The sequence below is a fragment of the Mytilus californianus genome, unplaced genomic scaffold, assembly GCF_021869535.1.
Source record: "Mytilus californianus isolate M0D057914Y unplaced genomic scaffold, xbMytCali1.0.p SCAF_2, whole genome shotgun sequence".
In the NCBI taxonomy this organism is placed as follows: domain Eukaryota; kingdom Metazoa; phylum Mollusca; class Bivalvia; order Mytilida; family Mytilidae; genus Mytilus; species Mytilus californianus.
Window position 1 is genome coordinate 19,433,245 of NW_026262668.1, and position 144,179 is coordinate 19,577,423.

A 144,179-nucleotide genomic window follows, 5' to 3' on the forward strand; every position below is an offset into this window, starting at 1 on the left:
ATATTTTATAAGGGCTAGTATTTTATTACTACTTATTATCAATTACGGATGATATTTTACGAAATAAACCCAAAGATAAAACGATATGATTATGCTGGTATAACGTTGCACTATTTATGCATATTGTATATAACATTGGAAAGTGTTTTTTTCCCTACCAGCATCATATCGGTTTACAGATGTCTTTGTGTTGTTATAATACATGTTTTCAATTTTAAACATCACATACGATATAGTATGTGTACTGTCAAACGACTGGTGATTATGTATTAGATAAGGTTTTACTGTAAAGGAAAAAGTATTATAAAATTATAATTATTTAATTTAGGCAACATAAAAAATCTAAATTTTAAAACCTTTAATTGTTTCCCCAGTTCATTTTAAAGACGTTTAGGTCAATGCTGTCAAAATAAATATTTCCTACTAGAAGTGTGATTCCAGCTTACTACGCCATATTGCGCTGTTGTTGTAATATGTAATTGATGTAAAACTGAGGTTGGTAAAATCAAAAGAGTAAGAATCATAGCAATAGAAGTGAATTGTACTCCGATAAAGAAATGTAAGGTAATAGCTTATATAATAATGCAAATCTTACTTAATAATCGAAATATGCATTTGGTGCAGTAAAATTGTTACCAATAATGTTTTTGTATCGCCTCGACGAAGTCGCGAAGGTGAGACTTAAAAGTGCTGTTTCCAGCGCGGCGTCAGCAACAAGTTTAAGTTTATGATTAAGTCAGTTTAACGGGAAACTCTGACGGCAAGTCGATGACAATCAGTTTGAGTTGTTTTAGCATAAGGACTTTTCGTTTCCATGGACACTGTTTACCTGCCCCCTCAGTAGGTTCAATGCCTTTGGAACATTTGTATAATTTACATTTTAAAGTTTGTAATTAGGATTGTGTGATGGGAATCACTTATGATAAGTCAATGAGGTATGCAATTGTATAAGCATAGGTACATCTCATTTCCATGAAGAGGGGCCTCGGTGGCCGAGTGGTCTAAGTAGTTACTACTGTAATCACTAGCCAGTCAACACTGAGGTTGTGAGTTCGAACCCCGCTCGTGCGGGTGCACTCGACTCCAATCTTAATTGACTAGGATTGTCAGTTTTCCTATCGAAGGTCGGTGGTTTTCTCCGGGCACTCCGGCTTCCTCCACCAATAAAAACTGGCCGCCACGAAAAAGCCCAAAAGCGGTGCTTAAAAGTGGCGTTAAAACATCAAAAATCAAAATCAATCAATCATTTCCATGAAGATAATGTGCCCCTTCAGTCATGGTTTATTGACTCCGAATGTTTTGCGCAGTTTTCATGTTGAAGTAGTGCCATTTAAAATTCAATATTTGTATTTTACTTTCAAAATTACATACAGACATGGCATATCTCTGAGGTAACAGATATTAACGCAGTGTTGATTATGATTCATTACGTAACAAAATTCTGTCAGATTAAGATTGCAAACAAGTCGCAATTGTAATCGTTTCAATGCATGATGAGAGAACTTCCTAAAACTAATTTGAATGAAACATCCGTAAAGAAAAATTACATGTATACTGTTATAGTGGTCAAACCAGATCGCTTGGCTCACATCATCGATTTTTCTCTTCATTTGATTAGCTGTTGTTTTGGGCACTGCACTCAATGTTGGAATTACAATTAGAAGAATAAAATGTTGCATGCATGCCATTGAGACTTTCCAACAGAAACAAAAGGACGATAATGTAAACAACTAAGAGGGTCAGCTATCCCACAAGACTGACAACTCGTATTCTAGTTTTTATAGGTGCATACGAATGTCATCACCTACAACATCGTTTCTGATAGTTATCGTTTGTATCTACTTCTATATGCTATCATTGTACATGTTGTATACTTAGGACTTTAGTTGATGCACTTTATTTTCAGCGGTTTACCTTTATCAAGGACATCCTGGTATAAAAATTGAGCTGCAACGGATACAAATTGACCTTATGCAAGCACACGTATACATGTACATGTATAAAACTTTTATTGATTTTGGAACATCCAAATACGAAATAAATGATGAATTTTGGTCTGTTTTGTAGGGTTCTTGTAACAAGTCAATTTTCAAACAGTTACAGACTTTCCGTAGAGATTTTTTGAACCCGAAATAGGTTAACAGATGTATTGATATTCATTTGCATAATGTCGATTTCTTTCCGACCAGGGACATTCACAAACAAAATACCTCAAAGTTCAAAGGTCTATATTTTAAAATCTATCAGAGAAATCTTTTCAAAAACAGCATTTTGCAATGACAAAATGTATAAAATTTCATAAAAATGTTACTTCATTAAACTTGAACGTATAGTTATGAAGAACACTTCGTAAATGTGAAATGATTTGCTATGAAGTCACGTGACATCAGCGACGGCACAGTTCTGTCTGCACATAGACATTGTTATAAGTGACAAGTCCCGTTAGTATAGACTGTCCCTGATCCGACGCATCTCAAATGTATATTCTAGAATATCGAACCATCTTGTTGACATTTACATGAGTTGCTTAAATGTTTCTACAAAAGAATGGAAAGTTCACAATTGGAAAATTATTTTTGTTTTGCGATCAAAAGTTTGGTTTTGGTATCAAGCGTATCTCATGATCCCCCCAAAAAAACGAAATTTTGTGGAATGGAAAAAAGTGTCATTCGTTTTTAAAATCACATCAAGTATTCTGTCGTTACATTCAGTTCATCAACCAGACTCAATATATAATAAGGAGCAAGTCAAAGTATAAAACAGACCAAACTTATCATGCAATCGTCAACAGAAATGAATAGCACATTTAATGAATTTACTAATTCCGATGCGCTTTTCTGATTAACCTTAATCAGAAAGATCGAACCGAATATTTAAAAGATAGGAATGTATAAGAACAGAAACAGGTGAAGGACCATAACACGGACAAAAATAATAGCCAAATCTATCTAAGGTCAACTTTGCCTGCGACAGTTGAAACCTTAGCTTCTATATAACATAAACATTTGCAAACGGACAATTTTAGAAAGGTATTTATAAATCATGTCAAAACCAAAGTACTGACTACTGAGCTAACACGTGTTTATACGATGTCAAGCTCTAAATGGTATCTAGTATAGAAAATTTATGAACAAATCACACGATATGAATTGACAGGACGTCTAAAAAGATGAAAAAGAAAACAATGTCTTTTTAGGCTTCAATAAAATATCACTTCTCATGCAGAGGTTTAAGTTCGAAACACCATATAGGATCCTTCTGACAATGACATATACAAGCATAGTCATTACATCCTGGAGTGTATCGTATTTGCATCAATTTCATTAGACATTGATTAAAGTGCCAGTTGATTGCATTGCTCCCAGTGCTATAGTTATACTGAACATTCCTTCCTGATTGAGGTTAACTCAAGGAAAACGCTTGTAGGCAATGAAGAGGGGAGAGAAACGGTCCAGCATATTGAAAAATGACGAAAACAAAGCAAAACACCTTTAAAATACTAGTACTACGAACTGGAAACCGAAACATTTACAAAAATAACAAGTTCAAAAATTATATAAATATTTTTATCTTTGCTACAAAATTTGAAAGAGTACTTTGACAGAATAACATAATTATAAATACACAATGAAACATATAATATAAATATCTATCGTCTGGAGCCATGAAGCTAATTAAACATAGTACATAGTATGTAAATCAAAATATTCAAATAAATTATTGCCTCTTTCATAAAGCTGTTATAAAACATCCAATGAACATACTTATTATTGTAGTATGATGAAAATAAGAAAAAGACTGAACAAGTTTGTAGATAACAGTTACCAGTTTTGTACGTTGAATATTTCTTTAGGCCCAATTTCGTCCTCGCATCCGATAATAGTGCCACGGTAATCATCATTCATACACATTCGCCAATCGGGTTGTGCCTCTGTTGACAATGTATATTTACCATTTACTACTCTCGTGATGTTCCATTGACCTTCAGGGCCAGGTATGGAGTCTACTGATTCGACCCTTTTATCAGGTCTATCTGTCATATAGACGAATCTCTGTTGTCCATTCCTGTTCATAGTAATATAAAATAAAGGGTTTTCTTCGTCGATTCTTACAAAGGTGAACTTAGCGTCAGCATCAACCAAGAAGTCAAAGATATAATCATTGCCATGGATAACACCGTCAAGTCCCATCACCACGTACCAATCATCCCATTTAACTGGTCGTAATATTACCTCACCACAACTTAGAAAGCCCAAGTCATCACTTATTACGGAACTACTGATGATAAAAACGAGGAACAGTCGTATCATTATCTAAAATAAAGAACATTGAAACATGGGTTGATTTCCTTCTTTTCTTTACATTTCAACATCTTTTTTTGAACATAGACGTTTGCACTGATCAAATTCAATAGTATCGAAAAACTGAATGCAGACATGCGTCTGATTTTTGGAAAATGTGTAAGTAAACCATGGTGAAGGATTAATCACTGTTCTTTTTAAAATGGTTTCCTAGTTTTACGCATATATTGTTCGTCTTTTCGCCGTGTTCCTTTTTGGTCATAGTATTGTCTATTATTCTTCAACTTATAGTTTGTCATTGTCCGCTTTTTATCCACTTCACTCCCTTACTCTTTTATTGTTTACCAAACACCATTCTATATATCGATAATTAAACTCATTATAGATGCCTGTCTTAAAATTTTGTACGCCAGACGCTCGTTTCGTCTACAAAAGACTCACCAGTGACGCTCGAATCAAAAGAGTTAGAAATACGAAATAAAGTATGAAGTTGAAGAGCATTGAGGACCGAAAATTATGACAATAAAGTGTTATTATAAATTTTCACAAGCGTTTTGTGATTTTGCCTTTATCAATGGCCTTATGACAACTTTCCATTCTATTCATAGTTATTTCTTCATCTAAAAGAACCGCCTCGGTGGTCTCGTGGTAGCTTACCGTTTCTTTAAATTATGCTTCAGTAGTCTCGTTATGCAATGTTTAGTTGGCTCAAAATACTTTTTACAATTTCACGTTAATGAAAAAGGGCACAATTAAGCAAGATTGTGACAAGTAATGTTTTCGAGGATAAGCATTGGAAATAATTGACGGTACAAGACCAATGTTTTAGTTTTTTGTTCAAAAAAAAATCCAACCCGTTAAAAATGCAACTTAAAAGTATCTTAAAAAATTGATGACTAATTACTAAATACTTGATGAACTAACTAATAAATGTATGCTTGAGAGAATAAAAATTATTATTACTTGAAAAAAAGTAAAATAATAAATACCTTATTCTAATTGGATATTCTTCAATATTAGAATTCTGCCTCCCTTCACACAAATGCCTTATGCTGTGATAACCTAATACAAGTTATAAAGCTTTATGATAGCCAATTATGAATTTATGTAGGCGAAATGAATATTCATGATGACTCGATACCATAGTTACATTTAAAAACAAAATTGTATAATTCGGCCTTTAAAATTGAAATGTTACACAACCACGTGATATTAGCCTGATAATAAGTGATAGGAATGCCTTAAGTTAAAACTGTAAGGTCTATCAAATATTATAGATATTCATCGAGTTTTAACAGTGTTTACTGTTTGGTCTTGCATGATCTTGCCATATATTACAGTGTATTTTTTTAATTTTTATTTTCTATATGTATGTACAAGTTAAGATATAAAATCAGCTACTTCATCTATATGATTTTAAGTTTAAAGCAACTACATGCACTGGATTTTTTTGTTTATACAAAGTTTTGATTTAGAAGAAAAATCGACATTGTTAGAAAATACAAATAATAACACCAGTACAATCACAATTCAGTTTCAATATTCTTGTCATTGGAAAATACATGAAATAACACCATTACAAACTCAATCCAAATTTATTCTTGTAAGTGTCTCTATTCTAAGAAATTTACCTCTGATAATATAAACGCCACAAAACATACGTCAATTTTTGTGACGTTGATTCATTCATGTGATGCGCAGTTTATATTTCGTTTGTGGTGTCTTGATGTGCTGTCGTAAATTCATTGGAGGTGTCCGTTGTTATTCTGTGGTTTACATGTTGTAATGTACTACTGTATTATTTATGTATGTATTTATCTATGCTGAGTGTTCTTGCATTTGTTTGTACTGTATTCCTTTACGTAGTGTTGTGATTTTAGCGGTATTTACCATTGTCATATAAGCGGGAGATTTGGCTTGCCATAAAACCAGGTTCAACCCATCATTTTGTCTTAAAATGTCCTGTACCAAGTCAGGAATAAGGCAGTTGTTATCTTCGGCCCGTTTCTATGTATGTTGGCGTATGCTTTTGTTGTAGTTCAGTGTTTCTGTTGTTCCGTTGTTTTCCTCTTATAGTTAATGTGTTTCCCTCGGTTTTAGTTTGTTATCCGGATTTGTATTTGCTTAATCGAATTATTGACTATTGAACAGCGGTATACTACTGTTTCCTATATTTGGAAGACGAAATATGACAAACATTTTGCTAAAATATGACGTAGATATAAAAATAAGAAGATGTGGAATGGTTGCCAATGAGACAACTCTCAACAAGAGACCAAAAGACACAGAAATTATAAGTCACCGCACGGCCTTCAACAATAAGTAAAACACATACCATAGTTGTGACATATATCTGTATTTGTGATTTGACAATGTCAATTAAGAAACAAATGAAAGAACCTTAATATTTGGAAAGAGAAGTGTTTTCAAACTGATAAACAATGCGTTGAATTATCGAGTTTTTTCTTACATGCTCGATTCATTTGCGAAAAAAAAATACAAATCGATTACTATCTAAGTGATTTTTTTATGAGAATGCTTTAAAAGATCAAAACTTATTATACAGTGACGTTAGGACTTTAAAAAACAAAAAGACATAAATTATTGGCAATCATGTCTCGTCTGCTAATTTTTATATCAATTGCGGTGTTTGATTTCAAATTATATCGCAAGTGAAAAGTTCTATCAAACACAGCCCTTATTGAACTCTACTTTCAGCGATTCTTAAGACTTGAAGTAAATTTTCAATCGACATTATTAATTTTAATACCTTATAACTTTTGAGACTTAATCTAGAAACACATATGTAAATTCGTTTTTTTACAAATTTCATAAAATGTGTGACAGTGAGTTTCCGAAAGCATAAAGTGTGTGTCTGAAAGATTTGCATATCCATTACAGATTAAATCATCTCGCCTTCAAGCTGCTGACAAACTAGAATATTATTCTCTTCGGTGAGGGTTAAATTTCTGACAAATATATGTTCACAGAGCAAAATATAAAAACAATTGACAATGGGACAACTATTCACCAAAGACCTAACGACAAGAACAACTACAACGGTCTTTGTATGATCTTCGACAAAGAACAAAAACCATACCGTACAGTAAGCTATTTAAAAGTTACCGGCATAAAAAAAATGTGAAACACATTACTTCGCAAAAGACAAACAGCATCCGACAACAACCCATAAATTAAGGCTCCTGACTTAGAACAGGCATATAAAGAATATGGTGGGGTTAAACATGTTAGCTAGCCCAACCCTCTCCTATACATGAACAGTTCTTTAACAGTACAACAATAAAAAAGACTATTAAAATCAGCTGAAAATGGCTTGGCTCATCCTAGAGTACTACAAGCTAGTTCAAACCTCAATTACATCTAACAAACAGATCATGTTCTCTAAGACTAAACTGTCAATCAGTATACCTCAGACGGAGTAAGAGAGAAGACATTATAAATAACCAAACAAACGCTCAACCTTATGGAGTACCAAAATAAACATTCCGGCTAAACCACAACATTGCGCTTTGCCATAATATAAGTTGATATTTAATGTCATCTCTATCAACTTGTGTGGTACTGATCCGTATGCATTTGCCAGGTCTAACCATACAACTGCAAAATTCTTCTTTCCGGTCTTCGCCTCATGTTTAATTTGACCTTGAACACTAGTATGGTCTACACACCCTGCAAATTCCTCCTTTCTGCATAGATGTATCGATGTAACCATTCTCTACCATATATTTTGTCATCCTAATTACCAATACAGAGGAGTAGATCTTTCCCGTTACGCTCAACAGTGAAATTGTTCTAAACTGTGAAATGTCTTTTGAATCTTTTTCCTTTGGTACAAAGTACCCTTCTGCCTTCTGCCAGCTTTCTGGAATGATACCTTTTTCCATAGTGTGAGTTCAGAATAGCTGCCACAGTTTCCTTAGTATCTTTGGTCATTTATTGCAGACGTTGTATGGTACACCACTGTATCCAGGTGCTGATCCTGTTCTTGCCTTTTATACCTCCTCACTAACTTCTTTCCATATTGGTTCCTTTGTTTCAAATCCTATTGTTGGTTGTTATTTTTCTTCAACTCTTTGGAAATATCCAAAAAGTACCTCTCTTTCTTCGTCTGAGTGTTTTTCATGCAGATACTTTTCTACTTCTTCCTTACTAAAATGCTGATATCCTGTTCCTTCTCCACCCAACAGTGTTTTTGTGTAGTTATATGGATTCTTGATGAAATTCGCTCTATTTTTCGCTTTCTTCTTATTACTATTCTTGAGTTGTTCTGCCCTTCTAGATTCTTCTCAACTCATCTCTAATACTGTCTCTAAGGCAGGCTATTCATAACCTCTCTATTTTATTGCTTCTCTTGAACCCCTGTTTAGGTCTTTGAGCTCCTTCCTTAGCTGTTTAATTTTCAGTTCTCTCCTGCTTGAGGTTACTCCTTTCTTTCCTCTTCTCAACACATTGGGCTTCACTGTTCATCTTTAGCCATGCTATCTTTTCTTTCTGATGAGATGTCTCTTGCCTTTGCTGTGTAATGTGCTCCTCACTATTGAGCTTTGGCTGCTGTCGTGGGATGATACTGTTGCTGAGAGATTCCTTGCACTATGGTTTGTGTCCTGGCTAGGATTCTCCTGCATCTCACCAGCTATATCTGTGCGCTGCTCTGTTACAGTTCTTCGACTGCATCTAGACCTTGACTTGTGAATCTTTAAGCCTATTTGGTTCTGACAGATCTTTCCACAATGCCATTTATCTTCTGCTTTCTCATCCTTTCAAAGTTGTTTGCACCATCTGTGTCGTTGTCCGTTTTCGTTTCCGAGTCGTTGCCGTCTGATCTGTTTGGTTGAGCCTCTCATCCCCCTCCTCTCGGGAGACTCTAGGGGTATACTTCTTCATTCTGTGTAGTAGCTGTTCTTGGTGTTTCCTCACGGAAACCATACTTAGGAAAGCTGACCCCGAGTGCCCATACCATACTGTTCCCGTCTGTCAGCTGTCTTTCCAGTGTCACTGGGTTTCCCCAGTCTCCATTCAGCTTTTCCTGACGGTCACTGGTTTCCCAGAATAATTGATTATCATTACTTACAGATGGTGGTATTCTGCTTTTCTGCTGGCATATTCATTTGACTACTCATTTTCTCTCGACAAAACGTTCTTTAACAGTGTCATCGATCAAGTGGTTATACGATTTCACGAAAGACAACAGAATTATAAGTTGATAAGACAAACGGGTTTTGTCTATATCAGCCAGTTACGCGCGATAAAAAAAAAACGTGGAAGACAAATTCAAATTGAAGTTGAAAATCATTGTGGACTAAGTTTATTCAATGTTCCGCGCTTGAGAGGTTTAGTAAGCCATAAAGCCAGGTTTAATCCAACGTTTTCTACGGATATGCCTGTCTGTACCAATTCAGGGAACATGACAGTTGTTTTCCATTCGTTTGGTGTGTTTGAGCTTTTGATTTTGCTACGTGATAAAGGACTTTCTTCTTGATTTTCCCTGGAGTTCGGTATTTTTGTTATAATACTTTTTACACATGAAAAGCGTGTGAGTGGGCAATAGCTTAATTTTATGAAACCTAAATGTGCCGATTCTATTATAGGTTTAAAGAAATTTGAGTTCTTTGACGAACATATTTTGGAAAAGGAGTTAAAACACTTTACTTTCTATACTAATTGAAAGGGGAATTAATGTATTACTAAAGTTTGAAAGACATGTTTGTCTTTTGAATACTCGAAACAAAAAACATTACCATACGTTATATACATAACAGAAAGTCCAAATAGAAATACCTACAAAATAATCCATTCATAAAACCTGTGTTATATATACCGTTAGCATCTGCAGTTTTAGAAATCAAATTTAAAATTAAAGTTCAAGATTAAAATTTAAAATTCAAATTTAAAATTCAAATCTAAAATTCAAATTTAAAATTCAAATTTAAAATTCAAATTTAAATTCAAATTTAAAATTCTATTTCAAAATTCAAATCAAAATTCAAATTCAAATTCGTTATCGTCCTAATCACAAGGACCCCTCGAGCATTACACATTTTGACGCGTTCATTCGCACTTTCATACAACTCTGCTCACTCAATCCGGACGCATCTGCAGTACCGATAGCCTGTGATAGGGTATGATATGTGTGTTGACAACGATGCAACCAGCAAGCACGATTAACTATTCGATATATTTTTCTGCACATACCATTGAGTAAATGTTACACGTTTACATCTATATCTTTGAAAATCGAAATGTCAAATATTTAATTTTTAAAAGTTCTAAAAAGATACTTTATTCATCAGATATTATATTGATGTGGTAAGAATTTTGCTAACATCGACATTATTGGATTCAGAAATGAAATATCACCAATAAACTTTTTTATCAGCGATTGTTCAATTAAAGGTGAGTGACATGAATAGTCATAATGTCTCGGATACCATGACAATATTTCATATCATGTTACAGTTTGGCCTACTAAATGGTTATTAACCTTGATCACTGACGTATGCAGTCATACTGTAACGAAATGTGGGTCCCCTGAATTGGAACTTGTTTCCCCTAAAATTGTGTGATGACGTTGTTTAAATCTTACCGATAATTGACTTTTCTTATTATATATTTCTTGTATAACTATGTTTGAACATTGATGACTCTGAAACTTTGTATTATTCTTGCCTGTTTTTTTACATAGGAACACCTATGCATTGTGTACTTAAAATGACGTACAATGACGTCATTACCTATTTTGGTAATCACCAGTTCCGGTTTTGGTAATTTAGGTATTTTCTGAAATGGTAAATGGTAAACCAAAATGGTAAATGGTAAACCAACTCGGTAAATTGGTTTACCTAAGTATAAATACGGCGGAGAATACAGATAAGTCTTCAGCACGATTTTACCCTGGGCAAGTAACACACGTTAATTCCATGCTATTTTGATATACGTACAGATACCATGTACCAGACCAAGTAGTTAACCAGATAGCCAACACTATTACAATGTCCGAGGAGTTGACGTCCGTATAATGTGGGTTTGTTAATTCCTTTCCAAGTCAGTTGCATTTAGAGAATAACTTCTCGAGAGAATCTTTATCTTTTGGCATTGAATTTGATTTACCATTTGCCGTTTACCAAACTACAATTAGTAAACTTTCTGGGTATATTTTTCCGCTATTCATTTTCTTTAATTCACGATAAAAGGTTAATAAAGTATTTATCTGTAAGTCTAAAATACTGTTAAGTTATTTAATATTTATATGTATTGTTGATATTTAATACATCTTAAAGTTAATACAAGTTGATTTTTATTTAACGAGTCTGTTATTCTTACAAACATCGAGAGTTACCATACAAAAACCTATACTCCAATCTACCCTTTTATATCAGAGTCATTACCTTACCAGAGGAACCAAACCTTACCAGTGTGTATTCAGAATACCAGAATACCACATAGTACCACGATACCAGAGTCCACGCTACCCAATAAGAGTCACCAGATATAACCTTTATTTTTTTATATACTCGTTCATTCTAACATAACACATTCTTATAGCAACGCACTAAGGGATAAATATTTATAGTTTAACACTAAGGCCCGACCGCTCGGTTTTCGTTACAGTGGTGGCAGCGGTGGGATGTACCTACATTTTTATATTCTTTCAAAAAGTGTAATTATATTCAAGATAAGGCATACATAAATATAAATAAAATGGATAGCACGGAAAATCAATTTGAAACACCTAGGTTAACTGCCCAGGGTAGACCAGTGCTCCCCCGATCTCGGTCCTGTGAAATTTTCCATGATCTGACGCCGACCGGAGAGATAGGCATAAGAGTGAACCAAGATCAATGGCCCTCACAAGAGAATACGAATAGATACGAAAAGGATGGTATACATCATGCTGACAATAGGCCATTGTCAGGGGATCTATCACCATCAAGGAAAGTGGCCATTGACCAAGCGAAAAACCCGGAAGTTTCAAATAGGGCAACGGTTGTGCATTTGGAAAAAAATGCAGCGCGTACGGTAAAACAGAATTTTGGTGAAGAGTCAAGGACTCTTTTGGACCATGCTGCCAGAGGGTCTAGGTATGGGTTTTGGAGTCAGAAAGCAGGGGGTTCTGCTGAGGGAGACTCCGGGAATACAAGACGAGTCGCGACGTCTTGTGAATCCGATGCCCGACGGGGTAGATGGGATTCGGGAGATTTACCTAGGACTTTGGACCGGGGCGTACCCCATAATCAGGGGGCAACGTACCAAGCATTACCTTTGACGTCCCGCGGACGATTCAGAGTGGGGGTTAACGGGACCGACCATGAACACCGAACTGATGAAATGACCAGTAATATAAATTATGCTGGCATTAGCAATGAACCAAATTATGAGCGTGATTATGATATAAACTTACAAAATACAAAATACCACAAAAAGAAACCAGCACTTTATGATGGGGAGGGTAATTGGGAAGACTATTTAGTTCAGTTTGAATTAATTGCAGCAATTAACAAATGGTCTGACATAGAGAAAGCTTTAGAACTAGCTACTAGCTTAAGAGGTACCGCCCAAAGTATTTTAACTGATTTAAGACCAGAGATGCGGACCAATTTTATCCAACTGACAGCCGCCTTAGCTTCTCGTTTTCAACCAGAAAACCAAGCAGAAATGTACAGGGCGCAAATGAAAAGTAAAATACGCGGACGCACAGAACAAATACCTGTGTTAGGCCAAGACATAAAACGTCTAGTAAGATTGGCGTATCCATCAGCTCCAATGGAGGTTAGGGAACATTTAGCACGAGATTGTTTTATTGATTCCTTAAATGATGCTGACATGGAATGGGCTATCTTCCAGGCCAAAGCAAAAAATATTGATAACGCCATTCAAGTAGCTCTTGAATATGAAGCATTCAAAAATGGCAGACGTAAACACGGCACTAAGCCAGTACGTGCTGTAAATGATAATTTTGATTTAAATAGGGAAATTTATTTTTCTGAACAAGTTGATGACATTTCAGGTCGTCTTGCAAAAATAGAAAGTAATAGAAAAAAATAAGAAAACTTTTTCTTGTTACCATTGTAGGGTTTCCGGTTATTTGAAAAGGGAATTCCCCTATTGAATAACCGATCCCAAAGGTTTGAAGGTAACAGAACTAAAAACGTAATTCCAAGAAAAGTGGCAGACCAAATGACTGGTCGGGGAAACTATTAGTGGCTGAAACTGAGGACCAAGTTTCAGCAGAAACTAAATATGATTTGAAAAATCCAATAATTTTGAGAAATTGAATCAGATAAATATATTCTGATAAATATATGTACATTTTGTAATTGTCAGTGTTATGACATGAAATTGAATTGTTTGATTGATACCGGGTCCACTGTTAGTGTCCTTAACTCATCCATGTATAATATCATGTCCAAGAGTGTAAAGCCAGTGCTGTCCAATGCACGTAGTGGTTTACGCATGGCTAATGGAAGTGTAGTTATGCCGATGGGGACTGCTGTATTACCAACGCAGTCTGATAAAAAAAAATGTGTATCACCGTCTCATTGTTGTAACCATATACCAATGAATGTGAGTTTGATTTTTAAAGATAAAAGTTCATGTATATTGTATATGGGAAAGAGGATTTTTTTTTAAATTGACGGTCAATTTATTTCAACTTTTTATTAATATTGTTTACATTTATTGATTGTTTAGATATGTAACTTATTTTCAGGATATTCATTTGTACAATAATATTAGTGTTTTATGAACATTCGTCTAGCCGAGAAGATTTGATGGTGCTCTATAAACATTTGTCAAAATACACAGAATTAGTTCCGAATAAAGAAAATTCATCATGCGAAGATTGTTGGTGCTTTATAAACATTCGTCATTATATGAACACAGAAATTAAGTGTGTTTTATGAACATTCGTCCTGCCGAGAAGATTTGATGGTGCTCTATAAACATTCGTCAAAATAAACAGAACTTATGTTTTATGAACAATCGTTATGAGAAGAAGCGATGTTGGTGCTATATGAACATTTACAAGACTAAAGGATCATAAAGAACAGTGCGGAATTCAAGCTTTGCGTGAAGACGTATATGAACAATGAACATTCTAAAGATTAATTAAATTTGATTAAATATTGTTTTATAATGTTGAATATGTATGTTATAGAATATTTTAATGAACGATATTGAAGAACTTGTTTTAAAATTTTAGGAAATGCCTATTCATGTTTGGGGACAAACATTATTTTTCAAAGGTGGGGAGAGTGTAACGAAATGTGGGTCCCCTGAATTGGAACTTGTTTCCCCTAAAATTGTGTGATGACGTTGTTTAAATCTTACCGATAATTGACTTTTCTTATTATATATTTCTTGTATAACTATGTTTGAACATTGATGACTCTGAAACTTTGTATTATTCTTGCCTGTTTTTTTACATAGGAACACCTATGCATTGTGTACTTAAAATGACGTACAATGACGTCATTACCTATTTTGGTAATCACCAGTTCCGGTTTTGGTAATTTAGGTATTTTCTGAAATGGTAAATGGTAAACCAAAATGGTAAATGGTAAACCAACTCGGTAAATTGGTTTACCTAAGTATAAATACGGCGGAGAATACAGATAAGTCTTCAGCACGATTTTACCCTGGGCAAGTAACACACGTTAATTCCATGCTATTTTGATATACGTACAGATACCATGTACCAGACCAAGTAGTTAACCAGATAGCCAACACTATTACAATGTCCGAGGAGTTGACGTCCGTATAATGTGGGTTTGTTAATTCCTTTCCAAGTCAGTTGCATTTAGAGAATAACTTCTCGAGAGAATCTTTATCTTTTGGCATTGAATTTGATTTACCATTTGCCGTTTACCAAACTACAATTAGTAAACTTTCTGGGTATATTTTTCCGCTATTCATTTTCTTTAATTCACGATAAAAGGTTAATAAAGTATTTATCTGTAAGTCTAAAATACTGTTAAGTTATTTAATATTTATATGTATTGTTGATATTTAATACATCTTAAAGTTAATACAAGTTGATTTTTATTTAACGAGTCTGTTATTCTTACAAACATCGAGAGTTACCATACAAAAACCTATACTCCAATCTACCCTTTTATATCAGAGTCATTACCTTACCAGAGGAACCAAACCTTACCAGTGTGTATTCAGAATACCAGAATACCACATAGTACCACGATACCAGAGTCCACGCTACCCAATAAGAGTCACCAGATATAACCTTTATTTTTTTATATACTCGTTCATTCTAACATAACACATTCTTATAGCAACGCACTAAGGGATAAATATTTATAGTTTAACACTAAGGCCCGACCGCTCGGTTTTCGTTACAATACGTTATACAAATGATATTCTGAAAGATGCAATCAGAGTTTTACAAGAAGTAGTGCTTCATACCTTGATCTTTTCCTCAAAATTGACACAGATGGACGACTTCACACTAAAATCTATGACAAACGGGATGATTTCAACTTCCCAATTATCAATTTCCAATTTCTCTGCAGTAACATACCCTCTGCTCCGTCGTATGGTGTGTACATATCTCAATTGATACGTTATGCTCGTGCATGTTCACACTATACTGACTTCATATACAGGAGTGTGCTCCTTACGCAGAAACTGCCCCAACAGAGTTATAAGGAGGAAAGATAAAAAATTACACTCCGTAAATTGTATGGACACCATAACGAATTGGTTGATCTATACGATGTGTTTGTGTGTAAACTAACTAATGACATTTTTACCACGTCTTAGATTGTAGTTTAACATCTATTTCGTCTGTCTGCTAATTACAGAACGTGACCTATTCCCGAATATATAGATATATGAAGATGTGGTATGAGTGCCAATGAGACAACTATCCATCCAAGTCAAAATTTATAAAAGTAAACCATTATAGGTCAAAGTACGGTCTTCAACACGGAGCCTTTGCTCACACCGAACAACAAGCTATAAAGGGCCCCAAAAATTACTAGTGTAAAACCATTCAAACGGGAAAACCAACGGCCTAATCTATATAAAAACGAGAAACGAGAAACACTTATGAACCACATCAACAAACGACAACCACTTAACATCATATTCCTGACTTAGAACAGGTGCAAACAATTGCAGCGGGGTCAAACGTTTTAATGGTACCAAACCTTCACCCTTTTTCTCAACATCACAACATAGAAAGACACACTATAAAATATCAACTGAAATGGCTCAACTCAATCAAAAGACATATTAACACCAGTGAACGTTTTTTGATTGAGTTAAGCCTTCCAATTGATATTTTATAGTGTGTCTTTCTATGTTGTGATGTTATACTATTGTTTCAGAAAAAGGGAGAAGGTTTAGTACCATTAAAACGTTTAATACCGCTGCAAATGATTGCACCTGTCCTAATTCAGGAATCTGATGTACAGTAGTTGTCGTCTGTTTATGTAGTTCATACGTGTTTCTCGTTTCTCGTTTTTATATAGATTAGACCGTTGGTTTTCCCGTTTGAATGGTTTTTCACTAGTAATTTTTGGAGCCCTTTATAGCTTGCTGTTCGGTGTGAGCCAATGCTTCGTGTTGAAGGCCGTACCTTGACCTATGATGGTTTACTTTTATAAATTGTTAATTGGATGGAGAGTTGTCTCATTGGCACTCATACCACAACTTCCTATATCTATACACTAAACAAATAAATTTGACCTATGATACAATATAAATACAAAATAAATAAACTAAGGGAAAAATAATAAAAGTAACATGTTATATCGCTATGAAATGTTAAACAATTTAAGAAAAACAATATGCTCGAACAAAAATATCAGCCATTTGCAATTACTTTAAACACAGGTAAATGAAAATAATATTGTTGTTTAGGTATACGTGTACAGTTCAAATAGAGAAAGGAAATATTTTTACAAAATAAATAATTTTGATGTTCATAGTACGAAGTGAAAATATATAGTAATACCAAACACTTATCAAAGCTGGTATAAAGACCAGATATAACCCTGAATAACATTAAATAACAAAAAAGGCATTACAATTAGTATCAACTGGTCAAATAAACAAGAAAGTACGATTTGAGAGTACTCGATGTTACTGACAGCTAGTTAAATGCCAAAAAAAATCATGCATCAGAGACTAAAATCAACTAAAACACATCCCAGGGATTTAGTATTTTAACGTCATGGACTGTCAAAGAAGACATGACCTGTGCAATGCCAAAAATAAATGTATCGACAGGCAGTAGGATAGTTAGGAGTTTAACCTCTTTATAGATCAAAATGAACGTGGGTGTGTCTTTATGACTGTTATACCGAGAGTGAATTTACATTGCTATATGACGTGTCTCGGTATTTTGTACATCCATCATTCATGTATTTATTTTTGATGTTTTTGTTATGGTTTCTGTTTAATAATGTGTTATGTCGTATCGTTTGTTGTCCAAATAATTATAACATTGCCTTTCAATACCATCATTGTCATATTCCCGAATATGACTGTTATACTGAATTTGCATTGCTGTGCGGCGTGTCTCGGTGTTTTGTTCATCCAACATTTATGGATTTACTTTGATGTTTAAATATGGTTTCAGTTGGATAATCTGTTATGTCTTATCGAATGTAGTCCAAATAATTATAAAATTGCCTTTCCTTACCATCATTGGCATGTAAATTGATTGGACGAATATTGTGAAAATAAATTGTATAATGTTCGAGATTGCATGTGAGTTACGTAAGTGCGTCACTGTTTTTGATATCCTATGTTGTTTTTCTTTGATGGAATATGTTTGTTGTTGTTCTGTGGTTTGCATGTTATGTCGACTATTATATTATTTGTTTGTGCGTTTCTCTGTTATGAATGTTCTTGCGTGTTTTTGTGCTGTATTTCTATCACGCAGTGCTTTAGCGATATTTTTTAACATTGCGGGAGGTTTGGCATGCCATGAAACCAGGTTCAACCCACCATTTTTTTCTCAAAATGTCCTGTACCAAGTCAGGAATATGGCAGTTGTTATCAAATAGTTCGTTTCTATGTTTGTTGGCGTTTGTTTTTGATGCACCTCGGTGTTCCTGTTGTTCATTCGTTTTCCTCTTATAGTTGATGTGTTTCCCTCGGTTTTGGTTTGTAACCCGGATTTGTTTTCTCTCAATCGATTTATGACTTTTGAACACCGGTATACTACTGTTGCCTTTATTTATTATTGAATTCATGAGTAGGTACATTCCGTTTTTGAATTGAATCAACCAAAGCGCGATTCTAGTTATAGAATACAGTATGCTACGAATCATGCCAGTGCCAATTCACCGACTACGAAACTTATGATACCCTAGCAGTCCACATCAGCGGTTATGACTCAGTGCTAAAAATAAAACATTATAAAAGTTGATAGATTACACGAGGTCTGTATTGTTAAAGTTGAAAATTTAACTTCAATTTTGCAGTAACATTTTCTAATTTTAATTTATTCATTTTAAACTACGTAATATCAAATCTTCCTGTGGCTAGCATTACTATTTTACTAATTCAAAATTATAACGGTACTATTATAAAGTATACTACGTTTCAAACACAGGTCAGAAAAACATTTTTTATTTGATTGAATATTATTAGAGCACATATCCATACATTAGTCGATAATTGAATTAATTTGACTATTAAACTAAAATACCGATTTTCAAATGATATACATCTTTTAAACAGAAAAAAATTGCAAATTAAACCATTCTGACCTTTGGTAATATAAGTCTTAAATGAAAAAAATGTAAATGATGTTGGCATAAATCGTACAATATTGTATATAATCATATCATATTAACCTTTAGTGTTATAATAAATAATATAAGATTTCCATAAAGATCAAACTTTTCACAAATTATTGTCGTATCAAATAGTTTTGATAGGGATTTAAGAGCTACAGTGAATATAAAATTATGTCTCTCTTTGATTTTATTACGAAACTTGGTGGAAATGCTCTGATAATCATAGTTACCAAAGAAAACCGTTACCCACGATCCCGGAAAAAGATGCCTTCATAGCCATGCTGCATACAAATACATTAAAATCATCTAATGTTTTTTTTTGCTAGTCAAGGTTGTTGGTTCAGCGGTTAAATGTACCAGATTTAATAAACGTAGGTGGGTTTAGCAGACCTTGTTTACTGTTTTCACTCACTCCTTTGAATGCTTAAACGGGAAATATTGTTAGTTTGTCTGTAGCTCGTATATAAGACTCTATAATAGAGTATTTTGCTATTACTTTACGAACAACATGTGACTTTTCCCTTTTTAACCCTTAAATGTTGCCAGAGAGTATCCCAAAAGAGAATGAGACACAAATAATGAAAATAACTGTCTAAACTCGAGACGATTATGATGTTGTTGTTCCCGCATGCAAATCCCCAAACAATATTATTGTTATTTGAAAATCATAACTCATCAAAATTGAAATTATAAAAAGCTAACACAATTTGAAAAGCAAAAGATACCGAAGAGGAAATCCTGACCAATTAGATTAATTGATTGATGGATTGGTTTTTAACGCCACCTTTAGGACCGATGGCTATTTCGTGGCGGTCTGTTTTTATTAGTGGAGGAAACCGGAGTGCCCGAAGAGAACTACCGACCTTCGGTAGGAAACTTGACAATCCTAGTCAATTAAGATTGGAGTCGAACGCACCTGCCAGGTGCGGGATTTGAACTCACAAACTCAGTGTTAACAGGCTTGTGATATAGTATTGTGACTACTTTAACCTTTCTGTCATCACCAAAGCTCTCTGATTAATTAGTGGCCTTCTTTATGTTTTCTCGGAATTTAAACAAAAAAATGAAGAAAAATATCGTCATTCACAAATAGATACCAAAAAAGGATTAGAGCCAGGAACCCCAACAAACGACCCTGTGAAGGTGTTTTTTTTAAAACTAAATCTATTAAAGGAAATCTAATGGGTATGCATTGCTAAATGTATGATATTCAAAAGTATAAAACAAAATTGTATATCTGCTTCATATTTATTGATATATTAGCCTGAAATAGGAATAGATTTAATTTTTGTCTTTTTTCTAGAAATTTGTCAATTTTTCCACCTTTTTTCATGGTTTTGTATGTGGCGTCACCCCTCGCCCTTTGAAATTTTTATTGAAAAGTAAAGAATATAGTATGTAAAGAATATTTCAGCCAAAATATTTGTGAGCAAAGGATGGCGCCACTGTTAATTTTGCAGAAAACTGTCATGAATTGTGTAGAATTCTGCCAAAAAAACCCAGGTTTTTACGGAATACCTTTCGTTATGACGTCAGAATAACGTCACTAATGACGCAATTGGTAAAAATATGTTCTAATTTAAACAATTGGACATTTTAACAAATGAAATGTTTTAATCAAGTTTTCACTACACTATCACAGTGAAAAAATTTCAGACATTTAAGGCCAAAATTGTGCGTTAGTGTAGTAGCTCCTTTCCTAATATAAAAGTTAATTTGGTATTCTGAAATCTACTTTGAAGTACTGACGCCGAACGCACACCATAGGACAACACGATCTCTTAAAATCTTGAGTATGTTCTGGTAACTGCATGCGAGCATTGTTAAATATTGTATTAATGATTATTGTTTTGGTTGTACTTCTTGTTATCTTTAATCAATTTTTGAGTGCGTTTTGTATGTACCTTTAGTCATTCACATGATCGATTGAAAAAAATTGTATAAAAATAGTCATATATTCACCGGTTTGTCTGTCCACATTTTTGACGAGGCACTGCAGTAAACTTTGAAATGAAATGAGCAGTAACACAGCTGTCAACCCCATGAAATATTCATATCTTTTTTGTTAATGTTTGGACTTGTTGTTCTAGAATTCTTGAACTTTACCTGAGAAAACCGTTTTAAATTAATATTGGTATACATCGAGTTCCTTCTGTTGTCTTTACCTTATTCATATATATCAGTATACATCGAGTTCCTTCTGTTGTCTTTACCTTATTCATATAAATCGGTATACATCAAGTTCCTTCTGTTGTCTTTACCTTATTCATATAAATCGGTATACATCAAGTTCCTTCTGTTGTCTTTACCTTATTCATATAAATCGGTATACATCAAGTTCCTTCTGTTGTCTTTACCTTATTCATATAAATCGGTATACATCAAGTTCCTTCTGTTGTCTTTACCTTATTCATATATATCAGTATACATCGAGTTCCTTCTGTTGTCTTTCTGTATACTTCTTTATTCTACTGTTGTATAGTACGAAATGTAAAATTATTGCAAGGGATGAAACTATCCACCAAAGACAAATAGAAAACGGAAGAAATATGTTTATAATTTTGATTCAGTTTGTGATATTTCTAATTTTTACAAGACCTTCGAGGAAGTAATTCAATTGTCAGTCTCTCCGGCACAACGTTCATATTTGTCCCATATGTGCAATGCTTTATGAAATAAAAAATCACGAAAAGGACACAGAAGGAAAGATGATTATCAACATATCACAATATGAGCTTTATCAAATGACGTAAAAAAGCAAGTTAAAAAAACTGTGTATTTTAAAGTAATTTTGCAACGTATATTAGGAGTTGCACGGTTACGTACATACATGTAGTCAGAACACACTAACTAAGCAATTGAATGTGCTCTTACATGGTGTAATATTTGCAGTAGGATAATTTAGTTCAACATTTATCAGAGAAAAGAGTAAATTAAGATATCATAACTGTTGTGCGCTCAACAAAATGTATACAAACATGGTTTGGTACCATTAAAACGTTTAAACCCGCTGCAATTGTTTGCACCTGTCCAAAGTCAGGAATCTGATGTTCACTAGGTGTCGTTTCTCGTTTTTTATATAGATTAGACCGTTGGTTTTCCCGTTTGAATGATTTTATACTAGTAATTTTTGGGGCCCTTTATAGCTTGCTGTTCGGTGTGATTCAAGGCTCCGTGTTGAAGACCGTACTTTGACCTATATTGGTTTACTTTTATAAATTTTGACTTTGATGGAGAGTTGTCTTATTGGCACTCATACCACATCTTCTTATATCTATAATTGAATTTTATAGTTTGTTCTTATGTTGTACTGTTACACCAAGGTCCCAGGTTAGGGGGAGGGTTGGGCGCCCGCTAACATGGTTAACCCCGCCACATTCTTTATGTGCCTGTCCCAAGTTCGTTTGTTGCTGTGTTACATATTTGTTTTTCGTTCATTATTTTGTACATAAATTAGGCCGTTAGTTTTCTCGTTTAAATTGTTTTACATTTGTCATTTGTGGGCCTTTTATAGCTGACCATGCGGTATGGGCTTTGTTTATTGTTGAAGGCCGTACGGTGACCTATACTTGTTAATTTCTGTGTCATTTTGTCCTTGTTGAGAGTTGTCCCATAGGCTATCATACCACATCTTCTTTTTTATATTAACCCCGCCACATTCTTCATGTGCCTGTGCCAAGTCAGGAGCCTGTAGTTCAGTGGTTGTCGTTGGTTCATGTCGGTCATATTTGTTTTTCGTAGATTGTTTTGTTATAAATTAGGCCGTTAGTTTTCCAATTGAAATGTTTCATATTTCATGTCGAGGCCTTTCATAGCCGACCATACGGTATGGATTTTTCTTATTGTTGAAGGTTGTACGCTTGCCTATAATTGCTTACATCCACTTCATTTGAACTTTGGTGGATAGTTGTCTCATTGGCAATCAAACGAAATCTCCTTATTTTTATTTTGATTCCACAAATCGTCACTAAAAATCGAGTCTAAAACTTGTGATATGACGTCAGCGCACATAAGCGCTTTTTTTTTATCTTGCACTCTAATAACCAAAAATTTGGAAAGCTAATAATGTAAAATGATTGAACGCATACACACCAGATCATATAAGCAAGACAATATTTATATAACAAAGCAGTAATAAAGGAACAGAAAATATACAATTAAAGACAATCTGGCACATCTAAAGCGTTGTTCAGAATGACAAAACGGTGCTGTGTTATGGCTTGATTTCTATCATATCCGTATGTGAACATTTGGTTAACGACTGTTCAACTACTGATAAATGTCAAATAACGGCAATAACTGCATGTTCCCTTTGATAATCTCAGTTTTCCCAATTTTGTTAATCTTGATCTCAATGTTTTGTCTTTTTATGTTCGGCTTTCGATTAGAGATTTCTGGAAAAATACTTTCTGTTCAAACCCTAATAGGTGTTCCAAAGCCAAAATATATAGAAAGTTTGATAAGCACAAATACCAAACGTCGAATTCAGAACGATTAAAATCAAAAGACGAACAATGACCGCAAAATATGTACAAATATTTCATCAGCTATTGCATGACAAAACGTTTTCTGGCTTATGCAATGTTCTCGATGTTATGAAAATAATAATTGCTGCTGATATTAAAAACTATCCCTTTTTAATGACAAAAATTCCATCAGTTCCAACTTCATCACAGGCAAACACGGTGTAATCAAATGTATCATCACTCATACACATGTATTTTTGGGGCCATTTCCTTGGTGACAGAGTGTATTTGCCATTTTGTACTCGTTGGACCATCCATTGACCTTCAGGACCAGGTTTTTGATTCATCGACTCTACTTGACCATTCGAAGTGTCGGTCATATAAATAAACCAATCGTTCCATCGTTCCGTAGTTATGAAGAAATATGGTTCATCGTCCTCTATTCTCTCAAAGTTTAATCTAGCATCTTTAAAAATAAGAAACCAGAAATCATAACCTTTAACGGTTCCTTTTTCGTCACTACCAACCCGTACATACCAATCTTCATATTTTACTGGTTGCATTGTATAATTCCCACAACTTAAAAATCCAATGTCATCTCCAATTACTGCAGTGAAACAAGTTAAGATGAGCAAAAGACTGATGTCCATCTTTATAATCTGAAATGATACACACACAGATAAACGTGTATTATATTCTAGATATGTAACAACTCCGCGACAGATATCTCCATCAAATAATCTTTGTTATTCAAGAATAATACCACAAATTACATATACTTCGTCTTAAATTTAACCCAACAATGTTAGATGTCAATTTCTGGTAGCAAATGTTGCTCCCGCTGAGGGAAGAATAAAAGCTGTTTCAAATATTCGTATATAATATCATTGGGTTCAATTTTAGACGAGGAGTTACAGTACACATCATAAGTGAGTAAAAACTGATTGATAATGGTTTGCTTAACGTCCAGTAACATTGTTTCATGCATAATAAGGACTAAAACAAATTAACAATTATTTCAATAATAGGTAGATTCGGCAAAGCGAGTCGACCACTGCGAAAGTCGACAAATTGTGACTGCCTCTTGAAAATAGGTGTATGTTGTATAGACAAAACTTTTGCCATGCAACTGGATATTTAAGGATTACTTAAATAGTTTTTTGCAACGGGAAAAGAGCGTTGCATTCCCCTTTCACAGTACAGGATTTAACTTCCACATTTTGATCAAATGTGGCTGCGTATTTATACATCCAAGACAGCCAAACGAATGCCACATGAACTTATGTCTTGAGAGTCATAAAACTTAATAAAAATGAAATGAAAAACACAATCTTAACCCACAGAGGAAGAAATCAACATAATGCAATTAACAAAATGTTAGTAATAACGATATAGAATTGCAAATAAAAAAACCCTCTCAGTTCTATATACTGTGGATTCATTTATTTTTGTTGGTTCTAATTTTCGTGGATTGAGGAAAAATTGCATTTGGGATTTCAAAGTCAACGCCCCGTTGTCGTGTATTTATACATCCCGTGCCTACGTATGTGTATCTGTCTTTAATATAGACACAGTCATGTACATGATATATACATCAGTTATCTTTATGGTATACGACTTAAGATTTTTTTTGCATAATATAATGGAAAAACAACAACAGAAACAGCAACGATAACTACGAAGTAAGGGATTAAAATGTTTCTATATATCATATAACTCCTGTTCTAACACGTTGATTGTATAATTTTGTATTTGTCGGACAACACATGACAATGCTTTCATGGGAGGATTTTTATATACATTTTGGAAACACCATATGTACCTTATACAGACAGGAATGATACCATGTGGCGCTAATTAACTTCTCAATCTTGTTAATCATCAAGTGGATCAAACACCTCACAGAACTGTGACGATGAAGAACAGCAACACATGCATATGTCTTTTATCGGCCAGTAGGTAACAGAGTTTGCATACGACTTCGTTGGTTGTTTTATATTTTTCACTAGCATCACCACTGTTTAGATGAAGAACATCAACAAATGCATGGTTATTTGCTATAATCCAGCATTTCAATATATTTTTGTCACATGTTCAATCATGTCATATCGGAACAACTGGAATGTCTTCTGTCAATGAAATGAAACGTGCCAATGTTTTAGTACAATTTCAATAAATCAACCAACACGCGTCCTTTGAGTGACGTAGGGGTTTAATTCGCAGTAATAAATATGCTTTACGTCTTTAAGTTTTTTGGTATTATGCAGACTACTGGCAGATATTTATGATATTAAGCATTTAAGTACATGAAATAAGAAAATTGCATCTCGTTGTACAACATAATGAAAAAATTACCTTGATAATGGCAGTCCAGTCTGCAAGATGCTTGATCACTAACAACTGACGAATGAAACTTTAAAATTTAAACTTAATTTAAAGCAATTGGTTATACTTGAGTGTTTTCGTCATCTTATCATAGCGTTTAGTTAGTACGGTTTCGCTTCTTTGCATATTAACTACTTAAAAAACTAGAAAATTTATCAAATTATTTAAAAGTATGACTGAAAAGAATACAGATGAATGGATAAAGAAAATAACTCAGATAGACATGAAAAAATATGAAGTTGTCATGCATATCATTATATAAATGTACACATATGATTAGAACCAGTCAAAATTCACAAGGCATCTTGGTAAAGCTGAACGTATTAAAGGTTTAAGACAAAAAAGGATTCAAACTATAATTGGCCTGTTTAAGGGAGTATCAGATATTAAGGGAGCCTACAATGCATGTGCAGACAAGTGCATAGAAAGTATCAGAATTAAGGGAGCCTTCAAGGCAAGTGTAAACTAGTGTTTAGGTAGTACTAAGTATCAGAAAACATGTTAGTTTACAAAGCATAAGTAGAAAGTAAAATAACAAAAACACCGAACTCTAAGGAAAGCAAATCGGAAAGTCCCTTATCCAATGGCTAAATCAAAAGGTCAAACACATTAAAACGAATGGAAAACAACTGCCGTATTTCTGATTTAGAACAGGCATGTTTTGAGGTTTTTGTTCATATTTTGCGTTTCTCCATTATACACTTATATACTTGTGTGTTCTTAATAATATGCAAATTGATCAGTATTACATTTTAAACTGTATTCAATTTATTTTTGAAATGTTTTTAAAATGTTTAATTTACTCGAAGTGATATTTGAACATACACTTGTACTGTTTATTTACTCTCCTAAAGATAGCATCACTTAATTTGAAAAGTAAAGAGTTCCTTTCAAAATTAACGACGCATTATTTCAAAATAATAATCATATGAACGTTTCTGATGACGATGACTCCAGAAAAGGGTTAAGGCGCATTAAATTTATATAGTGTTGTTTTCATTTTGTATATTAATAAACATCATATCATCATTCTTAATAAATAGACGTTATAATTTCTGTCAATGTTAAAAGACAGCTGATAAATCTATTCCGCCTGACGCAAGTTTTGTATACAAAAGACAAACCGATGGCCTTAAAATAAACAAGTTGGAAGCATAATTTATCAACCAAGTTAAATATCATTCAAACTAGATTTCTTAGATTAAGAGTTGCTGCTTTCAAGAACTCTATTAAACAGAGGGTGCTAAGTAGTGAAGTTGAAATCATCCCTTAGAAAATTTTATGGACGCCATCACGAGTTGGTTGACCGTTATAGAATATCTGTTTCACAAATGACGACGGATAGGTTCCAATCGTCGTTAACAGAATCCCGTCTTCATTTCCCCCGAATTTTGCCTACTGAATTAGACTTATTACTGGGTTTGTACATTCATTAACCACGACGGGTGCCACATGTGGTGCAGGATATGCTTCCCATTCCACAGCACCAGATATCACTCCCGGTTTTAAGAGGATTAGTGTTGCTCAGTCTTTAGTTTCCTATTTTGTGTTATGTATACTGTTGTTTGTCAATTAAACCTTTTCTTTCTTTGCCACTGCGTTGTCAGTTAATTTTCGCCTTATGAGTTTGAATGACCCTATGGTATCATTCTCCTATATCTGTGAATAAAACGTTACTAAAAATTGTGAACTTTCCATCTGTATATAGCAACATTTATACAGTGCCTGCATATGACGTATACATCTTTCTGTTGATACGATATTCCAAAGCTTGAATTTTCTATTATGATCTTTTTTGATAGAGGGTTGCTGCTTTCAAGGAAGCTATTAAGCCAAAAAAAAAGCTATTGTCTGTTCGGTTGTGACATATCCCTTCACTATCTTTTCTTATCCTACCCTTATTAAAACTTTCTAGATGCAAGTTAATATAGAAGGCAGATATAAATATATATAATAAATCTCATCAAAGATTTCAGTCTGAAATTGTGTACGTCCGACGCACGTTTCGTCTACAAAAGACTCACCAGTGACGCTCGAATAAAAAGAACGGTTGTGTTTAGCTAAACTGCTTGAATCCGAATGGTCAATCGGAGAAATGTTAAATTAGAAACGTTTTAATAAGCTATTGGTTTTTAAAATACTAGGTTGTCATAAGTGTAAATTTTTAAAGAAATAAAGTGCAGAAATCAGTATGCTGCTAATATCGTTTCTTTAAATCGTCTTTCAGTTGTCTCGTTATGCATGGTTTATATTAGTTGGCTCTAAAAAAATTTTAAATCTCACATTAATGAAAACTTATGACAAGTAATGATTTAAAGGATAAAGCATCGAAAATAATTAACTGTACAAAACCAATGTCTTCGCTTTTTTTCTAGAACTGTAAATAAAAAGTATGTTTATTCACTTAGAAATTACACAAATAGTTATAATTGATGAACTAACTGATAGATGTAAAACTTGAAAGAATACAACTTATTATTACTTGAAAAAAATACCATATTTTAGTTGAATGTTCTTTCAGTATTAGATATCTGCTTCCTTTAACACAGATGCCTTATGCTATGATGAAACAGTATAAGTGATAAAGCTTAATGTTAGCCAATTATCACTTTTATGTAGGCGAAATGAATATTTATGATGACTCGATACCATAGCTACATTTAAAAAAAGAGAAAATGGTCTAATTAGACCTTCAAAAATGAAATGTAACAAAACCACGCGATATTAGCCTAATAATTAGTGATAGGCATGTCTTAAGTTAAAACTGTATGGTCTATCATATATTAAAGATATTCATCAAGATTTGGAAGACGAAGTATGTCAAGCATTTTGCTAAAATATATGACGTAGATGCTTAATTGTGACATATATATGTATTTGTGATTGGACAATATAAACCAAGAATCAAATAAACGAACCCTAATGTTTCGAAAAAGTAGTTTTTCAAACTGACGAACAGTGCGTTAAATTATCCGGTTTTTTCTTACATGCTCGATTCATTTGTTAAACAAATAAAGTAAGATCGATTACAATCTTGGTAATTTTTTAATGAAAATGCTTTAAAAACATCAAAACTTATTAAAATGACGTTATGGATTCTAAACTACCTGTTTTAAGATTTGTATTATCTTCACTTTAGAATAAAAAGACATAAGTTATTGGCAATCATGTCTCGTCTTCTAATTTTTATATGAATTGAGGTTTTTGATTTGAAATTATAAGTGAAAAGTTCCACCAAACACGGCCGCTATTGAACTCTAATTTGCCCCATTCTTAAGAATTGTAGTAAATTTTCAAATCGGCATTATTAGTTTTATTATATGAACACTTTTGAGACTTACTCTAAAAACACCTATGCATATTACTTTTTTTTACAAATTAGATAAAGTGTGTCACAGTGAGTTTCCGAAAACATACAGTAGATGTCTGAAAGATTTTCATAGTCATTACACAATAAAACATCTCACTTTCAAGCTGCTGACAAAAATAAAATATTATTCTATTCTGTGAGGGTTAAACATCTGACACAAATATGTTCACAGAGAAGCTAAATATAAAAACAATTGACAATGAGACAACTATCAACCAAAGACCTAACGACAAGTTCAACTTCAACGGTCTCCGTATGATCTTCGACAATGAACAAAAACCATACCGTACAGTAAGCAATTAAAAAGTTACCGGCATGACAAAATGTGAAACCCATTACTTCAAAAGAAAAAAATCTATAAAGCAATAAAAGAAAGACAGACAGCATCCAACAACCATCTCTCAAATAAGGCTCCCTACTTTGAACAGCCATATAAAGAATATGGTGGGATTAAACATGTTAGCTAGCAAAACCCTCTCCTAACCATGAACAGTTCTATTAGAGTACAACAATATAAAAAGTAAAATGATAAAAATACCGAACTTCGAGGAAAATTCTAAACGGAATGTCCCTAAGCAAATGGCGAAATCAAAAGCTCAAACACATCAAACGAATGGATAACAACTGTCATATTCCTGACTTGGTACAGGCATTTTCTTATGTAGATAATTGTGGATTAAACCTGGTTTTTTTGCTAGCGAAATCTCTCACTAGTATGACAGTCGCATAAAAGACCATTAAAATCAGTTGAAAAGGGCTTGACTCATCTATGAGTACTACAAGCTAGTTCAAAGCTCAATTAATTACATCTAATAAACAGATCATGTTCTTTAAGGCTAAATTATCAATCAGTACACCTCAAACGGAGTAAGAGTGAAGGCACAACAATATGGAGTGCCAAAATATACATTCCAGTAAAAGCATAACATTGCGCTATGCCAAAATATAACTTCTATGATATTTAAATTCAACACAGAAGTGCAGACTACTGGGCTGGTAATACGCTCGCAGACAAAACGTTTACCAACAGTGGCATCGAGCAAGTGTTTATACGATTTCACGAAAGACACCAGGTTTATTAGTTGATAAGACAGACGGGTTTTGTCTATATCAGCCAGTTACGCGCGATTAATAAAACGTGGAAGGCAAAATCAAATTGAAGTTGAAAAGCATTGTGCATTAAGTTTATTCGAAGTGCAGCGTGTGAGAGAAGTCGAAATATATCAAAGGGACATTCAAACTCATCAGTCGAAAACAAACTGACAACGCCATGGCTAAAAAAGAAAAAGACCAACATACAAACAATAGTACACAAAATCAAACATAAAAAACTAAAGGCTGAGCAACACGAACCTTACCAAAAACTTGAGGTGATCTCAGGTGCTCCGGAAGGGTTAGCAGATCCTGTTCCACATGTGGCACCCATCGTGTTGCTCATGTTAGTACAAAACCGGTAGTAATTATAATTCGGGAGGTCATATTCGTGGAAAAGGGGACGGGATTGTAGTAACGCCATTTGGAACATATACGCTATAATTTGTGAAACGGAGATTCCATCGCGGTCAACCAACTCGTGATGGCGCCCGAAAAATTTACGAAGCGATGACTTCAACTTCACAACTAGGAACTATTGGTTTAATAGCTTCTTTGTGAGCAGCAACCCCCTATCAAGGAAATCAATATAGGAAATATAGGCCCTGGAATATCGTATCAACTGGGAGATATATACTCCGTATGCAGGCGCTGCTGGAATGCTGCTACATAGAAATAGAAAGTTCACAATTAGGAAGCTGAAATCATTCCTTTTGTCGTAAAGTTTTGTTTTCAAACGACCTTCACTGTCAATTTTTAGATGTAAGTCAAGATAAGAGGCAGACTTAACTGTATCTGTTGTATCTGTTGTATCCTTTATTTCAAGTTCGATGGGGTAGATGTGTTCATCATAGTCACCAAATTTTGAATTATTTAGTGAGAGAACATCATCTATATAGCGGAAAGTAATGTTAAAGGATACTGCTAACTTCTTTTCTTTTTCTTCCTGAGAAGTTCATGTATGAAATCATCCTCATATGAATAAAGGAACAAGTCGGCAAGAAAAGGGGAACAGTTGGTTCATATGGGAATGCGGGGTTTAGTTAGCTATAAACCCTGGTTTAATCCACTATTTTCTACATTAGGAAATGCATGTACAAAGTCAGGGATATAACAGGTGTTTTCTATTTGTTTGATGTGTTTGAGCTTTTGATTTTTCCATTTGATAAAAGACTTTCGTTTTGAATTTTCCTTGGAGTTTAGTATTTTTGTTTTATTTACTTTTTACACATGAAAAGCGCGTGAGTGGGCAACAGCTTAATTTTATAAAACTTAAATGTGTCGATTCTATTATAGGATTAAACAAATAAGTTTTAACTGACGAACATATTTTGGAAAACGAGTAAAGATAAATTAATATACATGTTTGTCTTTTGAATACTCGAAACAAACAAAAAATACCATAGACGTTATATACACAGTAGAAAGTGCGAATAGAATTACCTACAAAATAAACCATTCTATGTTACCGTTATCATTTTCAGTTCCAAAAATCAAATTCAAAATTCAAAATCAAATCAAAATCCAAATTCAAATTCGTTATTGTCGTAATAACAGGGACCTTTTGGGCATTACACATTTTGACACATTCGCACTTTCATACAACTCTTTTTTTAATCTGCTCACTCAATCCGGACACATCTGCAGTACCGGTATCCAGTGATAGGGTATGATCTGTGTGTGTTGATAACAATACAATCAGCAAGTGCAATCATAACTTTTAGTAAATGTTACAATGTGACTTTCCGTTTTGAATTTTCCTTACTTTGGTATTTTTGTTTTTTTAACTTTTTACACGTTTACAATCAGATCTTTAAGAACATGACATAAATATTAAATATCTTATTCTTAAAAGTTAGAAATAGCTAATTTATTAAGGATGTTCGCTCCTCTGTTTCAAAATAACAAGCTTCTTAAAAGACTGTTAAAAACTGATAGTATCCGTGTACTTGTTTTCGAGACATAAGTCATCGAAAATTTGGCGGGAAATTTTTTTCTCTAGATTTTACATACATTTAACATTGGCACGTTTTTTTCTTTCAAAAACGATGAAAAAATAACAAGGATTTTATAAGATTTTCAAAGATGACATTTTAAACAATATGTTATCAAATTATGGAAAGAAAAGTAGGGGTTAGTGGGCAAAATTTGTAATGGCACTACATGGATAAAACCAGAGGATTCCGAATATCTGGCAAAAATTCAAAAACAAGAAGAGCGAACATCCTTATGTCTCGAGTACCATGACAATATTTTATATCATGTTACAGTTGTTAACCTTGATCACTGATGTATGCAGTCATACCTTCATGTTACAGTTTGGCCTACTAAATGGTTATTAACCTTGATCACTGATGTATGCAGTCATACCTTTATGTTACAGTTTGGCCTACTTAATAGTTATTAACCTTGATCACTGATGTATGCAGTCATACCTTCATGTTACAGTTTGGCCTACTAAATGGTTATTAACCTTGATCACTGATGCATGCAGTCATACCTTCATGTTACACTTTGGCCTACTGAATGGTTAATAACCTTGATCACTGATGCATGCAGTCATACCTTCATGTTACAGTTTGGCCTACTGAATGGTTAATAACCTTGATTACTGATGCATGCAGTCATACCTTCATGTTACAGTTTGGCCTACCTACTAAATGGTTATTAACCTTGATCACTGATGCATGCAGTCATACCTTCAAGTTACAGTTTGGCCTACTAAATGGTCATTAACCTTGATCACTGATGCATGCAGTCATACCTTCATGTTACAGTTTGGCCTACTAAATGGTTATTAACCTTATTCACTGATGCATGCAGTCATACCTTAAAGTCATGGCGTTATCAGATTGTTTTTGAGTTTGTATGTCCCTTTGGTATCTTTCGCCTCTCTTTTATACAAATGATATTCAGAAAGATGCATTCAGAATTTTATTTTTTAATTCATGAAAAGTTCTATTCCGTTTTTAAATTGATGCACCCAAAGCACGATTCTAGATATACATTTACCAGGAACATCAGACAATAGAATGTAAAGTTAAGGAGGTTTACATATTTGAAAATATGATGAGATATGTGACCAAAAAGTAGCCAAATCCTTATGAGGTTTACTTCGCGTGAGTAAGTTGAAACTTTGGTTTCTTAATTAATCAACGATAAATTTTAGAAAAGAATGCTATAAACATGCCAATGCTAAATCACTGATTACTAAACTGATCATACCGTAGCAGTTCACAAGCAGCGGTTATGGCTCAGTGCTAAATATAAAACATTATAAAAGCTGATAGATTACACAAGGTCTGTATTGTTAAAGTTCTCCAAAATAAAATATGGATGCAAAGCTTTCATTTCTACATTTGATATACTGTGTTGAGTTTTATAGTATTCATTAGTTTTAACAGATTTAACTTCCATTTTGCAGTGACATTTTCATATTTGAATATTTACATTTTAAATAACGTAATTTCAAATCTTCCTGTTGTTAGCATTACCATGTTACTAACACAAAATTATAAAGTTACTATCATAAAGTACATCACGTTTCACGTATACTACTGTTGCCTTTATTTATTCAAACACAGGTCAGAAAAACATTTCTTTTATTTGATTGGGCATCATTAGAGTAAATATCCATACATTTGTCGATAATTGAAGTAATCTGAATATAAAAGTAAAATACCGATGTTCATATGATATACATTTTTCGAATAGAAAAAAAAAAATGGAAATTAAACCATTCTGACCTTTGGTAATATTAGTCTTAAATGAACAAAATGTAAATGATGTTGTCATTACTCGTACAATATTGTATATAATAATATCGTATTAACTTTTACTACTGTAATAAAAAAATAAGATTTCCATAAAGATTAAACTTTTTACAAATTATTGTCGTATCAACTAGTTTTGATAGTGATTTAGGAGCTACACACATAATGAAATGAAAAAGGGTAAAATCTCTAAAAGTGAATATAAAATTATGTCTCTTTCTTTTAATAAATGACTTTAGAAAAAAGTAAAATAAGAAAAATACTGAACTCCGAGTAAAATTCAAAACAGAAAGTCCCTTATCAAATGGCGAGATCAAAAGCTCAAACACATCAAACGAATGGACAACAACTGTCATATTCCTGACTTGGTACAGGCATTTTCTTATGTAGAAAATGGTGGATTAGAAACGCAACAAACATTTTAGTAATTTGTTTTTACCAAATCATGATTGATCCTCATATAACTACTATTCATGCTCTCCATATTTCTTTATGCTTCGAAAAAAATAATACCTGACCTACCAGAGGTTATTCAAACATACCGGATTTTTGAAGTCGCACGAATTTATGATAGTGAAATTTGAAACTCCTAAATGATTTTGTAAGACTTATTTTTCGTGAAACAATTGTTTCAATCCATACCCACACTTGAATCATTAAAACATGTTACATCTCCATATTGCCGAGACTGAGCAATGAAAATCTGAATGAGGCAATAAGAATATTGCAGACAGGAATACGTGAACGTGCTGTTTCCTTATAATTTCACGTCAGAAACTCGTCTTACTGTCCATACAACAACGGTATAGGCAGACGGGACCAGATGAATATGTAGTGCCAACGCCAAGTCAATAAAATTGAATTTCACAACGTCTTTTGCGTGACATGTTTACAGCCGCAACGTCAACTGCTTATCTAGTCGCCGAATGCGATGGCAGAAAGATTCATGCCATAAATTTTACCCATATACTGAAATGCAAAAGAATGGACTGCAGAAAAACTTTTAAAGCCCTAAATTTTAAACCGCTTAATTGCCAAAACTCACTGTAATTCATGGTACACAGGCAAAATCAGAAGGTATAAAACAGAACTAAAAAAATTCCCGACATAATTGGTTGTCCTTACTGACAATCATATTGACGTTGGTAAGAGGCAATCATTGCCTTCGACGATGACACATTCATTGATAAGGGGAAAACCAGTGTTTAATGCATACCACAAGATTTGAACATTAAAAATGGTGTCATCAATTCAACTTTCGAACTGCAAACTTTTTTTAGACAATTAAGAAATGAATGAAATTTATGATTATTTAATTTACAAAAATTGAATATTTGAAAATGGGAATAAAAAATAGATAAACTAGTGTTGCGTTTTTAAAGTCCGTCAGTATATTATGAAACTTGCTATAAGGTGGACTTGTCCTTGTATAAAAATGCTCTGATAATCATAGTTTGTTACCAAGGAAAACTGTTACCTACAACCCTGTAAAAAGATAGATCTTATAAAATATTTTTGATAGTTTCTTTTATAGCCATGCTGCATACAAATACATTAAATTCATGTTATGTTAATTTTTCCTTGTCAAGGTTGTTGGTTCAGCATTTGAATGTACCGGATTTCATAAACAAGTTTAAAACAATTTGTGTATTGGTATGCACACTATTATCAAATATTGTTGCACTATTAATGTCTATAGTGTGTAAGGTAAACGTAGGTGGGTTTAGCAGACCGTGTTTACTGTTTTCATTCACTCCTGTGAATGTTTTAACGGGAAATATTGATAGCATGTCTGTAGTTTGTATATAAGAGTCTAAGATTAAAGCATGAACTGTGCCACAGTGCTTAATTTGCACGAGAAAGATATATTCAAAGGATAAATTCAATACTAGTATATATTTTCAAGTACTTTTAAAGACAAACTGTGTCGCTTCGTTCGGAGCTCCTGCTATACAGCTGTTTTCTTTTCAATGGGACATGGACTTCAAATTAAATGCATGACTTTTGAATCTAGAATATTATTGTAAAAAATGTCATTCTAGAGGATTTATCTCTATGTACACTCGACTTTCTCGGTCACAAACTATAAAAAGTCTGAAGAATGCGAGTGATAGACTGAGTTTATGCATCTATACATCTATACATTTGACGAGTACATTGATTCGAACTCCTATCATAAATTCAGACAAAACGCACATATGTCATACTAACACATTAGCCTGGTATATTAAAATATATTTTTTTTTATTATAGTGCGTTTTGTAAAGAAGTCATTAAACTATAGATAGTCTGTTCTTTTTGTTTAGGCACAATAACATCATAAACAAACAAAAATGATAAAACGGTAGTAATCCTGCGTTTGTTGAAATAACATAAACATTTTAAACTATCTTTTTGTATATGGTTAATCTGCTGTAGCCTGCGTTTTTATTACTTGATCGTAACATCCTTTAAACTAGACTTAATCTTATGTGATAAACATTTTTAGTACTTCTAGTTTACTCGATTGAAAAATTCTCATTTACAGATGACTTAAACCGGATGAGAACAAATGCAATGTGAAAACAGTGTTCATTACATGCAACTAATTGAAAACAGGTTTACAGAACGAACGAGACGTATGGTATGACCACGATATAATTCAAAACTATGAGATAAAAAATTACCCAGTGAATACACCTCATCTGCTGTCTATTCTCTCATTAAAAAGACACGTATTTGTTTGAGTAAATCAAAGTTTCAAAACGCTCGTTTTCTTAATAACTAGGATGATAAAAAGTTTGTGGTTGAATTTTGTTTTTTTATTAAATATACAACGAGTAAAGACCAAATGCTTAACCTGCATTGTGAAAATTATGCAATATATTGATGCGCATATTATTTTCAACATTAATGTCATAGATTTCTGAGAACAATAGAAAATAAAACTATTGTAACGTTTTATTTCTGTGATTAGTATCAATATTTTATGATTCGTTTTATAAATTCTTAAGTAAAAATAAGAATGACATTGAAAATATAAACATAACTAAAGACAAAAGGTACCATCTGCACTGAAACCTGACATCTAATTTAATATTGGCATTATTACCGTTTCCTACTATGATAATTACTTTGACTAATGATTCCATTTGTACGTTTCTTGATTATAAATGTAATGACCATTACTTAAAATATTGAGGTGTGGTATTATTGCCAATGAGACAACTATCCACCAAAGTTCAAATGAAGTGGATTTAAGCAATTATAATAATGAGAAACTCCTATTACATGTACGTATAGTCGGCTATAAAAGGCCCCGACATGAAAAATGTGAAACAATTCAATTGAGAAAAATAACTAATAAACATTTGACTGTGGATGACAAGAAATAAATTTCAAGTCATGTTAGTTAAAATAAACTATGTTCTATGTTATGGCAAAAATTGACACGAAAAATATGGTATAATGTATTTTACACAAAAGAACAATTTGTATTTCAAGAAAATACACCCTATGAATAAAAGGAATACAGACAAACTTGTTTTATCTAAGGGCATACATTATCAATGGTTATAGTATAGTAATTTCAAGTCGTGTTAATTAAAATAAACTATGTTCTATGTTATGGCAAAAATTGACACGAGAAATATGGTATAATATATTTAACACAAAAGGACAATTTGTATTTCAAGAAAATATACCCTTTGATTAAAAGGAATACAGACAAACTTGTTTTATCTAAGGGCATACGTTAAAGTATAGTCATTTCAAGTCATGTTAGTTAAAATAAACTATGTTCTATGTTATGGCAAAAATTGACATAAGAAATATGGTATAATATATTTTACACAAAAGAACAATTTGTATTTCAAGAAAATACACCTTATGATTAAAAGGAATACAGACAAACTTGTTTTATCTAAGGGCATACGTTATAGTATAGTAATTTCAAGTCATGTTAGTTAAAATAAACTATGTTCTATGTTATGACAAAAATTGACACGAGAAATATGGTATAATATATTTTACACAAAAGAACAATTTGTATTTCAAGAAAATACACCCTATGATTAAAAGGAATACAGACAAACTTGTTTTATCTAAGGGCATACCTTATAGTATAGTAATTTCAAGTCATGTTAGTTAAAATAAACTATGTTCTATGTTATGGCAAAAATTGACACGAGAAATATGGTATAATATATTTAACACAAAAGAACAATTTGTATTTCAAGAAAATATACCCTATGCTTAAAACGAAAACAGACAAACTTGTTTTATGTAAGGGCATACGTTATATATAGTAATTTCAAGTCATGTTAGTTAAAATAAACTATTTTCTATGTCATGACAAAAATTGACATAAGAAAATGATATAATATATTTCACACAAAAGAACAATTTGTATTTCAAGAAAATACACCCTATGAATAAAAGGAATACAGACAAACTTGTTTTATCTAAGGGCATACGTTATAGTGTAAAGGCAATTATTAATTCTTCGAACTTTAATACGTTGCTATCGCAAAAGTGTGGTAATGATAAGCATTAACAATTCTCGGAAAATTACTAACATCATCTATTCGGTTGCGTGAATATTTGAAGGAATACAAACATCTTGTATATGGTGTATGGCTGAGCACGTGAAATCTTATGCGGGGCCATACAATTCGAGGCAACTGAAGGCTGTTTACTTTTCTATCATCAAAACATTTGTTCATTACATTCAATTGTACATCGTTTAGATAAACGGAATGAAAAGCTGCACAACGATGTTGCACTAAAAATTCATCTAGACGTTATTTAGCGCCAAAAAACAGGGAAAAGGATCCCCAGCATATTGAAATCTCGGTTTTCTGTTTTTTCTTTGCCAAAATAACATTTGAAATGGACCCCCATGTTTTCTTTTGCACTCGATCATGAGCTTCTTAAAGAGTGTTGTACTAAAATTGCAAGAAATAATAAACGACAGAATTTTTGGAATTAGAAAAAACATTTGTCAACCACGATCTATTACTTATTGATTTTATGGTTTAACAATTTAATCCTACACTTCGTTTATGTGAGGGATTTATGTAAAAGTCTATAAAGTAAGGAACATTTTGCCAAACACAATTGAATGAAAATATATCTGTCCCTTTAAAAGTTAACTTTTTTGGGTGAAAAATATTGAGATAGATATTATATGTTTGAAAATAAAACATGCAAAATTTAAACCTGGAATGTCTCCAAAAGTTAGTCATGGAGATATATTGATTTCTGCTTATCTCAAGACTTATATCAACATTGATTTTACGTTAAAATTTCAAGTTAAAATCGGCGTAAGATCCTTTTTGTATCGTATGCCCTTGAAGAGTGTTTTTGTTCTTGTAAAAAAAAAACCCGTACAAACAAGCGAACGAACAAAAGAAAACAAAGACAGCATAACCTGAAACAGGTATCATTGACATTAGTTATTTTTTTTTCATAATAAATGAACTATTCTAAAAATAAACTTTATACCACGCAGATATCAATATCTACATACATCGTAGCACCAATATTGAAATTAATTGAGAATGGAAATGGGGAATGTGTCAAAGAGACAACAACCCGACCAAAGTAGAAAACAGCCAAGGGCCAACAATGGGTCTTCAACACAGCAAGAAAATCCCGCACCCGGAAGCGGGCTTCAGCTGGCCTCTAAACAAAAATATGTACTAGTTCAGTGAAAATGGACGTCGCACTAAACTCCAAAACATATAACTGGACTAAAATTTAAAAAAAAATACAGGATTAACAAAGGCCAGAGGCTCCTGACTTGGGACAAGCGCAAAAATATGGCGGGGTTAAACATGTTTTGTGAGATCTCAACCCTCCCCCTATACCTCTAGCCAATGTAGAATAAACAAACACACAACAATACGTACAGTAAAACTCAGTTTAAAAGAAGTCCGAGTCCGATGTCAGAATAGGTAACAAAAGAAACTAAACAAAATGACAATGATACATAAATTAACTAAGGACTTCTAGCAGTTACTGACATGCCAGCTCCAGACCTCAATTAAACTGATAGAAAGATTATGTCTTCATCATATGAATATCAAGCACAATCCCTCCCGCTAGGGGTTTAGTATCATACCATCATAAAATAAATGAGAAGAACATAACCCGTATCATGACAACAACTGGTTTTAGAATAAATGTGTTTATTTCCGATGCAAAGACACTGTAAGTGAATCAATATTAATGCCAAAATACGCCATCGTTGATGACCTGACAACAGTATCGTAACTATATCCCTACTTAATAAGTCTGTTTAAAGGTTTTGTAAGCTTTTGAGGTGAATGCCGACATTTTTGTGCTAAGTAAAGAATATTACCATAAACGATTTGATGTGAAATACCTGAACGTATAAGATGTCTGCATGTTGATTTATATTTACGAATGACGTCCTTGTAACGATGATAAAATTTAGTAAATGTTTTGACAAGTTTGTGATATCGAAAACCCTGGTGTAATTTTTCAGTAATACATAGATTTATTTCGTTAGAATCGAATTCGTTGTTACATACACGAGCAAATCGGACACGTTGAGATATATAAACACCATAAGATGGTGACAAGGGAACGTCACCATCTAAAAATGGATAATTAACAATAGGAAATGAAAAATCATCTCTCTTATCATAAATTTTGGTATTAAGCTTCCCGTTAATGATATAGATATCAAGATCCAGGAAAGGGCAGTGGTCATTGTTAGTATTAGCTTTATTTAATGTTAGTTCAACAGGATAAATCTCTTTAGTGTACATACTGAAGTCGTCATTATTGAGAGCCAATATATCATCCAAATATCTAAAAGTATTAATAATTTTTTGTATCAGATGTTGTTTCGATGGGTCTTTGCTGATTTTAATCATAAATTGTAACTCATAACAATACAGAAATAGGTCCGCAATAAGTGGTGCACAGTAAGTCCCCATAAGAAATCCGATAACTTGACGATATACGGAATCTCCATAGCGAACAAAAATGTTATCTAGTAAACATTCAAGGGCAGTTATGGTATCAATGCAGGTCCAATTGACATAGTTCTTTTGTTTGTTGTTACTAAAAATGATTTAAAAGAGTTTGAACATATGTATTCGCATTTTGACTTTTTAGATTGCACATGTTACTCATCAATATTCACAACAATTAGAAAATGTAGAACGTTGAATACTACTGATAGATCATTCTAAAAATATGTCGTATGATTGCCAATGAGACATCTATCCACAAGAGAATAAATAACGTAGAAGTTAGCAACTATAGGTAACCGTACGGCCTTTAACAATGAGCAAAACCCATACCGCATAGATCCGAAAATGTACAACAATTCAAACAAGAAAACTTACTACCTGATTTATGTGTAAAACTAAAACAACCACTGAATTACAGGCTCCCGATTGGACAGGCGTATACAGAATGGGACGGGGTTAAACATGTCTTTGAATGCCAAACCCTTCCCCTAACCTTGGCCAGTGGAGTAACAGTACAACAAGTTTGAATACCCGTTGCTCTTGTTATATAAAACAAAACCATTTTGTTTCTTGGTATTGACACAAAAAGGCAACAGTACCGGTTTAAAAAAAATTTATCAAAGTCACCTTAAATAGATTTGCTCCGTGAAACAAATACTCTGTCACAACTAGTCGTAAGTTTTTCTTTTGAAATACATCTTAAAAAAAGTTATTGGTCTGACATTTCCCAAAATATGTACTGCATTATGAAATTGAATGTTTTAAAAATATTTTTTTCCAAATTCGACAATCATCTTTAACTTTGATTATATCATTTCATATTGTAATACAAAGTGTTTAGTTATTCAACCAATACAAAATTATATTGATACATTGTCTAAATGTTAGTTAGAAGTGATTATATCAAATGAAACAATGAATTGAACATCAATGCAAATCTAAAATTTTCAAAATTGTGATTCATTCAGGATCTTCTCCTGTATAGGATGGATTTTCTGTCGGTGTTGGGTTGGATAGGGATAGACGTTCCTGAGCTGCAAAAAAATACATATCTGTTATTTTAAAATCAATTATTAAAAAATAGTAGTATATTAAGATGACTTGTATTAGTATAAACTTTGAGTATACATATTTTTTTATTCTGGACAGGTCTGAATTAGTCGGTAACAATGATAAAAGTTGACACATCAACGGAGAACATACAAACCAAGAAACAAACCCATACAAATTAAAAACAGAGACAAAAGGAGCGATACTAGATAAAGATAATCGATTAGGATCTCTCGCTTATCATGCATCCACCCGCGAACTGGTTAAATCCTACTATATTTTATACATGTTCAACATCAGGCTATTTTGCCCAAGTGTTGGTAGCTGTTGTTAATCTTTGAGTTTGTTTGCAGAGGCCTCAGTTGTAAGTGTATACTTCTCAAAAGGATATTGACAGAATCGATACGTATATTGATGGATATTTTTGGGATATTGTTTTCCAGACGTGCTCGTTCCGGATAAAAGGATACGAGATACGAGTTACAATATAAAGCTGGTGTATATCTGACAATTTGACAACTATAAACCAAATTCCAAATGACGCCGATGTTAATTGAATCAGAACGTCTGCCTCATATCCTGATTTTGTTATCGACTATAACACAGATTGACGACTGCAAACGTAATTAGTTCAACTTTTTAGATTTCAATTTCCCATTTTTCAGCAGTGACATAGGCTCTGCCCGATCGTATATATCTCAACGAAATATGTTCAACTATAGGACTTTGTTAGCAGGGTTGTGATCTTTACACAAAAACTGTTCCAACATCGTATGAAGAACAAGGACTGAAATAAACCCTAGATAAATGCCATTAAAAAAACCTGACCAAAAGACAAACAACAATGTACAAAACACAGAATAAAAACTTCGGAATAGTCAACAAGAACCTTACCGAACAGTGGGGTTGATATCAGGTGCTTCGGGATAGTAAGCAGATATGCTTCATATATTAAAACCGTAAAGGTGATTACATAATTACAAACCCGGTAAAATTTATTCGGTGGGTCAGTGATATACTAAACACCGATTACTTAAACCTTTTTATTATATTGGTTGCAACGAATTACATTATTTCCCAGTGAAATAAAAACCGATAATTTCACATGTGAAATAAACGTGGTTATTTCACTCATCTGACGTCATACAACAATAGTGTTGTCAAGACGTCGAAAACAAATTGTAAATGCGTAGAAAAAGATATAGTTCCTTAAATTTTCTATTTTGATTTCATAAAAAAGCCATTTGCCAATTAAATAAAAAGAATAACTAATCAAAGAATTCAAATATTGAAAAATATTCAACTCGTGACCGAACAACACTGATAATTAACTCATGCGCTACGCGCATTCGTGAATTATTGTGTTGTTCGGTCACTCGTTGAATATTTTTCTCTATTTGAATTCTTCGATTAGTTACTCTATAAGTATCAAAGATAGATGTCTTTTGATTTCAAGTTAAGCTACATATTTGTAATATATTACATCTTCATTTCTACGATGATGTTGTTCATAGAGCCAATAGAATGAGGTACGATCCTTTCACTGAATATTGTTTTTATCGGATCTGACATTTATTTTGTTACAAACAATTCAAATCATAATAAATTATGCATCCCCATGAGATAATGAACTGTTACGGTTCACATCCTGCCAAATCTTTTATTTTGCAGTGCACAAGGGCGTGTTTGTGTCAGACAGTGTACTAAATCTTGAAGCTAAATTCATTGGATGTGTACTTATTTATATTTCAATTCATAACAAAATTATTTTTTATCAATTATAATCAGACTTAAAATGCGTGTTTTCTCGATCTGATATGTCAATATAAAACAAGGAAATGTTGTATGATTTCCAAAGAGAAAACTATAACAGAGCCAAATGGATAGGATTTAGTAATCTATAAGTCACCGAACGGATTTCAACAATGAACAAAACACATATCGTGTAGTCAGCTTTTAAAGGCTCCAACATGACATAATGTGAAATAATTCAAACCAACGGCCGGATCTACGACAAAACAGTAAAGAAGACAGCAACCAACGACAATAACTGAATTATAGTCTCCTGATTTGGGACAGGCACGTAAAGAATCAGGCGAGGTAAACATGTTTGTATGCACTCAACCCTCTCCTTTACCGGAACAGAGATTTAGCAGCATGAAATTAAAGCAAACGGGAACAAAATCGCTGGAATTGTATTTTCTCACCAGATCGGCTCGAAAAATATACCTATATTTATTTGTAATTACTTAGAGTTCGTACAAAGTGTTGTTGAATTCATCAATTAAATGGAATCTAGACATGGCTTTACTGAGTTTGGACAGAAACTGTGGTTCATAAAATTTCTGTCTGTCTGATCAATATTGATATTTTTTCGTCAGTCATATGCGGATGGCAAGCCGAAAACCATAATACAAACATGAGATTATAGTTTTCATTCGCTCAACGTACTTTTCGCGTGTGGTTACAATCTATTTGGCGATGCATTATATATTTATGTATCTCAATTTAGGTCTTAATTAGCTTCAACTTTACGTTTTTTTTCTAAGGTAACCAAAATGAACTGGATTGGCGTTGGAATATTCAGTTTAGTACAGAAAGGTAATATTCAAAATATTCAAAACAAATTTTTTCCTATATATTTGTTTGATCCACGACAAAACGAATTTACGTTCTCACCGTGTTTGCCTTTCAAGCACATTTGCATATATGCTTTATAAACTGCGTTTAATTTTTTCTAATATTATTATTCTATCTTATTAACAGTTCAAACATTTAAACATATTTATATGTATATATTAGATGCATAATCAGTGGATGGAATTACCTTTTTTGATTGTTGAATCCCGAAATGTCTTGACAACTAAAAACAATAAGGTTATGACTTGAAGAACACCAATGAAACAAATACTGGCTACGATCCATGTATTAGGCATAGTTGATGAAGCTGAATCGGTCGTTTTTTCTAATGCGTCTGTCTGGATTGTAGAGTTTTGACCAGAACATGCACGATTACTTATTGCGGACCTAATTGTACTGTTCAATGCCATCAATCCGCGATCAAGATCATTCTCGTTCAAAGATTTAATTTCGATTGTGAGAATCAGTTCTTGACCTTCGTTAGTGGGATGTTTGGTTATATTTAAAATATTGAATCTAAATTCAGCAGCACTTTCTTGTAAATCAATCTTCAATGATCCTCCAGTAAAAGCACAGTCGTATTGTGGTTCCTTTAATTGAAATGCTAACGAGAAAGTCTGAAACAGTGGTGTTTCAACTTCTTTCATAATACTTTCTATATCTACAGCCGTTCTTGACCTTGGTATGACGTGAAGATACGGACTAGTCATGATGACGTTTTCACTAAGTTCCATTGTCCATTCTTCAGTGGTTGTATCCGGTTCGCCAGTGTCTAATAAAGCGGTTGGACAGCCACCAACAACTATCATTTTGACAATGTCTGTAATATTATTGCCGTTGTCTATTTTTGTAGTTGTGAAAATTTTGATAGCTTTGGTATATAATTGTGCTGTTATGGTAAAATTTTGCATAGTAGATTTGTGTGCTCTTTCGACATCATTAATCTCCATGAATGTTCCATTTACTTCGTTTAGGTAAGCTATGCTAAAATTCAAAGCGCTAGAAGTCTGTATTTCAACGAACATTATTCTAACTTTGATATCGTAAGAAATCAAAATCCGATCTTTAAAGTCATAACGTTTGCTGATATTTGCTGCGCTTGGATATATCAAGTCATTACAGACTGAAAAAAAAATGAATACAATTTATTTCAAATATCAAAAGACATTTTTAGCTCGCCTGGGCCGAAGGGCCATGTGCGCTTATGCCATCACATGGCGTGTGTCGTCGTCCGTCGTCTGTCGTCGTCGTCGTAAACTATTTCAAGAAACTTCTCCTCTGAAACTACTGGGCCAAATACATTCAAACTTTAACTGAATGTTCCTTAGAGTATCTAGTTTATAAATTGTATCCGAAGTTTTGATCCGTCAACACAGATAGCCGCTATGGCTAGAAATAGAACATAGGGGTCAAATGCAGTTTTTGGCTTATATCTCAAAAACTAAAGCATTCAGAGCAAATCTGACAAGGGGTAAAAATGTTCAATAGGTCAAGATCTATCAGCATTGAAATTTCCAGACGAACCGAACAACCCATTGGTGGTTGCTTCCACTAAATTGGTAATATTAAGGAAATTGGCAGTTTTTGGTTATTATCTTGAATATTATTGAAGATAAAAAGTAAAATCACATAAATACTATACTCCGAGGAAAATTCAAAACGGAAAGTCCCTAATCAAATGGCAAAATCAAAAGCTCAAACACATCAAACGAATGGACAACAACTGTCATATTCCTGACTTGGTAGGCATTTTCTTATGTAGAAAATGGTGGATTAAACCTGGTTTCATAGCTAGCTAAACCTCTCACTTGTATGACAGCCGTATAAAATTCCATTATATTGACAACGATGTGTGAACAAAACAAACAGACATAATAGGTAAAAATATCAAAAATAGGGGTACAGAAGTCAACGTTGTGTTATTATCTTTATCACTATGAAGATAAACTGTAAACAGCAAAAATGTTCAGCAAAGTAAGATCTACAAAAAAGTAAAATGATCAAAATTGTCAATTGACCCCTTAAGGAGTTATTGCCCTTTAAAGACAATTTTACACAATTTGTTCATCATGTTTGCTAACATTTAAAAATCTTTTCCTCTGAAACTACTAGGCCTAATACTTCTTAACTTAAACTGAATGTTCCTTAGGGTAACTGGTTTATAAATTGTATCCGAAGTTTTGATCCATTAACAAACATGGCCGCTATGGCTAAAAATAGAACATAGGGGTCAAATGCAGTTTTTGGCTTTTATCTTCACAAAAGCAGGTTTTGGCTTGTATCTCAAAAACTATAGCAGTTAGAGCACACGTGAAGGAGTTAAAGTGATAAATGGGTCATGATCTATCTGTTGTGAAATTTTCAGACAAGTTCGACAACCCATTATTGGGTTACTGTTGGAAATAAATTATTTTTATTAAATGTTACTGTTTTTGTTTTTTTCATACAATATTATAATAGATAGAGAGAAAGTATAAATGGCAATAAATGTTCAGCTAAGTAAGATCTACAAAAAAGTCAACATGATCAAAATAGTCAATTGACCCCTTAAGGAGTTATTGCCCTTAAAACTTTTTTTTACATTTTTTTACATATTTTTATTAAATGTTACTGTTTTTATTTTTTTCCTATAATATTATAATAGATAGAGAGAAAGTACAAATGGCAATACATGTTCAGCTAAGTAAGATGTACAAATAAGTCAACATGATCAAAATAGTCAATTGACCCCTTAAGGAGTTATTGGCTTTAAAACGTTTTTTTTTACATTTTTTGTGAAAGTCTAATTGCTTTTTCAAAAATCTTCTTCTCTGAAACTACTTCGCCAAATACTGAAAAACTTTAATCGAATGTTCCTTAGGGTGTTTAGTTTATAGATTGTTTTCGGGGATTCGATCCATTAAAAAACATGGCAGCAGTTTCTAAAAATAGAACATATGAGTCAAATGAAGTTTTTGGCTTTCATCTCAAAAACTAAAGCAGTAAGAGCAAAACTGACTTGGTGAAAGTGTTAAACAGGTTTAGATCTACCTGTCAAGTAATCTTCAGACCAATAGGACAACTTATTGATGGGTTACTGTCCAGAAATAGTTACTTTTTATGAAATGTTACAGTTTTGGGTTATGTTTTATCTTTAATATTATTAGAAAGTGTAAATGACAAAACTGTTCACCAAAGTAAGATCTACAAATAAGTCAAATGCCTGAAACTGAAATTAAAGGTGAGCAATAGCAGGCTCTCATGAGCCTCTTGTTTTTAATGTATTCCAATGCCAACTATGCTCTAGTTGAACACGGCAAAGAAATAAAAATACGCCAAATGACACATTTACTCTCGAGGACTCAAGGTCAACAAGCAGTGGTATTTGCCTAGAGCTAAATGACAATTAAACTTTCTAAATTTGGTGTTTCTGATGTGCTTTCTTGATAAAGGTAAAGCCAGAAAAGCGTGTTTGACGCACGAAATAAATCAAGTATTATTTTGATTTTCCGATTTTCCAAAAGTCTTATTCAAGTTACAATTCAGTTGATATGGCTATTAAGATATCTTGAACAGGAGTAAGATGCCGCTTGTCATTAGTGAAGCAATAACTCTATATTAAAAATCGTTTAACACATTTCTTTTCAATTCATCTCTATGTAATAATTATTCAAGAAGCACAGACATAAGAAGTTCGAAAAGAAAGGATCTGTGTTTCCGATTTTAATTTCTTGAAATAACGTTTCTGCTCATCGGAAAGCTTTATGAAAACAAGGATTCTCAAGATGATGTTGAAGTTCTTTTTGGAAAATAGCTTACGTCAGCCATCATGATTTGATCATTATGAAATATATGTAACATAGATGACATCAACTATTTTCAGTGTGTTGAAGATACAATCTCGCATCAGTAATTTCCTTATTCTTTGGGAAATTATCATTCTTCGAGTATATTTGATTAAGTAGTCAAACAAGAAGTGAAATATAAAGTATATCGATGTCAAATGACTTTTAACTATTAATTTCTTGTATCACATGATATCGAATAACATTTAATAGCAACAGCTGTGAAATGTAAGGTTTAACTTTATCACATGTCAGATTATGTCACGGGGATAATACATTTTAAAAAAAAGATATCATTGATTTTTTTTTAATTCAAAAAAATTTCCGATTGGGTATTATAACGGATTTTCAAACTTGCAATATACATCAATGACTGGCGTAATAGGCGCAGAAGCTGCTAAGTATTACGGACCACCCGAGTTTACCACAGTTTTTGACCTGTTCGAAATTGTAAATAAAATTACCTGCTGATAATGGTTTATGTGGTTTCGGTCCTATTTCTCTAATGCCAATCGCCCCCATTCCTTCTAAACTAACCACATGCGTCATGCCTCGGTCCCAAAACGACGACCTCGGCACGGAGGACAAGATATGGATAAAACCATTATCACGGAGATTTATCGGTTGTCCTTCAAGGTAAGCTCTATTGCTACTTTGAAAAGTAAACTGCACTGGATATAAATTCAGATCTGAAAAAAAAACATTTTAAAAAGATACTAATGAGTCTGCCTCATATCTTGATTCACATCTAGAAATTAACAATGAGGGGCAGGTGGGAACAAAATTTTACGACAAAATAGAAGATTTCAGCTTCCCAATTGTAAACTTTCAATTTCTATGTGGCATTATTCTAGCAGCGCCTGCATACGGAACATATTATCTCCCAATTGAAACGGTAAACCAGGGCTACAATCCCGTTCCCTTTTCCCCGAGTGTGACCTACCGAATTAGATTTATTACCGGGTTTGTACTAACATGACCAACACGATGGGTGCCACATGTGCAGCAGGATTTGCCCATCCTTCCGGAGCACTTGAGCTCTCCACCAGTTTTTGGTGGGGTTCTTGTTGATCAGTCCTTAGTTTCCTTTGTTGTGTATAGTATACTATTGATTGTCTGTTGGTCTTTTGCGTTTTTAGACAAGTGTTGTCGGTTTATTTTCGACATATGAGTTTGAATGTGCCATTGGTATCGTTTGCCTCTCTCATAATTATTATTAGACATATATTCTTTAACGAAACGTTCAACTGAACCAGTTTTAATTGATATAAATGATAAAAAGCATGTCATTCTTGAAGTCAGTTGTTAGAGATGTATATTTAAAAGTTGTAATACTGAAGATTTTGTTTTCGTCTTTTGATGTTTTGTTGTTGACTAATTTGTAACTCTTTTCTTCGATTTTACATTTTTAATTGTTCCTTTTTGGTATAATATGAATACATAAAAACCTACTGTTAACTCTTTAATCGATACAGACATCAAACAGTTTGAACAAGGAAGGAAGTTTGTTTGGAAATATTTATATATAAATTTTTAAAAAGTTACAAAGTCAATATTGTTATAATGTCAATAAAGAATACACAATATAATAATTTATTAGATTCACGCTGCCTGGGAAACTTAAACGTGAGGTCCTGAATTCTGTGTCTGACAATTCAACGCAAGTTTGTTATTCGTTTGATGTGTTTGAGCTTTTGATTTTGCCATTGATAAAGGATTTTGGTTCTGATTTTGCTATTTGATAAGGCACTTTCGGTTTTGAATTTTCCTTGGAGTTCGGTATTTTTGTTTTTACTGACAGATAAAGATTATGTATATTAATAAAATTATACATTATCAGAATATGATTTATATCACAATGTAGAAAATTAGATTGAAATGGTATGCTATAAAAAGTGAGATAAGAGGTTCAACCGTCAAATATTCTAAGTATAGAAACATGAAATCGCGGAAAAGAAAGTCCATTTAAATAAACAAACAAAAACGACAAGATGATTTTCAATAAATTTTCTCCTGAACAGATTTAGTTCAAAGTAAATAACAACAAACCCAAGCTCTAAGATATTAATACACTTTTAATTGATTAAAACATAGTTGAAGAGAACTTAGAAAAAAAAGAAATCATTCAAACAAGGGGGAAGGCTATTAAACTATCATATGCCGAGCACTGCGGAGGCAACGGACATAAATCAACATATTTAATGTCATTGAAAAAACCGCAATTATAAACAAATTAGTTGTTTACCACGTGGAAATTAAATCCTATACGAAGAGAGAAGATTATATGAAACTCTCAACTCGTCAAAAGAAGACCTTTATTCAAATATTTTCTAATATATATTTTACAAAAGCTGAGTAAAATATTAGCCATACAGAATCGAAGTGCATTAAAATTTAAAAATTATTTATAAATAATAAAAGCCCATGTACAGGGATAACACATATAATTATTATTTGAATTAAAAAAAAATGTTAATAGATATAAGAAGATTTGGTATGAGTGCCAATGAGACAACTCTCCATTCAAGTCACAATTTGTAAAAGTAAACCATTATAGGTCAAATTACGGCATTCAACACGGAACCGTGGCTCTCACCGAACAGCAAGCTATAAAGGGCTCCAAAAATGACTAGTGTAAAACCATTCAATCAGGAAAACCAACGGTTTAATCTATATAAAAAACGAGAAACGAAAAAAAAGTGTTAAAAACGTTTTGAATATTCATTAAAACCTCTAAATATGCCAAAAATTAACACTCATTACAAAGAAAGACAGACATTACACTCTTGTCAAATATGAATACTCTTGAATATTTTGAAAGCAAAAATATCGAACTCAAAGGTATATTACAAATATCCATAAAACCTGACAAAATCAAACATTAAACTATATCAACCAACAAATCAATGAAAACCAACTGTCATATTCCTGTCTTGGTACATTCATTTTCCAAAGAAAACGTTGCATGGGAATTTTTAACCTTTTAAATGCATTTCAAGTGAGAAAAGATAAATTATTTGATTCAATCCTTTTAAAAAAAGGCTATAAAACCAGGTTTAGTCCACCATTTTCTACATAAGAAAATGCCTGTACCAAGTCAGGAATATGACAGTTGTTATCAATCCGTTTGATGTGTTTGAGCTTTGGATTTTGCCATTTGATTAGGGACTTTCCGTTTTGAATTTTCATCGGAGTTAAGTATTTTGTGATTTTACTTTTTACTATGGTTGACAGTTATAGTATATTTCAAAGGTGTTAAATCATGAGTTATTTGGAGCAGACAAAATATTTTTGAATGAAGACAAAGCTATAATTGAATTCTAATAACTTAGTTTTGGAGTTGTTCATAATTGTTCTTGCAACAATTGTATGCACTGTAGTATGAACACCAAAAAGATCAATGAAAAAACCCGATGAATACAATTAATAAGACAATACGAATGCAAATAACTATGCATAGTTAACCAGTTAATACAGATAAATAGAGGACATACTTATCAATTCATCGTAATTTTATAAAAGTTGTAATGTTTATCCTGAGGACATATGAAATTTCAAGGAAAACTCTGGACAATTACAATCCAAAAGTAAAGTGATTATGTTATCATATAGATCAGTCGGGATATGTCTTAATGTAAGTTTAATTCAAATATTAGAAACAATTGAAAAAGCCTTAATTTTACTGTTATCAGATGTCTAATGTCAACACATTTTTCAAAAACAAAATACCAATTGTCTTTTTACTCTTCCGCAAACTGGATCTAATTTCATACACTTCACCAAATGCTTGACCCCCATTCCAATCAACCTGTCTTTTCTCCTCATTAATGATGGATTTGATTTTCAGTTCCCATATTCCGTTTGTTGATTCTCCATACTTTCCCTGCAATCATTTAACATTTTATAATGGGTCATCTAATTTTCTACTGGCTGTTACTGCTTATTAGTTTTACCTTAAAACATTCTTTAGTAGTTAATAGGCAGCCTAGGGAATCTCATTCAAAATTTGTACGATCACGGAAAATAATTGAATTAAATTGGATTAAAAAATTAGACAGTCTATTCTCTCGGTCTTAATGACAATATCATGGGAATTGGTAATATATCAAGAACAGATTCTGTGAATATTTTGGATATAGTTTCTAAAACAGTGTGCAAAAACCGTTCTCATGGGCATAGAATAAATCGCATTCAAAGAAAATTTCGTACCAACAATACGAATATTTAGGAACTTATTTCTATTTCAAAAAACAACGGTAGACATTATCTATTAAACAGGCTCTGTTCTTTGCCTGTTAATAAATTACATCAAATTTTAGAGGAATGCAACACTATTCCATATTGCAGTCCTAAGTATGAAATCGTCGAAATTATAATTGCATATTGTTATTCTAAATTGTTTCCCAATATTGATCGCCCTGAAGATCACAAATTTTTTTTTATTAAAATTAAATATGTCAATAAAGGTTTTGATTTTGTAAATATTGCCGGTATTTTTAATGGTCATTCTGTTAAAGAACAAATTGCTGGCTATTTTGACAATACTGAACTCCCTCTTATTTGTTATGTCATTTTAAAGAACATTTTACTCCTAGCAACAACCATAATAGCCCTATTTCACGTATCAAACATAAGCTAAAAGAACTCGACATGGAATTTGTTTTTGTCCCGGCTGATAAGGCTACTAATAATATCATTATGTTTGACGTAAATTTTACATTGAGGTTCTGAAAAAGGAAAACACGAATTCACCAACATTCCAACTGACTCCATTTTCGGAAAAGACATCTGTAACAAACATAAAAATTAGCTACATCTTTACAAGCAGAACCGAATACAATGAAAGTTCCAACTATGTACTGGCTTCCGAAGCTGCACAAAACTCCTTACAAATATAGATTTATTTCGTCTTCAAGCCATTGTTCCACTCGAAACTATCTATTCTACTTACTAGTACACTTGGTACAATCAAAAACCTGGTAATAAATAGTTCAAATAAGGCCTTTGAAAATAGTGGTATTAATTACTTTTGGAGTGTAAAAAATTCGTTGGAAGTACTTGATAAATTGCATGCTTATATTGGTGATTTCGAATCTGTTCAAAGTTTAGATTTTTCTACCCCATATACCAATTTTCCTAATAATCTTATTAAGAAAAAATTCACACACCTGATTAAATGGGCATTTAAAAAGTCAGAATGCGAATAGATATGTTCAAACTCTTTTAGGTCATTTTTTAGTAACAACAAACAAAAGAACTATGTCAATTGGACCTGCTTTGATACTATTACTGCCCTTGAATTTTTTCTAGATAACATTTGTGTTCGCTATGGAGATTCCGTATATCGTCAAGTTATCGGAATTCCCATGGGGACTAACTGTGCACCACTTATTGCGGACCTGTTTCTGTATTGTTATGAGTTACAATTTATGACTAAAATCAGCAAAGACCCATCGAAACAACATCTGATTCAAAAATTTAATAACACTTTTAGATATTTGGATGATATATTGGCTCTCAATAATGACGACTTCAGTATGTACACTAAAGAGATTTATTCTGCCGAACTTACTTTAAATAAAGCTAATACTAACAATGAACACTGCCCTTTCCTAGATCTTGATATCTATATCTTTAACGGGAAACTTAATACCAAAATTTTTGATAAAAGAGATGATTTTTCTATTATTAATTATCCATTTTTAGATGGTGACGTTCCCTTGTCACCATCTTATGGTGTTTATATATCTCAAAAGAGGGACGAAAGATACCAGAGGGACAGTCAAACTCATAGATCGAAAACAAACTGACAACGCCATGGCCAAAAATAAAAAGACAAACAGACAAATAATAGTACAGATGACACAACATAGAAAACTAAAGACTAAGCAACACGAACCGACTTGTTCGGTTCGCTAGTGTATGTAACAACGTATTTGATTTTAACGAAAGAAATCTCTGTATTACTGAAAAATTATTACACCAGGGTTTTCGATATCACAAACTAGTCAAAACATTATCGGTACAAGGACATCATTCGTAAATATAAATCAACATGTAGACATCTTATACGTTCAGGTATTTCACTTCCAATCTTTTATGTTTTTTATGGTAATATTCTTTACAAAGCACAAAAATGTCGGCATCCACCTCAAAAGCTAACAAAACCTTTAAACAGACTTATTCAGAAGGGATATAGTTACGATACTGTTGTCAGGTCATTAAGGATTGCATATTTTAGTATTAATATTGATTCACTCATAGGGTCTTTGCATCGGAAATAAACACATTTATTTTAAAACCAGTTGTTGTCATGATACGGGTTATGTTCTTCTCATATATTTTATGATAGTATGATACTAAACCCCTAACGGGAGGGATTTTGCTTGATTTTCATGTGATGAAGACATAATCGTTCAATCAGTTTAATTGAGGTCTGGAGCTGGCATGTCAGTAACTGCTAGTAGTCCTTTGTTAATTTATGTCCTTTTGCTTAGTTTTTTTTGTTACCTATTCTGACATCGGACTCGGACTTCTTTTAAACTATGTTTTACTGTGCGTATTGTTGTGGTTTTGTTTTTCTACATTGGCTAGAGTTATAGGGGGAGGGTTGAGATCTCACTAAACATGTTTAACCCCGACGCATTTTTGCGCCTGTCCCAAATCAGGAGCCTCTGACCCTTGTTAATCTTGTACGATTTTTAATTTTAGTTCATTTATATGTTTTGGAGTTTAGTATGACGTCCATTTTCACTGAACTAGTAGACATTTTTGTTTAGGGGCCAGCCTCCGAGTGCGGGATTTTCTCGCTGTGTTGAAGGCCAATTGGTGGCCTTCGGCTGTTATCTGCTCTCTGGTCGGTTTGTTTTCTCTTTGACACATTCCCCATTTCCATTCGCAATTTAATTTTGATGATGTCAAAGAAATGATTCCTAAACATTCATGTGCGTGACTAATATGTAAAGACATTATAAATAATCACATTATGTTATGTCCAGTTATTAGGTGCGCATTGCGTCCGGAATGCAAAAAGGAGAAAAGATGATATTTATAGATTTCATAGCGAGTTATTTAATTTCAATATAATAATAAACGAGCCTTTGGCCAGTTTATTATTACTATTCAAATTAAATAACGATTGTTGATATCAAGCGATAGACAATTCGGTCAAGTTGTTAAACCTATTTTCTTATATTAACACTCTCATTGTGCGAAAACAAAATATTCCACGAATCGTTGATCTATGATTTTGCACATATCAGTATGACGTAATATGTCCTTGTCCGGCGTCAAACATGAACATCAGACATTCAAAATATTTGTTACGCTTCAGAATGTACATTGTAATACAATTTTATTAAAAGAAGATGTCCAGGTGATAAATGTGTAAGCTTTGTATATTGTTGTAGAAATCACAAATATCCGTTGCCATGGACGAAATGTACATCGCCTTAACGTTTAAAAGTTAACATTGACCTAACGAATATCCAATGGCAATGTCGTAATATCATCTCCTGATGCTCGACAAGCCAATCAAAATCAACGCAGTTGTCGTATCACCTGTTCAGATCACACGCCATGCAGTGTGATACAAGAAATATCCCTTCATGCAAGAAATTGATAACAGGCCACAATCATAAGAGAATATCCATGATCTGGCCATAGATAGTATATTTACTAAATTCTTTCAAAGTTATGTTAATCGTATTAATAAATAAATGTGAACCTTTTTCAGACATTTCATTTGTGATGTCTATTAGACGTCCTTAACATATTGCATTTACCGTTATTCGAACAGTGTGTATATCTCCAATATCTTGATCTGTTGCGATAGTATGGAACCAAAATGAGCCACAGGGACTTTTATTTGGGCAGACGCATTCATCTATGTTGCCGACAGTTATAGTATTGCTGGTTGTACCTTGAGAACCTAACATTTGTACTTGGTAATATTTCACTACGTTGTGATAACAATGGGATCGCAGGGTTATTAGATAAGAACACGCTGAAAAAGAAGAAAAATATCGTAATCCAAATTGATGACTTTTCCACAATGCCATCAAAATGAAGTACTATAGATTATGAAAACAAATTAACAAAAATACAGTACTTTATGCCTTTGATATATTAAAGCAAGAATATATATTATATTAATGAACAATGATGTAGGATATATGTCAGAAGGACAGTTACCCAACCGAAATAAACCTTTTAAATAACCACTGTTTTTTAACTTGTATCTTTATATTTGACACATTGCATTAATGTTTATTTATTTTGATTGTGCTTTTAGTGTTACCTTACATAAAAAGTGTTAGGGAATGAAGATTTCGACACGCTTATCTTCTAATATATCGGAATGAAATTGTCATCGTTTACGTGTTTAAGGTAGATGGGGTGTCTAAATTATAATCCATAGAATTTTTTAATAATTTGCCAAAATGTAGTTTATATCAAGCTTTTTAAAAAAAAAAATGATAAAAAGAATGGGTCACGGGGCTTATTTTCACGCTACAGGTTGTTCAAAATTAACAGATTTTGTATAGATTATGCATGGAAAACCCAATTTTCTGCCATAAAACGAAAACTACACCATAGAATTTTGAGATAAAATATGAGAAGATAGCTTTAATAGTATGCTTTCAGATAAGAAAAAGAAAAAATGGGGTCACCGGACCCGTTTTCTTGCTACATGATAAAATAGGTAAATTCCTAACACATTCTATTGTAAAAATACCTTTATCTGAATTATCTGCCCTTACATTTGAGTTGCCTCCCCTTATGTGGCAAAGTTGGAAAAAATTGAATCAAACAAAAGTTTTCTGTTTTTTGTAAAATACAACCATAAATATGCTAAAACATATCATTTTCTATATTGAAATGAAAATTCTTACACATGAATTACCTACTACTCTCAAAATTTGCACATTCTATTAAAGATCTAGACCGATTGTTTTCAGGTATTACAAAATCCAAGATGGAGGAAGACACCCTATCTACCTTAATGTCTTAAACGTCAGTCGGTTTATTCTGTTTCCTTTCAAAGCGTTTATACAAGGAATGTAATATATGTATCAGAAACTTTATGTGTGACTGTGAGAAAAGGATACTGCGAGGTTGCTATTCTGAAGAACTGTTTTATTTTCAATGTTGTTCCTGATAATAAATACGTGACTGGTATCATTGCTGTAGAAGTATATTTAATAGTATCATATAGTCATTGATTGTGTGATTGAATCTACTTTCCCGACTGCGATGTGACATATTATACGAAATGTGAAGAAAACCTCAAAACAAAACATTTTAATCAGTGCAGACTGTACTGTGATGAAAATAAAATACAAAATCCAACGTCACAGAATTCCGGAATGTCAGCTATTTCTAAAATATGGTATTCCAAAGTGCATATAACATGCATATGCAAATAAGAGGAAATAAAGTTAATGCAATTTAAATGAAACATACAAATGTAAGAACAATCTTTACAATCTAAACTATATATCTTTTAATTTGAGCAACCTGTTTACCTAAAAACTTTTTCCTTTGATAATGTAGATAAAATGTACAACTTATGGTAATTACCTCTTTGCTTTATTTTACAATACGTCTCTGTTTCGTGCTCATTTCGAATTACTTACCATGCTCGTTCTTTAGGAAGATGGAATAATCTGTGACTGGGCTATAGCTGATGTTTACAACCCTGAAATACAAATAACAATTTTAAAAGTATTGTTTTATACGTACCGATCATATATGCAGGTTTAGAATTGAACGGATAATTTACAATAATATTTTGTTTTAACTTTTAAACGATTCCGTAAAAGTTTGTTTGCAAACTGTAAAATCGTATCTCCTTTGTCGTCACACCAATCACATTAACTTGTAATTTGCGTTCTTTTAATATGTTAACAACCTTACTGTAAATAGCTTAACAATAAAGAAAGATTGTTATTCAGTTTTCGAATTTGGCAACCACATGCTGTTAACTAAATGAAACAAAGAACAGTAAAAAGTTCGTCGACGATCAATTATTCTTTAGAATACATGTACTTGATCTGTAGTTTTTGAATAATCCAGATGTCCATCACAAACAGTAGAGTTAAAAATAACTAGCGAAACCTGAAAACAGACGATTAAGAATCAATATTATCTTTTAGATATTCCACATACGATGAGTAAATTTGGTATGACTGACATCGAGACAAGTATCAACAAGAGACAGGCATGAACTACAAATTGCATACATTTTTCAAAAACGATCAAAACCACTACCGAATAGTAAGTTATAAAGAATGGAGAGATAAAAATTAAAAAGAGGAAATCCGACGGCATTATTTGTGCTAAAACAATAAACGAAAAACATTTAAAGAGAGCTACCATGTTCTACCGTCATGGATCTATATTGATTTTTTAATCAATGAGTTTAATCTGACAAAATGACAATGCACCTTTTTATAAGGAAAACAGTATCGAAATGGACACGAATTGTAAGACTAACTAATCAAAATAGTTGTATGCATCATCTGTTATTATGTTGCGATAAGGTTACTAAGTAAATAGCATCACCAAACCGACAACAATTGTACCATACTTGTCATGTGAGATTAGTATGTCATATGTGCTCATGCATAACACAATGAGTCTCTTTTATAACTATCCAATTTAAGAAAGCGCTCTTTGAAATTTACAGAACTGTTTTTCTTTCTGTTAAACATGTCGTGATAATTTACTAACAAGTGTACTTATATTTGGACAATTGTTATCATGCTCTGGTATACTGCATTAAATGGAACACGTTAATGTAATACCCTATGGATGGATTGATTGATTGATTGATTGGTTGATGTTAAACGTCACTTTCAGCACTATTGTGCTATTTCGTGGCCGTCGGTTTTTATTCGTAGAGGAAGCCGGAGTGTCCAAAGAGAACTACCGACTTTCGGTATGAAAACTGACAATCCTGGTAACTGCGATTGAAATCTAGCGCACCTTCTATAACATAGGGAAACTAACAATAAACAATCGCAAATATTGGGTTGTTCGTCCATCTGAGTTTTGAGTAATGGAATATGTGTGTTGATCGTTTTGACAGAGTGAAACTCATTGACAAAACACATGGTCAATTACATGCAGTAAACAGTCCTACTAACTTGTAATGCGGCCATTAAAAAATATAACAGTAATAATTTGGCCTCAAATGTCACTATAGAAACTTATTCATGATTTATTTGTAAACTGTTAGTATTCCAAAGTGGTAACATAAAACAACTTTATAAACAAAACTTGAAAAAACAATGACGTAAATTTTCACGAGACTTACTTAACTTCATCCTGGTTTGTAAATAAATTCAGTAGTCTTGTTTCTTCTGGTTCGTCATTATTTAATATCAGCGATCTTCCAATATGAAGCATATCACCCTGAAGAAAATTATCATGCCTTGTAATTATTTACTAAATTAAAAAGATAAGGTACATTCCGGAGGGAAACCGATTAGATATTGTAAATACTATTTCAATCCACATTAATGAATGCTAGTGCAGAGGAAAAACAATTCAAATATTTTGATTTTTGTTATTGAAGTAATTATGTTAGTGTCTCATCTCATTAGTGACATGTTTTTGCACTCTTACAGCTTAATAAAGGCAAAAGTAGTATACCGCTGTTCAATAGTCATAAATCGATTTAGCTGAAACAAATCCGGGTCACAAACCAAAACCGAGGGAAACACATCAACCACTAGAGGAAAACAACGGAACAATAGAAACACTGAACTGCTACAAAAACAAACGCCAACATACATAGAAACGGACTATTTGATAACAACTGCCATATTCATGACTTGGTACAGGACATTTTAAGAAAAACTAGTGTGTTGAACCTGGTTTTATGGCTAGCAATACCTCCCGCTTATATGCAATGTTAAAAATTCCGCTAAAATGACAACATTACGTGACAGGAATACAGTACAAATAAACGCAAGAACACCAGAAAAGTCGTCTTATCTGTAATCATACAGATTGCATAATTTTCTCAATTGTTACATTTTACCTTAGAGTGGATTCGCATGGCTGAAGATGCCAGCATAGGAAGAGATGCCTACCCTGACGACACAACACGATCTTTGAAGTTCATTCGATTCCATCAGTGTTTATTTCTTGCCTTGGGTTGTCTTCTTCATCGAATTATTAGACTTGATCATTCAAAAATCTACGGTTGCCTTAATCTAAACTTGCAAATAATTATAACTTATAAGGAATATACAAAGCCAAATACACGAATGGAAAACTACGAGTCGAAAAAAGACAAAGTTGACGAAACAAAACAAAACGATATAACACAACAGTCAACAAAGAATTTAACAGAAAATAAATGATTTAGCAACAAGAACTCCGATATAAACCATTAATGAACTAAAGTGTTCTTAGGAAATTGGCGGTTCAAGCTCCACTACAGACACCCGCCGTTTTACTCCTGTTTAATTACACGAAAAGTCATTTTATGTGATAATGCATCTTACAATAACGGGTTTGCATATGTCTTTTCTAATAGCAAGACATCTTAAAATTCACGAACAATCGATAAATTAAATTTTCCTTTACTGAAGCTTGACCAAGGACAAACGTTTGAATACACTTGCTTAGTAGATTTGTGACCAGAGACATGTAATATATTTCAAAGCTCCTACCTGTTCATGTTTGTTCAAACTTCATGACAGGTTTCACACTTTGCCTGATATACCTTTTGGGTTGCAGTACGGATGATGCTTGAATTTGAAGAGGTGTTTGAAACATATTGCCCTCGTTCAATATGTCTCATGTGATTTAGCATTGTCGTAATTACCTGTTAATATATCACCTCATGATTTGGAGACAAAAGTATACTACGTTCAAACTGGTTAATGGTGACTACTTTTATTTATTGTGATATTTTAAGTACATTATCGTGCTTTTTATTACATATTCTTGCTTTTTACCTCAATTGTCTTTAGAAGGAATGGTTCTCCATAGTGCATATTTAATCCCAACTTGTCGTTGGCTCCATCAGGCGAAACAAGTTGGAATAGTCCATCATAGTTTGTTACTGTTGTAACTACGAACAAACAGAATATTAGATATGATACACTTATGTTCAGCATATCAATACAAGTGTAATACGGTGGATTAATCTTATTATAAGAATAAGAAATGCTGACCATTCTGGACCATCTTGGTACACATTTGTGTTTGACGGTGTTCGATTTGCTCAGTCCTTACATTTCTTTGTAGTGTTTCGTACAATGGTTTGTTTACTTTTCGTCGTTTGGTCTAATTTGCAATTTGTTATTTGCGTTTTTATTTATTGTTTTAGAGGTTTCTTTGGGATATCTTCTCCACTTTTCTGTAATAGTGTATTAAAAAGCTATAGGATTATTAAATCAAAGTAAACCTTATAGTTTTTTTTCTTTATTAAACTACTAAATTAAGCTGTGATGTTAAAATGTTCTCCTTGTTGACCAAAGCATGAAACTACGCTCATCCATTAAAAAGACTAAGAACACACAAAATATTGTGTTATTTCTATTTTTAGATTTATAGAAATAATTCGTAGAATTTAGTACCTGTGGTTAACGGCCTCATTGTCATTCCAGGGGATATTCCATAATGTTGTGAGAGTGATAAATATCTATTCCTATTTCTTAATGTGACAAAATCACCATATCTACAAGAAATTATATAGTACAAATTGAAAATTGCAAACACCAAAGAAAGAAAAAGAAATTAGTTAATCCATAAAATTTGATTCAGCTTTTCCTTTCATTAATCTACACAGCATTAAATCTCTTTACAAAATTGTGGTCCTCACTTTCTCAATATCTTATGATCATCTTTTGAAAATGAAAAAAAGTCCTAATTACCTAAATGTACTTGGATTGCCATCAATGGTAGACTCAGATTTCAAACTACAATGGTTAGCTGCTATTGTTGAGAGACAGTAACGAAAAAGAGCTTTGCGGAAGCATTGTCTTTTCTCGAACAATCCTGTAACAGAATAAGTTTTACGTTAAGAACGTCAAACAAATGTCAATAAAACAGTACAATAAATCAGAAGCGATCCCATAACATATGTCATAAACTTAATCTCCTGCTACTAGAACTTATTTCAATTATTGCATTTGCAAGTAGGGGAATAGCCAATGGGAAATTAACAACTACAAGTCTAACGGCTGTTAACACTACGACTAAAAGGAGAGAAAAAAACCTGGAACGACAATCAAAGTATTACAAATTTCTGATTGTAAATGGCACTGGATTAGACGGTAAAAAACAAACAAAAAAACAAGAATATTGAGCAAGTACAATCGCACATAAATTTGGGTCAAACTCGGATGCATGATGACAATCATTTGACTTTCTGTGTGTTCGATTATATGGCTTTAATGAATGGAACATATCCCTGGTCATATGGGACACAGTTAGTCCATTACTATCATACCACTAATTATATAGGCGTCCGCAAAACGATCGAAGAAAACTATTAACAAAAAGATTGAAGTAAATTCTGCAATGAAAGCGGTTATGCCATCTGTTTTGTCGTTAGGTTCAGTATTCAAACGACCTTCTCATTGTAAGTCTACATTTGGAGCTTATCAGACTGTCGCTGTGGTATCCTTAGTTTATGAAAACAATAACATTGGTGCGATAAATATAGTCACTTTTCTTCAAATTGTGCCAAGGAAGAAATCATATTTAAAACTTACATAAAACATACATAATATATAAATAAAAAAACAAAAACAACCATATGTAGGGAAATGTGTTCCTACTCCGTCTATCAAAATTGAACTTAGAATGATTTAAATATTATGTTTGGTCCTGTTTGGTCATATAGCTCCTCAAGTGTGTCGGTTTTATGTAACATTGGCTTCTATTGTTTTTGGCTTTAGTAAAGGAGGTGAATTCAGAAAAGCAGTTCGGACGCATATAAAATTTATAGATTGTTGTTTTTGATTTTATCTGTATTCAACAGTGGGCAAGTATCCTAACAATAAGTAAAGCACTTGAACATCTTATTTTACAAATGATTTGATATATAATATGATCTACTATCAAAATAGAAATTCCTGAAAGATAATATACAAAATATTTGATCAAAATCAGTCATTGACACTACAAAGTAAAGGCAACAGTAGTATACCGCTGTTCGAAAGTCATAAATCGATAGAGACAAAACCAAATCCAGGTTACAAACCAAAACAGAAGGAAACACATCAACCATAAGAGGAAAACAACGAAACAGAAACACTGAAGCGAACAAAAAACAAACGACAATGCAACACACACAAAAACGAACCACAAGATAACAACTGCCATTTTCCTGACTTGGTACAGGACATTTTAAGAAAAAAATGGTGGGTTGAACCTGGTTTTGTGGCTAGCCAAACCTCGCACTTTTATGGCAATGTTAAATATAACAATAAAATGACACCCTTACATGAAAGGAATACAGAACAAATAAATGCAAAAATAAAAATAGTTTATAAACAAAAGGACACGCGAATGGGCAAATTGACATATAGAGGTTAATATATCTTTTTTACATATATATATATAAAATTACTCTGAATATCAGCACAACAATGTTAAATCTGCAAATTTGCGAAAGCAAATTTTTGTTTTTCCCTCGCCGGGGTTCGAACTCATGCTATTGGGATAATGAGACAACACCGCCTCGACAGTGTCCAGCGCTCTAGACCACACGGCCACCTAGACTGAACTAATAATTCAGCTTTCGGTGGCCTAGTGTTACATTTCCTCGTCAGTAGAATCTAGAGTTTTAACACAGTACATGATATATTAGGCATGAGGATGGAATTGATTGCAGATTAACTAAATATCCATCTTAAAGGATCGTAAGATACAGTCAAAGAAATAATTATTTGGATAAGTACATCTAAACAAGTGACAACTCTACGACAGATCCATCCATAGGATTACAAGTGAAGGTGATACACGGCTGAAAACACATATTATATTCATAATTACTCTAAATATCGGCACAACAATGTTAAATCTGCAAATTTGCGGAAGCAAATTTTTGTTCTTCCCTCGCCGGAATTCGAACTCATGCTATTGGGATATCGAGACAACACCGCATGCACTGTGTCCAGCGCTCTAGACCACATGACCACCTATACTGAACTAGTAATTCAGCTTTCGGTGGCCTAGTGTTACCTTTCCTCGTCAGTAGAATCTAGTGTTGTAACAAAGTACATTATATATTAGGCATGAAGATGGAATTGATTGCAGATTAGCTAAATATCATCGGTGAAGGATCGTGAAATACAGTCACAGAATATATATATATATATATATGCAAATCGGAAAAGAAGCTCAGAAATCTTCACCTTTTTATTGATAAATGAGCTTAGATTTAGTGATAAAATCAAAACATCTGTAATAACCTCGAACTAAAGAAAAACATTTGTGGACGATATTGTCTAATATTATTGTTTTGTCTACTAAGCATTTGGTGCTGCTTTACAGTTCTGACATGTTGTGCAAAATGTAAGTAAAGGGAATTTACATTTCGAGTAACTAATTTAATTTATCTTCCATTCTGCAAAAAAGTCTTTTGTTTTGTATTATTTGAAATATATTTCAATTTAAAAATGCGTTTAGTGCTCCATAACATACCTGTTTCTTTCTTTTTGAAGTATTTTGGGCTAATTAGTGAATCAATGGACGATAGCTTATATTGAATAGGTGCAGGATTTTCAGCTGCAGATCTTGCCCATTCTCTTAAACTTTCAGTAGATCCTGCACTGTAATCACCTGAAGGAGGACTTCCACCGATATAATATTCCCTTTGCTCTTTTTCAGTACTTGATACCATTTCTCTCATTTCTTCATTGCTTTTAATGCCTACGCGAAAGCCTCCACTTACAGAATAGGCTCCCTGATTGACCGACACCTGAGCTGCTACCTTTTGAAAGAAATACATGTTCACGGTCATTGTTTAGATATAATATATAATATTGCTTTTTAAAATAATATTGTTAACAACTATTTTATGAGAGAACAGTCAACAAGACGGGTACCACATGTGGAGCAGGATCTGCTTATCCATCCGGAATACCTGAGATCACCCCATTTTTGGTGGGGTTTGTGTTGCTCTGTATTTAATGTTCTATGTTGTGTTTTGTGTACTATTGTTTGTTTGTTTGTTTTTTTTCTTTTTTAGCCATGTCGTTGTCATCGACTGATGAGTTTGAATGTCCCTCCGGTATCTTTTGCCTCTCTTTTTCTATATATGATGGGTTTTTGCTCATCATTGAAACCAAACGTTGACCTGTTATTGTGCACACCTTATTCCTGAAATTGAAATAGTTTATAAACAAAAATTTGATATTTGTCATACTAAATCTTACCTGATAGTTTTGTTTTTATTACTTTATACTATTTTTTGAAATTCAAAGTAATGTGAACATAACACATCAACTTCAGTTTGCACAGCACATATTTTAGAAACAAGTTTCCTAACATTAGTTATTCTGTTGATTCTGTATATGTTTTTATAAAAGTTGAAAATTCAGGAGCCTAAATTAAGATGTCGTTGGTATTTGTTCTTCTTTTTAGGCCATATAGCTTCTTTTGGTCATATAGCTCCTAATGTTTCGACGTATCTAAATTATTAAAAGGGAAGATATCATCTATTTAGCAAATATTGAATTGACCTTTGAATAAAAAAGTAGTGCACTGTCTATATTTACAGAAGTGCAACCTACATCGGTTTTAATTACATATACATGAGAATTATTCACATCAGTACACTGCATGTACAAGTATCTAAATGTACACTACATAGATTTTAAATTAAAATTTATTTATCAATTTCTGTAGCAGTAGGCACCGACTATAGATTATTTTTGTTTCGGCGGGGGAAATGGGATTTTTTCTATGATAATTTGTTTAATTCACAAATGATTCAATGTAGTCAATTTCTGATGATAAATAAATGTTTTTTTTATAAAGGTTATACATTCATTAGCAGGTCTGCCTGTTCTACCTTAGCCCACCTGTAGTATAATAATTAGACGAACGTGTATAGCCAATCAAATATTATTATCTTGTCCTGTGTACAAATTATTTATTTTGTATACTATGTTTTATATTCCCATTCTTTGTACCAATGTGTTTGCAGTGCTTTTAAAGAATATATTGTCGTACCTTATCTAATAATTGAAACTCAGGTAAACAAATAAACTCAACGTCGAGACAAATTATTTGTCACCAGAAAATAAGCATATGAACCCCCATCCCCAACCATGCCAGAAAAAAATTAAAATATGAATGGTGGATGCCTTATGGACACCGTTTTTCTCCTTTGATGTTCTTTTATAATGCCAAAACAAAATGTGCAGGTTACTTCAACAACGTTGGATTTTAATGCATTTTAACTTTTATGTCCTGTCCTCCCTCATTTTCATTTTCCTGCTATACAATATAAAGTGTTCCTGTACATTGTCCTGCTGCCATAGATTTAGTAATGCTCATTTTCTCAACCCCTCAATTTGGGGAATTTTTTTTTAATTGACTGAAGTGTATAATGACTGCTTTGTGTTCTAATTGGGGTAATAAAAGCAACGTGTAATAGTACTTAACGTTTCCTAATAAGTTACCCATCAATTGTTTTTTAATAGTATTTTACTTTTTTGTATTGAATAGATGTATCTTTGGAAGATACCCATAATAAAATTCAAATTCTGAACATCTATTTCCATGTACACTTAACCCAACCACACCTACATTGACTATCGACTGCATGTTATTAAAATCAGAATTGAACTTCGTATAAACATGACTTTTGTCACAATGGGGACGTAGTAGAATTTGGTTTACGTGTTGAGGACACCAAAATCATATCGAGTTTAGATCAAAGTTAACACGTGCTAAGTGTAAATCACACCTTGGCAGAGATGCCAACTGACTGAAATTTATCGAGATCTGAGTTCTTGAATTTAAATTCCTGTACTGCCTTTGCTCCCATGACAACCTCCGTTGTATAATGAGTTCCAAATTGTTCGATTACTTGGATGTACAATTGTTGTATCACGTCCTCTTCACAATTTTCACTTGGTAAGGCTCTTATATTATCTTCGAAGAAATCGCTTAGCTTAAAAAATAAGAATCAATATGTTAGAAAGTTTTCTCTCACCTAAAAATGTTTTAAGAAAGGTAAACAGTAATCACAAAAAAATATTAAAGAGTAGAACAGATTACTCCAACCACCAAAATCCCGAATCCTTCGAAATAATAGACAAACAAAAAACACCATTTAATAGCGCATTATCATAAATAACCTATTGTACATAGACACAAACTGGGTTGGTTTAATCCCGTTTTAAATTCAAGTGTTGATTTGTAAACATTGATTTACCATTTGAGAATTGCGAAAATCAAGCTTAGATCATTAATGATTCATAAAGAGGACGTAAGGTACCAAAGATATATTTGTATATGACTTTTGCCTTCTCCTTAGAAAGAAAGTCATCTTCTTAATTCAATAAAACATGCGCTGCACTTGATTGACGTCAAAATTAACATTTACAAAATAGTGCCTACCCATGTTAAAATTTTCAATTAAATTTCATGTCGTAGACAAACTGACAACGCCATCAATATGAAAACGGCGAAAAGACAAACGACAGTCTATAATATACAACCTAGAAAACTAAAGACATAGCAACACAAACTTCACTAAAACAGGAGTGATCGCCGGGGCTCTGAAAGTAGCTTTCAGTAACTGCGAGTACTCTCAGATATGTACTTTGCCTGTTGTGTTTTGTTTCTATCGGATGAGTTAATATAAAAAAGAAGATGTGGTATGATTGCCAATGAGACAACTCTTCACAAGAGACCAAATGGCACAGAAATTAACAACTATAGGTCACCGTACGGCCTGCAACAATGAGTAAAGCCAATACCGCATAGTCAGCTATGAAAGGCCCCGAATTGACAAATGTAAGTCAATTCAAACAAGAAAACTAACGGCCTAATTTATGTAAAAATAAAGAACGATAAAAAATATGTAACACAGCAACAAACGACAACCGCTGAATTACAGGCTCTTGACTTAGGACAGGCACATACAGAATGTATAATTGTTTTTAGTTTATTATTTTGTTCATAAACCAGTTTGTAATTCATCAGTTTGAATTGTTTAATATTTGTCATTTTATGGCCTCTTTTAGCTTGCTATGCAGTTTGGATTTTGCTGATTGTTGAAGGCCGTACGGTGACATATAGCTGCTGACCTACTACGTTAACATGATCTCTAGTGGAGAGTTGTCTCTTTGGCGATCATACCACATCTTCCTATGTTTATATTAAAGATTAAGTCGTCTTTTATATTTTTAAACTTCAAAGTAGCAAAACGTATAACGAATCAAGACATGATATCACAGCTTTGCTTGAGGAAAATTATTCCTCAAATTTATTGATGTCCATTCTTATAACAATAAATTAGGGCAATAGTAGTTTACTAATTTTAAAATCTAGTAAATCGATTAGGAGGAGAAAACAAATCAATGTAGCATACAAAAACCTAGGGAATCGCATGAAATCAAAAAGGAGTCAGACCTGATGCGTCGACAGAGTATTGTTTTCTGCTTTGTATGCATCACTCGCCATGCATATAGTCAAGTTGTAGTATTTACAATAACGGTACCGTATTTACTACATCGAAAGCTGCTCTCTAATCATGATCAAAACTTAAATAATTAAAAATCTAAGATCTATAACATACGTTGAGTTGCTACTAAAACCAAAAAGGACCAAAAGTAAAACAAACCCGTACAAGATAGATATATTCCGTTTTATAACAAAACGTTTTCCGAATTTTTAACATCAGATTTCGATAAAGAAAATCCATATGTGCATTAAGTACTCGTGCACTCATGACGGGGGTAGTGATACCCTCGGGGACCAATAGTCTACATGCTTCAGTATTGAACTGATGGTAGAAATCGGTACCAACTAAGATGGAACTTGTAAGATAAGTTACAAAATGAACGAATAGAGGGTTGATGGAACATTGCTTGAATTCTATTAAATTCTATGGGTTTAGTTTAATATTGATGCAATACCGGTATTTAAAGTTTACACATGAGTTAAAACTCTTAATATATTTACCTTCGATATTGTCCCTGTTGATGACAATCTTGCTTTGTACACAATAGCACGGCCGACTATTTCTGAAGTTGTCGTGTCTCCTTTAGTGACCTCTTTAACTGCTTTTTTATAGGAAGCGCTAGCACTAAAACTCCCACTCTTTCCAAATCCACTTGCTGCTGCATTTACCTGAAAGGTTATCATATATAAGTGTTAATGCGAGTTTATTAATTCTCAATCGTAAAAGCGGGTGTCGTTTACATTTCACATAGATGTGTATTTATCAATGGACGTTTCTTTAAGGATCCAAATTTGTTTCACTCAAAAGATAGTAGTTTAGTTTGGTTACAACTCCTAAAGGCGCGGTCTACTTTAGACGGGTTTGTGAAATCCTTTTATGGATTGTACTCCTTAGTGCTACATGTTTTATTTTATTGAATCTGCTCCCGTGCGAACCTTGTCGAATGCTCTTGTCGTTGCAACTACCTGAAACTATTGCCTTTTCTCAATATGTATAATACAATATTTACAATTGTAACTTACGGATACATCCACTTGAAGCATACTTTTATAGTCTGTTTCTGTTTTTACCTGATGGTAAGATGATCCAAATGATGCACTGTGTATAAAGAGTTTGTAGTTATTAAAAGAGATGTTATAAATTAAAGAAATAAGACACAAATGGGACAAGGCAAGCTCTTATTTGTACATTTTATTTATTTCCTTGATAAATTTTCAGTAAAGCTATCATTGAATGTCGAGTTTTTGTTCGTTACCTTCCATATGAACAGATTTATTTTTAAAATGACTTTTTAAAATTGTTCTTCTTAAGAAGTGAACATTGATTCAACTGTTTCTTTGTCGTTCCTTTGTTATCTTAAAGTTACAGAAACCAATCAATATTTGCTGGAGGTACATGTTACTGCATTGTCCTTCCCAGGAAAAATTAATGGCAAGTCAGGTTTGCCAAAATATCCGTTTTTACAGATTTTTGACAAAATAGTAACATAGTTTTAACAGACCAGAATCTATCTGACCACGTAATGCCTCATTGTGTTTTTGAACTATCTATAAATGCATTTAGGAAAATAATAAATACCTACAGCTTATAATGACACAAAATCAGTACATGCACAGCAACTATAAATATAACGCTATCATATTTTTGTATCATCACATTTGGAAAGGGTTGATGGACTATGCATTGCAAGATTGAACTCCATGCTGTCAAAGCAGTGCAGCTTGGCAGTGTAGAACAAACTATTGAGAAAAGTATGGACTATAAGGGAAGGGCTCTTGCAATCATAAGTACAGGCGATGTTGTAAAGAAATAACTATACTCTCAATTATCAAATGACATTATCAAATCAGCCTTAATACGGTAAATCAGCACGATATAAACTAATATTTTCGACCAGCTGTGCTGATCAATGACTCTTTGGGTCGCTAGGCCAATACAACTGATATCAAATCTATACCAGGGCAAACACAGGATCAGCCAGTTAATCACACTATGGTATTTGGATTACTAATATATAAAGATATGTGATTCTTTCATTGTATACTGAGGAACTTTTTTTTAATGTAAATACACTTTTGAAATATTATGAATAACCTGAATAACATCAGAAATAAGCTTTGAACCCCATATCTTTTGGTTGGTAAACACATATTTTTTTTTTCTTTCAAGATTAATTATGGTTATATAGATATATTCGAAACTGACAAGGCAATAGCAAAAAACAAAAAAATGACCAAAAGACAAACAATAATCTACAAACAACAAAAAAAAAAAAAAAAAAAAAACTAAAGACTGAGGAAAACTAACCCACCAAAACCAGGGGTAATTTCCGGTGCTCCGGAAGGGAAAGCAGATCTAATGATGGACCGAAAATCTTATAAACTGGGGTGTTATTAAAGAAAGCCAAATAATATTCGCTACAAATTAAACCATAATTTATCTGTTATAAGTCTGACATATTTTGAGAGATTTTACACAAGATCGACTTTACCAAGACGAGCTATAGAAATTGTTGAACATTGAAAATTTTCATAGACCGTTCAAATTTCACCTGACATTGTTAAATCATTCAACAGTTGCTGCTTTGTGTTCTAAATAACAGCATTGGTGTTTTTAACATTTTACCCACCCAAGTATTTACAGTTGTTCTGTTTTTAATAGTCAATTTTACAAAAACAATCCTTTTCTAGCTGACTGAATTAGTTGCTATCATCTACGTTATTTGGTTGTCTGGCTGATAGTTGTTTCGTTGCCAATACTATTCTTACTTTAATATAAACAAAGTTTTCCCTATCGTGATCTAATCGTTAATCAATGCTCATTGTTTGATTGTTAACATAAATTTGAGTAGTCTTATCACCTACATGTATTTTTTTTTTTTTATATTTCAGTCAATTGTTGTTATAATCAGTTGTATCATAATTCCGTTATATGGATGAAATATTATTGGTTTTCCGTTGTTTAACTGTCATCAAATGTGAATTAAGGTGCTAGTTGACTTAGTAGTTTACCGATTCTCAAAACTCCTTAAATCGATATGGTTCGGCGTCAGGTAAGAATAGCTTACAAACATTTGGACAAAGACATGGACTGTTATAAACTGAAATTGACTTACAATCAATTTTTAGTCTTTTAAAAAAAAGTTTAATTCATAATGAAGGGGGGAGCACTAAATATTCATCTCATGGAAAATCTTTGGTTTCAAAGTATACAACTGTCTCATTTGAAATCACAAAATGAAATATATAAGAAAATTACATGAACATTTAAACTATGTTAAAACATAAAACCATGTAAAAGATTAAGGTATTTTATTAAATGTCTCTGGTAAATGCATATCAACTTAAAAAATAAAATTTAACAGAAATGCTACACTAGATGATATAATAAAATTATCATTGACTTTAAACATTACTCTATTCATTCTGTTATAAATCTATGTCACAACTATATGCCAAGACAGTGATAAGCTTACTAGTGTTGAGAAAGCATGACACTCCGAAATGAAGATTCTAAAATATAATCATTCCCCGTTTGCCACCAGGCGATGAATGTAGAGGTTGAATTAATAGTTTCCCTCCAAAATTAGCAATGACGTCATGGAAAGAATTAATGTTTCAATAGTTCGTAAAGAACAGTTTTAATATTTCTTTCTAACATCGGAAAGGTTATTGGTAAAATATTTATAATTATATAAATTCTACCACTGCATAGAGTATGATACGATATTTATCCATTCGAGACAGTTAAATTTCAAATTTAAACGCGAGGTTCGCCGAGCATTTTAAATATTTAAAATATAACTGTCGAGAATTGAGAAATATCGTATTGCACGAGATTTTGTAATAGAATAAGTTTCTCTTATGATTTTTAAGCGATATGCAGTCAAACTTACTTTTTCTTTTCCACTGAAATGCAAAAATATGTGTTTTTTTCTATGTAACACCATCAGGCATGGTCGCCTTTTTCATGACGTCACAATGAGAAATTCAGAGTAAAGCAAGACAATTTGACTTCATTATTGAATTTTAACCAATAAAGATCTGAGATCAAACAATCACACGTTGATTAAATAAAAATAATCATAGATCAGGAAAAGGATATATCGGCTAAGAATTAGAGAAATACATATATATTCATATTTCAATTGGATAATCAATGAAACCGTAAAAAGCCAATTATACATTCCTTCAGAAAAAAAAAATTTTACCACACAAAACTCTATACATTTGAATAGGTCATGTATAGCTAGTAACTTCAGAGTCAGAAGAAGTTTTGAAAACACTGTTAATATACTGACCTTGTTTCAGAAATCACATCGACATTATCTGGAATTCTGTATCCTCCATCACTAGTAAAACGAAAGGAAAACGGCAAATCTAAAACCGGAAGTCTGAAACCTTGATCAACTTCACCATCGTCACTCACTGGGTTTCCCATGTATATATCATAACCTCTTCCGATATATCCCAAACTAAGGCGGGAGTTTGTAGCTATAAATGGTGTCTTAGCTTCGTTTTTTCTTCTAAATGCTAAAAAAAAAAAGAATATAAAAAAATGAATGTCGTTCTATTGTCAAAAACAATGATGCATTTTGAAAGACACAAAGATGATGAATTTGGAATTATAACGGCTTGTTTATACGCAGCAAAAGTAAAAAATACATTAACAGAATTTTAACTCCTTGGGAGTATCATTTAAGATGGACACACTCTTTGACCTATAATTGTAAACTTTTCATACATTGTGACTTGGATGGAGAGTTGTCTCATTTGCACTCGTACTACATCTTCTTATTTATATATACTGCATACTGAACTGTCAACGGAGAATGCAGACATATCGTAACTTAATCTTGATAAATTTCTACCTTGCCTTGAAATGTAAGCATGACATGTGGACATTTTTGCTCATAAAATTTCTCCTGAAGCATATTTAATAAAATGTATTCTGCAAAACAAACATCCTTAAATTTCAATGTAAGATATCATGCAATTATATATAATTAGTATATCATGTATATCTCATAAATCAAACACTATAAAGATAAACAAAACACAATATAAGTATGTGTAACTGTTTCATTGGTTTGATTTTTTTTGTCTAGAATATAGAAAAGTCACTACGATCATTTTTCATATATAAATCTAACTTCAGTATATACAATGTTATTCAGTTTTAATTTTAAGCTGCATAGTGCTCATTCAACTGTACATTTTAAATCCAAACCGTCAAAATAGTTCTATTTGAAGCGTATACAACAAATAATTAAAACTTGTTCGTCTGTATATATTTAACCTCTTTACATAGGTCATTTGTCATTATGAACCTAACCTACCTAACATAGCCCGTTCCTCAGCTTCTTCCATCTCCGCCTCCGCTAATTTACCAGGCAGACCTAAATTTTGACTTGCATTTATCAAAGTTGTTGACATCACCATTTGTTGTCGGCGAAACCCATCTACCAAACTATCTATTGGTTCATTGTCATCTTTTCAAGTATATAAAAAAAGGAATTTTTACGGCATTACTATAACCACTACTACTAAAATCTTTTCTTATTATTAATTTTTAGATGTAGTCATCTTTTCTTATTAAAAAAAACAACTTAGCAACTATTGTGCGTCCGACGCGCTTTCCTTGATTACCATAATCGTAAACGCTCAAAACCTAACCATTTAAAAGCCAGAGATGCAAAAATAAGCCGAAACGTAAGGAATTGTATGACCAAAGATGACATAAAAGAATAGGTAAATACATCTATGGTCAACTTTACTTGAGGGAGTTAGAACCATAATTTTGAGATAATTTCCACAGGCGAATTTTAGAAATGTATGTTATAAGTCACTACCGAAGCACTGAAAACTGACCAAGGAGTACAACAGTGTGATGAAAAGTAATAGTATAAAATTGTAAAAAGGGCTTTAACAAAACATCATCACATTTGGTAAAAATGTCACAATAGAGACTACGACATGAAATGCGATATGTCAATGTCATTCGATCTTACACTAAATCGCACTATGAATATGAGAGTTCAGCTAGCAATAAAAGAAACCCCAAAAGTTTCGTATACTTACATACGGATACAACCAGAGCACATTTCACATTTATAACGAAAATAAACAGAACAAAATTCTTAAATTTCGTCATGTTGATAAACAATGCCATCTAAAAGAAAGAAAATATTCATTTATATGACTGTATGTACTACCCTTTTGACGTTTATCTTTCGTTTTACAAGTATATTTCTATATTACCTCTTTGCTCAAAATATGTTAAATTTTGTAGAAATTAGAATTAAATATAATAATTCAAAGCCAGGAGAGTTTAACGTTAAACATTTCTTAGGATTTCTGTTTCATTTTTGTCAAATCGATTTATAGAGGATTTGTTATTATTCCTTGATAAACATATTTATAATTTCTCAAAAACATCACAGCTTTAACAAAAAAATCAAAAAAAAAAAAAAACAACAAGTATTATGATTGATAATGATATTAAAATGAAAAAAAGACTAATTAAAAAACAAGAAGTCACCAACGATATGGAGGTCAACGATAAATCGTAAGAGTAATTAACTGTCGATAACTGTCAAACAATCTGCCGACAGAATTTCATATAAAATTAAATAAGAATTATGGAAGTTCATAAATGTTCACTTCTTAACTTAAAACTTATCAGAGAAAGGGCATATATTTCTTACGTCCGTCGCGAGTACGTCTATATAATATTCTACAGTGTATAAAGAATTAAAATATATCTTTTTTGAAGTATAAAAGAATCTCTATTTACATTTTGAAATTTGTCTTTTTAACACTTCTATTTATTCAGATTTTTTTACGATGGTTTAATCATTGCAAAAAATGGCGACAAAATATGTGTCGCAAAAATAAAAGTCGCTTCACATTTTTCAACATTATTTGTATGTAGCAGTTCCTGCAAACGTAATTATTTATCTTGCATTTGTGTCCTTTTTTCAAAAACCTCAATTATAAATGCACGTAATAGTTTCTAAATTTACAGTATGTAATAATTATTTATCCAGGAAAAAAAACCGATTTGATAAGCGTTTCAAGATATCTACGTTGTTCATGTTATATCAGATTATATACAAAAGCATATTAATTAAAGAACAAACAAAGTATCTGATATTATTAAACAGAAAAAATGTAGATTATACCCATAAACTTATATTTATTAACCTTTGGAAAAAAATACCGAATGAAAATATCTTACCTTCTTATTGATCGACATTGCTCTTGTCTCTTACACCCCAAACGAGTGCAAAATAGAAATTTAAACCTTTATAAGCAAATAGTGTTTATATAGTTTTGAATTACATTTAACATGTTTAATGAACTCTTGATAAGAGGAATAATGATAATCAAGGCTTCATATAGCTCTCTTAACTTTATTTGAGCCTTATTGTATTTTGACCTCTGAATATTGTCCTTTTGGGATGTTTTTTTTGTAATCATTACATTATCGTCTCAGACGAGTACCCTCGAAAAAGTTTAAATTTCTTCGTTGTTTTGATACGGATAAGAAAATTAAACAGTCGCTATGTTTTTTTTTATTATGTTTGGAAGCAGTCGTCATTTGAAATAGCTATAGTTATTGTAACACATATGTACTTAGAACTGTATGAATTACTAACGCTTATAAATAAATCTTGTCGCTACCTTTTCATCTAGGACTAGACCAAATATCTTCACCATAAATTCTTTCGTTGTATAGGCAAATAATGGCTGTTCCAATTTCTCGTAACCACAGAAATGTCCTATTTGTAAACGACGTCACAAACGAGACGATTTTAATTTTGAAGTTATAAATTTTCCTCAACTGCACATGGGATATACATTTCCCAACTCATTTGGTATTCAAGAGCTTGCTGCTGCTACTCAGACTTTATAAAACGTCACCAGTATCTGGGCAAAAAGTTGATGAACTAGGATTATGTCAAAGAACGTCTCAGACTCTCTTAAAAAGTTCATCGGAAGATACCAAGACCTTGTTAAAAATATTCCGTATCAACTTCACAAATAATACATGATGGTCTTGAAGTAGAGATTCTAGGTACTGACGTTGTTTATCATCTTAATTACGTATTATTGTGTTCTTTTTGTTTGTGTTCTTATTTTTTAAACCTTTACTGTTTAGTCCATTTTTGGTAATATCCTTTGCCGTGGTTCGGTATTTATACATCCCGCCTTTGTGTTAATGTGCTATGGCATTTTTTTTTTGTATTCTTGTCTTTCATTTTTGCTGATGTCTACATGCCATTTTGTTTTCTTTGTTGACATAGTTTTATTTTTTTATAGTGATTACGGTTATACCATATACCATGACTGCTGTACCTCAGTTTTGACATTTTAATCTATTATGTCAGTTTTGTCGCCAGTAGTTAAGCACTTATTGAAATGTTTTTATTTTGTTTTGGTTTATGACGGTTTAAAACAATATGAAAAAAAGAGAAAAACGAGACATCATGTTTTTCACAAAAAAATATTCTACAAGGACCACGTTTAATGAAATATTGAAAAATCAAAATATAATGTTTTTTCGCCTTTTTCTTTTCTTTGTCTGCTCTTCTCGAGTTAGGGACCCCGGTGGCCGAGTGGTCTAGGCAGTCGAACTATTGCATCAATAGCCTGTCAACACTTAGGTTATGAGTTCAAATCCGGCACGCGTGACAGGTACGTTCGACTCCAATCTTAATTGCCAAGGATGTTTAGTTTTCCTACCACTGGACATTGTTTTGATGTGCTTCCTCCACCAATAAAAACTGACCGCCACGAAATAGCACAATAGTGCTGAAAGTGTAGAGCAATACGACCAAAAGTTACAAAAAAATAAAGTATATTTTTCTACGGTCAACTTTGCCTGGGAGAGTTAGAGAAGCACTGATTACTTAACTGATTTAATACCGGGGACTAGCAGTCTACTAGTAGCGGTATCAACCAAGTGCTATATAATTGAAAAAAAATCTTGATACAACTAAATCGTCGGAAGCCGTTTTCTGGATTGAGCGCTAGAATTCAAGGATGTATACAATCTTAACACTTGAAGAGCTGTTATTCCAAAAGGGACATAAAAGTCACACAATTCAAAATTAAACATTATCAACAAATGGAACAAATGGTAATCGACTGTCATATTCCTGAATTCATACAGTCAGTTTCCGACGAAAATGGTTGGTTAAACCTGGTTTTATTGCTTGCTAAACCTCCGACGTTTATGACAGTTGTTTATAGTTCTGTGATATTTACAAAATTGGGAGAGTAACCCAACAAGAATAATATGTTAGTGTGATATAAATTGACACCCAACAGCCAAAACTGTGTAAACAGACATCACATGCATCACAGACATACAACACAACTGACTAAAACAATCAAACAAAGATACAATTAAATAAATCTTATATAGACGCCAACAAATAAAGTTATCGTTGATATTAAATTTGACAAAGACGTTAACAAAAAAATGTGTGTAGTTGATAGTAATAACACAATATAGTATACACTTTTTCAATAAAGTACAAATTAAGTAAAATATAAAGGCAAGGGTAAAAAAAATGAAAACAACATTGTTAAAACCTCTTAAGTTTGAATCGCACACCAGGACCCACTTGCACTAGGAACGCCCAAAGATAAAAACCAGATAGTTGGATACATAAATACCAAGTGAAGTCAGGAGTCATGCGACCAAAATGAATACAATAACACAAATATAAATAAAGAGAAAACGTAAAGTAACTAAACAGATACACAACTTCAGCACTCAGCACCTAGATTCTAAAACGCACGCACATCTTGTATTATTTGTGAAGAAGACACTGATTATTTGGTACTTTTCGATAAACTTTAAAAAAAAAAACAAACAAATTATTCGCCATCAATTGTTAAGCTCAGACGCCGAAAACGTATTACAAAGTCTGAGCATCAGCTGCAAACTCTTAAATATCATATGAGTTGAGAAATGTTTATTCCATACGCGGGTGAAGTTGGTATTCATATTGCTGCTAAAGTGAGGAAAATGTTTAATTTCAAAATTGAAATCAGCTCGTTTTTCGTAGATTCTGGTACTGAGACGACAAATTCGAGATGTATTTGTATATGTCTAGAAAAAAGTAAAATAGCAAAAATACTGAACTCCGAGGCAAATTCAAAACGGAAAGTCCCTAATCAAATAGCAAAATCAAAAGCTCAAACACTCCAAACGAATGGATAACAACTGTCATATTCCTATCTTGGTACAGGCATTTTTTTATGTAGAAAATGGTGGATTAAACCTGGTTTTATAGCTAGCTAAACCTGTCACTTGTATGACAGTCGCATAAAATTCCATTATATTGACAACGATGTGTGAACAAAACAAATAGACACAATAGGTAAAAATGTCAAAAATTGGGGTACAGCAGTCAACATTGTGTTATAATCTTAATCACTATAAAAACAAATAAGTATGTAACAAAGAAACACAAAAGGCATATAGGCAAAGCACTTTAGCAAAAATGAAAGACAAGAATACCAAATTGTACCATAGCACAATTACATAATGATGGGATGTTTAAGTACAGAGCCACGTCATATGTAACAAAGAAACACAAAAAGGCATATCGACAAAGCACATTAGCAAAAAGGAAAGACAAGAATACAAAAATTTACCATAGCACAATAACGGGATGTATAAGTACAGAGCCACGTCAAATGGATATCACCAAAAATAGACTAAACAGTAAAAGTAATATTCAAAAAGACAAACAAAAGAATACTATAACACGTTATTAAGATGATAAACAACGTCAGTACACAGAATCTATACTTCAAGACCATCGTGTATAATTTGTGAAGATGATACGGAATATTTATCAACAAGGTCTTGGTTTCTTCCGATGAACGTTTTTAGAAAAAGGACGAGATGTTCTTTGACATACCCCTGGTTCATCAACTTTCTGCTCAGACACCGGTGACGTTTTACAAAGTCTGAGTAGCAGCTGCAAGCTCTTGAATACCGAATAAGTTGGGGAATGTATATCCCATATGCATGTGAAGTTGGTATATTGCTACTAAGGTGGAGGAAATTGATAATATCAAAATTAAAATCGTCTCGTTTGCCGTAGATTCTGGTACTGAGATGACCGTGTATGTCAAATTCGAGGTATAAGTCTAAAAATAAGGCAGAGGAAGCCGTATCTGTTGTTTCTTTAATTTCTAGTTCTGGGGGATATATAAATGCAACCCAATCAGAAAAGTTTGGATTGTTAATGGAAAGAACATTATCAATATATCTGAATGTGAAATTAAATGACCTGGCTTCTTTGATCTTCTTGTTTTTGACAAGTGTCTGAAGGAACTCCGACTCATATTAAAATAAAAAGAGGTCGGCAAGAAGAGGCGCACAGTTCGTTCCCATAGGCGTGCCAACAATTTGTTGAAAAAGTCTACCTCCAAATTCAACAAATATTTTGTCAATAAGAAACTCCAGCATGCTGATCACTTGTTCCTCTGTGTAGCATGTTTTACCTTTTTGTTCACTATTAACAAAATATGCCGTATGGTATCCCAAAGTAATTATTTATGGCGTATGCTACCATTTTTATGCTGAAAAGCATTGTGGATTATTTCTTTTAGACGATTTTTCAATTTCTCATGGGGAATGATGGTATACAGGGTTGAAAAATCAAAAGTTTTGATAGAACTATTTTCAGAAAAAGATCGAGATTTAAAATTATCCAGAAATTCGTTTGAGTTTTTGAGAATCCACATATGGTTAATACCACTACGCGAGTAAACAGTTTCACAGTATTTCTGAAGACATTCTTTCACTGCGGACAGAATTTTTGTTAATCTAATGGACAATTCTTTAGTCGAACATGCAGATGAGCCGGCAATGTACCGTTGTTTGTACGGAATTTTGTGAAGCATATGTATCCAATACAAACAAGGTAAGTCCTCTGATTTGTTGTTCAATGTAATGTTCATTGAGCCATGAAGGACTTATGATTCGCCAAAATCGCATCCTTGTCAAATAATATGTTTTTGTATGAGGGATTACCTGAGTGCTCATTTATTCCTAATTCGTTTACGAGACACTCGTAGTAGTACGATTTACATACAAAGACAGTATTATTTGAAGCTTTGTCCGCAGACAATGAGACTGTAAATCGAGTTTCTTTTACCTCAAGTCCAGGATAATATTATTACGACCTAATAAGAAAAGTTTCCATTGTAAATGAAAAGAACATCATCAATATACATGTATGTAAAATTAAATGAGATAGCTTTTTTGATCGTCCTGTATTTTGACAAGTGTTTGAAGGAACTCCGAATCATGAAGATAAGAAAAGGTCGACCAAGAAAGGTGCACAGTTGGTTTCCATTGGAATGCCGACAAAAACCGACTGGAAAATTCTACCTCAAATTCAAAAAAAATATATTGTCATTGAGAAACTCCAGCATACTGATAACTTGTTCTTGGGTGTAGCATGTTTTATTTTCTGGCTTTTTTTTTAACAAAACATGCTGACTTACATCCTAAAATTATTAAAATAATAAATTTGTAGCGTAAATTCCAATTTTCAAGGAGGAAAGCATTGTGGGTTAATTATTTTTCATGTGGTATGGTAATGTTAAGGGTTGAAAAGTCAAAGTTTTGACATAATTTATTTCAGAGAATGACCGAGATTTAAAATTTTCCAGAAGTTTTTTTAAGGTCTCAAAAATCGACATATGTTAATGTCACTAAGCGAGTAAACAGTATCACATTATTTATGAAATCCCTCTTTCAAAAAGGTATATATGTATATGAAAATAACACCATATAAATTCATGCATCTGATACGCTTTACAATAACTAGGAATGGTCGTACACGAACAACTGAAAGCCAAGGATGTGTAAGTACATGAATACGTGAAGAACTATATGACAAAAAGAGACCGAACAAGAATAGCCAAATTTTCATAAGACCAACTTTGCATGACTGAGTTGTAAAAATAGCTTCCTAATAATTTCAAAATTTATCAAAAAATACTGTAACTTATTTTCGGATACATAAAGTATTACTCGGTCTAGTTTTCTATGTTGTGTTGTGTGTACTGTCGTTTGTCTGTTTGTCTTTTTCTATTTAGCCATATCGTTTTGAGTTTATTTTTGACTATGAGTTTGAATGTCTATTTGGTATCTTTCGCCTCTCTTTTGCCCTTTCAAGCCGACATCGTGACGAGTATATAGCGATTTAAAAGCTCTTGATGTATGTGGGGAGGTGAACACATCGACATATTCGCAACGATTTACATCTGTGTTATTTTGTAAATGCCACATTTGCGAAAATATATTGCTCGCAAACTTTACAGTTTAACAGTAATTTAATAAAGTTAGATTATAAAAAAATGTCAGTACAGAATCACTGAATACTATGAATATGAAACCCGGCGAAACATACCAAATGGACAGTCTGAAAGCATTTCACAAGCTATTGCAGTGGCAAAACCGATGACGCATGAACAATAGAAAAGTAAAATAACAAAAATACCGAACTCCGAGGAAAATTCAAAACGGAAAGTCCCTAATCAAATGGCAAAATCAAAAGCTCAAACACATCAAACAAATGAATAACAACTGTCATATTCCTGAATTGGTACAGGCATTTTCTTACGAGAAAATGGTGGATTAAAAAGTCACTCGACAAAATCAATAGTAAAACAATGACGGTGACGATACTTATTAAAAGTTATTTCTAAACAATACTTTAAAGAAATTATTTATTAAATGTGTTTTTACAAATATATATGCACATACACGATATTATTGAGATAATTGCACTTGAATCTTTAATAGTTTTAAAATGATGATCCTTACTGCTTATAAAAAAAAAAATTGGAAACAAATCATGTACATTCAAAATCTAAAGTTTTTTCAGGTGTTCATTTTTGGAGTGTTCTAAATAGTGTTTAACATATTACAATTTCCAAAAATATACATATTTTTACATCTCATGTTTTAAGTACACCGGTCTGCTCTTGACACAAGAACAATATAGAAATATTGTCTTTTTGTACATATATCAATTAAAAAATTATTTTGGTGCAGATTCAAAAATGAAAGATGAACATTTGTACAAAGTAAGTTATCCGTTAAAAGACTATGACTCCTTTGTTGTACAATTTTCAGAAAAGGTCGTCTTGATTTCTGTACATATAATGCGGTCTTCTCAATCTATTCACATTCAATGTTTATATCGGGATAAGATTCGTTTTAATTTTGCTTAGTAACTTAATCTTAAACGTGATAATCTTTGCTGCATAGCAATCGATTATTTTGAATTTGTTCCCTGAATTACTGTCTTGTAAGGAATTGCCAGAATCTTACCATGTATTGTCATCAGCATAATTGAATTACAATATATATATATTGTTAAAATATACCTTTTCACTCTTTTGGTTTTTTGGAAAATGTTGTTTGTGCTGTTTTTAGACCCCAATACCAAGAAATTTGTTTTGCATGCACACGTATAAAAATTGCGGTTTTTTATCCAACGCAATCATAGGTTTGAACGTTGTTTTCAATTTAGACTTGTTTATATATATATTATATATTTACATAAAAAAATAGAATGGGTCTCAAGATGGAACCTTGGCGCACTTACCGATTGATAATGTCCTTTTTTTTAAAACACCATTCGTTTTATGAATAGGAATAACTTCAGCTTCCTGTTGCTTTTTAAACATTGATTTTACGTATGCGTTATCAATAAAATCTTAATCAATAGGGGATATTCAAACTCATATGTTAAAAAAAAACTTACAACGCCATGGCTAACAAGAAAAAAACCAAAAGACATACAATAGTACACAAAACACAACAGAGAAAACTAAAGACTGAGCAAAACGAACCCAACCAAAAACTGGGGCTGATATTAAGGATGAAAAACTGTTTTGGTCAAAATCGGGTTAACTATTTTTAATGGCCAAAATATTCGGTTGATCTTCATCAACCTTTATTTGATTCTTTCCAATATTCTTGGCAACATTTACATAAAAATTTCGCACACCTCGTCTTTGTTCGTAACTAAAACATTATTTTCAGAGAAAACCGTTTCCTTTCGGTGTATAAAAAATTATAGACTTTATTGGTAAGGAAAGGTTTCATTTTGGCCAGAAATCGTTAGATTTAGAACCCCAGGAACATAACTCTATAAATTATTAGTTAAAAGAATTTCATCTAGTTCAGTTAAAAATGCTTAATAACACAAAAAACGCACCATATCTTTTCATATATGGTAGTTTCCCAAACAATGTTTGATATAAAATTTGTAAGTATATAGTATATATAAAAAGCATTACCTTGAAATTAATGCAGAGTCTACAGAGACATGTTTTCATGCCAATGGAGGTCTCAATCACAAAAGTAAAAAATACTGAGATAAGTCAATTTCAAATGGGTAATAAGATAAGAATTCGATTAAGAAACTGAAACTGGAAGTCATTTTCATTATTTTCTGATGAAAAGATACACATGAATATAGTTTCCACAAATTTGCCAACAAACTTTGTGTTTTCGCTAAAATGTGTTTTTTAAAGATGTTAAAAATTTACTTTAAGTAAATTCTTATTTTTAAGGAATTTGGTGTTTATGACTTGTTTAAATGTTTGCTCAATGCATTAAAGTCATATGCAATAGAAATTTTTACTCCAAAGAAATTAATTGAGGTGGTACGTTTATTTTATTTTTGAGTATTACCACTGATGTTTTGATATTTATTTTACATCATTTTCTATTTATAGATATCACTTTTGAGTGCTACATGATTTTTGATTTTCTACTAATTTTCTATCCTAATAATCGTGTTTATCAGCCAAACCAGTGAAACATTTACTAACATTGTCATAGGGCCGCGCATTTAGATCATCAAGTTCAGATATGCTTAACCCAAACCCTAACCCTAACCCTAAATCTTTTAAAAACTTTTGTATAACTTCTAATACTTAATTATTACTTCAGTACTATGTTTGTCAGACAAAAAATTATGGTTGCCAAAGTAATTATTTATACAGTAGATTACAACACATTATGATTTTAAGCTTTGCTCCTGATTAAGGTTGTATGCTGTTTGCAAGCTTTTGTAAATATATCTTTCATTCAAATAGTTACTATGATGTATCTGTGATGACTTTTCCCCCTACGCTATTTATTTTTAATCAAATGCATGCGACCTATGTGACATTATTTGTCGAAAGTCGGTTTTTAGATCAAGTCATCTAAAATAACACGAATAAAAAAATGTTATGATCTAGCAAAAAACTAAATATTTCAAAAATGTTTGATATAAAATGAACAAAAGAATATAATTTGACAAGTTTCAAATTATATCGCTAGGGCACTCATAAATTGGTGTTCTCTATCAATATTAAAAAAAGAAAGATGTAAGGTGTAGATTACAATGAAATGCATTTTAATGAGATTTCTGATCATATATTCATTCGTTAAGTCTTTGCCATGCTTCGTCGACTTAGATCAAGTCCACAAAGAGTTGATTCAATAAAGAACACCATAATAGAACCAGTACAATTCAGACATCATCACTATGTGTATTTTAGCATTGGTAAACAAGTAAATTTGTTAAAAGTGTTCTTTTATTGTCTTTGTAAAATATTAACCTTTACTGTTTGGTGTTTTTTGGCAATATTCTTTTGGCGTGGCCTCGTACTGATGCTTCTTACCGATGTATTGTTGTGCTGTGGTCAATTTTTGTATTCTTGTCTTTCATTTTTGCTTATGTGCTTTGTCTATATGCATTTTTGCTTTCTATGTTGACATATTTGTTTGTTTTTATAGTGATTAAGATTATAACACTATGTTGACTGCTGTACCCCTAATTTAGACATTTTTACCTTTTATATCTGTTTGTTTTGTTCACACATTGTTGTCAATATCATGGAAATTTGACAGACTGTCATACAAGTGAGAGGTTTAGCTAGCTATAAAACCAGGTTTTATCATCCATTTTCTACATAAGGACATGCCTGTACCAAGTCAGGAATATGACAGTTGTTTTCCATTCGTTTGAAGTGTTTGAGATTTTGATTTTGCCATTTGATAAGGGACTTTCCGATTTAAATTTTCCTTGGAGTTCGGTATTTTTGCTATTTTACGTTTTCAAAAAAGGTATCACTTTGACTTTGAGACAAAGAACAGCAATAAAAGCGCTGTTCCCTTGCTTTTTGTGTGTTTGTTGCTGTACTTGTACTGATTTTGTTACATGGGTGGATACCTTATATCCTTTGTTTTTCTATCAGTAATGAGTAGACCATATTTTTTTACAGTTTTGATGATAACATGTAGACATGAGACAAAGTTAACATTACAATGTAATAACCATGTATTATATTTCTGAAAGTGCTACAGCATTGGGGCAAAAACATGTCTCATTTTTTGTATTAGAATGAGGAATCCACAGACGAGACAACAACCCGACCAAAGAACAGAAATCAACTCAAGATTACTCATAGGTCTTCAACGCATCGAGAAAAAAATCCCGGACCCTGTGGCGGGGTTCAGCTTGCCTCTAAACAACAATGGGTCTGAATAGTGAAATATGAGTTTAGATAAATATGCCTAAAAGAAATGACTTAGAGAAGTTCTCGCTCGGAAGCACATATTCCATTTATATCTTGTTTTAATAAGAGCATACGCCTTAAGCACGGGTAGACACTCCGCTGTCGCCACGCGGTATTCTTTTTAAGTTTGTTGCAAGCTGATATTTTATCTCAAAGAAGGCATTTAATTTGATTCACAATAGTTAACACAAATTTGTTTGAAATGGGATTTTGGTTCTGTGTGCAAATTATTACTCCATACTTCCAATAAACTAACACAATAACTACTACTTGAGCACTATGTCCCTTTAACAAGAACATAAAGGTTGTTATGGTCACATTTACACAAAAATGTTACCAAAGTTTGTGTCATTAGGATTTTCATTTTCATTTTCGTCAAGCTTAAAGCCTTTATAGAGTTTGGAAGTTTGTACAATATGTAGGTATCTTAATTTGTTTCTGTGTTTTCATTGCGATTTTCATTATTACTATCGGTGTTAAAGCCATCATCCTCAAATAAAAAGATGTCATGATCTAGCAAAAACTTGATATTGTGAAAATGTTGAATAATGTTGAAAAATTAAGATATTTTGACAAGTTTCAGATTTCCTATATTGTGATAGAAATGCGTGTGGTCTATAGATATAAAAAACTTAAAGTGTACATTTCAATGAAATGTATATCAACGAAATTTGTAAAAAAACTAAATAAACGTTATTTATATCAGAAATCTGTTCATCCTGAGTTTTTTTTCAAAATGAATTTCGAAATTGTATACTAATAACACTTGCTTAATGTTTAACACATAAAAAAAGTCGTTATCTCAATATCTCTAACTTTGACACAAGAGTATCTTGGAACCAACCAACTAATCCTTCTCTCTTAAAAAATCAGAAAATTTGAAAGGATAAGGATAATATGTGCTGCAAAAGTGATTTCATTTAATTCATGTTTTGAAATTTTATTCGAATTATTAGTTTCGAATGTATCTTAAATCTTTAGTTTATGCAATATACGTAAACGCATTATAATGAAAATACATATGTTGTTCTATTGCTATCATTCTGCCATATACAGATGCATAGGTCTAAATGAAAGCAACAGTAGTATACCGCTGTTCGAAAGTCTTAAATCGATTAAGCGAAAGCAAATCCGGGTTACAAACTAAAACCAAAGGAAACACATCAACTATAAGAAGAAAACAACGGAACAACAGAAACACGGAACTGCTACAAAAACAAACGCCAACATACATAGAAATAGATTATTTGATAACAATTGCCATATTCCTGACATGGATCAGGACATTTTAAGAAACAATGGTGGGTTGAACCTGGTTTTATGGCAAGTCAAATCTCCCGCTTATATGGCAATGTTAAAAATACCGCTAAAATGACAACACTTCGTGACAGGAATACAGTACAAATAAACGCGAGAACACTCAGGACAGGGAAATACATAAAAAAAATAATATAATAGTACATTACAACATGTAAACCGCAGAAATTAATCCTACATTTCATTGCAGTAAAAACAAATTCTGAGTTATAAACATATATCTTGGGTGTTTCAAAGCACCATTCTTTTTTATTTGGTGTTTCTAAAAAAAAATTTTGAAACTTGACGTTACATGGTTACTAAAGCTTATTAACAGAACATAAAGGGGTGGAAATTTGATTGGTTAACTTCCAGTGATGGTTATTATCTTATATGCAATGAAATGTTGTGTGCAATTTTGTCTGTAGTACTGGACAAGATAGCAATTTACTCATGTCAAGCATTTCATTATTTGAAACAGAGATAAATTCTGCACATTTTTGAAAAGTGCAAATTCAACAAAGATTAATATAGGTAAAACAATGGTGGTATTGCACCTGAAGTCACCGTTCGGCCTTCAACAATGAGAAAAATCCATGCCGTATAGTCAGGTATGACAAGGTTGGTCATGAACAATCTGAAACAATTTAAAAGAGAGTAATTACAAGGAAAATAATTCATCAAATATATTTACGAACAAAAAAATATGACAAACATAACTATCGGTAAACATTAAATTACAGGCTTCTGACTTGGAACAAACACAAACAGACACCTTGGACAGTGGTGTTAAAGCACAAATAAAAATGAAAACAGCAAGTTATAAATTTCATGCGTCCGAAGCGCTTTTCTGGATTTACGTTCATCAGGAACGCTCAAAGCCGAATATTTGAAAGCAATGATGTATATGACCGAAATCGTTGAAGAGCTATAAATCAAAAAAGATATAAAAATAGCCAAATCCATCTTTGCCTGAGGGAGTTGAAACCTTAGTTTCTGTATAGTTTCAAAATTTATAAACAGGCAATTTTAGATAGTTTGTCATAAATCATGTCAGTACCATAGTACACACACAAAAAAAGAACAAGCTGTAAAAGTTGCGACTCTCTGAACTCAATCAATCTGTAGGAAGTATAAAAAAAAACTTACATAAAAATAATAGAATAAGCACCGATAAGCTAGTTCAAAGCCAATTACAATCTGATAAATACATCATGTTCTCACAGACTTAATTATCAATCAGTACAACTTCAACGAATTGAGTGTAGAGACGAAAGCAAAACTTTCTAACCAAATCTTTATTTCTATGAAAGATTTCAGTCAAAGTTTTAATTAATTTGTAGCAAGGATATCCCTGACTTAATGATTAACAAGTTGTACATACATTACGTTTATTGAGATCTAAATCGCGACTACAGACACGAGCACAGCGAACGAAAAATATGACGAGAATCAAGTGATGAATATGGACTATCCTTTTCATTAAAAAAAGGATTAATTTGTGTTATTTTTTAAAGCAGTGGAGCCAGTTTAACTGAACGAGACATACAAGATAGTTAAGTGAACATTATAATGAGCTTGCAAGCTATTATAATTTTAAGAAATAATGCTATAAGGGTCAGCTTCTTTATTTGTGCTGAACATTTCTAACTGTTCTAAAACGTCTTTATCAGATTCATGTAAACTAAATGGAGGAGGTTTTTAATACCAAGAAATACCAAGAAATAAAATGATTCGAATAAATATTAGCAATATAAGCAAATGATTTCTGATTTTTCCAGTGGATCAATTTGACATTCATGTTCTAAAAATAGGCGTATACCCTTGTATTTAGTCACGTAAATGAACTTTTTTTTATATCAACTATATATAGAGCTAGTCGGGATGTCACCTTTTCACTTAAATTGATCCTTTGTTTTTCTTAATTAATTACGAATTTCTTTAAAAGATAATTCCAATGATGTGGATTTCCAATGGATCAATAATAATTTGACATTAATGTTCTAAAAATGAGTGTAATTTTTTTTTTGGACAAATTTGACACTGACTTAGCAATTCGCCACCATTTTCGCGAAGGAACATATTTATCCGAGGGTATCATCAGCTCAGTAGTCAGAACTTCGGTACTGACATGATGTATAGCAAACCTATCTAAAATTGTCCGTTTATAAATTTATGAATTTATAAATGTTTAAGAAACAATGGTTTCATCTCCCTCAGGCATTATTGAGCTTTGATGAATTTAACTATTTTTGAGGTACTTTTTGGTTATAGAGCTCTTCATTTTCCGGTTCTTATACATCCTTTCTAATATTCGGCTTTGAGCGTAACTGATGAAGGTAAATCCAGAAATGCGCTTCGGACGCATGAAATTGATCACGTGTTTTTTTTATAATTTTTTACAGCCTGGGTCGATACCACTGCTGGTTGACTATCAGTACCCAAGTGGATCATCAGCTCAGTAGTCAGTACCTTCAGTACTGACATGATTTATTACGAACCTTTCTAGAATCGTCCGTTAATAAATTTTGAAATCATAGAGAAACTTTTGTTTCAAATCCTTCATGGCAAAGTTGACCTAAGGTGAATTTGACTATTTTTAGGTATTTTTTCGTCATATAGCTCTTCAACTGTTTCGGTTTTATACATCCTCGGCTTTCAAAAATTCGGTTTTGAGCGTTCCTGATGAAAGTAAATCCAGAAAAGCGGACGACTGCAATTGATAACGTTTTGCTTTATTTATTTTATCAAATACATATAGAGCTAGGTAGGAGTCAGCTTTTCACATAAATTGATCCTTTGTTGTTCTCTCAAATCGATAACTCAATGACAAATTTCTCAAAAAAATAAAATCCAGTAATGTCTATTATTAGAAGTTTTTGCTTCATAATACATTTTATTATGATGTCTTATCTTGTTTCTCATTGCTGTTCATATATGACTTATCATTGTGTCTGACGGTATATATCTATACAAAGTATTTTCCAAAAAAAAAAAAAAAGGCAAAATTTAAAATCAAATTACCACGTTACCAAAATATGTTGAAGATGATAAATATTGTGCTCTTACTGGCGAAGACAAATACAAACTCTGCATTAAGCAAACATTCCAAATATAAGGGAAAAAAAGAAAACATTTACAAAATTTTTACAATTATAAGTCTGGTATGTTTGACGAATATCTACCTGTTAGAATTATTTTTTTCTTGACTATCATTATATTTCATGCTTTACTAAATAACACCTAGTTCTTCAGACGAAGATAGGATAGTTAACATTTCTCACGGTAAGATTTATTAAATACAATCTTAATTTATGAAGCATTTTTACAACAAACTCTTTCTTTAAAGAAGGTCTCTTTCTTTTAATAAACAGGAGTGTGATCCTAAAGTAAGAACTGCTTCAACATAGTAATGGAAGAACGACTGCAAACGATACTACATAAGTTTCGCGGTCGCCATCACAAATAGGCTTTCTGATATGAAATGTGTGTTTCTCAACTCAGTAGAGACATATTATTGCAGTCTTTAGGTCTTTAGAAAACATGTACCCAAACATTCGTCTTGTCATTAATTTTACCGACTGCGTCTTATGCCCAATTGTGTTATTTGGTCTGCGTGTTGTAATGTACAATTAAATTTTTTATTTATGTATTTCTCTGTGTTGAGTGTTCTTGCGTTTGTTTGAACTGTATTCCTGTTATTAATGGTGTCATTTCAGCGCAGTATTGTTTAACATTGCCATATCAGCGGGATGTTTAGCTAGCCATAAAACCAGGTTCAACCCACCATTTTTTTCTTAAAATGTCCTGTACAAAGTCAGGAATATGGCAGTTGTTATCAAATAGTCCGTTTCGAAGTATGTTGGCGTTTGTTTTTGTTGGAGTTCAGTGTTTCATTTATTCCGTTGTTGATGTGTTTCCCTCGGTTTAGTTTGTAACCCAGATGTGTTTTCCCTCAATCGACTTTTGAACAGCGGTATACTACTGTTGCCTTTGTTTTGGTAATGTATGCATTACGAAAGTAGCTTACCCTGTCGACGAACATGATATCGCTCCCATGAGTTCATGCGATTCTCTCTGTATTAGTCTGTTACCTTGATTCGTTTTAGTCATTTTTTGAGATTTGAACATCGGTTTCCTACCTAAATGTATGTCGGGGACTGGCATGATAACATACCGGAAAGTAGCACAAATTTAATACAAACTTTACAGCCTTGTATTCATTTGATGAGTTAAGCTCTTTTCAACTGATTTTTTATAGTTTGTTCTAATATTGTTTTGTCACACTACTGTCCCAGATGTTGCTGTATATCTTATTTGTTTTTCGTTCATTATTTTGTTCATAAATCAGGTCGTTAGTTTTCTCGTTTGAATTTGTTACAATTGTCTTTTCCGGGCCTTGTATAGCTGACTATGTGGTGTGGGTTTGACTCATTGTTGAAGACCGTACGGTGACCTATAGTTGTTAACTTCTTTGTCATTTGGTCTCATGTGGAGAGTTGTATTATTGGCAGTCATATCACATCTTCATATTTTTATAGTTCCTATTCATATATGCTTCTACAAGTAGCTTTTGAAACAGATAGAATTAATTAAATATTTCCATAACATTTTACAAATGAAACCATTTTAGAACATTTTTGTTCATTTTTTTAATGTTGATTTTTATAAACATATTTATAGGAAATTGAAATATTGGGCATATGTTGCCTTGTTTTGTAGACAAGAAGTACCTTATATATAAACTCAATTGTGTTTATACTAATGAACTCTCTGGCTTAGAGCTTTCTTATCTACAGTTAACTGTTGGTTGATTATTCATTAGAATTAATCAGAAGGCATTAATTTTATATGGAATACCGTTCACTTTATTTGAACTTCAGACCTCAAAGATGGCCTTTGTCGTTGGTTCATGTCTGTCATATTTTTTTTTCGTAAACTGTTTTGTTATAAATTAGGCAGTTAGTTTTCTCAATAGAATTGTTTCAAATTTTTTATGTCGGGGCCTTTTATAGCCGACCATATGGTATTGGTTTTCTCATTGTTGAAGGCCGAACGGTTGCCTATAATTGTTTACATCCACTTCATTTGAACTTTGGTGGATAGTTGTCTCATTGACAATCCTATCACATCTCCCTATCTTTATATATATATTTTTGGTGAATTGAAGGTTGCCTTTTTGTTTGAAAAAGGCGACCTTTAAGGTAAATCTAGGAGAGAACTTCGAACGAATACATTTCTGATGATTTGATTTAATATAAGAATACTAGCTATAAACACAATAGGACCATGAATAAATGGTTTTATTCCTGTAGCTAAAGTGGGAGCAAGGCGTATCAAATTGTAACCCTGACATCTTTGATGGGTTTTTTTATTACTTTGTAAGCAAATATAACTAAACATTTGAAACCGAAATGGGTTGAAATTTCACGCATTATGATAATTTTATATACTTCATTTACATGGCGTATTCAAATTGAAAGTTTATTAAATTTTAAATAGATAACTTCTAATCTATGTCACATCTGACAGCTGGTTTATATTAATGATGATATTGTTTTTGTGTACGATGTTTATGTTGAGTTATCTGATCGTTATCTTTACGGCGATGATGACCGTATTTCTATTTTGTACCAAAATATTTACCAAAAAGATAAAAAATAAGTAGTTTTGTTTGTCGTCAAAGATCGTATTTTGAATAAATCCTTGTTTATACAGTGGAAATGAGGTATATGTGGGGACTCAAAGCGTGCTTTTTTTTTTATTAGCATACCCATCTAAACAGATATTGATCATTTGTCATAGTGAAGGCAGATGTTACACTTTTATAACTTAATTGTCCCAAAAAGGGAGATTCAAACTCATAAGTCGACAGAAGACTGACAACCACATGGCCATGTTTCTTTGTTTTTATTTTAAGGCAGTATCATTGAAAAAAATAGAGTGTGAACAGATTCTTAGTATCTATGTAGATATGTCATGAGTATGAGGAATAATCATTATAATGTGAGCTAGAAAAACCTTGGAAAAGGCAACATTGTAAAAAGAAACAATGCACGAAAGAATAAAACATCAATAAGTCGTTAACTTACAATCCAGTGGTAGTCATTCGTTGTGGTCTACCATATGTTTTTTTTCTATTTTTCATGGAGTGAAGATTTGGCCGTTTGTTTTAAATTGTTCAGAGTTTAGTCATGCATGGGCTTTAATAACTACACGTTATGTACTTTGGAGTTCGTGTTGTTCAGTCTTTAGTTTTCTTTGATGTGATTTGTTAACTGTTGTTTTCTTTAATTGTTTAATGTTTTTGGCAGGGCATAATCAGCTTGTTTTCGACTGATTGGTTTGAATTGGTATCGTTCGCCTTTTGTCCTTTGATCCCTTGGATGAGTATTCAATTGGCAGTCATACCAAAATCTTACAGAACATCTACAATCAAGTAAGGTCATCGTTAAAATATAGCTATTTATACTTCAAATGGCAACATCAGCCCAGTAGTTTGTACGTCAGTTCTGGCATGAAAATACGGATATTTTTTCATTAAAATTTGATGTTTTCAAAATTAATTGATGACATGCGCAAATGTTGCAATAAACTATGTGTCGTTAGTATTATTGTATTACTTTTTTTCCTTTACAGATGTTTAACATGTTATTGGTCGTTTTATCTTCTGTCCTGGTGTCTGTTTACGGGTTATGTCAAAACGTTGACGGGCAAAGCGTGTCATGGTGGATACTCTTCCAGCAGAAAGAAAGACCATACTTTCATAATTACATTGATAGTACTAACTCACAAAGAATAAAGGTTATTGAAGTTAAAATTATAAAGGATAAGAATTATCAAGAGAGATAAATACATAGATAGATGGAGAGGGAGATATGTTTGAGAGAGAGAGAGAGAGAGAGAGAGAGAGAGAGAGAGAGAGAGAGGAGAGAGAGAGAGAGAGAGAGATGATAAAAATCAAAAGAAATATTTGGAAACAGTAAATTAAACCAAACAACTAACATGTATCAGAATATTCAATATTTTTGATATTTTACTTTTTGTGTTGCTCTCCAAATATGTCATCATAGCGGAACTATAAACAACTGTCATACAAGAGGGAGGCTTAGTGAGCTATACAACAAAACAGGTTTAGTCCACCATTTTCAATACAAATGAAAGTACCAAGTCGGGAATAAGTTTTCCATTCGGATTGTTGGTTGATATAGTCGAACGTTTTTTTTTGGTCAGGTTTTATGGACTCCCCTTTTTTTTGAATAAATCTTAGTATTCGCAATTTTAAAGTAATTTTCTAGTTAGTGTATGTGATTTATTTCTATTAAATATTTCGTTCTCTTTGTTAGCTATTATTGGTGTAGCATCATTGCATCAGTGCCTGATTAAATGATATTTATTCCTTTCATTGCATGTACACTTTCAGTGGACAGTCGTATTCGAAGATGTCTTATACACGAAAATGAACACAGAATTGTGGCTAGGACAATAATAATATTTGATTCATTTGATTTGGAAAACCATTTTACTATTGACACCTACGATAATCTGTTGTATATTACTTTCATTTATTTGCATTTAATTTTTTTGGAGAAATTGATATAATTCATTTACATTTATTCGATTGTTTCATGTTTATAAATAACTCCAAATTTGCAGTTGCTGGTCAAAATTTGATGCACCGACTATAAACACAGTCATGTTTTTGTATCGTCTCGTTGCTCATATTAATCCTTAAGATGATTTTGATAATTTTAAATTCTACTGACTTATCATGTTAAATTGGTAATTATTAAGGAATACCTGTTGTGCCATTTATTCGTTTGTTTAAAATGAATTTTATTTTGTTTTTCTTAGGATCATTATCCAGAAAGAAATGACAGTGTTTTATCAAGATCAGTGGCATCAGTTATACATAACAATGAGGCCGAGTATATTATATACTCCAGTGATCTGATAAATGTGAAAGATATTGCTGCAAAATTCAGTATTCCAACATATTCCAAATGGATGCATGTAATTATTATTAAAGTGGTGTTAAAATTGGAAATAATTCTGTGTTAATAAAATAACAATGCTATCTGAAATGTAGATAAGAAACATCGACTTAGTGACTATATATACTATAATCTTACCTAAAACGGAAGACAAATTAAACACATGTATAATATTGTAACTATCTAGGTTTGAACAATACATGTAACTATTACAATCTGTTCCATTTCCATTCATACTTCCTTTTACTCCTCATATTACATGGGGAAAATAAAACATAAAGATTTTGTACGTTCGGAGCTGTTTTCTGTATTTACCTTCATCAAAAACACTCAAAACTATTGTTTGTTTAATATTTCCATAAAAATGAAGCACATCACATGACAAAGGACAGCACGCCTAACTTACAATGATAAAGAAAAGACTACACAGAAAAAGTTGGCTAATACCTTCAAAATACAATAAGGCATTTACAGAGAAAAATATTTAAAGTCTGTATTGTCAATAAGTCAAAAATGAAAAGCTATTGTGCTGGAGGAAGTCAAGGTTCACACCGAATCAAGCATATCTTATACTAGGTAAGAGCATAAACTGAAGTCACAAATGCGATAGAATGACCATATTGTTCGATTCCATATCTTATTAATTCACATTTATGTTATGTGTCACAGATGATCATGGAAATGTTCAACTTGTCGGTACTACAATCATGTCATCCATTGTTCCATTACTGAAGGACGGGAACCACTTTAGGGAGCACCGGAGTTTATCCCCATGATTTCATGATGCTCTCCAGGCTCAATGTTTATTTCTGTGTAATGAAGTTGTTTGTTTTGTTTCCTTTATAGCCATATCGCTGTTCAGGGATTTGTAATTATTCGTCCTTGGCTCTCAAATTATAGGGATTGATTGTTAATGATAAAATAAGTATTTTTTGATATAACTTTTAATTGATGATTTTTATTTGTAAAGAGCAATTGGTTTTAAAGTTCAATTATAATGACATCATTTCATTTGAAAATACAGTATTGACAAACACCTAAGCACCATTTATCTAACATCCGACACAGATCATACAGGCAAAATATTGTGTTAATATTACACAGGGCATCCTTGGCACAGTTTCATCATGGGAATCTGGTTTTTGGATAATACACAACAACTTGTTATTTCCTGCTTTAACAAACGGCGCCTTGGTTGTACCAGGATCAAAGGCATGGTATGCAACAACTGTTGGAGATAGCACTGCTGATGTTTTCTATATATGTTTGACTGCAGGTAAATGTTTTTGCCAGGTCTTCACTCAAGCATATAACATGTATAATGTTTATCCGTTAATGGGTGTCATTGAAATATAATAAAACAATAAATAATTTTTTTTTTTATAAATTCTTCTCTAGCCCGAAAATCTGTTATTTAATGAAAATTATGAAGAATTATGCTGCTTAATTGAATATATACATTTACGATCTGTTATCTTTACACGAAGTTATATTTCCTTAGGAATGAAAGAAAATGTTGAATAAACCCTAAAAATTCGGTAACTTAATCGAAATACTTAACAAAACAACCTCGAGGCGGCATAAAATGATAGAAATAAAACAAAAAGCAAGGTTTAAGTTGTACCGATTCAAACGAATAGTGAACAATTGAAGTAAAACTATCAAAGATCTGTAATAAAAAACAAATGCTTTAAATTGAGAAAAAAGAAACAATAAAAGACAACCAATGACGAGGTTTCTAACCTGACAGAACATTTACATAAAATCGTGATGGAATGTACATGCCAAACGAAAAGATTATCAAGAAGACGCCGAGAACACCCAATACAACCTACATCCTGCTAGCAAAAGACAACCAGGTGTCCAGCGGAATGGAATATGATTACAGTCTTTAACTACGCGACTTATTTCCTATTGTAAATGAGAAACTAGGAGTTTGCAAACATGATGAAGACGTTGTGTGTATTTCTTTGTTTTTTCTTAATATTAAACTCGATGAAGTTTAACCTTTCTTAAATGGAGAGGATTGCTTGAAAGACCTTTTCGCATACTTTTATGTGGGCTTCAATTAAATCATTTTTATAAAACAACCGTTGTTAGTATAGTCACCCATGAAAAAAAAAGACTATTCAAGTCGGTTCGAGTAAAGATAAAAGTTTGATTATTAAACCATTGCGCCATGACATAAAAAGAAGAAAAAATACATCCTGGCTACGTTAAATGACAAAAGTGCAAACTTACAGGGAAAAGGCTCTGCAACATATATGCTTGTTGTTCATTCTAATATTTTTACTTCATATCAGCTTAAGTATACAGCGAGAATTGGTGTTACACATACATTAATGTTTAAAGAAATCGTGTTCCGAGAGTTAAGTTCTAAATTATATAATTTAATAGACTAACAAAACAGTTATAGCATATGAATATATTATACTTATATGTGAGTTAGCACTGTGTAAACACACCAAAAACACGCCATTTATGTCTTATTTCTAATATTAAGTAATAGTGGATGATGAAAATGGTTATAAACTTTAAACATATGAAATACTGTTTATCAGACAAATCGTGTTCAATGCAGATTGGGCAAAGGAAATGCGTCAAAATAAAATAATCTGCACTTATCTCAGAATGGTTTTGCAATATATTTTAACGATCGTATCTTGAACAGAGTTCTATTCAATCCTGATTCCATGTATAATTGTCTTCCCTACTAAATGAGTTCCAAATTTAAACTTTATTTAAGTCAAAAGAATCTAAAAAAATTATCAAGGCAAATTTGATTTAAGTTATGTTTTAAGATGGGATACATGTTGTATGAAACTGAAAGCTTCTCGTCGTGACCAAATTTTTGTTCTTAAATTTGTTGTTAAATATATGTATTGCTTCGAGCTTTATTTTTTTTTCTGTTTTTATCAACAATGGTTTAGGAAATAAGAAATTTAATGAATGGTATGACCTCGGATACTTGCCAATGCAGTTTTTCTGAGCCTGTATTTGGCTAGAATATATAATCAAACCACTGAATATCTCTATATCTTGTTTGACGGAGTATATTTGTATTGGTCGATGTTATTTAGTGGGGTTCATTTTAGGATATATATTGTGATTAATGACACCCTTTTTGATTAAACTCTACAATTAATATTAAATAGAGAATTTAAACAAATGTATCATGTTTTTCAGACAATAAAGGCAATATGACTGAAATGCTGAAAAGCATCATGGCAGGCAATCCATTTCTATACAAGAAGAGACTCCAAAACTATGATTTCCTTCAACCTTATTTAAAGGAAGTACGCTCATTAAAAACATCCTTTGGATACGAAATGTCAGCAGAGATATTTTTGGTAAGACATTAAGTTTCTTTTACTTCTAATGAGACATGATTTAAAAATCTAGAATTTGTTAATAGTTGGCAAAAGGTATCTAAAAGAATTAGAAAGATAAATTATTTTCAGAGCAATTTCGAATCTCTCATACATAGAGAGTAATAAAACATAAAGATGGAATCGATCTGAAATGTAATAAAATCAGACATAAAAAAATAAAATTGACAACACGACAAACAAGATTTAAAAACATAACAGAGAAATCAATGGATTGAACAACACGAACCCCATATAAACCGCATCTTAGGAAGGGAAAGCAGTTCGTCCACTACATGTGGAAACCGTACTGTTGCTGATGCAAGCACAAATCCGCATTCAGTAATGTTACAATGGACAAACAGAGGACGTGGTTGCGATTACGACAATTGACATATATCACTTGACATCTGCTGTACACAGATGTTTCATGAAGGGGTATAACATCAACTTTACCACTTAGATCGATACTGCTTTCACTTCCTGGTAGGAAATAACTTTATCTCAAGGAAATAATTATAGCAAACTCGGAAATATCTTACCAATTATGAGATATATATAAGTTATGTTGGAATTGTAAATGAAGTCAACTGTAGTTAAACTATGTTCAAATAACATAAATCGATAAAGTATACAAGTCAAAGCAACAAACAAAAAGTGATGTCTCGTTGTGTCTCCTGCTATGCATGCATCACCAGCAATGTGAATCCAAACCCAGTCAAATTTCAGCAACGGGTATAGGACACTATCGGTATAATTATTGTGATCTGAGATCTAAGACTTCGAAAACATGTCGCTAGAGAGATGATACATACCAGTCAACCAATTCGAGATGTTGATTATTCAACTTATATCATGTCGATTTCAGTCGTCCATTCTTGTAACTTTGTTGGAGGTATCAGTTTATGTCTAAGGACCACATTGAAGCAAATAAAGTTCGTAAAGTGTAAATTTGCACGAGCATAAAGTCAGTGCACCACTATTACCCTGTGGAATACCTACCGTCTGTTGAAATATCAAGCCCCCAGACTCAACAAATATGTTATCGATCAAAAAGACCAGCATTTTGAGGAAATCTTCCTTGGTGTATTTTTTTTAATCAGTGAGGTTCTTCACAATTTTAGATTGTCGTGACCTTAAACATTTTTGTTATCCACTACCCAATTACTTTAGAAAAAGCTGTATTCAATGAGTCGATGAATTAATAGTTTAAAGCGCAGAAAGATTTGATATTAATAGAAAATTGAAAAAGAATGTGATTAAACACTTTAGAGTAGATCCTTAGATAAGCATCCACATTTGCCCGTAACCTTGTTTCCATTAAAAATGAACGTTAATTTCCCTAACCATTTAAGTTTAAGGAACGTTTTTATCACTCCTTCTGTGATTGTGGTCTTCAACACAGCGAGAAATTCCCGCACCCGGAGGCGGGCTTCAGCTGGCCCCTAAACAAAAATGTGTACTAGTTCAGTGAAAATTGACGTCACACTAAACTCCAAAACATAAAAATGAACTAAAATTAAAAACACATACAAGACTAACAAAGGCCAGAGGCTCCTGACTTTGGACAGGCGCAAAAATGCGGCGGGGTTAAATATGTTTTGTGAGATCTCAACCCTCCCACTATACCTCTAGCCAATGTAGAATAAACAAACACACAGCAATACGCACAGTAAAACTCAGTTTAAAAGAAGCCAGAGTCCGATGTCAGAATAGGTAACAGAAGAAACTAAGCAAAATGACAATGATACATAAATTAACAAAGGACTACTAGCAGTTACTGACATGCCAGCTCCAGACCTCAATTAAACTGTTTGAAAGATTATGTTTCATCATATGAAAATCAAGCACAATCCCTCCCGTTAGGTGTTTAGTATCATACCATCATAAAATATATGAGAAGAACATAACCCGTATCATGCCAACAACTGGATTTAGAATAAATGTGTTTATTTTCAATGCAAAGACCCTAAGAGTGAATCCATATTAATTCCAAAAAATGCCATCTTTAATGACCTGACAACAGTATCGTAACTATATCCCTTCTGAATAAGTCTGTTTAAAGGTTTGGTTAGCTTTTGATATGAATGACGACATTTTTGTGATTTGTATAGAATATTACCATAAAAGATTGGATGTGGAATACCTGAACGTATAAGATGTCTGCATGTCTAGACTATAAGTCATAAAACTGAAAGATATGATAAAACATCTGCATATTGCGTCTGTATATTTATGTACATGTACATGTATATTGACAGGAACCAACACATTTTCCATCTTTCTAGCAAAAGCAAAAAACACAAGAATAATTCCTATCAATCTTATCTTAAGACTCATATTATGTATTGAATAATCATATGATATTTAAACCAACATAATTTGCTTTATAATGGGAGGTTTAGTTAGCTATATGACCTGGTTTAACCCACCATTTCTTGGAAAATGTCTGTACCAAGTCAGGAATATGGCAATTGTTTTTCACTTTTTCAGTTGATTGCTAGCGTTTGATTTTGTCAGTTTTTATGGACTTTCCATTTTTGAATTTGAATTGAAGTTCAGATTTTTGTGATACTTATTTTTCCTTAAAAATTTACTATTATACTAAAATCATTTTTTTTCGGACTGTTATAACACAATTTGCCTAGTAAGTTGTGTCATCAGGACACTCAAGGGGGTTTTCATAATTTGTAGTGAACGTATATTGTGGTTTTAAATATTATGTCACTGTATAACTATGGAAACTCTGTACAATCAAATGCAAAAAGTGTTTCTTTTATATCAACTATTGCAAGACAACCGTTTTATACTTAGGTATCCACCCAAGTGTCACTTTAACACTTTTTCCTAACCCATTATGCCTTGGGTGTTGGATCACTTAACCAAAAATATAAAAGAGTAAAGCCATTCTAAACATAAAATAAATGTTTAGTCAGTCAGTCATAATCATTTTAAATTTAATTAATATTTCACAATCATGAAAATATCGTAGACTAATCGCCAATTTCATTGTTCTCATACAACATTGTATATTTTATTTAACCACCACCTTACTCAATACTTTGCAAAATTTGAAAAAAAATCTTTGATATTATATAATTTGATTACTGTTAGCAAGGCCTTCAGAATTTAAATCTAATAGTCTTAATCGATATTGTTACATGTGTTAGACTGTATTATCGTGCTGTCTATTATCTGACTTGCAAAATTTCCAGCTAAAGAATCGTTTTAATCTAAATATTCACTAGGTGACTATTTTTTTATTTCCGAATTCTTGATTTTTAATATTAAATTGCTTACTTGCACACTTTGTTCATGATACCTTATCAGCATTTTCTGTACATATCGTCAAACGTACTATAGCATGAGCTTGTCTGATTTTGTGACATTTATATGACTGCAAATAACTAGTACCACTTCTAGCTGACAGTCAGTCCGTGAAGGAACTAATAATTTCAGGCCAATATTTCGGTACTCATATTATTAAAAAAAAAAAATACAGACGTAGCAATTAAATATACGGTTATCAAATAAAAAACCCAACATATAATGACTAACATAGCAATGATAAAAGACCAATACAAATTTACAACACCCTACAAGGAAACTACAAAATTCAACTGTCAACTTAAAAAAAAACCAACGAAAAACGACGAAAAGACCAAAAAAAGTCTACATAACTTATTATAAAAAAAAATGAATACTGAGCAACACACCAAATACAATAGATACCAAAATCAAAACTGCACATTTTATTTTCGAAGGAACCTATCCCTTCACATAGTTGGCAATAAAACAAAAATCATCGTCAAAATTTAAAATGAAATTATAGTACACTCTATTACATATATCGTATATTGTCCTTTCAAAAAACAAGCACATTTACCTTGTTCCTTTGTGAAGTTTATTCTATACTAACTCGATGTTCAAACTTTAATTATTGTTTTTTTTTACTGCTAAACTTTGAGCTCAAGCACGTTGAATGAGATATGCACACAATTCTGTTTTTAATTTAAATCCAATATATGAATACAAATTCTCAAAATGTTTTTTTGCACATTGCATATTTTATTATTCACTTGAATAGTAATGGTATATGCTTTATATACAGTTTTGTTTTCAAATAGAATTGTATGCATACATCCAGCAACAATGTTTCCACAAACTGCCTATTTACGTACGCTGTTACAACTGGTGTCGGCATAACTATTTTCACACGACCGAGGGGAATGATAAAACACAGCAGTGCTTTTTGCTATGATGATCAGTCAATTTCTTCGCTTGACTTTCTAAAGCTGGAAAAACGTTCACCGTTGCAGTCTGGTTTTTTTCATTCAATGTTTGCATTAAGCGACAAAACTGATTCAAGTGTAACTGGGATGACTTGTTTCGGTCAAGATATTGCTGCAAATGCAGAGACCATAGCAGTTATGGTAAGTTATTGATATTTTTAGCTTAGTGCTTAGCTATGTAAACTAGTTCAGCGAAAATGGACATCACACTAAACTCAGAAATACATAAATGAGCCGAAATAAAAAACAAAAAACATGCAAGACTGAGAAAGGCCAGAGGTTCCTGACTTGAGACAGGCGCAAAAATGCGGCGGGGTTAAACATGGTTTGTGAGATCTCAACCCTTCCCTTATGCCTGTTGTTTAAAAAATGTCTGAGTCCGATGTTAGAATAGGTAACAAAAGAAACTAAGCAAAATAAACAATCAGTAAAAATAAACGAAGGACTACTAGCATTTACTAGCCTGCCAGCTCCAGACCTGTATTTTATATATATATATATATATAAATATTAATGTTCAAAATGGACTAAAAGTTATTTAATTAACTACTTTTTTGGTTTTTTTTTTGGTTTTTTTCACATTTATCTATATATATATATATTTCACGGAAAACGGTTTTGAAATGAAGTGTTAGTTTAACAGTTAAACTAACACTTCATTTCAAAACCGTTTTCCGTGAAATATATATATATATAGATAACTGTTTGATAATATCATTGTCAAGATACATGCTAAATTAAAAATTCCCTTTCACTGCATGCATGGGAAGTACATAGGAGCATTTGGTATTTTAGACATATCAATTTCAGGACTGAAATTACAGTAGTCATCTGTTGTGGGTTAGTAACACAACATCTCGACGACTATAATGTATTTCTTTTTAGATCTGTGCTTACTTACCAACAGTATACGTTGACGTTATTAAGTCAACTCGATTGACGCAATGGTCTTGCAACAATAAAGACACTAAAGATAGTCAAACAGATATTGCAAAAATTTACAACAAAGGCCAGACGAGACATAGAACAGACACTTTAACATTACCCGACATTAAATCCCAAATATCTTCTGCAAGTCCTACCGAGAAAGATGCAAATGAACATAAAAGAGAGCATATACATGATGCCACCAATGACAGTGACGAGAAAGATGTTGCCAAGTTTTGCCAGATGTATGACTGTGACAATTATAATAGTAATGTTGAGTCGGAAGATTTTAATATCAATTCGTTCAATAGCCAGCTTCTGAAAAACCAGAAATTGACAAACAGGTATTTATGATTAGTGAGTCAGCAAATGCTTTATTTGTGTGTGACCCATAACAACTACAAGTTCCTATTGAGCCTTTAATTACGACACATCTATTTGCTGAAGATATATGTTTTTGGAAAAACAGATAATCAGTTTTGTCACATATCATCCGAAAATCTCATTGCTTATTACGACAACATGAAATACATTAAGACTATCACAGGATATAAAGAAATGAATTGAACAATTTGACATGTCATGAAAAAGAGAGAAAAAAAGTGGCACTAAAAAAACATAATCCCAAGAAAAACGGACAACCCTATGAGCAATTGAACACAAAACGAAACAGAGACCACCGCCTTAATGAAATAATCGGGGGTGTGATTAGGTGCTGGGTAGGGTCTTTAGAATCTGATTTTACAGTGACACTTTCTCGTCACTCCTGTTAAGTGTATCAATAAGTTCTGTCAAATTATATGAATCATACCACAAGTACTTGTCCCTGAAAAAATATTTACCTATATACTTTGATATAACACAAGGCACCTAACTCGAATATTTGAGAAATATCATCCGGTCGCGAACTTCCGTTATATTTCGATTTTGCGCTTGTCTATCACACTGAAACTTGTTATCTCATAAATTTACATTAAATTATTTACAAAATGGTGTATAAAAAAAAAGTAAAATCACAAAAATACTGAACTCCGAGGAAAATTCAATCGGAAAGTCCCTAATCACACACCTATTTATATTGTTGGAATCATTCGTAACAGGCATTCCAAGGATGTCAACCGTAATTATTTCGTCTTCTCACAGCCCAATGCAAATGTTAATCTCGCATTGAATTATAAATTATAAAAAGTATTTCCCAAAAACCTGTTAGTTTTTCTCTGAATAGAACTTATCATCCAGATAGTAAGTTTGTAAATGATTCTGTGGACAAAAGTCGAATAAGTGTTGTTTGAGGTATGTCTAATATGTTAGGAGTTTCTATCTTTAAACTCAAATTTCCCCCATTCGATAAATGTCATTCAGACTCTTTCTCTTGACTTTTCATACAGAACTGAGATAACTAAAGAAATATTATTTTTAGCAATAACATTGACCAATCGGAAACCGAGATATGCATAAAAGAGGGGAAAGATACAAAAGAGAAAATTATAATTAACAAATGCCTGTACCAAGTTAGGAATATGACAGTTGTTATCCATTCGTTTGATGTGTTTGAGCTTTTGATTTTGCCATTTGATTAGGGACTTTCCGTTTTGATTTTTCCTCGGATTTTGGTATTTTTGTAGATTACTTTTTACATGTTGAGTCAATTTATGAGCATTTCCGATGGACTGTGAGAAGACGAAATAAGTCACAAAAGCCTTTTCGGGGCAATAACTATTTTACAGAAAACGTCTACCTTTGTTGTACATAAGAGACATTTTTGGATACAAAATAATTTTTTGACATAAGTATTATCACAATATGTTACTTCAGTCAGGAATGTGCAAGAGACTTTAGTCGGCATTTTCAATGGCTCGAAATGCCATTCTATTGTTCATTTGAAACGGTGAATATCAACAAGTGTCAACCCTAAACAATTATTTCACTTCGGACTGCTCTCCTGGAAAACAACCTTTAGGGTTGACAAATTTTGACATTTACCCTTGAATATGTCGTAAATTTTGTTACTAAGAGATGGTGTTTTTGTCATATTCTATTTCTTTGGAGGACACAGTCTACTTTAAAATAACTACATCTACTAATTTGCTGCAAATATAATAATAATAATTTCCATTATTTTAACAGGATAGCATATTTAACACTACGCCTATTTTACAATAAGGTCCTGCATTAAACACATATATTACAACATGCGATACAACATTTTAAAGACAAAAATCCTACATACTCCATAGAAATATCCAGCAACCTGAGTGTTTCGGACAAGATAATAACGATGCCAGAATTTATATAATTTATGTGTTTCGATTTGACCTCCTACATTTGAAATGATAGGCTCTTACCCTCCCGATACTAAATTTGAAAACAAATTATTGTAAAGATCGATAGAGAAATGCAACCTCTTTAGTGTCCATACGTGAGTAACGGATGGACGCAGAGACGGTCCTGTTATGAAATAAACTTCGGCAGATGGCACTGAAATAGATGAAAGAGTAAAAATATGAGGAAAATCCTATTTGCTAGCGTCAAAAAATTCAATGGAATAGTCTTCATTGAAATATTTACAATCATATAATTGCATCAGACAAAAATTCGGATTTGATTGATCGCAAGAATAATATACCTTACGACATACAATAAATATTTGTTTCAGAAATACCTGGTAATAAGATAAAACAGCTACTCAAAATGAACAAAATCACAAAAAAGCCATTTGTTCAATATCAGTTCCTTTTTTATAAAAACAATTATACTGTTGAACTGAATATGATTATACTGTTGTCAGGTCATTAAAGATGGCATTTTTTGGAATTAATATTGATTCAATTATAGGGTCTTTGCATCGGAAATAAACACATTTTTTCTGAAACCAGTTGTTGGCATGATACGGGTTATGTTCTTCTCATATATTTTATGATGGTATGATACTAAACCCCTAACGGGAGTGATTGTGTTTGATTTTCATATGATGAAGACATAATCTTTCAGTAGGTTTAATTAAGGTCTGGAGCTGGCATGTCAGTAACTGCTAGTAGTACTTTGGTAATGTATGTATCATTGTCATTTTACTTAGTTTCATCTGTTACCTATTCTGACATCGGACTCGGACTTCTTTTAAACTGGTTTTTAATGTGCGTATTGCTGTGCTTTGTTCTTGTTTATTCTACATTGGCTAGAGGTATAGGGAGAGAGTTGAGATCTCACAAAACATGTTTAACCCCGCCGCATTTTTGCGCCTGCACCAAGTCAGGAGCCTCTGGCCCTTGTTAGTCTTGTATGTGTTTTTTAATTTTGGTTCATTTATATGTTTCGGAGTTTAGTGTGACGTCCATTTTCACTGAACTAGTACACATTTTTGTTTAGGGGCCAGCTGAAGCCCGCCTCCGGGTGCGGGATTTTTTTTCGCTGTGTTGAGGACCCATTGGTGGCCTTGGGCTTTTTTCTGCTCTTTGGTCGGGTTGTTGTCTCTTTGACACATTCCCTGTTCCCATTCTCTATTTTATTATGAAATGATGTTCTTGAATGACTTTTCTTTGATATCTTCCCTCCATTTCTTCCTGTAAACCGCAAATGTAATTAGTCGAGCCGAAAGTTTATTCTAATAGGAACGGACGCATACGGTTCCTTATTTATTTTAAAGGGCAAGGGTAACACTGCTTTTCGAAGAGACAAGGAACTATATCTTCCTTTAAAGAGGAAACACTACATTTTGTCGAATATTTTGTATTTAGGTTTAATGAAATGGTAGCTGATATACAAATGCAACATAACTTAGAAAGTCCACGAAAAACCAACAAGAAGATCAAACAGGACAAACATGGTAAGTTTTCAAAATTATCAAAACAAAGTGATTTGAAAAGAAAAAGAAAACAAATGAAACTATTGTTCTTCAACTTCGTTCTTTATTTGGCCTTTTAAAATTTTCTTATTCGAACGTAACTGAAGAGACTTTTGTAAATACATTTGTACAGTCACTGTACTGAAACTATATATGTAAGTTACTTCCATTGATAAGTTAATAATATTAATTTATAGTTCTAAACCGATGTTATTTTCCTTCGCATGTTTTTTTATTGTTATAGAGGTCTTCATTCTGAAAAAGCTTTTTGTTAAAGTTTTATTCACAGATTTCAACGATTTAAAAATGTGTAGGAAATGAAATCTCAGAAAGCTTTTCTATCCTAATCACCAATGAAAGGTTCTCCAAGATCACTGTTCACTACTCAATCATCTTCAATACCAACAAGCAATGATGATCTTACATGCATTCCTCGGTGTCATTCTTATCGACTATCAAAAAGTTATGTCATTCTAATCGACTATCAAAAAGTAAAAGTTATGTAAATAACTGCCATTTTTCACAATTGCATGTTACCAAAATTGGATTATAGGGTTGCATAGTTCTAATTTTGACCAAGATTGTAACCTAGTCAATGCTTCAAAGAAAAGCACATAAGCATAATGTATAAGCTTAGCATTTTGTTTATAGTGTATACACACATTTAATTGTTTTAAGTTTCAAAGGTTAACAATTAATCTATATACCACTTCTGTGTTTTGATTCAAAACAGACATAGTTGTTCCAACTTTTAACGTTTCAAAGTTGTGTGATCATTCTGATGTATTAGCTTTTGTCAATTTATTATATAAATATTTAATCATTTGCATATTAATTAATACAATTTTGAGAGGTATCTTACTATGACAAAATTGTATGATTATCAATTTTATTGGATTTGATGTGCTAATGTGCTAACTTGCATTGCAATACTTTTTTAAATATTATTACTGAATGTAATATGTAATTAGCCACGATGTTTAAAAGTCTAATGGGGTGTGCCAAGGGTAAAATTTTTGTTTTGTGTTGCATATTCATCAATTATAGACTGCAGGAAAACATCTTGTCAGGTTAGTTTGACAGATTCTTTAAAAAGTCCTTATGGGTCATTTCGTGTTTTGCAATGAATGAAAAGTATTTAATGGGAGTAGGATTTTCAAATACATCTATTTATAAAGTATTCCACCATTTTCTTATCAATCTCAAACAGCATATTTATACATTATTTAATAAAAATAAAAATGGTTTTCATTTACAATTGACAGCATGCATTTGGTTTCCATTCAATATGCAGAGTATTTTTTATTGTATAATGCAAATATATATAAGCTAGAATAAAACTGTTTTGTTTTTCTGTGTCGTTAAACTGTTGTCTCCTTGATGCGTTCCTGCCTCCTTTTATTCGTATTCATATTAGATATAAAAAAAAAGCTTGACCAGCAAGGTCTATCCTACACTTCTGCAAGGGGACTTTAAAACTGTCATTAATGTCAAAATTATATTTCCAAAATTAAGATACGAATAACATACTAAAAAACCAATGCTCGTCTTTATTTTTCTTTTTGAATGTTTGAATTTATAGTTGTGCGTATTTTTTTTTTGTAGTTCTGCCCATTGCCAAGCTCTTTATTTCAATCATTATGAGATTACATAATTGATAGGCATGTTGTTTGAATTTGAACCTCAAAACATATCATCTTACATGATCATTCCATTATCAAATTTGGGGATGTTTCAACTGAATTAGAGTTGAATCCGAATAAACGTGATGCTTTTATTTATCTTTTTTTTCATTTCTCACAGTATAAGCATTTATATGTGTTCTAATAAGATTGAGAATGGAAACGGTGGATGCGTCAAAGAGACAACAACCCTACCAAAAAGCAGAAAACAGCCCAAAGCCACCAATGGGTCTTCAACACAGCGAGAAAATCCCGCATCCGGAGACGGGCCTCAGCTGGCCTCTAAACAATAATGTAAACTAGTTTAGCTAAAATACTTAAAAATGACTAAGGTACTTAGAAATAAGAATGAGCTAGATTCTGAAATGCTGCATCATAGCATACAAAGCATCACACTAGTCTACACGTCTGGTTTACATACTTTTAATGCTGGTATCTATGATGAGTTTATATAGTGAATATGATTTTGTCTTAATTGTGTAATATATTTAAAATCTCTTTTACACAGAGAACAAATTTCAACGGCTTAACATAAGCGCATCTGTATTAAACAATTTTTAAACATGCATTGCTTTTACAAATTGTGACTTGGATGGAGAGTTGTCTCATTGGCACTCATACCACATCTTCTTATATCTATTCAGAATTGATCCTTAATACATGGGAATTGTTACCGCTTTTTGGCATTAATGTTTGAAAAAAGGAAAACAACAAAAATACCGAACTACAAGGAAAATTCAAATCGGAAAGTCACTAATCAAATGGCAACATCAAAAGCTCAAACACATCGAACGAAAGGAGAACAACTGTCGCAATCCGGACTTGGTACAGATATTTCCTTATGTAGAAAAATGGTGGATTAAAACTGGTTTTATAGCTAGCTAAACCTCTCACTTGTATACCAGTCGCATAACATTCCATTATATTGACAACAATGTGTGAACTTTGCATTCAAAAGATTAAACCAAAATGCTGCAATTGCATATAAATGTTGTAATATCAGTTTTCAGTGAACGTGGTGAATAAGTAAACCATATTTTGTACAGAAATCTCAATTAGAAAAAAAATGTCATATTCTTTTAAATAACATAAGGTTTCATTAATCAAATTGTGCTTGTATCTTGTAAGTCCTATGACTAATCTGAAACAAGCATGTTTCCTATATAAAGAGTAAACTGTTTTCCCTTTTTCTATGGGAGGCAATTGATAGAAATTGATAGCTCAAAACCCGTTCTTTTCATGTATTTAATATAAAAAAAACAAATTTCTTTTATCATGCAATATCTACTTTAAATTTTTAAATCTTCAGCAAGTTGGTGATGCTAGTGTATGATTTATGTTGGAAACTTATGTAAATCTTAAAATAATATTATTTTGTTTGTTGCATGCTCAATGTTTTCATAACTGAAGTGAAAGTGAAAGTGTTTAATATTTGAGAAACAAATTATAGGGGTATATAGTCTCAATCATACCACATGTCCTTATTTTGATATCAGTTACACACAACTAAGTCCAACCCATTTTATCATTTTGTAAAGGAAAATTTCATAATGAAGAGAAAAATATTACCTCTTGCATCACAAACGGCCTGCACGTTGACATAATCTACACCTTTCCTGTATACAAAGGATGGTCCATCTTCTGATTCAGCGTGGACACTGATGTATGTACCACCTATTGACCTTAGGAAATCCACTGACTTTGTAAAATTCCCGTCTAAATTCCCGGGCAATTAGATAAACTCATTGCGTTTGTCAAACAGGGAATCCAAAACATAAGATACAAAACGGAAAACACTTTCTTTATGTTATTCATACCTATATTTGATAGAGATCAACATACGAGTCTGTTGATCAATATATTAAAAATTAATTCGGTAAAATATTTTTTTTTAAATCTTATTTATGATCAAAAGGATCATTCAAACACCAGTCAAACACCAGTCAATCAAAGAGATCAATTTTTATCAATGTTTAGTAACCATTTCGAGATATTAAGATATCTTGAACACTTAGCAATTGTGTCTCAACTTCTTGGTGAGCACTTCCTTAAAACTAGCTAAAAACATCAGGGTTACCATTATCTGATATGGCACAGTAATGACATGTTTCTGTTGGAATGTCTCTCGCATAATTGCTTATCAAGTTAGACAAAAACAATTATGCCTTTCTGACAGAACTTTAACGCCCCCTCAATTCATCATTGATAAAATAAATTGTTAATCATCCTTATGACGAAAATGCCCTTCTTCTCATTGAGGTGGATTTGGTACGTCCATGCAGGCGGGTGTATTTTACAGCAATAGACCTTTAGGAAGACCAATAGACATTTAATAGACCCCCAAGAAGTGGTTAACAACACTTAACCATTTCTGTTTTCATTATTTTATGAGCAAACAGTTATAAAACAAGGTTGAATCCTCCCTTTTCTACATTAGGAAATGGCTGTAACAAGTCAGAAAAATGACAGTTGTTTTCCATTCGTTTGATGTGTTTGAGCTTTTGATTTTACCATTTGATTGAAAGTATAATAACAAAAATACCGAATTCCGAGAAAAATTCAAATCGGAAAGTCCCTTATCAAATGGCAAAATTAAAAGCTCAAACACATCAAACGAATAGTAAAAAACAAAGGACTTTCCGTTTTGAATTTTCCTTGGAATTCGGTATTTTTGTTATTTTACTTTTTATAACAAATGTAACGACTCGCTTCCAACACTTTATCGTTTGATTTTGTCATGTTTATGGACTTTTGATATTTTTGAATTTACCTTGGAGTTAGGTTGTTTTGCTAATACGTTTTTAACAATAGACTAAGCCTAACGACACGTGTGAACAACCGTGCCCACTTGATACGATATTTCTAAGCGTGCAATTCCTATCATGATTTCCTTGATAGAGGACTGCTGCTAACAAGCTACTAATCTAAGGGTTTTAAATTGTAAAACTAAAGTTATTCTTCCGATTTAACGAGTCCATCAACTTAAAGAAGAACTTCATGTTATTGATGGACGCAGTTGCGGAATATGCCATAAATGGTGTAGAGTCCGAGGTATATGATATAAAACTGGACACTTTTTTCTGAATTGATCAAACCCTTTGCAGTCAGCCATTAAGAGACATATTCATAGACTACAACGACCTATTTATTTGCACATGTGTTTCAAACTGTTTCAAAAAGCTCGAATTTGCATACGATGTGTTCTCTCTTCACGGTACATATATTGTCCAAATATTGAAGTTGAAATCATCTCTTGGAAAATTTGATGGACGCCATCACCAGTTGTTTTAAATTGGTGGGATATCTGTCACAAAGATGACGGTGGATAAATTCATCATCATAGAACACAGGATTAAAATATTGTACGCCAGACTCGCATATGTTCCAATTATCGTACCCACAATCTCGTCCTCTTTTCTTCAATTGGGACATCTCCGAATGAGACTTATCACCGAAATTAAACTTACCCTTCCCGATCACATGAGATCAACCTCGGATTTTGGTTGGGTTTATGGTGCTCAGTCTTTATTTTTCTATGCTGTGCCTGGTAAACTGTTGGTTGTCTTTTCATTGTTTTTTCGTTTTAAGACATGTATGGCATTGTCAGATTTTTTACTTATGTTTTATCTTAAATATTCCTTTTATATTATGCCTCTCTTTGACTGTTATAATTTCAATTTAAACTATTTTTCTCGTTCAAGCAATAATGGTGAAAGGATCAGCGGACGTCAATCGTTTTCTTTTAGAAAATGAAAGGGCGGTTTTAGGATTATTTTGTCGGGAAGGTGAGTAATAGGATATTTTTTCCAAACTTAATATTTGGAAAAGTTTTGACGGTTATTCCTAAAACTTTCAATAAAACAGTTTTAGAATTGTCCGTGCCAGTTCTAAAGTACTGAACTATTTGGTCAGTAAAATTACTCTGACAGTCCACCAGCTCAGGCATCTAACCAGTGGTATAACTCTCAGCAATCTTTTCAAAGAACATGGTACATATCTCTGTCAGGTTTCTGTCTGTTTAATTTTAATTGATGTCAATTGCATATTTTAATGAGAAGATTTACAATAACTGGCATATTTGTGGAAGTTTAATGTAAATTATCATGTGTATATGATTTCAATGGATTGAAAAGATTTTCAAATAATATAATAATAATGTAGTTTATAGATGTTTAAATATCAGACGTCAACTGAAACATTCAAATCATAATAGATAAAACTGTTGACACAGAGATATGTCTCGCCTATCGGCTTAAATTTCAGAAAAAGACAATCTGATGGACAGCAACATTGCTTATTAATTCAGTCACTGGACCATGATCAGGGTCTGAAAATGGTCGACAAACTGAGATATTCAGACAGTAATGTAACTTTATAGAAAATATCGTTGTTTATTGTAAGAAGTAAGAAGTTCCTATCAATAAATAACTTAAGCAGAAGAACTCAACATTTAAAATTGCTAATTAATTCAAAGTCACTGGACAATGTCCTAGGGGACACGGCCTTAAAATAGTCGTCAAACTGATACGTACTGAAAGTAAGACAACTTCATACAAAATATCATTGATCTATCACATGTAGATCCTATCAAACTAAATTAAGCAGAAAACTTAACATTGAAAATTGCTAATTATTTCAAAGTCACTGGACCATGTCCTAGGGGTCTGGGCCTCAAAATATTCGTCAACCTGATATGTACTGATAGTAAAGCAACTTTATATTTAATATCAATGATCTATCACAAGTAGTTCCTATCAAACTTAACAATTGTTGACGCCGTCACCGTCGCCAGAAAAGCAATCCCTGTCTCGCTTTCCGCGACATTCGTCGCCGGCGAGACAAAAACGGGCATTGATAAAATTACAATTTTGAATTGCTTAAAATTGACCACACCGAAACACAATAAGTACTTTTGAACTGACAACTAGCTTGTATAATGAAAGACAAGATGGTTAACTGTCATGATATATGAGATAAATACGTGTTTTTAAAAAGTGTGTCAAAATTGTATGCTCAACTATGATCTATATGACTATCAGATTTTTTCTTTAAGGTTGTAGATTTTGTCAAAATGCCAGAGAGCAAATGTTGTTATTAGCAAAACATATGCAAACAGATTATCTAGATTTTGTTATCGTGGATATCAATGAATCTCCCCTACCAGATTACCTAGAAGTTCCGTTTACACCATATATAAGGTATTGAAAGTGATATATTTTCAGAAGCATACACGATTATTATCGTTTGTTCCGTTTGTTGACCTTTTGATTATGTTAAGTATATTAGGTCTTTCCACTTTTCCGTGGATATAACAAAAAAACAAAAAAAAAAAAAAGAGGTAAAATATACCAAAGTGACATTCAAACTCATATTTCGAAAATAATCTGAAAACGCCATAGCTAAAATAGAAAAAGATCAACAGACAAAACCAGTATACAAAACAGAACATAGAAATCTAATGACTTAGCAACACGAACCCGAAACAGGTGTTCCGGAATGGTAAGCATTCGCTCCTAATGTGACACCTGCCGTGCTGCTCATGTAAGTACAAACCCGGTGATAAGAAAAGAAAGACCAATAATATTTGTTATGATGATTTTTTTTTTTCGCGATTTTCATTTTTTGGGTTTTTTTTATGGTTTTGCGGAAGATGTCTCTTATTTATAGATATTTTATATATGATATCGTACAGTTTAAACCTTTTTGAAAGTACACTATTTAATAGAACACTTTATCTTGAAAAAGTTATCTGCCGTTCACTGTTTTCCTTTGCAACTGTCAAAGAAACCGACGATTTGTTTTTCTTCTTAATTACACGTCATCTTGAGAATTTTGAAAATAATTTTGAGCGAAACAATCCGGGGACTCCACATGAGGGTTGTTTCCCTTGATGCATTTGACATAAGTGATAAGTGTTTGTAACTGTTAAACCTTAAGTGATAGAAACCAGGGATGTTTTGTTATTTGAGATCATTGGACCACCAAGAGCAAATTAATGTCAAGGTCACACGTAAAATGCATGTTCTAAATTTTGAATTTTGCTAATTATGACTTCTCCCCATAAAACGTTTAGGATATCGACAAAAGATGTTTTACTAAATCGTTAGTTTCGAATTGACGTAACAAATACATTTAAAGGGAATTGTTCCCCTCTTATGTTCAAAATATGCTGTAAAGTGATATTTCTCATCAACCATGTATATTAGAAACCTAGGGTTATTTGACTTAATGTCCTTGCTTTATGACCTAGATTTTGAGATCAAGTTCAAAGTTTCATTGGACGTACTAGATTTCGACCTTTTCTATAACTAATCGGTACATGATCAAGTCATAGGGTCTTTTGCATTTGGTTGCAGAAATATGTCCTTGAAAAATTTAACCGTAATTGACCAATGGTAAACCGGAAATAGCCATAGTTAGTACTTATTTCCTGTAAAAGTACCTTGAACCATATGATTTTGTAATCACTGTGAAGTAACCTATCATATGGTACCGAAAGTGAAAGTTTGTAAACTGAAAGTTGCAACTTAAAAATAACTAAAAATAATAGCTAAATAAATCCAAGGTCAACTTTGCCTCAGGGAGTTGAAATCTTTGTTTCTTAATAATTTCTAAATTTATCAGCATTTACTTTCACCAGGAACGCTCCTTTTTTTCGGTAGAAAAATCATTTTCAATAGAAAGATCATTTTCAATACATTGGTATTAGGTACTATCCTGTGAAAAAAAAACCCACATCTAATGCTGCTTCCTCTTTATTAGATTTTCACTTCCGATTTGGTGTTTACAATGTTATATTATCAGAGCCATCGATAAGTTATCTCTAAAGGGTGGTTGTGTCTCTAATTATAAAATAAGATATCACTGGAAACAGAAGTTTTTTAAATTTATAATTAGATAAGAACAGAGTGGCTGTATGCAATGATCAAACTTGTCTGCAAATTCAAAATGATACATAGAAAATATCAGTTGAGATCATGCATATACCAATTTAGGCACATTTCACATAATAAAAGCTATATATCTTAGAGATTTTAACCCAAAGTAAAAAATAACCGTTAGGTACAATTATATTATCAAGATGCTTGATACCTTGAATGACAACATATTTGTCGAGTTCGCAATTTCTAAAAAGTCCAAATTTCGAACTTATTGCAACTCCCTAGAAATCGTAAAAGTTTTCGAAATAATGATTTTGTCGAATTAAAAAAGTTGAATGACAATTTGGCCATCTTGACTTATCATCTGTCATTTTGAACATGTGTCCTCTGTAAGATATTCTCTATCTTTCACTGATTACAAGTTAATAGACATGTCTAGCAATTAAGAGGTTTTGTTTTATTTTGCCCAGTAGTTTCATAGAAGAATTTTTTTGTAACTATTAACGGACGAATGATAACGAGACGACGAACGACGACGACAGATGACGGACGCCAAGTAATAGCACTAGCTCTTATTGGTGTTTTCAGGATTTGCGGGAATGAATGCCAGAGACCAGAGACCAAGAGTCGAACATGTTTGCAACTATATTTCATATGATTGCCTTCAAAAGTTAGCAGAACGAAATCGAATAGCAAGCTATAAAAGGCCACAGCATGTCAAAATTCAAAGACAAAACAAACGACCTAATTTATTTTCAAAACGATAAACAAAACCAAATATATTCGAAAAAAAACCACGAATCTAATTTAAAGGGTCCTGACTCGGAACAGTCCATTAGAATGTGGCGAGGTTAAATTTAGGCGACAGCGCTTAGAATATGTTCAAAGGTCGTAAATCGATTAGGAATAACAGTCCAAAGAAACAAACAGAAACTGTGGTAATCAAAAAAAAAAAAAAAAAAAAAAAGGAACGATATCTTGTTTGCGGACAAGGTAAGCGTATTCTACTATGCATGCATCACCCGCCATGCAAATCCATTCTTAGTAAAAATGTCAAAATAGGGAATAGGACACAATCGGTAATGTAACTCATTAGACGACTATACTGGTGTCTAAAGATCTGAGACCATGAAAACATGTCACTAGTGATTTGAAACACGAACACATTATGTCGGTAAACCAATAGGTGATGGTGACCATAAAACTTATTTTGTGTTGATTTCAGTCTTTCTTTCTCACAACTCGATTGGACCAGTGTATGTAAAAGGAGCACACCCTTGTTAATAAAGTCTGTATATTGTGAACAAGCACGGACAAAGCGTATAACTAAGAAAGATATGTAAACGCCATACGATAGGACAGAAGTTAAGTAACTGCTGAGAAATGGGGAGTTGTCAATTGGAAAGTTGAAATTATCATGTTGTAATAGATTTCTGTTTGAAGTTGTCCATCTGTGTCAATACCGAGAAAATGATCAAGATATGAACCTGTTTAAGACTGCATAACCCTACCCTAACTTAGGAAAGTGATGTGACAGCAAAATATAATTTAGAACTGTATAAAATTAGTTGAAAAGAGTTTGACTCATCCGATCGCCAAAATTAATAACAAAGTCACCATAACAATTAGGATTTGATATCTCTTCTTCATAAGAATTCTTCCTGTACAGCAAAACTTCAAAACAACATCTTTTTATGTATAAAATAACATAACAAAATATTATTAAAGAAATCCCTGATTTGATAAGTTTCCAGTAATACATAGGTTACATCGATTGAAATCTAAAACGTCAATACAAGCACGGAAATGGCAAACGAGTGGATATATATATATTTAAGCCTCCAATCCGTGTACGGCCTCAAATCTGTGTAAATTTTTAAAATCCGTGTCTTATCTTTACGTCATTTGCAAATCTATGTCTTTTTAAAAAAATACGGCCTCAAATCTGTGTCAAGTCGTTACATCATTCGCAAATTTATGTCCTTGTAAAATGTTCTTCATCAAATCTTTGTCCATTAACTGAATTACCCACAACTCAAGTATCTGTACAAATATGTTCTCAATCCTTGCAATATAAAATTTATAAACGAGTATCTTGCCATGTGAGAAACCTTTAAGCAAAGTCTGCCAGGAGATTAAAAGGATATTTTTCCCAACAAGCATTGTACGCACCTCCTCTCTCTGCAGACGACTTCCTTACTCATTAAGGTTTTTCCAAAAATAAGACTTTGCTGTACTTCCTCAGTACCTTAGTGTTCCTAAGTTTGCAAACGGTGTGAGTTATCGTTATTCGTTTTTAATTTTCAGTAAGAAACACTAATTGCTTTCTTTTTATTAATGTGTTTGTCTTTATGGGGGCATTAGCTGTTAAGTTCGTGTTCACCGATTTGACTCAAATTCTTAAATGTGATTTTAAACATAATAAAATGTAATGAAAGTCTAAAATTAACAAGTAACAATGCAATGGACTCGATAATATGCACCAGCATTTCGTATGCATTTTAGTCTAGGCGCCATCTAATAAACCACCGCAGACTGTCGACGGCGATATAAACATAATATAAATATCAATAGATAGCAAGCACGTCCAATTGGATTTTTCTAGGTCTATTTGATTTCAAGTTATATGCTAATAAATATGATAATCATCGTTTTTACCTGTATATGAAGGATTTATGCGGATCGAATCAGTCAACGAAATGGTTCAACCTTGTTTCACTTTCAATGTTGACATTATTTTCCTCTTAATAGTTGAACACGCCTAGTACATGCTAAACCTGTCTCCAGCTTAGCGGTTTAATTGATGGTCACATGAATACGGATTCACATGAGGTTGAAATATTGACTTGCAAGTCGATAATACTTTAGCGATTCTTGTTAGTTTATTTTGAGAAACTCCGGCCAAACTGCTTGCTGATAACAAAATATTATTTCAAAATTCCGCTTTATTAACACTTGAAGCAAACAGAATCATAATTCAAATTTTTGACTTAATCGTAGATATTGCTCCTTTAAATAAATCTCCTAATTTCTCGTCTACTTTACTGTTGCATCAGTTATTTCCTTTATAAAGAAAGGAAATGGGAAATGATTGCCAATTGGGCAACTTTCCATAACGGAATAATAACTATTTATAACGGAAGTGAATATAAGCGCTTCGAACGCATGAAATTTATAACGTGTTGTTTTTTATTCTTAAAACACCTACAGGCCACCAACCGTATGGTTTTCAACTGGTTTGGTAAAAAGTGCAATGTTTAGATATCCAAATGCAAATGTTATGTGTATATTTCATTTTTACAAAATTTAACATCCATAAGATGGTTTAACCGGGCCAGTCTACTACCACATATCCACGAAAAGTCACACAGATTAAAAGCCTGTTTTCCTTTTTTTTATTTTGAAATTGTTATGAGGATGGAAATCACAGGCAATACTGTAAAAAGCAAAAGTGCAAAGATTTGGTAAATTTTTATACGAAGAAAATTTCTAGTAGAAAGTTTCAATTTAAAAATAAAAAAAGATATTATATACTTGATGACGTCTTGATGATTATGACGCAATACGTTTGTTGAAAAGGACACAGGTTTGAGGAAATAAAGGACATAGATTTGGGACGTCTATGACGCAATATATAATAGGGCACAGATTTCCGGAAAGGACATTGATTTTAGGTCGGACATAGATTTGAGGCTTACATATATATACCGTAAGATCTGTCCAAGGAAGATCGCCGTCCTCCAAAAGGAAAATCTTCAATAGGAAAAATCATCGTACTCTACTTGTAGAGTTTTCCATCTGAATCCAAAATATGTAAATCTAAAAAAGACAGTTATTGCCATTTAAATTATTTTTGTTTTGTATTTCAAAGTTGTATATCCACTACAAGGATTTATGCTAATGGTATGTCAGCCCATTAGTTAACATAATTCGCGGAAAAGTGATGTTGACAATGTTAAGATCAACAGATCACCAGATTAACCTGAACGATGAATGCTCAAACAATTTAAAACCAGGGATATAAACAACTAAATACATGCAAAAAACTACGACCTAACGGACATAAAGAGAAAAGCTAATTTATATCAGGTCAATTTTTGCCCCAGTGAGTTTGAAAGAAAAAGTTGAAGAGCAAATTTTACCCCAAAAAAGGGATCACAATTACTTCAAAAATCGGACCTTTGGTCATAAATTTAATCAGTACTCGGAGTACAAAATGTGTTCTCGGGAACGATAATCGTACTCAAATGTTGGTATGACAAGGACAAGGAATCAAAGATCTGCATGATAGAGAAACATCCTTTGATTAAATAATTTCACAAATGTTAAAACAGCCAATATTAATTAAAACAATATCCTTATTGTCAATTAAGGATGCTACCGAAACAAGACGTCTGCTTCATGTTTTGATTGTTGTATCATATTGACATAGAATGACGACTTAAAACAAACATATATGAAAAACATGAATGTTTATCATTTTTAATATCAATTTTCGATCTCCCCATGCAGTATACTACCATCTTGTCAATTGAATGGTCTTAACATATCTTAATTAGTGCTTTACACTCTTGCATGTTCACTCTTTGTCACGATTTGATAGAAAAATAATTTCACTGACATTCAAATGCCAGACTCGTAATCTGATCTATAGGTTAAAATCTGTCTCTCTCCTCCAATTGTGACATTTGGTTGACTTTTTAATCGCATGGTGTGTTAGTGCAAAATACGCTTAACCTGTAAACGAACCCGATCTCGCTCCTGTTGGGATTAAACTGATTCCCTCAACGATTGCTGATAACCTTGATTCGTATTTTCTTAAATGATTTGTGAGACTTGAACATCGGTGATCTACTGTGGCCTTTAATTTAATATGTTAAATTAACTATTTATGTATATCACAAATTTCACAGGAATAAATACGATTCCTCTTCAATATCTGATGATGATTTCATACTTTATTTGCAGATACAAATTTCATGGTTTATCAAACTGGATTGATTATTCAGGAGAGACATATGATATTGAGCATGTTCTTTTATTTTTGCATACAACAAACACAATACAAAAGTAAAATTAAAATTATGTACAACTAAGTATATTCCAAGAAAAATAAATATACTTCTGATTACAACATTAAAGATGGAAATAATAAAAAAAATAATTATTTTTAGAATTAAGTATCAAAGTGAACATTTCTTGGCATATATGGTGTTGATCGTGCATACTGTAACGAATAATAAGCAAATGTATATCAATTTCTAACACTTCAACGGAAAACCTGATTACGGTTTATTTTGGTTTGAAAAAAAGTTGTGTGCATAAAGGTATCTGTCATCTTTGGTGTAAACGTATCCCTTTGTAATTCTAAATTTCCGTTACACCAATCACGTATGTAGCGTGATGGAATGGCGTTTTAACAATTGACAATCATAATTTTAATCTTAAATTCTGTATCTTCAATATGCAGAAATCTGAATATTTTAATCTTTTAAAGTCATCAAAATGGTCTAAATTACACGAATACTACATTTATATTAAAGTATAACTATTATGACATTTCCAATGCAAACGAAAATATAACAACCAATATAAATGATTTAAGCAATAATGTAATCAAAAGTAAAATAATAAAAATACCAACCTCCAAGGAAAATTCAAATCGGGAAGTCCCTTATCAAATGACAAAATCATACGAATGGAAAACAACTGTCATATTCCTGACTTGGTACAGGCATTTCCTTATGTAGAAAATGGTGAATTAATAAAGGCAACAGTTGTATACCTCTGTTCAAAAGTCATAAATCAAAACTGGTTTTATAGCTAGCTAAACAATAGAAAAAAGCGACGTGAGACCAGTGAAAAGTTTGCTAGTAACTAAGTTAAAATAGCTTGAACTTAATTGATGTCGATGATGTAATATTGACGTTTGCGAGATTGCAGTCACTTGTCTTCTTTAAAAGTTTAAACACACATTGGGGGTATCTTGAAATTTAAAATGAATAAACAAAATCAGTCATGTGTGTACAATTACTTGCACCTGTTTCAGTATGATGGCTCCAACATTATTATATTATCTCAGTAACTTCTTTTCTTAAAATGTCCTGTACCAAGTCAGGAATATGGCAGTTGATAGCTAATAGTTCGTTTCTATGTGTGTTGGCGTTTGTTTTTGTTGCACTTCGGTGTTCCTGTTGTTCCTTTGTTTTCCTCTTATAGTTGATGTGTTTCCGTCGGTTTTGGTTTGTAACCATTTTGTTTTCTCTCAATCGATGTATGACTTTTGAACACCGGTATACTACTGTTGCCTTTATTAAAGCATAGATCCAACACCAGAGAAATCTTATATGTGAAAATATTTCTAGAATATACTTTGGAAACTCCGTATTTGTACTATTACTTCTTACACCGTTTCCTTTGTGTTCATTGGTTTTCTTATTGTCATCCTTGACATTATTATTGCTGGGCCAGTGTGCCTTCTAAATCATATAGGGAGAAGTCATTATTGTACTTTTAATGGTTCTAATCCTGTAGCAGTAACTTAAAATAATAAAATAAAATGGGGTAGGGTTGTCAAAGAGAAAATTATCCACCAAATACTAAATGACGTAGATGTAAGCAAATATATGTCATATTACGGCCTTCAACAATAAGTAAAACACAAACTTCATAGCAACAAGCGACAACAAATGAATATCAAGCCTCTTGCTTTGGACGGGCACACACAGCATGTGGCATGGTGAAACTTTTCATTCTTTTATATTTCATCTCTAAATATATTTTGTATTTGTTAAGTCGTCATAAATACCAAACAAGTATACAGGGAAGCAAGATGGTTGATTCAGATTTAGTGATTTGAGTGATAATGTTTAATAGATTTTTTTTATAATAATCACCAGTTGACCGATACAATATGGTTGGGTCTTAAGTCACTTGTGACATCTTAGATTTTCCAATCACCAGAACAGTTGTCTGATCGGAAAATTTACTTTATGTGTCGATTCTCGATTGAAGAATGTTCACTGAATGTTAATACGCATGACAGATGATGCATGCAAAACAGGAAGCACCAACCAAGTCGAAGCAACCAATTACCTACTGGATGTTTTCGAACTGTTCCTATAATTTTTGTTTTGTTTAATGATTGGTATCTTCTTTGTGATTTGAACATTGCATGATTAGTTCACTACTGTTGCTACTTATTTACCCAACGAGCTGTAGAGGAAGAAGAAATAAAGAGTCACGGAAAAGTATATATGTACAGTTTACCGTTAGTTATCAAAAGGGTGAATTCAGTTTTTTTGTCATACAGATCTAAATCAATGTTGTAAGCATAATGAAAGGTTTTTCTTAATACACTGAATGTATTAAGTAAAATAGACTTAAAATTCGGAACATGTCTAGATTGAATCATATAATCAAATAGTTAGGGGAACAAAAATCGAAAAATATATTTTTAAAAATTAATAAAATGACCTGACTACTGTCCTGACCGATGGAAAAATTATTAATTCTTTTTCTATTTCTTAAAGGATTGACTTCAAATTTGTTACATATCATTTTGTTATAATTCAATAATAAATTTACAAACAAAATTAAAAAAAAATATTGCTTAAGGTAATAAAACTTCACCTAACCAACATTGACATGTCATGACTCATAGAAAAGTGCCAATATTTTTTATTATTAATAGATTTACTTTAAATTTTGAGCATATGAGGATTTACTTTAAATTTTGAGCAAATGAGTCTTTTATTTTTTTCAAAGAAAATAAGAAAAATCTGATTGCATTTAAGAGAAAAATTTAAAAAGCAGGGTCTTCTACTGATTTTTATAGTTTGTTCTTATGTTGTGCTGTTACACCACGGTCCCATGTTAGGGGAGGGTTAAACGCTCACAAACATGTTTAACTAACTGCGCCCCTTTAATAGCAGATTTATTCCTGTATTGCTATGAATCACAGTTTATGACCAAACTCAGTAAAGACACTTCATTGTTACATTTGGTTGATACATTCAAAAATACCTTCCGTTATCTAGATGATATTTTTTCGTTAAATAATCCAGAGTTCTCTAAATATACTACCGAAATTTACCCAATAGAGCTTACTTTAACTAAATCTAATATAAACAGCAGAAGTTGTCCTTTTCTAGATTTGGACATTTCAATCTGTAAAGGAAAACTGCATACGAAAATTTACGACAAAAGAGACGACTTTTCATTCCCTATTGTTAATTTTCCTTTTTTAGACGGCGATGTTCCTTTGGCTCCATCATACGGTGTTTATATATCCCAACTCGTTCGTTATGCCCGTGCGTGTAGTGATGTCATAGATTTTAACGAACGTAATCAATGCATCACTGGTAAATTATTAAGTCAGGGATTTCGTTACCATAAATTACGTAAAACTTTTACTAAATTCTTTCATAGATACAAAGATTTGATTAGTAAATTTGGCTGTACCTGTAGAAAACTGATTAAAAACGGTATTTCACATCCTAAATTTTACGGTAATATTGTACTTAAAGCGCGGAAATCACTATGTGATTCGTGTAAACTCATCGAACCTTTAAACAAACTTATTAGTAAAGGTTATCTTACCAATGTTGTAATTAGATCTTTGAATATAGTTTACATTGGCACTAATATCGATTTTGTCATCAAACAAATTAAAACATAACTAAATTTGTATTCTTTTCAAACGGGATGTATAAAGACACACCCACGTTCATTTTGATCTATAAAGAGGTTAAACTCCTAACTATCCTACTGCCTGTCGATACATTTATTTTTGGCTTTGCACAAGACATGTCTTCTTTGACTGTCCATGACGTTAAAATACTAAATCCCTGGGATGTGTTTTAGTTGATTTTAGTCTCTGATGCTTGATTTTTTATTATTAATTGTTTTTGGCTTTTAACTAGCTGTGAGTAACTGCGAGTACTCTCAAATCGTAATTTCTTGTTTATTTGACCTGTTGATACTAATTGTAATGCTTTTTTGTTATTTAATGTTATTCAGGGTTATATCTGGTCTATATACCAGCTTTGATAAGTGTTTGGTATTACTATAAATTTTCACTTCTTCGTACTTTGAACATCAAAATTATTTATTTTGTAAAAATATTTCCTTTCTCTACTTGAACTGTACACGTATACCTAACAACAAAATTATTTTCATTTACCTGTGTTTTAAGTAATTGCAAATGGCTGATATTTTTGTTCGAGCATATTGTTTTTCTTAAATTGTTTAACATTTCATAGCGGTATAACATGTTACTTTAATTATTCTTCCCTTAGTTTATTTATTTTTTATTAACATTGTATCATAGATCAAATTTATTTGTTCAGTGTATGTTCACTGGTGTTAATATGTCCTTTGATTGAGTTAAGCTATTTCAGTTGATATTTTGTAGTGTGTCTTTCTATGTTGTGATGTTACACTATTGTTTCAGAAAAAGGGTGAAGGTTTGGTACCATTAAAACGTTTAAACCCGCTGCAATTGTTTTCACCTGTCCTAAGTCAGGAATCTGATGTTCAGTAGTTGTCGTTTGTTGATGTGGTTCATAAGTGTTTCTCGTTTCTCGTTTTTTATATAGATTAGACCGTTGGTTTTCCTGTTTAAATGGTTTTACACTAGTAATTTTTGGGGCCCTTTATAGCTTGCTGTTCGGTGTGAGCCAAGGCTCCGTGTTGAAGACCGTACTTTGACCTATAATGGTTTACTTTTATAAATTTTGACTTGGATGGAGAGTTGTCTCATTGGCACTCATACCACATCTTCTTATATCTATTAACCCCGCCACATTCTGTATGTGGCTGTCCCAAGTCGGAGCCGGTAGTTTAGTGGTTGTCGTTGGTTCATATAAAAGTAAGAAGACGTGGTATGATTGCAATGACGAAACTCTCCACAAGAGACCAAATGACACAGAAATTAATAACTATAGGTCACCGTACGGTCTTCAACAATGAACAAAGCTCATACAGAAGAGTCAGCTATAAAAGGCCCCGAAATGACAAATGTTAAACAATTCAAACGGGAAAACTAACGGCCTCATTTATGCACAAAATAATGAACGAAAAACAAATATGTTACACTGCCACAAACGACAACCACTGAATTACAGTCTCCTGACTTGGGATAGGCACGTACAGAATGTGGCGGGGTGAAACTAGTTTGCTGGCGCCAAACCCTCCCCCTAACCTGGGACAATGGTGCAACGGCACAACGTGTCTGTCATACCTGTTTTGCGTAAATTGTTTTGTTTTAAATTAGGCCGTTAGTTTTCTCAATTGACTTGTTTCATATTTTTCATGTCGGGGCTTTTTATAGCCGACTATACGTATCTCATTGTTGGAGGTCGTACGGTTGCTTACAATTGCTTACATCTACTTCATTTGAACTTTGGTGGATAGTTGTCTCATTGGCAATCATACCACATCTCCTTATTTTTATGTTATTTGAAATACAACGACACTGTACAACTGTGTGTGCATTTTAAAGCTTTAATTATTAATTAAAATTTTAAAAAATGTTAAAAAAAAAATATTTGATGATGCCAAAACTGGGACCTGGACGGAGAAAAATAAGACCTGAAAATCATGCTAGCTGTGACCTTTTTTCCTACATTAGATTATCATTATTATGTAAACCACACAATAAACAGTAGAACAAGAGGAAGCTGAAATAGCGCTTTAGTGAGTTACAGGATGACATATTTTGATTATGTGCTAACTAATCGACGTCCATGAAGTAAATGAATACATTTCAGTCTGTAAAGTCGAAATATATTGCTCATTGTCCTACGGCTTAAACTCTCACAACCAATCATTTGGTTGGGTTTTCAATTTTACCTGGACCTTGGATATACTATATATATGGCATAATTTGTTATATGAGGTATGAGGCATTTTAGCACATCATGTAAGTCGATGCTATAAAAATATTGTCTCCAAATTTGAAAAATTAACCAGAAATAACCGAGAAATTATACACTGTCCTGAGTGTTCTTGTGTTTATTTGTACTATATTCCTGTCACGTAATGTTGTCATTTTAGAGGTATTTTTAATATTGTCATATAAGCGGAGGGTTTGGCTAAACTTAAAACCAGGTTCAACCCACCATTTTTTCTTAGCATGTCCTGTACCAAGTCAGGAATATGGCAGTTGATATCAGATAGTCCGTTTCTATGTATGTTGGTAGATATAAGAAGATGTGGTATGAGTGCCAATGAGACAACTCTCCATCCAAGTCAAAATTTATAAAAGTAATCCAATATAGGTCAAAGTACGGTCTTCAACACGGAGCCTTGGCTCACACCGAACAGCAAGCTATAAAGGGACCCAAAAATTACTAGTGTATAACCATTCAAACAGGAAAACCAACGGTCTAGTCTATATAAAAAACGAGAAACGAGAAACACTTATGAACCTCATCAACAAACGACAACTACTGAACATCAGATTCCTGACTTAGGACAGGTGCAAACAATTGCAGCGGGTTTAAACGTTTTAATGGTACCAAATCTTTACCCTTATCTGAAACAATAGTGTAACATCACAACATAGAAAGACACATTATAAAATATCAATTGAAATGGCTTAACTCAATCAAAGGACATATTAACACCAGTGAACATACACTGAACAAATAAATTTGATCTATGATACAATGTAAATACAAAATAAATAAACTAAGGATAGAATAATTAAAGTAACATGTTATACCGCTGTGAAATGTTAAACAATTTAAGAAAGAACAATAAGCTTGAACAAAAATATCAGCCATTTGCAATTACTTTAAACACAGGTAAATGAAAATAATTTTGTTGTTAGGTATACGTGTACAGTTCAAATGGAGAAAGGAAATGTGTTGTTTGTTTTTGTTGCAGTTCAGTGTTTCTGTTGTTCCCCTCGGTTTTGGTTTGTGACCCGGAATTGTTTTCGCTTAATCGATTTATGACTATTGAGCAGCGGTATACTACTGTTGCCTTTTTTTAGGCACATGCAACCAGTTTATAGTTTCGAATTGTCTACCATTGATCTAATGATGCGTAAGTATGGTAACGGCGCGGGCGTTGTCGCTGATCTTTTCTTTGATTTTACAAAACTGTCATTTTTTATGTTCGAACATATGTTTGTTTATAATATTGTGTGATGAACAACAGGGGTCTGTTGTTCAACTTATCGTTAGTGCTAACGAGTCGTTAAAATTTCTTAATCATTCGATTAAAATTAATCATATGATTAGTGTGTTGTTCAACTTGTCTTTAATTTTAACGCGGTGTTAAAAATGCTAAAACTATCGTTAAATTTAATCCCACTTATGAAGGTGTATTAAATTTTAATCATGCTATTAAAATATCCAATAAGACTGCTGCATCAATGTAAAAATTGGTTTAGCCTCGATGAATAAGACGTTTTAGAGGTATTTATCCCGTGGAAAGGGACTTTAGCAATGATCAGCCATGAAAGCGCTTTAGATTTGAAAGAAAGACAATAGATTTGTTAGGAGTTGAGTTGAAACATAAATTGGAAAGGGATTAGACAAGACAAGGCAAAGGATCGGAAGGATACATACAATGGTCATCTGATAACAGAAAGAAATTGCACATTTCGGCAGCATGTTTGTATGTTACCGATTACCTAGCAGTGTTGATTGTAGAGACGGGACAGATTATTGTTCGGAATCATTCAACAAATCATGACGAACCAGTTTTTATACATAATAAAGGTTACCATAGCATTAATTCACAGGGCATAAGCGATTTCCAAAGCAAGTTTTTGCTAATTTTCCCATTTTTCGAAGTTTAAATATTAGCAGTAAATTTTTATGGATAAATTCGGCCCATAGATAGCTCGGACCAAACGTAGCTTTGCGTAGTTTTAAATCATCATATAGTTATTTTCATTTAGTAAAAATTATGTGCTTGACGAGGATCCAAATATGTATAATGAAAATTTACTACCGTAAATAAAGGCAACAGTAGTATACCGCTGTTCGAAATTCATAAATCGATTGAGAAAAAACAAATCCGAGTTACAAACTAAAACTGAGGGAAACACATTAAATATAAGAGGAGAACTACGACACAACAGAAACACAATATTAAAATGTAACACACAGAAACGAACTATAATATAACAATGGCCATTTTCCTGACTTGGTACAGGACATTTTAAGAAAAAAATGGTGGGTTGAACCTGGTTTTGTGGCTAGCCAAACCTCGCACTTTTATGGCAATGTTGAATATAACACTAAAATGACACCATTACATGACATGAATACAGTACAACATTACGGATTTAAGAATTACGCAAATAAACAATATAATATAGTACATTTGGACAACGAAACAACAGAAACAATGAAGTGAACAAACAACAAACGACAATGCAACACACACAGAAACAAACTATACGATAACAATTGCCATTTTCCTGACTTGGTACAGGACATTTTTAAGAAAAAAATGGTGGGTTGAACCTGGTTTTGTGGCTAGCCAAACCTCCCGCTTTTATGGCAATGTTAAATATAACATTAAAATGACAACATTACATGACAGGACTACAATACAAATAAATGGGAGAACATATAGGACAGAGAAACATACGAATAATAGCTAACAAAAGGTACCAGGTTTAAAATTGAATACGCAAGACGCGCGTTTCGTCAACACAAGACTAACCAGCGACGCTCAGATAAAAAAAGTTCGAAAGCAAAAACAAGTACAAAGTTGAAGAGCATTGAGGACCAATAGTTCCAAAAAGTTGTAAGTGTTTTATGTCAGTGATGATGTATATAGTCAATGAAAAGTCTTATTTTTCTCAGCTTAGACGATTTACAAAAACACGCACCTGTTACTCAGAATTTGGGAAACCTCATTTCAGAGTGCCAGGGATTTTTCTTTTACCCCCTTTGGTTGAGGGGTAGGGGTCTATTTCTACTACCCTTCAGGAAGCAAAAACTTTCAAAAAATGCAGATCACCAATATATGTAATTTCTTAACACTGAAAACTGCTTTTCCGGGTAAGAAATGATAAAGTATAAATTGCAGAAAACATTATAAATATAGAGTGTGGACTCTCAGATCTGTACTTTACGTCTTTTTGATGTTAGGGATGTATAAATACCCTGCCACGTTGTTTTTTTGCTTTGTATCGATCTGATGAGTTAAGCCTTTTCAACTGATTCTTATGATTTGTTCTTATGTTGTGCTGTAACACCACTGCCCCAGGTTAGGGGAGGGTTGAGCGCTCACAAACTTGTTTGACGTCGTTATCTCACAGTGTGATTTTAAAGAAATAAACCACACAATGCTGAAAACTTTGAAATCATTTCTTTATTATGGTGTTCTACTTATTAAAACTTTATTAATTCAAATAAACGTGCCTTTTTCGTGGGAGTTGAAAATGAAGACATATCCAGCCATGTCTCAATGATTATATATATATATGTCTTTTTTTCTACTTTCTTCACCACAAATTCTGCATCCTTTTTCTGTCAATCTTGTGACGTAATTAAATGGATTTATTAAATTTCTGAACTTTTGGTTTTATCATTTTTTTCAATTGAGATGTATTGGTAATACATGTACACGTGTTTTCGTTAGGAAATTGAGTTACAATGTAAGCACATGCCATATATGACGTACAAATATTCATATGGCTATAAAAAGTTGTAACTTTTATGCATGTTAGGTGTGATTTTGTTTATTTTGATTTAAATTAGAAAAAATGTCGGGACCTTGATGGTTTACAGTAATCACTAGCCTGACAACGTTAAAATAATTCATAGGAAAACAAAGGAAAAATTTGATAAAATTCGTAGGATAAACATGTAATTTATTTAAGAATTCAATGCTTCAAACTGTCACGCTTTATACACAATGGAGCCTGTTGTTCAGTGGTTGTCGTTTGTTGACGTGGTTCATAAGTGTTTCTCGTTTCTGTTTTTTTTTTAATATAGATCAGACCGTTGGTTTTCCTGTTTGAATTGTTTTACACGAGTCATTTTGGGGCCCTGTATAGCTTGCTGTTCGGTGTGAGCCAAGGCTCCGTTTTGAAGGCCGCACTTTGACCTATAATTATTGTTTACTTTTTACACATTGTGACTTGGATAGATAGTTGTCTCATTGGCACTCATACCACATCTTCTTATTTATATTTGGTGAGCGCTTTTACCCCCAATAAAATTACTAAATGAAGCAATAAAATGTGTTTCTTTGATATTCAATTTTTTTTTTCTTTGTTTCAGAAATTTAAAATAATAGGAAACGTATATATATCTGTTCCAAGAATTAAACGAATCTTTTATTAATTACCTAATTATGTTTAAAGTCATTATAGTACTGTTATTTTATAGGGGATAAGACTGATTGATTGTTTTTTGCTGAACGCCCAGTGACAAATATTTCATGCATATATAAGACAGAGAGAAACTTTAGAGAATGTATTTCAAGCAAGAAACAAGAAGTTGCACGCGTTATCGTTGAAAAATAGAAAAGTCTCCAAACGGGGGAAAAGGGGATTAGTCCAATAAAAACAAACAACAACATGACCAAAAAGAGGTGAAAAAAAGACAAACAGCAATAACAAATATAAATCCCGGTAACTACAGATTGAACACAAATCCATCACAAAAACCGAAAAAAAAATCAGAACTATAATTATAGTCCATAGTTATTCTATTAATAGTAAGAAGCCGTCTTTGTTGGTCGGTTGTAGTATAATCTCACCCAATTTTAAAAGAGACCACCAAAAAGGGACCAAATAAACAACTGCTCCTGGTATATAATCTTTCTGTCCCAAGCCAGAAGCCTGTAATTCAGAAGTTGTCGTTTGTTGTTACATATCATTTTTTTCCGTTTTGTACAACAATCAGGCCTTTAGTTTACTCGATTAAATTGTTTTACATTTGTCATTTCTGGGCCTTTTATAGCTTAGAATGCGGTATGATTTTTGCTCATTGTGGAAGGCCATACGGTGACCTATAGTAAACTTCTATATCATTTGGTATCTAGTTGAGAGTCGTCTCATTGGCAATCATACCACATCTTCATATTTTTATATTTACTTTTCTGTACCCTATCACACGTGAATATCTGGTACCCAAGATATATCTTAGTGTCGGATAGTTTTGTTTGATCTTTATTATTGTTTTTATTTACAAAAAATACTTGTTCAGGGTATTGTTAATAAATGTAAAGAACAAGTCGTAATTTCAGTTTAATAAAAAAAATATTGAAAAGCTTCTCTAAATTAAACCACTGTGCATTAGGGCATTACAGTTACAAAATTGAATAATTAAAATTGTCACATGGTGTTTTCTTATGCCATATGAATATGTATGTTATTGGTCACAGTTCTATAATTTATTTTCACCATCAGTTATAATTATATAAAATGTTATCTTGGCATGCCATACGTGATATAAATGCGGACGTGAAAGAAAGCACTCTTCAATAGTGCGTCAACAGAGATTACATTGCATGGATTTTACAATACGACGATTTCGTCATATAGCCTTTAAAACAAAAGGCATGTGTATGGCATGCCAAAGTGGACAAAAAGAGCTATTTGTTAATATTAAAAAGTCTTTTCTAATATTAAGAATTCATTTTTTAATAATAAAAAATCATTTTCTAATATTAAAAAATCATTTTCTAATATTAAAAAATAACTCTTTTTGTCCACTTTGGCTTGTAATTTTGTTGAAGCGTCTGAATGAAAAGGAGTACTTGGGTAAAATATATTTTTCTCCCTTCTACTTTTAAGCGTCAAAATTAAGGGGAGATAGTTTCTATAGAATGCACTACGAAAAAGTTAGTTTTTTTGCATTTTTCTTAGAAATAAGTTCGGTGACCCCCTGTTTTTAATATTTCAATTTGTAAAGGATAACAAAAGCAGCATTTTTCACCAAATTTGCAAAATACAAAAGACGAAGTCTGTGACCTTAGTATGTCTTTTATTTTTTTTTTTCTGAATACCGGTACTATCTTCAGAGACAATTAGAAAAAAATCTGTCGTCAATTTCTAATAACCCCGAACTACCTTAAAAAAATAGATGTTTGCAAGGAATGCCATTATTCAGAATATAATACATTTGAGGTGTTTTGATAGTAATTAATTACTTGCTAACAGGTCAACTTCATAATTTTACAGTTAGAACTTTTATAAATTGCACCTATTTAAATGTGCATTAAAATTACAATATATGTTCTACACATGGAAAATAATATTTAATGCTTTAAAAGATGAATAAGTGCAAAATATACATCTATGTTTTTGCACATTTTTTATTAAAACATTATTCAAATCGTTTATGTTTATTTTAACTTTTTTTATATATTTTATCTAAAAATTGTGTCCTTTTATCATTCAAACTTACTCTTTAGTTGGCATTCCAGTTATATTCTTTTATTCAGTTGGCCGAAATGTCAGAGAAAGAAACCTCCATTGGCCGAAATGTCCTAGGCAAAAAAGTCCTGACCGAAACGTCAGTCCACCGAATTTAGAACCCTTAAAAGGGTCTTATGACCTATGGTAGTTTTAAAAATCCACCTTGCGACCTGTGGGGGGTACCCTCCTAGAGTCCCATCCATATGTTGCTTTTTTTTATTCCTGAACTCGCCTCCATCACCCAAACATGCCTTCATCATAATATGCAGTCCAATCTTAGTTTTACTGAATAGTTCATTTTCCGGAATAGGGTCGCTATTCTACCCATTCAGTATCTGGATTTGACTAATTCCACTTTATCTGATTCAAGACTTTTACAAAATCATTAGCATACACATGCAAAATATTAAATGAAGGCACACCACAACTCATATATTATATTCCTATGTTATAGGTTGTTTTTTAAACCTGCCTTGGCTTGTAAGGGTATCTTTTTTTTCAACTTGGGCACATTATGGGTGCGTTTTGTAGGAATATATGAGTTGTGGTGTGCCTTCAACAGGGGCAGATCTAAGAGTTAGGGGTGTACAGTTGAGAAAAAAAAACATGAAAAATACGTCATAATTTAGTTAAAGTGGTACGCTCGGCGTACATGCAATTAAGGATTTACGCTCCCACTTTGAGACAATACCTTTTTCTGTTAACCTGTTTTGGGCATATTTTGGCTGTTGTTAACGGTTCTATTGCATCTATTTTTTTTACTGTTAACTGTTTTTAGTAAGTGAATTTAGCTGTTAACCTAAATTTCTGGTTTCTGTTAACTGTTTTCTGTAAATTAAGTTTGTTGTTAACCTGTTGACGGACCCCTATTCTCCCTATTGCCCTCCCTCTTTAATATTTTGCATGTGTAAGCCAATAATTTTGTTAACTTGAAGTCTCGAATGAGATAGTGGAAGAAGATTTAAGTTTGACAGAAATTCGACGTTGTATGAAAGCAAAATTATTTAAGGAAGACAAATTCGGTATATATTTCATAAGACTGTGCCTATTCCATACCTGTCTTAGGGCTATCGGCTTTTTAGGCAGAATTTACAGAAACATTCCTCATGTCTTGACATGAATGCCAGTGATGATTCAAGCTGCTCAACAGTTTCCTCATCTAATTCTTCTCTACCATTTTCCAGTTTAGTTGAGACATCTCTAACCAGGATTTTAACTTCTTCGAAATTATTTGATAAAGCTGCCCCGTCAATCCTTAGCAAAATCTGATTGAGTTCATTCTTTCTTACGGACATTTTTTTTATTCTTTGAAAACAGGGAGGAGTTATTTAAAAGAAAATAAACAAGTCAAAACTCTTTAGTGATGAAGATTTTAATCTGTAAAGTTGATTTTTTAACATTAAAAAATGACTTTTTAATATTAGAAAATGATTTTTCAATATTAAAAAATGAATTTCTAATATTAAAAAATCATTTATTAATATTAGAAAATGAATTTCGAATATAAGAAAATACTTTCGAATTTCTAATATTAAAAAATGAATTTCTAATATTAAAAAATGAATTTCTAATATTAATAAATGATTTTTTAATATTAGAAATTGATTTTTAATATTAGAATATGATTTTTTAATATTAGAAATTCAATTTCTAATATATCAAATTCATTTTTTAATATTAAGAAATAGTGTTTTTCTTTTTTAATATTAGAAATTCATTTTTTAATATTAGAAAATGAATTTCTTATATTAGAAAATGAATTCTTAATATTAATAAATAATTTTTTAATATGAAAAAAAAAGCTCTTTTTGTCCACTTTGGCTTGCCATGCATGTATCTGTAGGTAGATTCTCAGCAAATTGGGAACATTTACCAAAATTATACTTGGAAAAAAAATTTGTATAAACAAACTTTTAATTATGCGCAAATGATTCATCAATATATGATTTGACAGATTCCTAAGTGTTTGATCTTAACTCTAATATCGATGGTCAAGACTATGGGTCACCTTTTCCCACATAACAGATACGTTAGCGGCATTTTTCATTATCTTAGCAAACGAACTCTCATACAAAGCGTCATTGACTTCATATTTTCCTCCAAAACTATTATAGAGGTACCTCAGATTTTATTAGTAGTAATAAATCTTGACGATAAGACTCTGAAAAGTTTATAATTGTTCTTGAATCCATATCTTGATCAAAAACAACTGTTAAGACAAATAAAAGTAACAATTAGTTGTTTTTTATTGAACATATATATTACTCCAAATATGTTCAAATATCAATTATCAACAACTGCTCTTGATAATTTCATATATTTTTTCAACTATTTATGTCTCTTGGCTTATTTTCAACTTTGAAATGAAAAGATCACGTATCTGTTGAGAAAGTGACTTTGATATTGAAAACTCTGTTATATTGGTTCTGGAAATATTAATTATCAATAAACTTTAAATATACAAATTTGAAGAAAGAAGTAAGAGTTGATCGCTCAAAACTTTAACGAACCCATTAGAATATCAGATGTAACGTATCTGTTTAAGGCATGCAACAAATACGTTACCATTGGAAACAAATACGTTACTAAATGTTTGCAGCCTATATTACAATACTTTAACATTATTTTTATCGTATAGGTACACAATTTAAATGTCTTATTCTTACCTACGTGTATTTAGATATCTAATTTAATGTATTAGCACAAAATATATTAAAATATCCAGTAAAAAGCAGTAAAATCACCTACATTGACGTTGACCTTCATATGTCTTCGAAAATTGCCGCTCGTCAACTTTTTGTATCGATGATAATATTCATTGGTCATTAAACAACCCTCCCCCCAAAAAAAAACTCAAAGCAGATAGCACATATGTCTGAATTCTAAAATGGTATCGGTATTTTATCGTTAATCGAAACATGGTAACGTATCTGTTAGTACCGAATCTGTTTAACGAAATATTCTTAATCTTTTATTTCAATTTTATTTTTGAATAAACGGTCATTTTCTACTGTTGGAAAGGAAGATCAAATATATAAAAACATAAAAATGCAGTTAAATGAATCGCACGCAAGTGGTTAATTTTTATGCAAGCAATTCCATAGTAACGTATATGTTCAAAATTAACATAAAACAGCTATTCCTAGTTTAGTAGCTTATCAATTTTCTTATTGTTACAAATACACATAAAATTATTTTGTATTTGTTACAACTATGGACCAACACTTCAAAAGCAACATAATTATTCTTTCAATGGATCTATAGACAAATGTATAAGCTTATTGAAAGTTGGAAACGTATCTGGTCACAAAAATAGTGACATATAATCTCAAAACTGTGTTTTTTTCATCATGACAAACTACTTCAAAATGACATTGAGTATTTACTGGCTGAATGGTCATGGATCGGAAAAGGCAAAGTTAGAACATGGTTACAAGCTTCTTAAGTAGAACGCTCAACAGAAATAATATCTATAACATCGGGGACATTCGTTTTACTCAAAATAACACGTTATTGTGTAGGGCTGGAGTAATTGTGATATTCTTGTTCGTAGTAATTTGGTTTGTTTTGGCTAGAAATCTCCTTGGAGTTTCAAAAAACATAATCTGTAGACATTTTAAAGCCGATAAGGCTAAAAATATCTACAGGGACAGTGCATCAAGTATTGGACCCGATTTTCTGAGAATGTGTGTGCAGAGAGTTGTACTAAATTAACAACAGAAATTACAGGTTTTTGAAGGAATCATTATCATGTGGATATATAAATTTTAACAAAGACTTCAAATTATCTGCTATCAACATAAAATTCCATGAAGAATACAATTTTATGCAACCAACAAGATAACGATAGGACCGAAAACAAACACTGACAATGTTTCCGAGTTGGAACGGCCACATGCTGCGTGGTAAAGCTTGTTTGAACAATGATTGAAACTTTGTATAGAAACAACATTTTACTCATTGAATTTGCAATGTGTGTTGGTTTATTTTCCACCGCCCGACCCATTCATTTCAGATAACGAAATATGCGAACAAACAAATGAAGAACTGTGGCCTTAGTCAGGAGTGAAATGCAAATGTTTATTATTGAAAAATGTACCCTAAAGCATTTTTTGTTGAAAAGAATGAATTAATTTCTGCACTTACTACTGAAATTATGTTTCACTTCAAGCACATTTCATTTTGAAATCAAACAGACAATTTTGATTTCTATACTACTAAAGGAAGAGACCGATTTCATTGAGCCGCAACTCCTCTGAAACCATACAAAGTCGGAAATATTTGTGATATGACATATAAATGTAGTGTTTTGTACTTCCTAAATTTGTCTTTGAAACAATCTTTTTTCCACAGAAAACGCCAATTTTTGAGAAAATATCCTAATTCGGAGACCGTTATCGATCCGTGTCTTATACGCTTTCGCGCATGCTCAGTCGACGTACTTCCCGCGAAATCCAAGTGAAAGTAAGAAGAAAGGATACAAAATAGGACAGTTAGGCCTATAAGGATCCTGTATTGTATTGTAAGTGCATCATTTTACTAAATTAAACGACATCCAACCTTTTTACTCAGGTGCAGAACTGTCCAAAAATGAAATGGGCGTTGAACGTATCGAAGTGATCCTCCCCCCTTTTATGTGTAAACACAGGCACCCGACGTCCGGACCCCTCCCCCTTTTTATATGTAAACACAGGCACCATTGACACTCTTTGTTTCAACACTTGCCTAATTGTACCGCGATTTCGCGGGCATCTTCTAGTATCTTAAATAGTAAAATGTTACAATAAAAAATATAATAGATATAAGAAGATGTGGTATGAGTGCCAATGAGACAACTCTCCATCCAAGTCAAAATTTATAAAAGTAAACCATTATAGGTCACAGTACGGTCTTCAACACGGAGCATTGGCTCACACCGAACAGCAAGCTATAAAGGGCCCACAAATTACTAGTGTAAAACCATTCAAACGGAAAAACCAACGGTCTAACCTATATAAAAAACGAGAAACGAGAAACACTGACTTATGAACCTCATCAACAAACGACAACTACTGAACATCAGATTCCTGACTTAGGACAGGTGCAAACAATTGCAGCAAGTTAAACGTTTTAATGGTACCAAACCTTCACCCTTATCTGAAACAATAGTGTAACATCACAACATAGAAAGACACACTATAAAATATCAATTGAAATGGCGTAACTCAATCAAAAGACATATCAACACCAGTGAACATACACTGAAGAAATAAATTTGATCTATGATACAATGTAAATACAAAATAAATAAACTAAGGGAAGAAAAATAAAAGTTACATGTTATACCGCTGTGAAATGTTAAACAATTTAAGAAAAAACAATATGCTTGAACAAAAATATCAGCCATTTGCAATTACTTTAAACACAGGTAAATGAAAATAATTTTGTTGTTAGGTATACGTGTACAGTTCAAATAGAGAGAGGAAATATTTTTACAAAATAAATAATTTTGATAGTACGAAGAAGTGAAAATTTATAGTAATACCAAACACTTATCAAAGCTGGTATATAGACCAGATATAACCCTGAATAACATTAAATAACAAAAAAGCATCACAATTAGTATCAACAGGTCAAATAAACAAGAAAGTACGATTTGAAAGTACTCGCAGTTACTGACAGCTAGTTAAAAGCCAAAAACAATTAATAATAAAAAATCATGCATCAGAGACTAAAATCAACTAAAACACATCCCAGGGATTTAGTATTTTAACGTCATGGACAGTCAAAGAAGACATGACTTGTGCAATGCCAAAAATAAATGTATCGACAGGCAGTAGTATAGTTAGGAGTTAACCTCTTTATAGATTAAAATGAACGTGGGTGTGTCTTTATACATCCCGTTTGAAAAGAATACAAATTTAGTTATGTTTTAATTTGCTGATGACAAAATAGATATTAGTGCCAATGTAAACTATATTCAAAGATCTAATTACAACATTGGTAAGATAACCTTTACTTATAAGTTTGTTTAAAGGTTCGATGAGTTTACACGGATCACATAGTGATTTCCGCGCTTTAAGTACAATATTACCGTAAAATTTAGGATGTGAAATACCGTTTTTAATCAGTTTTCTACAGGTACAGCCAAATTTACTAATCAAATCTTTGTATCTATGAAAGAATTTAGTAAAAGTTTTAAGTAATTTATGGTAACGAAATCCCTGACTTAATAATTTACTAGTGATGCATTGATTACGTTCGTTAAAATCTATGACACCACTACACACACGGGCATAACGAACGATTTGGGATATATAAACACCGTATGATGGAGCCAAAGGAACATCGCCGTCTAAAAAAGGAAAATTAACAATAGGGTAAACTTTGGGTAAATGTCGGTAGTATATTTAGAGAACTCTGGATTATTTAACGAAAAAAATATCATCTAGATAACGGAAGGTATTGTTGAATGTATCAACCAAATGTAACAATGACGTGTCTTTACTGAGTTTGGTCATAAACTGAGATTCATAGCAATACAGGAATAAATCTGCTATTAAAGGGGCGCAGTTAGTGCCCATAGGAATACCTACTACTTGTCGATACACTTTATCGCCGAAACGTACATATATGTTGTCCTGGAGAAAATTTAAAGCTTCAATCATATCTTCACATTTCCAGTAAGTGTATCTAGCATACTTTCCTTTTTCGTTACAGAAAAAGGCTTTAAACGAGTTACAGCAAATAAATTTGTAATGAGATTTTTCGAAAGACCATTTAATTAAATAGGAAAACTTTTTCTTGATAAGATTGTGTGGAAGTGTAGTATAGAGAGTAGAAAAATCATAACTGTCAACAGAATTAAAAGGACCATCAAAAGCATGTATTTTATCTAAAACCTCTAAAGAATTTTTAACACTCCAAAAATAATTAATACCATTATTTTATAAGCTTTATTACAAAAGTTAATAACAAGTTCTTTGATAGTAGTAAGGGAGGTAGTTAGAAGCACTGATAGATTGGTAGTAGAACACTTACTAGATACGGAGATGAAACGGAATTTAAATGGTTTTTTGTGCAATTTAGGTAACCAGTACATAGTAGGGACTTTCAAATGTTCGGAAGAGGCTTTAAGCTGGGTAGTGGCAGTGGTATGCTTGTTTACAATTTGACTCTCTGTGGAGCGTACGGACCTGAATGTAGATGAATTTGTAATTTCGTTTTGGAGAACTTCCGTGTAGTATATGCGTCACACCACCACTACATTATTTGCTGCTTTGTCTGCCGGTACGAACACAAACCGCTTTGCGAGTACTTGGAGTTTATTTTTTATTCTAGAAATGGGAATATCATGGACCCTTTTACTAATTTCAGAATTGTTTTCAAAATGAGATATACGAATATTAACAGTATTCATAATTTTATTCAAATAACTGTCTAGAGATTTTTTATCAGATTTTTCACGTTTACACCAATTTTTACAGTATACAGACAGAGCGTCTTTAATGATCTGACGACACTGTTTCCAATCTATTTTAAGAAAAGTTATGACCTCATGGTCTTCGACGATGTTGAGGTCTCCTGTAAGTACATGACCACAGGGAACATATTTAAAACTAGATGTTTCACAGTCTCAAGTGGAAGGAACATTATTTTCTATATTGACGTCTGATGTAACTGACTTATAATTAAAAATCAAACTTCTGCTGGTTTTTTTTTATAAGAATACGAAATAATAGGTGGTTCTATATTGTCAAAATATGGAGGTATTTGGCTTTGGATGGTAGAGTCATTGACTATACTAGATAAGTTAATAAAATCAATACCTCTATTATATATTTTAATTTAAGAAAATGCCGTTTATGATTTTCAGGTTTATCGATACTAGGAAATAGCCTATGATGACAAAAGGCTGTAATAATACGGGTGTATTCATACATTGGGCTAAAAAAAGAAATTTTATCACACTCCAGAAAAATAGCATATCATTTACTTATTGGTATCTGACCCAGTTTGCATAATTCTTGATGTCTGCCATTATTTTTTATTATAGATAGATAACAGATCAGCAAGTGTATAATTTATACGATGTTTAATACGTTGATTACGGTTTTTGCGTTTGCCATGAGGCCTTTTATTTCTAAGTCGTTTATCGAAAATATTAATGACATCGATTGAAGTTTAAGTTATGTTCCTCTGTCCTTATATTTTGTCATTAAGACCGGGAAGATAAGCTGTTTGAAGGCTTTTTATCCAAAATAATTCGCGAACTTCACGTGATTTTCAAATTGCTTGTGTGATTCTCCTGGTTGTTTCTGAACGGTTTCAAGTGGTTGGAATTTTATAAACTTTAGATTGTGATATATCAAACTTTTGAATTTTTTAGGTCTACGAAAGCGGTAAAGGTGTTCTTGATTTCTTTTGTAATACTCTCGTCCCGTCTGTCCCACATATTGAATACCACACTTAGGTTGGGTTCAAGTTACCACATATGTAAGGTTTTGAGTTTTTCAGGTAATGTCACAGGAAAAGGAGAGCGAAAAAGCTCTCCCGTTCACTGTTGACCTTACAGTATTTTGTTTAAAGATATTGTATTCAATCATACATGACACCCAAAACCTAGGTAAAAAGAAGAAAGATATATCTTAATTCAGAAAGGGAAGTCAAAGGCCCTGATGTACAATGCATTTTGGGAAACACTTGCTAATTACCAAAAATTAATCATATGATTAAAAATTAAAACAGTGATTAACTAATACAATGATTAAAATAAGTTGAACAACAAAATTTAATCATTGTATTTACTAATCATGTGATTAACTTTTAACGACTCGTTAAAGTTAATCAAATTAACGTCAAGTTGAACAACAGAACCCTGGGGTCTGTTGTTCAACTTGTCGTTAGAGCTAACGAGTCGTTAAAATTTCTTAATCATTTGATTAAAATTAAACATATGATTAGTGTGTTGTTCAACTTGTCGTTAATTTTAACGAGTCGTTAAAAATGCTTAAACTGTCGTTAAACTTAATCCACCTCTTTGAGGTGTATTATATTTTAATCATATGATTAAAACATCCAAGATGGCTGCTGTACCAATGCAAAAATTGGCTTATGCTCGAAATATGAGATGCTTAAGAGATATTTATCTCCTGGAGAGAAATTTAGCCATGACCAGCTATGTAAGAGCTTAAGATTTGAAAGAAACACAATATATTTGCTAGGAGTTGAGTTGAAACATAAATTGGAACGAGATTTGACAAGATGGGGCGAAGGATCCGACGCATTCATACAATGGTCATCTGATAACAGAAAGAAATTGCACATTTCGGCAGTTTCTCGTTTGTATTTTACCGCTCAGTGACAGTGTTGATTGCAAAGACTAAACGTAAAGACGGGCCACATTATTGTGCGGAATCATTCAACAAATTATGACGAACAGCTTTCATAAATAATAAATGTTACCATAGCATTAATGTACAGGCCATAAGTGATTTCCAAAGCAAGTCTTTGCTAATTTCCCCATTTTTCGAAGTTCAAATATTAGCAC

The 144,179-nt window shown here is 32.5% G+C and overlaps 2 protein-coding genes and 1 long non-coding RNA gene across 3 annotated transcripts; 1 reads left to right on the top strand and 2 right to left on the bottom strand.

The window, feature by feature from the left end:
• Positions 1–23,074: 23,074 nt before the first annotated feature.
• LOC127729433 (uncharacterized) lies at positions 23,075–26,048 on the bottom strand. The gene is made up of 2 exons (XR_007994622.1): positions 25,909–26,048; positions 23,075–24,212 (listed from the first exon to the last, which is right to left on the bottom strand). It is a non-coding gene; the product is annotated as an uncharacterized LOC127729433 (long non-coding RNA).
• An 11,561-nt stretch (positions 26,049–37,609) lies between these two features.
• Positions 37,610–77,718, bottom strand: LOC127728916 (uncharacterized). Its single transcript, XM_052236495.1, has 14 exons — positions 77,691–77,718; positions 74,683–74,835; positions 73,645–73,876; positions 70,367–70,442; positions 69,845–70,012; positions 67,620–67,826; positions 65,348–65,636; positions 62,569–62,692; positions 58,312–58,373; positions 56,458–56,678; positions 52,403–52,556; positions 49,138–49,362; positions 45,037–45,972; positions 37,610–42,193 (listed from the first exon to the last, which is right to left on the bottom strand). Exons 1-14 carry the CDS (start codon positions 77,716–77,718, stop codon positions 42,120–42,122), a joined length of 2,949 nt encoding a protein of 982 aa, XP_052092455.1. The 3' UTR covers positions 37,610–42,119.
• Positions 77,719–94,912: 17,194 nt separating this feature from the next.
• Positions 94,913–105,199, top strand: LOC127728917 (uncharacterized). The gene is made up of 6 exons (XM_052236496.1): positions 94,913–95,068; positions 96,119–96,277; positions 97,363–97,534; positions 99,445–99,608; positions 103,754–104,059; positions 104,804–105,199. The coding sequence occupies exons 1-6, from the start codon at positions 94,913–94,915 to the stop codon at positions 105,197–105,199; spliced, it is 1,353 nt and encodes a 450-aa protein (XP_052092456.1).
• Positions 105,200–144,179: the final 38,980 nt, after the last annotated feature.

Bases quoted from the DNA above. Each gene is read 5' to 3' on its own strand.
- LOC127728916 (XM_052236495.1), bottom strand. From the start codon at position 77,718: ATGTCAAAACTGAGGTACAGCAGTCATG. The intron at 58,374-62,568 runs GTAATTAGGACT...TTTGTATTTCAG, and splicing joins GGCAATCCAAGTACATTTAG to GGTTGTAAACATCAGCTATA. The intron at 52,557-56,457 runs GTAAATGCAATA...AAATGATTGCAG, and splicing joins TACACACTGTTCGAATAACG to GGAAAGTATGGAGAATCAAC.
- LOC127728917 (XM_052236496.1), top strand. From the start codon at position 94,913: ATGTTATTGGTCGTTTTATCTTCTGTCCTGGTGTCTGTTTACGGGTTA. The intron at 95,069-96,118 runs GTTATTGAAGTT...TGTTTTTCTTAG, and splicing joins CTAACTCACAAAGAATAAAG to GATCATTATCCAGAAAGAAA. The intron at 104,060-104,803 runs GTAAGTTATTGA...ATTTCTTTTTAG, and splicing joins CAGAGACCATAGCAGTTATG to ATCTGTGCTTACTTACCAAC.